General features: G+C 34.7%; 6 protein-coding genes and 1 long non-coding RNA gene across 8 annotated transcripts in view; 4 read left to right on the top strand and 3 right to left on the bottom strand.

The window, feature by feature from the left end:
* Positions 1–35,775: 35,775 nt before the first annotated feature.
* LOC115959952 lies at positions 35,776–37,260 on the top strand. The gene is made up of 2 exons (XM_031078635.1): positions 35,776–36,330; positions 36,430–37,260. Exons 1-2 carry the CDS (start codon positions 35,776–35,778, stop codon positions 37,258–37,260), a joined length of 1,386 nt encoding a protein of 461 aa, XP_030934495.1.
* Positions 37,261–37,272: 12 nt separating this feature from the next.
* On the top strand, positions 37,273–37,848 carry LOC115959951. The gene has a single exon (XM_031078634.1). It carries the CDS (start codon positions 37,273–37,275, stop codon positions 37,846–37,848), a length of 576 nt encoding a protein of 191 aa, XP_030934494.1.
* Positions 37,849–39,999: 2,151 nt separating this feature from the next.
* On the bottom strand, positions 40,000–41,123 carry LOC115959950 (sirohydrochlorin ferrochelatase, chloroplastic-like; the record flags this gene model as incomplete). Its single annotated transcript, XM_031078633.1, has 3 exons — positions 40,000–40,349; positions 40,812–40,904; positions 41,016–41,123. Coding segments are annotated over 3 exons (303 nt in total), but the record flags the coding sequence as incomplete, so codon positions are not given.
* Positions 41,124–41,157: 34 nt separating this feature from the next.
* On the bottom strand, positions 41,158–45,983 carry LOC115959729. The gene is made up of 7 exons (XR_004084976.1): positions 45,618–45,983; positions 45,388–45,477; positions 44,669–44,855; positions 43,818–44,000; positions 43,654–43,730; positions 42,505–42,922; positions 41,158–41,292 (listed from the first exon to the last, which is right to left on the bottom strand). It is a non-coding gene; the product is annotated as an uncharacterized LOC115959729 (long non-coding RNA).
* A 7,265-nt stretch (positions 45,984–53,248) lies between these two features.
* On the top strand, positions 53,249–78,448 carry LOC115959949 (TMV resistance protein N-like). The gene is made up of 7 exons (XM_031078631.1): positions 53,249–53,758; positions 58,878–59,976; positions 60,095–60,370; positions 60,456–61,541; positions 61,625–62,401; positions 62,546–62,632; positions 77,936–78,448. Exons 1-5 carry the CDS (start codon positions 53,280–53,282, stop codon positions 62,288–62,290), a joined length of 3,606 nt encoding a protein of 1,201 aa, XP_030934491.1. The 5' UTR covers positions 53,249–53,279; the 3' UTR covers positions 62,291–62,401; positions 62,546–62,632; positions 77,936–78,448.
* A 6,893-nt stretch (positions 78,449–85,341) lies between these two features.
* LOC115962053 lies at positions 85,342–87,764 on the bottom strand. Its single transcript, XM_031080921.1, has 3 exons — positions 87,469–87,764; positions 86,008–86,122; positions 85,342–85,441 (listed from the first exon to the last, which is right to left on the bottom strand). Coding segments are annotated over exons 1-3 (360 nt in total). The 5' UTR covers positions 87,712–87,764; the 3' UTR covers positions 85,342–85,439.
* Positions 87,765–127,754: 39,990 nt separating this feature from the next.
* Positions 127,755–129,389, top strand: part of LOC115960686 (TMV resistance protein N-like) — a 2,357-nt gene continuing 722 nt past the window's right edge. The window contains exon 1 of one of the 2 annotated variants that reach the window (XM_031079658.1): positions 127,755–128,589. In XM_031079658.1, coding sequence (XP_030935518.1) covers positions 128,069–128,589 — 521 coding nt within the window. In that variant the 5' untranslated portion in view covers positions 127,755–128,068. The remainder of the gene's footprint in view (positions 128,590–129,389) is intronic. The other variant, XM_031079659.1, reaches the window with a different exon arrangement.

Raw genomic sequence — 129,389 nt, 5'->3', positions numbered from 1 at the left:
AATTCAAGTTCTATTGATTGTTGCACTATCTTTTTCTCTTAAGTGTACATTTATGAATGGATTGCCCACCATATGTTTGATTAGAGTTGTCAACGAGACTCCTAGCAATTTGACTTGAAAGAACAAAGAGTGGCAAGGAAAAGCTTTTTGATTGTGATTGACAACAAAGTCTGTAAAGTTAATAATGTCACTAATAGAAATAAACAAATACTGTGAATAATAGATATTATTGAGTGTATTACTAAATGGCCTTAGCCATGTGCTGCCATTATTTTGCAATGTTAGGTTAACCTCTTACACCTCGTCATCCCATGTGATGCTGGTGTTGAGCCAGAGGTGAGACTGAACCTTAATAATATTTGAATATCATTTCAAAGTAACACATCTTTTTCCCCTGCAATTTGTTATTTAGAATATATATAACGTCAAGTTTGAATGGAAAGGTGCTACAGCCTATCACATGCATTGCCTCATTGATTTGTAATATTGACAGTCTAAAACTTATTTCTTACATACCATTCCTCTTTATGACAGAAGTTCTTACCATATGACTTTTGTGCTTTGGGCTCTGGATGTTCTTGGAATTTTCCAGACCCATTTCACATGTTCATCTTTACAATAATTGGACTTATGCAGGCAAACAACAGTGTAGAAAAGATTGAAGAATGGAGAAGGTAGTCTACTTAGATTTGTAAGCCCTGCCCTACTTGTTATGTTGTTTTAGTCCATTTTGTCTTTAATTTATGTTTTGTCACATTTTCCTTGTTATTTTGTCATTTTAGCCTAATATATTACATTTCATCGTGAATTGATAATACACCTTTATAAACATCCAAGTATGTACATAAGGTAGATTCTCTAAAGGCTGTGGCAAATTTGCTAATCAAAGATACTTAAAGGTGGAGTTCTGAATTGGTCACTCATGGTCAAAATGATGCTGAGAGAATTTTACAAATTCCTGATTGTGTTGCTGATAAGTTCATAAGACCTCATTCCAAATCTGAGGCTTATTTGGTTGAAATAGGATAATGGCTGTTGCGTACCAGGAATTATAGAAACAAAGCTGCCAGTTCTTTAGTGATCTTACTAGCACAACCTTAAGTGAAGACCCTGAGCATTGGAACCTGTTATGTAGGTTACAATTAACTTTTAAAATGATTGTCATTCATTGGAGGATTCTATTGGATTTTCTTCTTGTGATGGCAGTATTGTGAAGACATCTGAGGACTTATATCCTTTGTGTCAAAGAAACTAAAACCTTAGACCATATTTTTTTTTTCCTTGTCATCCAAAGATATCTAATTTGTTTTTATCTATCCGTTAGAACTGATTTCATTCAGTCTTACTTGATTCAGGCATGGATAAAGGGAATTAGGGTCAATTTAGAAAAGTTAAAAGTACTTCACGTTGTCTTTTGTCTCTATTTTATGGTCTATTTGGACTTATAGGAACAAGGAAACTTTGAAGAAAGAGCCTTTCTCTGCCACTAGTGTGGTCATGTATTGTAAAAGTTTGGTTTCAATGTGCAGGGTAACTAACAATTTAAAAAACAATGAAAAGCCTTGACAGCAGCAGGATAAGCAAATCCAAACCTTTAGAGAGTGTTCCAACTGGAAACCAATCCTGTTGTAGGAGAGTTGAAAGGGTAGGAAAAGGAAATAGAGGGGATCCAGTTTATTTTGTAAAAGTAGAGATGGTGCATTCCATGGCTGGTTGTTTCAGCTGGGCTGTTAAAGATTCTATGAGAGCAGCTATTTTTTGGCTTTCTGTGAAGGATTGTTGAAGCTTCAGGGTTTGTGAGTTCTCTCTGTTAGTATTCTTAGAAGTAACAAAGAGGTGGCAGAGTTAGCTAAAAGAGAGGCTGTGGTGAAGCCATGAAAGACATTCAGCAGTTTACAAATGTTTGGGTTTGACAAGTCAACAGATGTCCTGGCAGAGGCTTGATCTCTAGCAACCATTGCTTCTAAGTTCTTTATGAACATATTAGCTTGGATAACAGACAGTGAACTCCTAATCTTGTACTCTTTTCTTCTTGTGCAGTTTTGGTTCTTTTGTTCAATGTACCTAAAACGAATGGCAAGAAAAGCTTTTCGTTGGCGTTCTAAAAGCAGTAGAAATCATTTTCCAGAAAGAAAGTATACATCAAAATTGGAAAGCTTTTACTGCCAAAGGTATTAATTTATAGTTCTATCCATGTTTTTTTCTTCCATTCAAAATTATGCTTCTGGTTGTCCTCATTTGGAAGTCCATGACAGGTAGTTCAAAATGAATAAACTAGAGTTCTTATATTTTTCCTTCTTGTTGTTTCCATATAATTTGGTTTGCTCTAATTTGAAATATGCAAAGGGGTTTTATTTTTTGGAACTATTAATCTAGGAATCTGGTTTGGTTTGATCTATCCATTAGAACTGGTTTCATTCACTCTTACTCAATTCAGGCGTGAATCCTGAGCTGGCAGAAGGTTATCGGGGACAATTAGAGAACTTGCTGTTTAGTGATGTAGGACAAATGAGGGAATTTGACCACGTGTGTTTGTGGTGGATTTTGGGTTAGGAAAGAAGGAGAATTAGAGAGAAATTAGGACCATTCAGGGGTTGTATGAACAGTAACTTTAGAAAGAGAAGATGAAGAAAAGAAAGAGAAGAGAGGAGAAAGAACCAAAAAGGCCAATGTGCCTATTGCTCAAAACACTCAATTATATTAATCAACACTGCCTCCTTTGAATACATTGAGCACAATATATATATATATATATATATATATATTTGTTGACCTTATAATATGCTGACACATAAGCTTTGGAGGTCTCACATTTTTCTACATCAAGCCCTTTTTTTTTAAATGTCTTTGATTTTCTGTGGAAGTTATTCGTGAAAGTTTCTTCTCGCTGCCTCTCAAATTATTACTGCATCTTTTTTTATGACAACTCTTTGTAAATGCTTAAACCATTGCCATGCAGCATGTAATTAGATGTGTTGTTAAACCTGCTTGGGTTTGTTAAAGGTTTTAATTGGGCTTGCTTGTAGAGTGATGCTTATACCACCTTATCTATATAGCAAACATGCAATATTGTGTAACACTAGTAATAGCTGAAATCAAGACGTTGAGATCTGACTACAAGACAGAAAATGAACTCGTGATGAAAATTTATAGGTAGCCCCAATTGGAAAACAGATGAGATATTCTGCCAAATTCATCAAGGGAGCATATTGATAATTAGTAACTGCTTGGAGGCCTTTCTTGGTACTAATTGATTGTATGGTTTTTTCCCGTCGCTATTTAGTATTTACACATCATGGAAATTCATTTTGTACTGTAATTGCATATGCTGTATATTACTGTTATATATTAGTAGTATTTATCAAAAAAATTTCAGGTTTTACTCTGTTATTGATTGCATGGTTGTTTTACATTGCTATTTGCAAATCTATCTAGTACCGTAATTGCATATGCTGTATTTCATCAACAAAAGAAAAAGGTAATTGCATATGCTGTATCTTATTGTTATAATTAGTGATTATCACATTCTTTTTGGGTTTTGCCCATATGCTATTGGCTTATTAGAAAACTAAAATCATGATGCATTTTGCTACAGGATGAAAGAAAAGCGTGTTATAGGGGGTTTGGTTTTAAGACATTTGCTGATGAAATTTCAGCCATGTATGCCTCTCAGAAATTACATAGGATACTTAGGCAGAAGCTGTGTCAGTAGATGTTATCATGAAATGTAATTAAATCCTCTACTGCTAATACTTCTGGTAATTTCAGCAATGCCTATTGTTGGTAATGGCCATGTTCTTGGGCCCAATAGGCACTCAGTATCAAAAGAAATATCCTCATAAGTTCCTTATGCATGGTGGTTAGGGCTACTGTTTATCACATACAGTCTCAAAGAAACTCAAGAATCCATGGAGGAGAGATCAAAACAAGGCCAAGCATAGTGAAGAGTGTGAGAAAAGATGTCAAGAATAGGATAACATTTAAAAGGAAGTGGTTGCAACTCTATCCTAAACAGATTTCTCTGTTCTAACAGGGGTGTACCTCATTCCATCCTTCATGAATTCTGCTTAAATGTTTGCTAGTAGCTGGGTTTTTGATTGGTTTGTTGTAAGTTTGATTAGCAGTAATTTATTTGAAGACTCTGTCTCTGAGTTGAACCAGTTTGGGATAATGTTACACTTTTTTATCTTGAGTAGTGAGTTTATGTCAGGTCGGATGACCATTGAAGTCTCAGTGTTCAAGTTTTTCTGTTTGTATTGGTTTCATTCATCTCAATAAATAAAAAAATTCTGAGTTATCCAAAAATGATAAATGAACGCTCAATGGCATTTTTGTGTTGTATGTGTCAGTGTCATGGGGAAATGGCTGATCATCTTTTAATCCATTGTGACGTTGCTTTTGCTTTGTGGGGGTGATGTTTTTCAAATGTTTGGTATTCATTGGGTTTTGCTGGAGAATGTTGCTTCTTTTCTATTTAGCTAGAGAAATTGGTTTTGCATACATAGCTCTGAGATTTGGAACATGGTACGCACTTGCTTGATGTGGATTGTTTGGAAGGAGTGGAACAAGCGTACTTTTGAAGTTATGGAGAGTTCCTCTGATCAATTGAAAATTTTGTTTGCTTATGTTGTAACATTTTAATATTATTTAACTAGTCATTAATTTGTGCCATGCACGGAAAAGCTATTGTGTATAAAGATGTAAACTATTCTTTTTCCGTTTCTCTTTGATTGTATATTAGGATTCCAGTCTTATAATTTTCTATCCTTGATATGAAATATATGAAACATTAATTTACAAAATGAAAAAAATAGATCAATTTAGTTTAGATAGATATAAATAAATCTCTCTATTTAAATATAGATTTTGTTGGAGCATTTTAATATTAAATAATTAAAATGAATAAATGTTATAATATAAATGTAAAGATGTGGGAGTGAATATGGAAGATGAAGAGTTAATGAAAATGTTTAATGTAAAGATGTGGGAGTGAATATGGAAGATGAGGAGTTAGTGAAAATGTTTAATCCCACATTAAAAAGGAGAGACTATTTTATTCTTTTTAATTGTGGTGATTAATGGGCTAACATGAATTGTCTCAGATATTGAGATAGATACGTGCGCAAGGGGGAGGTGAAGGGTGGAGATATCAAAAATGAAATTGAATCAGCCTACATAGAGCCTACACAAGAGAAATCAAATAAGCCTGTTGGAGATCTCAACAAGCCCCTTTTCTCTTTAAGGGAGCCCACTTCAAGAGGTGGAAAGGAAAGGTCCTCTTCTACTTGAGTCTTCTCAAAGTCTCCTACATCCTCACTGACAAGAATCTATCAAAAGTTCCTACCGATGAGATGAGTGAGGAAGAATATAATCTCCATCAAGAAAAAATAGATAAGTTTTTCCATTATCAAATGGTGTATGGAAAATCAGTGGTGGATCAAGCACAAGACTTTCAAATGATCGTGGAAGAATTGAGATCCGAAGGCATAAAGATTGAAGATAATTTGGTGGTAGCTGGCATAATTGATAAACTATCACAATCTTGGAGAGAGTTCCAAAAGACTTTGCGGCACAAACAAAAGGAGACATCCTTGGAGACTTTGATCACACACATTCGTGTGGAGGAGGAGGCTAGAGGACAAAATGCACTCATGACACAAGAGAGCAATAGTAATTCCACCACAAAGGTAAACCTTATTTCAGCCAATAATAATATGCCCAAAAATCATTTTCCTAGAAATGGTCAATTGAAGCCTAAAAAGAAAGTCTTTAAAAATAATAATAGACCTCAAGGAAGGGGAAACTCGAATAAAAATAACAATAAGAACCAATGACCCCCTTCACAAGATCAATTTAATAGATCCTGTTTTGTCTGTGGCAAGAGTGGGCATATTGCTCGATTTTGCAAATTTTAGAAACATGAATTTGTCCCGCAGACTAACGTAACCAAAGAGCCGTTAGTGGCTATGATTACAAACATCAATATGGTGCAATATGTTGAAGGGTGGTGGGCAGATTCTGGTGCTAATAAGCACGTCTGCTATGACAAGAATTGATTCAAATTGTACACTCCTTTTGAAGAAGAAAAAACTGTTATGCTTGGTGACTCTAACAAAACAAAGGTTCTTAGGAGTGGTGAGGTTGAATTGGAATTCAGTTCTAGATGTGTGCTAACATTGAAAGATGTACTTTAAACTCCGTCCATGAGGAAGAATTTGATGTCAAGTTTTTTTCTTAACAAGACTGGCTTCAAGCAAACTTTGGAATCTGATAATTATGTAATCACTAAAAAGGGATTATTTGTGGGCAAGGGTTATGCTTGTAATGGAATGTTTAAATTGAATGTTGAGAATAATAAAGCATCTACCAGTTCAGTTTATATGCTTTCTTCTATTAATATTTGGCATGCTCGTTTGTGTCATATAAATAGTAGATATATAGGAATCATGAGTAGTTTAGGATTAATTCCAAGACTATCAAAAGATTTTTAAAAATGTGAAACTTGTAGTCAAGCTAAGATTACAAAAAAATCTCATAAAAGTGTTATAAGAAATACCGAATTGCTTCAGTTAATTCACTCTGATTTATGTGAATTTGAGGGAATTTTAACTCATGGAGGAAATAGAAATATTATCGCTTTTATTAATGATTTCTCAAAATATACAACTGTTTATTTGTTGAAAAATAAAAGTGATGCTTTTGAAAACTTTCAAGATTTTTTAAAAGAAGTTGAAAATCAATTTGGTAGAAAAATAAAAAGAATAAGAAGTGATAGAGGCCATGAGTATGAATCAAGTGCATTCAACTCATTTGTTCAATATTTGGGAATTATCCATGAAACTACTGCACCATATTCACCTGCTTCTAATGGTGTGGCTGAAAGAAAAAATAGAACTTTAATTGAATTAACAAATGCCATGTTAATTGAATCTGGTGCACCTTTACATTTTTGGGGTGAAGCTATTTTAACTGCATGTCATGTTTTGAATAGGGTGCCACATAAAAAGTCACACACTACACCTTTTGAGATGTGGAAAGGACATAAGCCAAATTTGGGATATTGGAGAGTATAGGGTTGTCTTGCTTATGTAAGGCTTACTGACCCTAAAATGCCTAAATTAGGTATAAGAGCTACTACATGTGCTTTTCTTGGCTATGCGATTAATAGTGCAGCCTATAGATTTTTTGATCTTGAAAATAAAATAATTTTTGAATCTGGTGATGCAATTTTTCATGAAGAAAAATTTCCTTTTAAATTGAAAAATAATGGGGGTGAAGAAAATACTTTGTCACAATTTAGTTCTTCTACTTCACATTTACAAAATCAAGAAAATGTTGAAATGGAACCTAGAAGGAGTAAAAGAGCTAGAGTTGAAAAGGATTTTGGTCCTGATTATTATGTTTTTAACATAGAGGAAAATCTCCAAAATTTAAAAGAGGCTTTAACATCACCTGATGCTATATTTTGAAAAGAGGCTGTAAATGATGAGATGGAATCTCTAATTTCTAATAGAACTTGGAAATTAGTAGATCTTCCACCGGGTTGTAAGACCATAGTTTGTAAATGGGTCCTTAGAAAAAAGTTGAAACCGGATGGATCAATAGATAAGTTTAAAGCTAGACTTGTTGCAAAAGGCTTTAAACAAAAAGCTGATCTTGATTTCTTTGATACATTTTCTCCGGTAACAAGAATTACATCTATTAGATTGTTAGTTGCTATTGCTGCAATTTTTGATTTGAAAATTCATCAAATGGATGTTAAAACTGCTTTTCTAAATGGGGACATAGAGGAAGAGATTTATATGGACCAACCTGAAGGCTTTGTAGAACCTGGACAAGAAAGCAAGGTATGTAAGCTAACTAAACCCCTATATGGCTTAAAACAAGCACCTAAGCAGTGGCATGAAAAGTTTGATTCCTGCATGATTGAGAATGGTTATAAATCAAATGAATGTGATAAATGTATTTATTCTAAATCATGGAATAATTTACATGTTATTATTAGCCTTTATGTGGATGATATGTTGATTTTTGGCTCAAATATGCATGTTATAAATGAGACAAAAAAATATGCTTAAAAGCCATTTTGATATGAAAGATCTTGGTGAGGCTAATTTTATTTTGGGCATGAAAATTACAAAAGCATGTGATGGAATATATCTTGATCAATCACATTATGTTGAGAAAATATAATCTTCATGATCACAAAAGTGTAGCTACTCTTTTTGATTCTAGTGTTCATTTATTTCCTATGAATAATGATGATGAGATTTTTAATCAAAAGGATTATACTAGTATCATTGGTAGTTTGTGTTATGCTACTGATTGTACTAGACCTAACATTGCATATGCAGTAGGAGTGCTTAGTAGATTTACTAGCAAGCCTAGTAAAGATCATTGGCTAGCTATTGAGCGAGTCATGAGATATTTAATTGGTACCAAAAACTATGACTTATTTTATAAAAAGTACCCTACTATGATTGAAGTTTTTAGTGATGTCAATTGGAATACTTTGTCAGGTGATTCTCTCTCTACCACTGGTTATATTTTTACCTTAGGTAGTTGTGCTATTTGTTGGAAATCTAAAAAGCAAACAATAATTGTTAATTCAACAATGGAAGCTAAATTAATAGCATTAGCTTCAGCTAGTGAAGAGGCAAATTGGCTTCGAGATTTGTTATATGAAATTCCACTTTGGGAAAAAGCCAATTCCACCTATATTAATTCATTATGATAGCATTACTGCAATTGGTAGAGTTAAAAACCATTACTACAACGGTAAATATCCAGACCTATAAGAAGAAAGCACAGTACCGTGCGATCTTATTTAAGTAGTGGCATCATAACTGTGGATTATATTAAATCTAATGATAATCTTGCAGATCCATTTACCAAGGCCTTGACAAAAGATAGAGTCTGGAATACATCGAGGGGGATGGGACTAAAGTCCATAGAATCAAGAGCCATGTATGAGGATACCTAACCCAAGGACCAAAGATCCTGAGAATTGGGTTCAATGGGAAAAACAAATCATACGATGGTCATAAGAAATGCACTATTTATTTTTTTAATTATTTATTTTGTAAATAATTTTTTAATTGTTCATCCCTATGATGTAAGTACATTTATCCTGTAATGTGGAGAGGTTGAGTAAAAAACTCTTAATGAAATTTGTAGCTCGTATGAGTGGGGTGTTAGAATTACAGGAGTACCCTTGACAAAATTCCACCTATGTGAGTGTGGGGGTGGGGCTGCTTCCTATGAGATTTGGACTTAATCTCAAATACACTCATGAAACCGGGATCAACATACAGCCGTAAAGTGCTAGCTATAAAAGCTCATGTCAACACTTGGGTTGTAATGTGTAAGCAGTGACACTTAATTTCCCTAAAGCAATCCTAGTTCAAGTCGGAGACCACTACGACTCTGAAGTTGAGATCGTTGTTTTACTAAGTGAAGGTTTATTGCAGAGCACACCTTCATGATGCATAGTGACCCATCTTTGCTTGGTAATCTCTCTTTAAAATTTAATATTAAAATGAGTGGGGGATTGTTGGAGCATTTTAATATTAAATAATTAAAATGAATAAATGTTATAACATAAATGTAAAGATGTGGAAGTGAATATGGAAGATAAGGAGTTAATGAAAATATTTAATCCCACATTGAAAAGGAGAGAGACTATTTCATTCTTTTTAATTGCGGTGATTAATAAGCTAACATGAATTGTCTCAGATATTGGGCTAGATACGTGCGCAAGGGGGATGGGAAGGGTAGAGGTATCAAAAATGGAATTGACTCAGCCTCTTGGATCCTCCTACTTGACAGCCCATTCAGAGTAATTACCATATTCGTTGGTGAGTAAATGGCCCAAATTAATACTCCATTTTTATTATAGACCATTAATCCAAGCTACTGCAATATACAAACACACACAAAAAATAGAGAGGTTATTGGCAAGGAAGGGTATTCTTTCTGGTGGAGCTTTGGGCTTGAACGCTTTGTGCGGAGGTTGTTCTAGCCATATGACATTTGTTGGACTGTTGTATCCTGGGGAGACAAGTTAAAGAAGGTCTACACCGATTACAAAGTTTAGCCAACCAAGGGCTTGAATCTCCTTAAAGAGAGCGAGTGCTGCATCTCAGTCCAAATAGTGTTGTGTAATTTCCTTCTTTACGTTAATAATATTAAGAAGTATTATTCAACTTCTCATTGTGTTATTTCCATTATTATTGTATAGAGAGGTTATTGGCAAGGAAGGGTATTCTTTCTGGTGGAGCTTTGGGCTTGAACGCTTTGTGCGGAGGTTGTTCTAGCCATATGACACTTGTTGGGCTATTGTATCCTGGGGAGACAAGTTAAAGAAGGTCTACACCGATTACAAAGTTTAGCCAACCAAGGGCTTGAATCTCCTTAAAGAGAGCAAGTGCTGCATCTCAGTCCAAATAGTGTTGTGTAATTTCCTTCTTTACGTTAATAATATTAAGAAGTATTATTCAACTTCTCATTGTGTTATTTCCATTATTATTGTATTTGCACCAACAGATTTGCAACACATCCAATAACTCTAAAATTGAAACCTAATTATTCAATTTGAAATTCAAATTCATCATGAACTATAAAATTCGTATCTTGAATATTTGATCATCTATGAACATGACTTTTAATGCATCTACAATTTGAAAGAAGAATCACTTTGTCTTACTGACGAAGATGATTCACTCCTCTAAGTCTTGCTTTATCAACCGGCCTGAACTAAAATAAAATAAAAATTATATATATATATAAATAAGACCATCAAAAAAAATTACATACTTACAGCTCTACACATAGCCACCTTGAAGATACAAGACAAAGTGACATTAACAAAACCTTACCAGTTGGAGCAAATGCTTCAAATCCTAAAAAGAATATTACTCTTGGTTCTTGAGATATATATGTATTAACCATCAATGTTTTAATTATATTTTCAATAAGATATATATATATATATATATATGTTAAGTTGTTAACCATCAAAATAACCAAATTTTTTTTACCAAATATCAGAGAAGCCATAATCTAGGTATCATCATTAAAAGTGTATTAGCGTAGACAGTAAAGCTTTCCTTTTTCAATAAAAAAGAGTGTAAACTCTAAACCCAAATTCAACTGACTATTTTGATAGAATCATAGAACACACTAATCAATTTATACTGACTTAGGTTAAAAGAGTCCTATCATAATACTACTACTTTTTTTTTTTTTTTAATTCGAGTCTATCAGGATTTAGGAATTCGAGTCCTATATTGACTTAGTCTTAGAATTTTTTTTATTTAAATAATAATGCTGATGTGTAAAAATACAGGAGCTCTAAAAAAAGTCAAAAGCTTCGGTTTTATATATATATATATATATATATAGAGAGAGAGAGAGAGAGAGAGAGAGAGAGAGAGAGAGAGAGAGAGAGAGTTAATATGAGAGTTAATATGAGAGTTAATATGGAGATAAGGAATTTGCAAAATATTTAATCCCACATTAAAAAGGAGAGAGACTCTTATATTCTTTTTAAGTGTGGTGATTAATGGGCTAATATGTATTAAAGCATATATTGAGTTAGATACATTCAAAATAAATAGTCTATCCATTGGTGAGTAAATGACCTTTTTATTATGGAAAATGATTAGTCAACCAAGGGCTTGAATCTCCTTAAAAGAGTGAGTCTCGCACCTTAATCCAAATAGTGTATTTTTTTTTTTATCTCAAAGAAATAATATTCAATTTCTCCATAAGATATTTCATTATTATTGGGTTTGCACCAACGGCTTGTACTTTGTTCAATTGGTCTCGGGTTTGTGGTTTTACATATTGTTCTTCTATTTTAGAGTTTCAAGTTTCTCTTAGTTTTTACCTTTTGAGATTTTTGTTATTTTTTGACACTTTGTGTTCATAAATCATAATCATGAACATAAGTTTTTTTTATTAATAATAAAATTACATTACTTATTAAAAAATGCTCAATGCCATTTTTTTTTTTGGGAGGATGGAAAAAAATGAGAGAAAATGAGAAAAGAAAACTTTTTGAAGGATGTTTGGTTGGGAGGGGGAGGGAAAATGTGTGTAGGGCCCAAGTGTTTTCTCCCTGAGCCTACCGAGGAGAAAACTTGGGGGGGGGGGGGGGAGAGGAAGAAAAAATTGTGCACAGGCTGACCAAAATGCCCATATGCAGTGCACACAAGGATGGACCCAAGTGGGGGCCCAAGGGGGCCCGGGCCCCCCCTGGGTCCAATTTATATATATATATATATAGTTATAATATATTTCATTTATGTAATTGGGCTTCCTTCCAAAACCTTAGGCGCTCTTTCTACTCAATAAGCCTAATTAGCCTCACCTAATTAGCAACTATTCAACCCAAAAACTTAACAAAAATAATAAAAACATTCACAATAGTGATTGTATTTTAGCAAAAAAAAAAACTATTTTACTACCAAATAACCAAAAAACTAGGTGTTATTGGAGAAGATAAAGCTAAATTTTTTGCAACTAAAGTAAACTAGTATAAATGCCAATTAACTATAACAAGTTGTTAAAAATAAAATAAAATATTTTATTAGGATTATATCTCTTCCTTCAATTAAAAAAATCAAATTCTCTTGCTTCCTTTATTATTTTAATGAGTTATTTATATTATTTTAAATGAATTGATAAAAAAAAAAATAGAACATTTGATATTAGGTGTATTGTAAAGTGATGTGATAAAAGCTAAAATTTTTAGTATCACCACTGTGAATACTCTAATTTTTTTATTTAAAAAAAAAATCCTAGACAGCCTAGTATAAAAAAAAAAAAAAAAACATTTTTTTTTGTTTTTGTTTTTGTCTTTGTTGGTAAATGATTGCATCTTAATGTATTTAGAAACAACGATTTTGAGTATTTATAATTTTTTAATACTACATGGATGCCTATTTGAAGTTTTTTTTTTCTTTATACTTCGGCCTCCACTAGATTAAAATCCTGGGTCCGTCCCTAGGTGCACATGGGCATTGTTTTGGCCCTTTTTTTTGTCCACTTGCACATACACAATTATTTTTCTAAAAAAATGTATTAATTTTTTGTTTGCACATACATAATTTTTTTGCTAAAAAAATGTGTTGCTTTTTTGTTTTATTTAATGGGGATATAATTGTAAATTTATACCAACTTCACTTTTCCATTCTTTCATTTTTCTTTTCAACCAAATAAATAAGTTTTTCATCTTTCCACTTTTCCATCCTCCCAACCAGACACAAATATGAGAAAACAAATCTCTTCTATCCTCCCACTTTTCTATCATCTCCTCATTTACTATTTTCCCACTTTTCTACTCCTCCAACCAAACGGACCCTTAAGGAGTAAGGAGAAGCACCCATAATAGATACTTCAACATTAAATAATTTTCCTATAAAAAAAAAATTAACATATTTCATGTGTTTGATGGTTGCATTTGTCATCTTATCTTAGCACCTTAGTATTTCATCCCAAAAATATATATATATATATATATATATATATAGTATCTCATCCCAATGTTTTATTGATAGTCGAGCTTCCTTTTCTTTTGTTTTGAGGGTGTGGAGTTGGTCAGCAATTTTTCTAAAGACACACTCATTGACATTGCATATTTGTCAATGTATAATTGGATTACATTACTTACACACAATCCACCACTGGATTGGTAAAAAGTAATCCAATTACTGTTCGACATGTGGTTAAGTTATGTCCAAGTGTGTGATTTTAAACTTTTTGGATAGTAGTAGATGTCAAATAAAGGCAGGTGTTTTGAATTGACTGATAAGGAATTCTAAAGTAATGACATAATGGGAAAGGTGAAAAGCAGCTTTATCTAACCTATAGAAATTTCCAAGCAATGACAAAATCACCATTCAAACAAAAACGAATGCCATAAACCATTATCTTCTAAGCAATTGCTCAATTGGACTACAAATATATCTTCTAGCATGCCACATCAAACCTTGTTCACATGAAAGTCACTATTAAAACGAGGCCATGAGCACTATATGAGAGCATATATGCGAGTTAAAGTTTTCAAGGAATTTTCTTAAACCACAATGAACATAGTTGCATCCTATAAGAGAAAGATTAACTACTCATAAGCCTATTGTATATGCGAGTGTGGATTAATGTTGCGTCTTGAGTCCCTCAATGAATAAAGAAATATCATTTGCCTCATCTTTTTCTAGTTACCTAGGAAATTCCTAAGTTCGGTCGTTGAATAAATTTCATATATACATTCTCTAGTGATTTTGCATTTCACATTCTCCGATATGTTTAATGGGTGCATTTGGTATTGTGTTTCCACTTGCATTTATGCACTTCGCATCTAAATTTGTATGGTGGGGGTTGTGATTTTGGGTTTGCAATTTGGTTGTTGCAATTTGGGGAATTTTTTTTCTAAATAACAACAAATATTAAAAAATTTAGTTAATTGTCAAGTTTCAAAACAATCTTGAAAACTAACATCTCGAGTGTCTAAAACTCGAGTTCCAAGATAAGACTCGAGTTTTTAAGTCTCGATTTGTAAGCGGCTTACTCTAAAGTGGGAAAAAATCAAGCTGAAAATCGAGTTTTAAAGACTTGATTTCCACAAATTGAATAAAAACGCCGCTATAGGTCTATAAAACGTCACTATAGGGCTTAAAAACGCCACTATAGGACTCCTTAAACCTGTACTTATAAAAAAATTTTGCTGGAAAACGCCACTATAGGGCCTTAAAACGTCACTGTAAGACTTAAAAACGCCACTATAGGTGAAATTTTTTTTGATGAAATTCAAGTTTTAAAGACTCGAGATCTATGTGGCATTTTCACAATTGCAAAGCGAGTCTTTTGAACTCGAGTTCTAATAGGATCTCGAGTTTCTAAAACTCGAGATGCTATTTCCCTTTATTGTTTCAAACGTTGTCTAACTAACTATATACAATCCTTTTGCACTGCTATTTTGCACATTACCTCCAATTTGGGTTCACGATTGGGTTCTCTATTTGTGGGGGTTGTGGCTTGTGGGTGGCAGTGGTCGTGGTTTTTGGTGGTGATTTGGTTCTGAGTGTGGTGGATTGCGATTTGTAGATGTTGTGGTAGTTGGGAGTTGTAGTTGTGAGTGGTGGCATGGCTATTGGTGCAGCTGATTGTGGCGTTGGTGATGTGACTAGATTTTATTGAGATGTTTAGCACTATTTTAACTAGCATGTAACTCCATGCAAATGCATGGATACCTTTAAAATTAAACAAAATTTTTATTATAAAAATATAAATAATTAGTCAAATTATTATTAAAAAAAAAAACATGTAACACATGCATTCATGCATACGTATGGATACATTTAAAATTAAACACAATTTTTATCATAAAATATAGATAATTAGTAAAATTATTTTTTTAAAGTAAATATAATTAGTCACATATTAAAATTCTTACCTAAATTTAATACTACTGATGATCATTTTTTCTTCTAATTTTTAATAAGATAGAACATGTGGTGTTTTTTATTTTATTTATTTTTTAAGAAACATGTGGTGATTTTATTGAGTATATGTAATTTTTTTATAAAATTTTATAGTTCATTAATATTAGATTCTTTGTATTTTGCACTCATTAACTCACTTGATACAAAGATTAAAAAACTTAAGCAGACACGTCACATGCTTGAGTGAATAATTATGGTGTAGTCCCCACATAAATTTAGACACATGCAAAATTGGATTATAATTTCAAATTCTAATTCAACTTTCTCTAAGTTTTATCTATTAATATATATATATATATGACTTATAAATTTGAATTTTTTTTAGTTATATGATTATGTTTTTTATGGTTTATTATATTGGACTCCTTGTTTTCTACACTAAATTAACTAATTTGGCACAAAAATTTAAAATTTTAGATCAGATGAAACACATGGCGCAAAATTAAACTCTAATTGAAATTCAATTTTTACACTAAATTAACTCACTTGGCACAAAATTCTAAATTTAGATTAGATGAGACACGTGGCACAAAATTAGACTCTAATTGAATTTTAATTTGAAAATTAATTGGATTTTCTCTCTACTTTACCTATTATATATATATATATATATATATATAGATATGTTGTAGGCTAAAATAGAAGATAAGATGTAAAAATAGATAAAATAGTTTTTTGAGATGCCGGTGTAGGAGGAGAAAAATTAATTAAGCCAATTACAATATGTCACCCCAAAAATTATTTATGTTTCTTTAAATTAATTAAATCAAAAAATGTCATGTGTCATTTAAATTGAAATCACATTGGTGAATTAAAATTTGCCCCATATCATATGGGCCTACAAGATAAAGAATATTTGTTGTTTACATTAATGGATAATTACCTTTATTAAAAATTTAAAATAAATTAAAAAATAGAGATAATCATCTACAAGCAACTAGTCTTAGCAGGACTCTTTGACTTTGGGCAAATCAAAATCCACTACTTATCCTTAAGAAAATCAATTCAAAGTGGGACTCATCCTCTTAAACGACTATAAATAGAGAGCACCCCTTTTATTGTCCACAAGTTTTTCTAGACATCAAGAACATAAATCAAGCTTCTAAAGCCCCGAAGAACTTCCATCCAAAAGGAACTTCCATCCAAAAGCCTTCATATTCAAAGAATCCTCAAAAGTTTTCACATTCAAAGAACTCGAAAAACATTCAAGAAGAATCCTCAAAGTCTTCACATTCAAAGAATCTTCAAAAAACTCGAAAAACATTCAAGGAACTCGAAAATCAACAAATCTCTAACAAGCTCAAAAGTGAAGACCATCCAATCCGTCATCCAAACAAAGTAGAGAAGATTTCGTATTCGAGTCAAGACTACGAAAAAATAGAATTAGAGGATTATTCTTCTGTAAAAGAATCAAAACAGATAATTGCACTCACTCATTCTATAAATACAAAATTTTAATTTTTAAAACACCTTCAATTTTTTGATTTTCAAACTTGAGAATTTTGTGTTTACAGCCAGATGCGAATGCTCTGAGATTAAAATTGATAGCTTTATACTCTTAAAAAAAAAAATTCAAAAATGATCACTTTAAGTGTTTCAAGGATTAAAATAGAACAAGAGTTATTCTTTAATGTGTTTTGGTCTCAAATTTAATAAAAATTATCTTATAATAAAATATAAGTTTTTTATAAATAAAAAATTAAGCGCTATAACTCCAACAACCTGACGATTCTTAAAATAAATTAAAAAAACACTCGAACATATTTGTTTTCCTTGTCAAGGGTCTTGTAGCTATATTTGGAGGTCTAGAAGAAAAAATGTTCAAACTACGAAGTTATGAGCCAGCACATTGTAACTATCTAAAATGATCTCACCCTAAAATCTAACCATATATCTATATCTATTCCTCCGACAAATTTACAAGCTTATCATCATCATCTTAGTTGCTTTTCGTATAACGTAATTGAATAATTTTCGTATCATCACTATCTTAGTTGCTTTTGCCTTTTCGTATAACGTAATTGAATAAATTTTTTTTTTGGCCGCTATTTTCTCACTTTCACACCTACTTTGTAAAAAATTAACAATGAGTTGTTCACCTCACTGCAAACCGAGGATGTGTATTCTTGCACGTGACGATCTGTCTCTTTGATTCCGATAACCAATGTCCAATCTTAAATTTAACAAGCAAATACATAATATACGCCGAATCTGGCTCTAAGATGAATGAACAATTTGGAAACACCGAAACAATGGTTGGTTTCGGCAAAAATGACCAAAACAGAGGGTGTGAATGGCTTTTCCTTTATATAATAGGAACCGAATCTGGTTTGTTAAGAGGTCCTTGAGCTTAGTTGACTAGTCTGCAAAAGGAAACGTGAATAAGGTGGGTGGAAAAAATAAAACTCACTAGGATACTTTTTAGAAGTAGTGATAGACATACTTCTCTCTATCTCCTTTTTATTTTTATTTTTCCTTTCTACAAAAGAAAGGACTTTCAAGGTTTAATTTTGTAAAAAGATTCATTTAAAAATATTGTAAAAAGATTATCTTACTTTGTTGAAGGATAGAATCGAAAAACTGGTCACACCTCACACGCTTAGAGGCTGTTGTGGACTATTTTTTCATGCCATATGATATGACATTATTTCATTGGCAACTCAAGCCACATTAACATAATCATGAATTTTGGGTAAATCTCCTTAAAAGCCAAATAGAACCCATATTTCATTCAAGGTGTAAATGCACTTTTAGTCCTTATATTTTGATTTTTTTCCATTTTGGTCCCTACATTTTAATTTTACCACTTTTAGTCCCTAAACCAATTAACGCATGTTATTTTCGTCCTTTCCGTCGGTCAACCGACGAAAGTATCTGAGGTGGCTACCGGAGGAATTAAAATATTATAAAAAATGCCACATCAACATCTAATTTTTTAAAAAAAAAAATTTGTCAATTTTAACTAAATAAAAAAAGAAAAAGCAGAATTAAAAACAATAAAATACTTAAATTTAGATCTACTCATTTTGAACAAGAACACAACAAGGATCACAAATTTTCTCTTTTTCCTATTTCTCTTTACCGCTTCAATCTTCTCCCTTTCATTTTTCTTTCTTTCTTCCTTCTTTCTCTTAACATCATTGACTTTATTGACAACAATAACAACGACAATGAAGATGGTGGCGGCGAAATCGAAGTTTAATCAGAAGAGTGGTTGGTTGTCGAAGATTTTGAATTTTTGTTCAGAGGATGCAAAGGTTGTGTTCACTGCTATGATCTTGAGCATATTGTTCAAGTCATTTTGGGCAAATCCGAGGTCAATTCCTTCGTCTTCAATGGCCCCTACTCTTGATGTTGGTGGTGGGTCGAGTTTGGTGGCTGTGAATCATGGGTTAAGGACATGCAGCGACGGTGGGCTATCGTGGGCTTGGTGGGTCAGGCTGTGGGCTACTGTGAATCTGGTTTTGGCTGGATTTGTGACTTTTGGCTGATTTGGGTTTCTGGATTATGATGTGGTGGTGGTCGGCGGTGGTGTGGTTGGTGGGTTTATGGTGGTGGTTTTCTGGGTAGATCTAGGTTTTCTGGGTTTGGATCGGCTAGGTCCATTGATGTGAAACCCATAGACCAAGCCCAAAAATGACTCACTGCCGTTCGTGGCTGTCGTGGTCAACAACAAAGGATTGAAGCTTGAGAAGCTTTGACCTAGGTTCCTTGCAATGAAACAGAAGTAGAGATCAAAGGTGGTGGATCTGATGGGTTTGGAGGTTTCAAATCAGTGGTTTGAGTTGAGTTTCAGATTGTTGGGTTTCAAATCGGTGGGTCATTGATCGTTGGGTTTCAAATCATTGAGTTTTGTGTTGGTTTAAGTTGATTTTGTGTTGGTTTATCAGAAAGATAAGAGAATCACACTCTTTCTTTTCTTCTATTTTCTTTGGTGCTCGAAATTTTAGGTTTAGAGTTTAGTGTTTTTGTGTTTGGGGGCCAGAAATTCTGGGTTTGAGTTTTGTGTTTGATGCTTTGGTGGTGTGGGGATTTGATTTTTCAGATTTGTTCATGTTTAATTTTGTGTTGATGTGGATCTAATGCTAATTTTTTGGGTTTTAAATTTTATGGGTTTGTCTTCTTGTTTAGATGTTTAATGTGTTCATGTTTAATACGATGTGGATTTGATTTTTCTGTGTTTGATTTCTAGGTTTGTATGATTTTTTTGGGTTTGTACTCTTGTGTGTTGTTGATGGGGGTTTGTATGATTTTCTGGGTTTGTGCTCTTGTGTGTTCTTATTTAAAATGAGTAGATCTAAATTTATATATTTTATTGTTTTTAATTCTATTTTTTCTTTTTTTATTTACTTAAAATTGACAATTTTTTTTTTTAATTAGATGCTAATGTGGCATTTTTTATAATATTTTAATTCCTCCGGCAGCCACCTCAGATATTTCCGTCAGTTGACTGACGGAAAGGACGAAAATAATGCGTGTTAATTGGTTTAGGGACTAAAAGTGGTAAAATTAAAATGTAGGGATCAAAATGGAAAAAAGCCAAAATGTAAGGACTAAAAGTGCATTTACGCCTTCATTCAAATACATGGATTGGGCTTACAGCCCACAAGATCATCACTTCTTGAGGTGGACTCATAGTCTACATTTCCTCTCATAATGGGTTTATGGCTTGGATTTGCTACTTCATTAATTGGGCTCATGTCCCAGGAAATCATCAATATCAACATATCAACATATGGATTGCACTTAAGCAATGATTCAAGGCTCACGGCTCATATTATCTCACTCATACTCATTGAAAGCAGCTTCTCCAATAAATGCCCATATTTACACAAAACAACATCAAAATCCATGGTTCAAAGCCCATGACAATTTATCTCATCAAAGTCCAAGAAAATTATCTCTTTTTCAACTCATGATCCAAGCTTATGAATCTCATTGGAGAAACTTTGGCACTCATGATTTGGAGGGCCAAGAAGTATGTTCAATATAGCCATAGTTTCAAATTGATTAAAGAAACATGTTATTTGGCATGTCTTCTCCAATTTCTTGAACTTTGACAAGTTAATGTGTAATAGGTAACATCTGGTAAGCATCTCATATTACATAATATTTAAAATGATAAAACTCGTTGTTGTTATTTGCCTAAAACTTAGTCATATAACAAATGCTCAAAAGGTCTAGCCATTTAAATACTAACCAAGTAACTATTCATACATATTCCAGTCGTTCTTATATGAATTTGGAAATCTAATTTTATTATTTCACATAAGCTATATTACTATTTTCATCTAAATCCAGCTCCAAACATGACTAAATCTTATTGGCTATCTCTAATTTCCAAATATAAGAAATACATTTAATATCTCACAAGCTGCTTTAATCCAGCATTAAATGCAATGTCAACCCAAATATGCCTTCCAGCAGCTTGATTTCAGTGTTAAATGTTCATCTTGCTCTCCAATGTTTGGTCACAATATAAAGAGACCATAATTAGACCTCTAAAACTTCATTAAATATCAACCAATTAGATTATTACTTACTAAAATTGTATTGTGATATAACCATGGATTAAACATATAAATTCCTAAAGAGGAAACTTAGCCAGTAAAACACTAGTAGTGGATTCAACATGTGACACTTGTCCTAAGGTGACATCACCAACCCTTTAATGCTCAATCCTAGCAACTAGTTGCCATACCCAAAGAAGCAAAGAACCCATAAATGGATATCTTGAGCCTCTAGCTGCCATACCAGAAATAATAAAATCTCATAAAAGAGATCTTACCATTTTAAGCCAAATTCATGAAAGATATGTTAAATATTCTTCCTAGCTGTCTCCAGCAACCTGACATCAGCCAGCTAACCTCATCTACTTCAGTTCCAAGCAACAACTATCTTAGGACAGATATCTCAAGACAACTATGACAAAACAACTGTTTCAAAAACCTTAAAATTTCATTTTTGCTAAAAACCAAAACCCACTATAGAAATTACCCTTTCGTTACTAAAAATATTTCTTTATTTATTAGTCTTTCCTCTAGCTGATCCCATTTTAGTTTCATACTTGGCTTTATATAAAAAGGACCAAGCTACACACAATTTTCTCTACACTACACACTACAACTCTTCAAAACACCAATCTCTCATCTTCTATCTTCAAAAATTCTACTATTTTGCTGCCCATAAACACATTTCCATACTCCACTTCTCTTGCAAAATGTCTCTTATCATAATAAGCAAACACGACACATACACACATAAGAACCCCTCTAAACATAACTCTTTCACTCTCCCTATTCAGAAATTCTACTATCTTACTGCCCATATCTCCAAACATCTAAGCACTTCTCCTTCTACAAAATCTCTTCTCTTAGAATGCAACATACAACCCATTACCATAACACCATATCTCATATCACCACTATAATCTGTCCAGCAGCTGTAATCTCATATATTTACTATCTTTAGTCTCCATATCTCTCATACTTCTTATACAGCTTATAACTTACATCTCTCACAAAGTATTTATACATACTTATCATATATCTTACAAGCTTGTTTCTCACAAAGTATCCATACATATTTCTCATACATATTACAAGCGTCATATCCTACAAGGTATCTATGTACACTTCCTTACATCCTACAAGATCCCTATCCCACAAATTATTTATATATAATTCCTTACATCTTACAAATTACATATCTCTCAAAGTACCTATACATATTTATCATATATCTTACAAACCCATTTCCCACAAAGTATCAATACATATTTTCTCTACATATTACAAACTCTATATTTCTCACCATCTCCATATATCACACATCCTCTGTTAGGAGTGTTGAGTATGTTACTTAGCTAGGAGCTGAGGTGTGCGTGTGGTGCTGATTAGCTGTGCGTGTGGTGCTGCATATGGGGTGTTGGTGAGGTGCATGTATGAGTTGCTAATGAAGTGTGTGCTAGTTGCTAATAAGGCATGCAGGTGTAGCTGATGAGGTGTGCATCCATTAGTGCTGCCAGAGTGTACAGTGCTATTGAACTATAGGTGATAAGTATAATTGATTAGTTGGTATTATATACTTGTACCCACACTAGTAGTGAATAAAATGAGAGTTAGTTAATATGGTTAGTTAGTTAGAATATTAACAGCTGGCTTAGTAGTTAGGCAGTTAGAGAGTGAGGCATTGAGAGGTATTAGAGGAGTGTGGGAAGGATGAGCATGTATCAGATGAACATTTTCTTAATTCCAATTCTCTCAATTCTTTCTCCATTTCCTCTCTATCTCTCTGTTCATTCCTTTTCCTTAGTTTTGGAGGTCTAGTTGTCCTCGAATTCAACTACTAAACACCCATGTTCCTAACATTTGGTATCAGAGCAAGGTCTTCCTTGGCCATGGTGGAAACACGATTAACTACTACTGTGACTCAGGAGGCTCTTGCTTCTCTGAGGACTGCGAGTGATCATCATGGTAAAGAAATTCAAGAAATGTGTACTATCCAAGAAGTGCATACACGCACTTTGAATGAGATGAATCAGCAATTAGCAATTCTGGTGCAGAGGTGTAATGGTGCTGATCAAGGTGGATTGCCTCAATCTCCAACAAATGGTGAATCCAGATATGTTAATTCATCAACAATGGCTCTGTCTCAGCCTGTGAGGTTGGAATTTCCAAGGTTGTCTGGAGAAGACCCTGCAAGTTGGGTTTACAAGGCCAACCAATACTTCAAGTATTACAATACACCAGTTGTAGAGAAATTGGTGCTAGCTTCATTCCATATGGAAGGTGAGGCTTTAATTTGGTTTCAAGATAGTGAAGAGGTAGGTCTTTTTGTTGATTGGGAGTCGTTGATTCAAGCATTGCACATCAGATTTGGTGTCACGACTTATGATGATCCTATGGAAATGCTTACTAGGCTAAGACAGACTGCTTCAATATCCTTGTATAAGGCCCAATTAGAGGTGTTATCCAATTGGATTAAGGGTTTATCTACTGCTCACAAGTTAAGCTATTTCTTAAGTGGATTAAGAGATGAGATAAGGCTGCCAATGAGAATGCTTAATCCTAAGTCCTTGAATGAGGCTTTTGGTTTGGCAAAGATTCAGGAAAAGTATAATTGGAGTTGCAGGAAGTTTTCCAAGACTCAAGGGGATCAAGGGAAGCCTTCCATTTTGGGAGTCCCTCCAAAAACTCTTTCTCTGTTGGAGTCTAAACCAAGGCTGCCCATTAAGAGAATTTCTCCTGCTCAAATGGAGGAGAGAAAAAAAAAAGGGTTGTGTTACAATTGTGATGAAAAGTGGGCTCCTGGCCACAAGTGCAAGAATGCTATGTTATTTTTGTTGGATTATGTGGAGTTGGCTCAGGAAAATACCTCTGGGGTTTGCATCACTGAATTAGAGGAAAATGGATATGTAGATCAGATTGGACAGGTTGGACAAGATCAAGAAGATGCTGAGATTACTCTCTATGCCTTGAGTGGCACTTCTATTTTAGGAACTATGAGAGTCATGGGAAGGATTAACCAAAGGTCCTTTGTGATTCTTATTGATTCAGGAAGCACCCACAATTTTATTGATGCTGCTTTAGTCTCACAGTTGCATATTCACGTGGATACTTCTCAAATTTTGGAAGTGAAGGTTGTTAATGGTGATGTGATCAAGACTCAGGGTGTTTGTAAGGGAGTGCCAATCTTGATGCAAGGAAATGAATTCTTGGTACACTTACATGTGTTACCAATAGGGGGTTGTGACTTAGTTTTTAGAACCCAGTGGTTGGGAACTTTAGGAGTGATCCAGTGGGATTTTAAATTGCTCACAATGAGTTTTTCTTATGGTCACAAGCAAGTTCTGTTGCTGTGAGAGACCGCGCCCCCGGCCCGTTTTTATGATGTGTTGGGCCAAACCCACGTGAATGGGTGGAGTCGTGTTATTGCCTCTCAAAATGGAGATTCGACTAGTTATATTTTCCCTTTAGATTAAGGGTTTTACAATGGAGTCACCACTTATTTAATTATTGGAAAAATAAGAAAACCATGAATGAAAAATTCTTCATTTTATTAATTTGAAATTGAATTTACATTGATCATAGGAAAATTACATGGCTTTGGTCCTAGATACAATCTAAGATAAAGTACATGGCTTTGTTTCCTAGTTACAATCTAAAAATCAAAAATTACATGGATAAGTATTTGATCTACTAACCCTTGATCTAAGCTCGGAGGCTATGTTACAAGGTGGGAAGGTGTTAGGCACCCATCTTGTCCGGTGAAACCGGTCTTCTAGACTATGGTGGCCAACATTCATATCATATCATCCAATATGTCAATCAATTTACATGTTGAATTTAAAGTGTGTGCATGTGATAGACCCTAATTCAATTTATTAAGCATGACATTTGGATTGAAAAATAAACTCTAGTGAATGTGTGTGGATAGTGATAACCTAGATTCAAGGATTTGAAAGAATTACTAAACAAACATGTTTTTCATATTTTTGATGTGGATTTAAGATTAAATCTAGTGATATGCATGAACATGTGATGAACAACTAAGAACATGTGAAGAACACATAAGAACATTCAAACATATTCAAGGGAATTATCATGCTTTAATCTTAAATTCTCATCATGGCAATATAAACAAACAGTTAGGGAATGAGATTATACCTTCATGCAAGATCCATATAATGGAAGAGGGGATTCTTGATGGAGGTCCTAAGGGTGGAGGAAAAGAAGAGCTAGGAGAGGGAGAATGAGTCTCACTCAATACCTTGAGTCTTAGGAAGACCAAGATATGACAAGACTACTCAACTTCACTAGAACTCAAGAGAAGAGAAGAGAGGGGGATTTTTTGTGTGCCTTGGAATGAAGGAGATGGGGGTTTATATAGTAGTGGCAGAAGAAATGTGAATGGAATGCCATTTAATGAGGGTTGACAAAGAATCATGAACCTAGACCTCATTTTAGCCTTTGGGAAAATCTGGTGCATTAAATGGAAAGATTGGTGGGAGTGAGGAGCAAGCCAAAATTTGGTTTTCCCGTAACTGCTGTCACAGCCTATAGAGCCAACTTTGAAAAATCATATCTGCCTCAATTATGATCGGAATTGTCTCATTCTTATGCTCAAATTGAAGCCCCGGATGTCTAGTTTCTGGGAAAAATAACCTCATTCATAAATTCAAAATATTCTGAGAGATATCAATGAAATGGTAAGCAGAGGTCATTTGTTAGAAAATGGTTTCAGCACAATTAACATTAATAGGTTTCCAAATTAGCTCCCAATTAACATTAAATGGCTCCAATCACTCCCATTTCAGACTTAATTGGCTCTAAATTTACTCTAATTAAAAGATAATTGCACAAATTATTCATTAAATAATTAATGTTTAAATATCTAGTTAATTAGGTGTATGCAACTCTACCATAAAATGTAGTCCTAACCAATCAAATTATGACACATCATCGATCTCAAATTGATTATATTTATAACCAATTGAAATCAATTGTTAATAATCACATATAGTCAGACTCAATTTGTAATAGTGCATCTCAGCCATTAAAACTTGATTTGATGATAACTTTCAATCTAATGGTCCGATTAGGGCTCATGACCAGTCGATTTAATCGTTACAACATCAAGATCATTTTGGTGAAATGAGATTAAGAATCTAATGACCAGAATCAAGATGCATATTTCCAATGTGAAATTACCCTTTTACCCTCCATGTGAGGTTAAATACGGGTTGCAAAACAGGGTGTCAACAGTTGCAAGGGTTGAAGAGTGCTAATTCTCAATTGCAGGATGGAGACACCTTCTTGAAGCAATCAATGAAGAAGGGGCTAATTCTCCAGATTTTAGTCTAGTTGCAACCTCAGTTACTGTCTGCAGAAGGACAAGTTCAAATTCCTGAAGCCATTGCTGCCTTGTTACTGGATTACAGGTCTGTTTTTGCCACTCCTAAAGGGCTGCCTCCCTTAAGAGATTATGAACACCGTATCAACTTGAAGAATGGAGCTCAAGTTGTATCTTAGAGACCTTACAGGTACCCTTACTATCAAAAAAATGAAATTGAGAAAATTGTTAAAGAGTTGCTATCTGCTAGGTTTATTAGAAATAGTAGCAGTCCATTTGCTTCACCTGTTCTTCTAGTTAGGAAGGCTGATGGTTCTTGGAGGATGTGTATTGATTACAGGGCTTTGAATCAAGAGACCATTAAGGATAAGTATCCCATAGCTGTTATTGATGAATTGTTAGATGAATTGTTTGGTGCTATTATTTTCTCTAAGTTGGATTTAAGATCCAGGTATCACCAGATTAGAATGAAGGAGGAAGACATCCCAAGGATTGCCTTTAGGACTCATGAGGGTCATTATGAGTTCTTGGTAATGCCATTTGGTTTAACCAATGCACCTTCAACTTTTCAGTCACTCATGAATTCAATTTTTAAATCTTACTTAAGAAATTTTGTCTTGGTGTTCTTTGATGACATTCTTGTGTATAGCAAGAATTTGGCTGAACATGTTGGTCATCTTAAATTGGTGTTAGAAACATTGGTTACTCATCACTTGTATGCCAAACAATCAAAGTGTGTGTTTGCTTGTAAGGAAGTGGAGTATTTAGGACATCTAATTTCTGGTGAAGGGGTGAAAACAGATCCAAGGAAGACTGCTGCTATGCAGCAATGGCCTATTCCTAATGATGTGAAAGCTTTAAGGGGGTTTTTGGGCTTAACTGGCTACTACAGGAAGTTTGTTAAGGGATATGACTTGATTGCAGCTCCTTTAACTACCTTGTTAAGGAAAGACTCCTTTATTTGGACCTCTAAAGCTTCACATGCTTTCAAATTACTCAAGGATGCTATGTCAAATCCCTCTATGCTAGCCCTGCCTGATTTTACCAAGCCATTTGTTGTGGAGTGTGATGCCTCTGGGTTAGGTATTGGAGCTGTTTTAATGCGAAACCAAAGGCCAATTGCCTTCCATAGCCAAGCTTTGAAGGGAAAAGCACTTGCCCTTTCCACCTATGAAAAGGAATTGTTAGCCTTAGTGGTGGCAGTGAAGAAGTGGAGACCTTATCTTCTTGGCAGACCCTTTGTAATCAAAACAAACCATCAAAGTCTGAAATATTTGCTGGAATAGAAGATTGGTACTCCTACTCAGCAAAAGTTGATCACTAAGTTACTTGGATATGTTTTTATAGTTGAGTATAAGCATGGTAAGGAAAATTTGGTTGCTGATGCACTTTCAAGAAGGGAAGCTACTGGAGATGTTGATGTTGACTGTGGCAAAGTGGGTACCCTATGCTTTATCTCCTTCCCTACCCCAATTTGGCTTGATGATCTCAAAGCAAGCTATATCACTAATCCTGCCATTCAACAAAGAATCCAGGCAATTAAGTCAGGACAGAATGTTCCAGCTGGGTTTACAATTTGCAATGACTTGTTGTTCCATAAAGGCAAACTATTTTTGGGAAGTTCACCTCAGACTTTAAAAACTCTTGTCTTGCAGCAGGTACATGATAACCCTTTAGGGGGTCATTCTGGATATTTAAAGTCTTTCCATAGACTCAAGAAGGACTTTTATTGGACTGGTATGGGGAACGACTTGAAGCAATTTGTCAAGGAATGTGATGTATGTCAAAGATTGAAAAGTGAGACTTGCTTCCCTACTGGCTTGTTACAGCCATTGGTTATTCCAAATAGGCCTTGACTTGACATTAGCATGGATTTTGTGGAAGGGTTCCCTAAGTCTCAGCAGAAGTTAGTTGTGTTTGTCATGGTGGACAAATTCACCAAATATGTTCACTTCATTCCATTGGCTCATCCTTACACAGCTACTAAGGTTGCTCAATTGTTCATGCAGTTTGTTTTTAAGCTACATGGACTGCCTTCCACCATTGTGAGTGACAGGGATCTAGCGTTCACCTCCAATTCTGATCTGAATTTATAAAGCTGCAAGGAATTAGTTTAGCTATGTCATCTTCTTACCATCCTCAAACTGAAGTAGTGAACAAGAGTTTGGAACATTATTTGAGGGCCTTTGCTGCTAACAAACCTCAATCTTAGGTGGACTGGCTTCCTTTGGCTGAGTTCTGGTTCAACACTAACTTCCATACTTCTCTTAAGCTTACTCCATTTGAAGCTCTTTATGGCTATTCTCCTCCTAAGGTTCTGGACTATTTCCAGGCATTACAAGAGTAGCAGCAGTTGATTCAATTCTGCAGGATAGGTAACAGCTTTTTTCATTGCTCAAGCACAACTTGACTGCTGCACAAGAGAGAATGAAGTGGTTTGCTGATAAGAAACGAGTGGACCGGTCTTTTGCTGTGGGGGATTGGGTGTATCTTAGACTACAACCTTACAAGCAGTCCTCAATTCAATCCAAAAAGTTTGGCAAGCTAGCTCCGTGTTTCTATGGACCTTACCAGGCTGTACAGAAGGTGGGAGAGGTTTCTTATAAGCTTGATTTACCTGCAGGTTCCCAAATCCACCTTGTGTTTCATGTATCCAATCTCAAAGCTAAATTGGGTGCTCAGGTGGTTCCTAGGCTTGCTTTGCCTATTGTAACTATGGATCAGATTCTTAACCCTGAACCAGTGGCTATTTTAGCTACCAGGTCTCATCAGTTGAGAAGCAGGCTTATCACTCAGGTGCTAGTGCAGTGGCAAGATGAGAGCACGGATGATGCTACCTGGGAGAGTCTATTTGTTTTACAACAGAAGTTTCCCCACCTTGTGGGCAAGGTGCTTTGAAGGGGAGGGAATTGTTAGGAGTGTTGAGTATGTTACTTAGCTAGGTGCTAAGGTGTGCATGTGGTGCTGATTAGCTGTACGTGTGGTGCTGCATGTGGGGTGCTGGTGAGGTGCGTGTATGAGTTGCTAATGAAGGGTGTGCTAGTTACTGATAAGGCGTGCAGGTGTAGCTAATGAGGTGTGCATCCATTAGTGCTGCCAGAGTGTATAGTGCTATTAAACTATAGGTGATAAGTGTAATTAATTAGTTGGCATTATATACTTGTACCCACACTAGTAGTGAATAAAATGAGAGTTAGTTAATATGGTTAGTTAGTTAGTTAGAATATTGACAGCTGGCTTGGTAGTTAGGCAGTTAGAGAGTGAGGCATTGAGAGGTATTAGAGGAGTGTGGGAAGGATGAGCATGTATCAGATGAACATTTTCTTAATTCCAATTCTCTTAATTCTTTCTCCATTTCCTTTCTATCTCTCTGTTCATTCCTTTTCCTTAGTTCTAGAGGTCTAGTTGTCCTCGAATTCAACTACTAAACACTCCTGTTCCTAACATCCTCTATACTTCTTAAGAGATATCAAACATCACTAGAAAAATCCTTCTCCTAGAAGACACAAACTTATCTTACAAAAGCCCTTCTCATGTAAGGCAATATCACTCATATTTCACTAAGAACTAAAAGAGCATTATCATGAGAAAAGTCATTTAAGTATGTAATAAGCGAATAAGCTAAACCTGCATTTGCACACGACTAGGCATACTTTCTCTTCCTCTAGTTGCACCAATTTTTCCCTTTCAATCTAAAGTCATCATGGAAGGACTCATCACAGCATACTGTCTATCCACCGTTGGATTTATGTTATCATGTTGCTAGATTGCTATCAGTTCACTAATACTATACGACTAGAGTCCTAAACATACCAAATAAGTCAATATTACTCCATCTCTTAAATTACATTATTGAGTAGATGTTAACTCATTGTTGAGTATATGTTATCTCATTATTTAATAAACGTGATTTCACTAATATTTTACTAATGAACATATATATTAATAAAGTGATTTGTCACTGTTGGACATTTCTTATTATGCTCAACATGAACTATAACACAACTGGACATGGACTATTTTAGACTGTTCCATTGCTAGACACATAATAATTCAATTCATTATTTTCTAATATTGGATATCATTCAATATACATCATTATGATCTTTAACTCATTATTCAATCATAGCTAGTACGCAAAATACATATTATTTATCTATTTCAACCATTATCTTGATTCTTAGATTTTTGGTTTTATCTATTTTGTAGGCCTAAAAATGCACCGAAAGCCATTGGTATTTTTGGTCTGTTGTTGAGTTTCAGACTCAACTCCCCAAAACAAACCCTAGTCTAGCAAACTCATCCCTCCAGAGGATGACATGTGGCACTGTGCACAAAAACGGCCCCTAACAAAGGCTATTTGGTTTAAGCAAAAAAAGGATGTATTTTGTTTTTATTTTTAGTTTTTAAAAAGTTGGTTTGGCTTTGTATTTTATACTCAATTTTCATTTTCAAATCCAAAAAAGTGAGTTTAAATATAGAAGTTGAAAGCAATTTTTGGTTGTTTTCATTTTCAGTAAAAATGAATGCAATAGACATTTTTATAAAATACCCGAAATTTGTGGGCCAACACTTAGCTTTACCCATGGTTTTAAAAACCGGTACGGTGAAAGAACCGGAAAATGAGCTAATTACCGGTTTTATGGTCGGACGATGGTCGAATTGGTGATGTCATAAATAATTTAATTATTATTTATTTAAATTATATAAATAATTAATAATTTTTTAATATACTAAAACTAACAAACCAATAATAATAAATATGTTTCCTTTAAAAAAACACAAGTATATAAGTATATAATATCTTTTTAAAGAATTTAACATAATAATATTACAAAAAAATCATCCTTAACATAATAAACTTTCAACAATTTCACTCAACAATTTCAGATTGGCCAGGGATTGAACCCCAAATCTCTTACTCAATCATCAGAGATTTTACCAGTTGAGCTAACTGAAACTCACAAAATCTTTATTTCTTAGTTCATTTAAATAATTATTTTTCTCCCTTGTCTCTCCTCTCAACATACACAGCCACCACCGCAACATAGCCAGCCACCACCCACCACCCACCACGGCTGCTAGAGACCACCACCACCATTTACAACCCAAATTTAAATAAATTAATAATTATGTATATTACACTTTAAATATATTCAAAATACAAATAAATTGAGAGAATAAATTATAATAATAAGAAGGTGCTAGGCGCCAAGTGGAGAAATGTGAGCTATAAATCAGATAAATGCCTCCAGCTCCATCATCCAAGTTCCAACACCTTCATTTACTTTCTCTTCAATTTTTTACCTCCACATCCTTATCTTTACTTTTTGACTTCTCCACTTCTCTTTTTTCCTATATTTCTTTTCATCTTTTCGTTTCCCCCCCTCTTTCTGCTTCAGTGCTTTGTCTTCCTCATGAAAAATAAGGAAGTTTTTGCCTGAAACTTCAGCATTTTCTAAGTAATATTAATGAGTTTTTTTTTTTTTCTCTTGGACAATTTTTGGCCTCCATTCACTTGGTTTTTTAGGTGTACAACGTACCTGTACAGGTTTGTGCATGCGTTTCCTTTATATTAGTAGTATTTTAAGTGAACTTGTACTGGTTTTTCTTTGAGAGAGTGAGAAACACATTCCGGCTGAATTTTGATTTTGTCTAGTATTGACCAAAACTGTAACGTGAGAGCGAGAGGACAGACCACCACAGCAAAATCGGTTCGACCACATCGATTTCCAGTTCTCAGGTTGAACTGTCCGGTTTGCACTATTTACCTCTTTTTAAGCTATTTTCGGTTTTTTGCCATAACTAAACCAGATTGAAGGCCGGTTCTTGGTTGAACCGATTGGACCGGCTGGTCCAATCCGTTTTTAAAACCATGGCTTTACCTTCACTCCTCAATGGCTCCCTCTCCACATCCAACATAATAGAGCTCTCTCTCTCTCTTCACACTCTTTTCACTCTCCCTCCCCATTGATTTGTCTCTTTCCTAGATAAGATCATTCATTATCTCTCTCTTTCTCTCTCTTGATTGAGTTTAACAGTGGGTTTTTTTTTTTCGCACTAAGCTGATTAGGTTTGGTGGTGGTGAATCTAGATTATGGTGGGTTTGGTGGTAGGTGTAGGTGTGGTGATGGTAGTGTGGGTTTTGAACCCATTTGTATATGACGGTGGTGGTGGTAGCGGTTGTGGATTCGGTTGTGTTTGGGTGTACCAATAGGGGATATGGTGGTGAGTGTGTCTATGGGAGTCTCTCTCTCTCTCTCTCTCTCTCTCTCTCTCTCTCTCTCTCTCTCTCTCTCTCTCTCTCTCTGTGGGTGGCTATGGGTTTGAATTTGGCGGTGATGAAGGTGAGTTATGATTAGATGTGGTGAGGGATTGTGGTGGTAATGGAGGTGGATGTCGATGGATTTGGTTTTGGTTTTACTATTGGTGTGGGTGTTGTGAATTTTAAATTGAAAGATATAAGATGAAAACAAATAAAACTTAGACCAAAAAGTTTGTGTTAAACATAAAATGAGTTAGAAAGAGAAAATGAATACAAGATTTGAGAGAAAATGAATTTAGAAAATGAATACAAACCGAGCACGAACCAAATAAAATTATTTGAATAAAATTATTTTAAAATCACATTCAATAATTTTAAAATAAAATCTTCAAAATAAAATTTTGACTTATACACTGTGGTGGATAAAGTTTAGTTCATAAGCTGAGTTTAAATATAGTTTTTTTTTTTTTTTTTTTTTTTTTAAGAATCAACGAAGTGCCTTTTATTCAAAGAAAAAACATAAAATTCTGCTAGAAATAAAAGAAAGGAACTGTGGGGGAGCAACCTCCATCCATGTCCTATAATCTAAAACAATTAAAACAAAAAGAGCTAAAACAAAAGCAACCATATTACCCTCTCTCTTAATATGAGAGTAATGTAATTTACTTAAACATCTTGCCAAAACCACACCGAACCCTAGTTTTTACTCCCAACTGAATGGTGCATCCTCAAGATTGACCTTAACCATGTCCAAGATAGGAGCTCTCCAATGAACTCGGATCGGGGTGGACTGTGGTTGGGGAGGTTGTTGCATTGCCTGGAATTTTGGTAGGATTTCATTGGACACATTGATGAGCTGCTTTGGAATGCAACAAGGTTGGTTAGTTTTGAAGTTGAAAGCAATTTTTAGTTCTGAGTTTAAATATAGAAGTTGAAAGCAATTTTTGGTTGTTTTCATTTTCAGTATAAATGAATGCAATAGACATTTTTATAAAATACCTGAAATTTGTGGACCAACACTTAGCTTTACCTTCACTCCTCAATAGCTCCCTCTCCACACCCAACATAATAGAGCTCTCTCTCTCTCTCTCCACACTTTTTTCACTCTCCCTCCCCATTGATTTGTCTCTCTCCTCGATAAGATCATTCATTATCTCTCTCTTTCTCTCTCTTGATTAAGTTTAATAGTGGGTTTTTTTTTTTTTTTCACTAAGCTAATTGGGTTTGGTGGTGGTGAATCCAAATTATGGTGGGTTTGGTGGTAGGTGTAGATGTGGTCATGGTAGTGTGGGTTTTGAACCCATTTGTATATGATGGTGGTGGTGGTGGAGGCTGTGGATTCGATTGTGTTTGGGTGTACCAATAGGGGATATGGTGGTGAGTGTGTCTATGGGAGTCTCTCTCTTTCTCTCTCTGGGTGGCTATGGGTTTGAATTTGGCGATGATGAAGGTGAGTTATGATTAGATGTGGTGAGGGATTGTGGTGATAATGGAGGTGGATGTCAATGGATTTGGGTTTCGTTTTACTGTTAGTGTAGGTGTTGTGAATTTTAAATTGAAAGATATAAGATGAAAACAAGGCCAAAATGGCCAACTGGCCCTAAAATCGTAACTATCTAGTTAGTAGGCTCTGTTTAGAAACATATTTTGTTTATAGCATCTCGAGCCTTTAAGCCTCGGTTTTCTATTGTGATTTGGCCGAAACAAGGTGGAATGTCCAGCTGGAAATCGAGTCTTAAAGACTCGATTTCCACATGCAAATCAAGTTTCTAAGACTCGATTTCCACGAGGATCTCGAGTCTTAGAGACTCGATTTCCAGCTGGAAAACGAGTCTCAAAAACTCGATTTTTGAGTACAGTTACTCTTTGTTTTGATCGTGTCTGGTCATGTCTGGTCATGTTTTGGTCCCACAGTTCAGCTGGTTTTGTCTGGTCTGGGGTTTCTCAGGAGTCAGCCTTTGCAGTTTGCACATGCTCTCACTCATTGTAGGTGTAACATTCAGTTGTCTAGCTGTCTCATTGTAGGTACACACATGCTAGCACCCACATCCTTCCTCTCACTCATTTTCATTTCAGCATAAAATTCATCTGGCTGTGCTCTTTTACTCTCATACAAAACTCACCCCATTACAAACTTCAAATCAAACTCACCCCACATCCTCATGTCAGGTAAGGTTTCTCAATCTCTCTAGTTGTTAGTTACATATATAATATATATATATTTATATATGTATTGTTAGGCTTTTATCATGACTATTTTTGCAAGTTAGTGTATATAATTTGCTAGGATTTTATACAAAGTAAAAAATATTGTAGATATATATTTGTATTGTTAGGCTTTTATCATGACTATTTTTGCAAGTTAATGTATATATTTGCTAGGATTTTATAACAAGTAAAAAATATTGTAGATATATATTTGTATTGCTAGGCTTTTATCATGGCTATTTTTCTTGTTGTTTGGTTTGATATTTTTATTTATATTAGTTAGAGCTAAGTTGAAATTTTGTAATGAGGGTGAGTTTTGTTTTTAGTTTTTTTATTTGTTTGAGTACAAAATGAAAATGATTGAGTGTGTTTGTATGTGATGTGGGGTTGAAAATAATGGACGAATTAAATTTGAACTCTGCTTGGTATGACATCAAGATTATTTATTGTTACCCACAAGAAGTCCTACATGAACGGATAAATTACGGGTATATGGCGATTAAAGAAGACAAACATGTGAAGATGATGTTTAATAGGATCCAGAAAATGTCCCAAGTAAATGCTGCTAAGTTGTACATAAGTTCAGAGCCGCTTGCGGAAGTTGATACTAAGATGGTGCAACAAACAACTACGTCTTTACAATTTACAGCCCTTGATGATGGATGCACTGCAATGGGAGGGTATACAATGGGAGGTTATATGCTCCCATCTCAAGATCATGTTGTAAATACTGGTGAAACCCTCCATTGTCAAGAGACACATTTAGAGGAGGATGACAAAGATGAAGACTATGTTGAAGATGAAGACGAAGACGAAGATCATGCTACGAATGATGGTGAAAGTATTGATGGTGTGGATGAGTATGAAGAGAGGATTGAATGAGGTGACCTTGAGAATGATGTGGATGACCATGAAGTCGTTCCCCATTTTGAAGAGGAAAATATGGAGTTCCATGATGAAGGTGATGCAGATGATGATATTGGCATCCAGCGTGATACAAATACGACCACTGGCTACAGACCTCCTGCCGACTCATTCTACGCAAATACTTGGGAAAATATGTTTGATCCTTCACATCTATTAGAACCATTTGTTTGTACTTGGCAAGATTGGATGCATTTTTGTAAAGGGTTGACTTTTGCAAATAAATCGGCGGTGAAACGTGCATTGACAATATACGCAGCAAATGATAATAGAAATTTTATAACCCGGAGGTCGAGCACCACAAAATTGTGCGTCACATGCGTTGATGACAACTGCAAGTGGTACGTTGGGGCATTCATGAAGGCTAAACTTAATGGTCTGTGGGTGGTCACGTCTTACGTGGGTCCACACACTTGTATACCCTCTGGCCTACAAAGAGACGGTAGAATGATGGATTCTAATTTTGTTGCATCAGAAATTGTGGAAAAATTGCGACAAAATCATACTGCTTGTATTGATGAGCTCTGGGAGATCATACGTACTAAGTATAATCATGAGCTTTCTTACTATAAAGTACGGGACGCAAAACAAAAGGCAATTGCTAAGATATTTGGGGATTGGGAGGAGTCTTACCAAAGGTTGCGAAAATTGTTGTTGGCATACTTGGATCAGGACTCAGATACCAAGTATAGCTATCACACCATACCTAGGCCATACGAAGGTATTGCGGTACTGCGCTATGTATATTGGGCATTCGCTCCATGCATTGCTGCATTCAAATATTGCAGGCCAGTGATCAGTATTGATGGGACTCATTTGTATGGTAAATACAAAGGGGTGTTAATGATTGCAATGGCAACTGATGCTAACCAAAAGGTTTTGCCTCTCGCCTTTGCTGTTGTAGACAGGGAGTCAGGGCCTAGTTGGGGTTGGTTTTTAGAGTGTCTCAGGACTTCCATAGAGCATGTCATACCTAAGGATGGCATTTGCATTATTTTTGACCGACATAAAGGTATCAGATGCGCCATTCGAGAGTGGCCTAGAGGTGAGGACGGAAGAGAACAGGTATATCATCGATATTGCCTTCGACATGTTGCTAGCAACTTCAACACAAAATTTAAGGACCCGACTCTAAAGGCATTGGCCTTGAAAGCTGGATATGTGACTTATGAAGCAAAATTCATGTCCATAATGCAAACCATTAAGGAGGCCGAGATTAATTTACTGAAGGGTGTAGACCCTACTGATCGCCACATCCTACGCTATATGCCATACACATATCTAATGAGTGAGGATGTTGACAAATGGACCCAGTCACAGGATGGTGGAAGACGTTATGGGGCAATGACAACCAATATCTCTGAGTGTTTTAATGGGGTACTTAAAGGTGCCCGCGGTTTGCCTATTGCTGCAATGGTTGAGTTCACATGGTCCAAACTTGTTGCATATTTCTACGATCGACATGAAAAAATTCTTTCTAATCTCTCTCAAGGTAAGGTGTAGAGTGATTATGCAATGGAGATCTATAACAAAAATGAGCAGAAAACTGCAGGACACACTCTGAGGAATTTTAATCATGAAATTGGTGTATATCAAGTGGTTACCTCGTATAACGACCATAGAGGTGGAGGGGGAAACCACAGTCATGAAGTGCACGTAATTGAGCAAACATGTGGTTGTGGAAAGTGGCAAAACTTGAAGATCCCTTGTTTACATGCAATTAAAGTTCTTAAAGGTCTGCACCTCGATGCGACCAGCTATATTGACCCATGTTACAGTTTGAACAACGCCATTCAGACATATTCACATCATTTTGTGGTGCCAAAATCAGAGTCATTGTGGAGGGATGTTCGCGGACCACGATGGGTGCCTGACCCACAGCTGTTGCGGGGCAAAGGTCGTCCTGTGAAGTCAAGATTAAGGAATGAAATGGATGGGATACGACGAGAACGGGGAAGCCGGAGGGAAGATCTGGACTTGAGGGAGATTCAACCAAGGCAACAATGTGGAGTGTGTCATCAAGAGGGGCATAACCGCAGATGCTGTCCCAATTCCCATGGGGCTTCGACAAGTGGTAGTGCTGCAAACTAGGCAAGTGTTGTCACTGTTTTTATATAATATGCTCAGAATGTCATTTGGTTGTTGTTCTTCACATTTGGAAACTAACAACTGTACCTTCGTGGTTGTCAGGCGAGCGGAGACTGGATTTTTGAATGGCATTGTACGTGGGACTTGTGGTTATGTTCGGTATGGACAAGTGCAAAAAATTCTATGTAGACTATGTTGTATCAGTATGGACAAGTTATAGGTGACTATGTAGAGTATATTGTATCAGTATGGACAAGTGTTAGACGACTATGTAGACTATGTTGTATTGACTTAGTTTTTATTTTGTTCATTGCTAAATATTGTTCTAATTGAACATTTGCTATCCATTGTACTCCTTACATTAATTGCGTTGTGCAGCTTTTGCCTGTAATGCAATGATATGGCATTGGCAATGTAGCTACTACTTTGGCAACTTCAACCACAGCGGCCTTGTTTGAACCGATGATAATGTATTGACTGTTTTTGTGTGCTAAGGGCAACTAAAATGCCCATGAATAGTAACTGTTTGAATCCGATTGTTTGCATCTGATGTACTCTCTCCTTGACTGGTGATTATGCTTGTATCTACTTCTTTACCGCTGACCATGTGATGTGTTCTAGATCTCTTTTACTATTGTAGGGGAAGGGAAAAAAGTAATTCTGGTTTACACTTGCAGGACTGCAAAACAAACGAAAAAAAAAAAAATACTTCCCAGTGGAAATCGAGTTTCTAAAACTCAATTTCCATTTGGGTGGCATTATCGCAAATAAATTACAACACCAATTTACAAAAATGCCACTTAAATGGAAATCGAGTTTTAGAAACTCGATTTCCACTGGGAAATTTTGCTCTCACACTTCCCCCTAAATAGTCTTGAACTCTCGAGTTGGTAGGGGAAAAAATTCCCCAGTAGAAATCGAGTTTCTAAAACTCGATTTCCATTCAACACCAATTTACAAGAATGCCTCTTCACTGGAAATCGAGTTTTAGAAACTCGATTTACACTGAGACATTTTTCCCCTAAACACTCTTGAACTCTCGGGTTGGCAGGGGAAAAAAATTCACCAGTGGAAATCGAGTTTCTAAAACTCGATTTCCATTCAACACCAATTTACAAGAATGCCACTTGACTGGAAATCGAGTTTCTAAAACTCGATTTCCATTCAAGTGGCATTTTCGTAATTTGCCCATTGGAAATCAGGTTTTAGAGACTCGATTTCCACTGGGAAATTTTCCCCCTCACCAATCTTGAACTCTCGGATTGGCAGGAGGAAAAAATTACCCACTGGTCCGTACTCCACACTAAACAGTTAAACATTCAAGGGTTGTATTCGGTAATCACCTATCTAGACTAGTTCTATGAGCATCCAATTTCAAAGGCACGTGAATGTAGTACATTAAAAACAAAATGTATTGCATTTTTAAATTATTAATATAACATTATTATAAAATACACCAAGAGCATTACTGTCCAACTTTGTAAATGCAAATCCTGCAATCTCATAATATAAATCTTGTAATACAAATTTCTACAGAGCAAACCTTTCCAGTAATACAAATCTCATAATATAAACCTTGTAATACAATCTCGCTCCTTGCCAGTAAATTTCCTTACAATTGGAATAATTACCCTATCATACATGGGGACCCAAAAAATAAAACTGATGACATCAAAGGATGAGAGAGAGGCTGCGGGAATGGTGAAAGAACCAATGTTTGTGTCCATCATCATTCCTTGCTCCATAAACATTGTAAACATCTAGGCATAAATAGCAGAAAAGACAATTCCAGTGGCCCAGATTGGAAACATGCGGATCAAAATCTTCAATTCTTCCACCTGTGTTACAGTGCAAAGCCTCCATGGATTGGAGAATTCCTCACTTTTGCTCTCAGCATCTGACACTACAGCAGCTTTATCAAGGCACCTGTGCAGCAAAAATAAATTAACAGTGAATTTTTTTCCTGGGGCAGAATTTGTTATGCAGTTGACAAAGTTGGGAAAAATGTCAAACTTTCATGCAGGTACATACAGTGAAATGATCTCATGTCATCAGTACAATTCTACATTAATTTGTGACATTAATTATAAAGAACAAGTTCTTTATAGTGAACAAAGCATGAATATTTTTAGATCTATCATTATAGTGACATTAATTTTGAGGAACTGCAGATTGGAAAAACTGGATGCAACATGTCTTTGGTCTTCCTTTGACAGCAGGCAACATCCATGTATATAAGGCTTGATAAAGGCTTCCATTTACCTTATTGTGTATCCTTTAGATTCATCGCCACAACACAATTGCATAACCCATATATATTCAATTGCAAGATGCTTCCATCAAATTTCACAGTGAAATAGCCTCTTAGAGTAAGACATTTTCATAATATGTAAATTTCTAAATTAATAAAGCCTGCACTTGCTTGTACTAGCACAAGCTGCACACTCGTCAGCATCTCCTGCTACATGGTTTAAACAGTGTTTGATCCTATCATTAACAACATCCTGCAATATTTGACCATCAGATTTAAGAAGGATACATATGCCTCTCCATCTAAATATTAGTAAAATCTTAAAGCAGGGGTTACTCGGTTACTCCAGATTGGCCCCAAATGGGTTCTAGTTTTAATTTAATAAATCAAGAGTATTATATAACAGTACCACTTGTGAAGAAAGGGAAAAGCACGTTACGGCTGGAGTGGCCAAGAGACTTGTAGTTCAATGGCATTTCCCAGATCTCTCCATGGAGAGAACTTGAGTTCAAATCACCCCACCCCCACAAAGAGCATTAATGAGGAACATTTTGCAAAATATAAATGGTGTGAAGATTAAAAAACTAGCAAGCACTATAAAATTAGAGCACATAGCCCAATCAGAAAGTTAAGCATAATTTAAACTTTTGGCAAAGCTTTAGAGACATTCATTCGGATGTTGGCCCAATAGAAGGAAAAGGATAAAATTTTATACCACAAGTAGATCATGCAGACCAAGAGGTGCAGTAACGATATATGACACATCAGGGTGTTCTTTTGCAGCTTCAGCAGCTAACGAAGGAATATCCTGTAAAGTGACACAAAGCATTTTTATTAAAAAAAAAAAAAATCAATCTAGTCACCAATTCTGTACAGTATATCTATAATCAAGGCAACAGAGGAAAGTAAACCGAGCTACCTGATGCCAATGTCGTCCAGGGAAGAGAAAAAATGGGCTTACAATCACACGATCTGCACCTTGTTGAATGCAAGAAACAAATGCATCTCTTATTGATGGTTCTGCTAGCTCCTACCCATATCAAAGATATTTCAATAAATGAGAAGCTGTTTGCGCAGAAATAAAACCATGACAAAAGCAACATAGTATGATGTCCACCCAAAAAGGCAAGAAAACCAAGCAGCAGCGCTACATGCACTAAAAACTAACCTAAATCATCAAGGCAGTACTGATCAACCTGCTCTATGATGATAAGAGTTATTATATAAACAAAAGAGAAATAAAAAGGTTCACTTAGAATCCATTTAAATCAGACTGCATCTATATCTAGCTAACAAAGAGCAAATTGGCAATCAAATGAGAAATGAGCTTATGACAGTGAAATTGTTGGCGAACCCAATGTCTACTTACAACAACAACAAATTCTTAGTCCAAAGTTTTTGGGGGTCAACTGTGGATCCTCAATAGATTAATCATGAGAAGCCTCTGTTTACTTATGACAAACCTAAATTATAGAAGGAATCAATGAATGCGTAAAACATAGTGTCCCAACACCCATATTCTACAGATAGAGATATGCAATCAATTGCTTTGAAATAAATAAAACTAATGAAAGAGAAAGAGGAAACAAAACAAACCAAGAGCAACGCAAATAGAGAGATATGCAATCAAACAACCATTTGAAATAAAAACAAAAATACTTATTCAAATGGGTTTCTCTGAAGAAAAAGAAAAAAAAAAAAAAAAAAAACAAACGTGGGTGAAATTTATGGTTTTGTTTTGATCCTAACCTTCACTGGAGAGTAAACTCAACTGATGGACAAGGAGCAAGCAAGAGAGAAGAAGCAGCAGCAATTTCCTCAGAAAGAGCGCAAGTCACACACCTGAGAATGCGAGAGAAAAGATGAATTTTTTTTTTTTTTTTTGGGTTGAGAAGACGTCCCTAAGATGTTTATCATTCCTACATCATGTTCTTACCAAGAACTTCTTTTATTCAATCAGTCCTTCCTGCAAAACGAGACAAAGATTGTGATCACTTCAGTGTATATATTTCCACCTATGGGATTTAAAATGACATAAAGTAACAAAACCAAAGCTAGCTTTCAACTGAAGTTGCAAATCTGAAGAGGCTGCTTCTAAAAGCATTAACAACTAGATAGTTCTTTATTGACTAATATCTAAATTTTTCAACACAATCATAATATTCCATTGTATTTTGCAATGCATCTAAATAAGCTTTCAATTTTTCATAACTAACTTCTGTGTTTAAATGGAAATAGCTCTGTCGATGACAAAAGAAAACCAACAATGGCTAGGAATACATGTTGCAGAACTGAAAACTACTTATGTCAGGACAATGTGAAAAATAAAACCAGTTGGAAATTTATTCCTTCTTTACCCTTTCCTTAGGATCAATATCATCAAACTGATCTGCACCGAATGATGAAACACAAGGTTTGATCCCACCAGTCCCCAAAGCAACCAGATAGAGCCCGAAGAAGAAGACCATGTACTGAGCTGGAGTAGCTGACGAGCATACAGTCCCCATTTGGTCCACTTATCGATTGAATACACCTACCCAACTTCATATGATACACCTCCATTTTCGTGGACCTCAGAGGTAGGGTCCAAGGAAACTGATGAAAAGGCTGATGAGGTTCTAAAGTTGGATATCTTGGACTGTTGGACTCCAGAAAATCATTACCAATGGTCTAAATCTAGAAATGTTTAACACTTAGATTCAATCCATCCGTAGTGATTTTCTGGCGTCCAACAATCCAAAATATCCTACTTTAGAACCTCATCAGCCTTTTCATAAGTTTCCTTGGACCCTACGTACAGAGCAAAGTTCAAAAATAGATACGGTCCTGATAAACAACATAATCATATAATACATTTTCAAACTCCCCAACTTCATGAGGCTTAGCCCCTCTAAATGTTGTTAAGAAGCAATATGTTTATAAAATAAGTGTAATTGAAATGAGAATGTTAAGATGAATAATGAAAAAAATAAGATAGAATATGAAATGAGGAAATTCGCTTAAAAATTGGATGGCCTTTATTAATAAAAAGATAGGAGGGAGTCATGTGAAATGGTTTGGTCATATGCAAAGTAGAGCAATTAATGCACCAATAAAAAAGAGAGTTTGATTCTAGTCAATGGAACGAAAAAGGTAGAGGAAGTCCTAAAATAATACTAATAAAATTAGCAAAAGAGCACTTGTCAATTAAAGATATAACAAAAACTATGATTTCAAATATAATAGAATGAAAGAATACGTTTTGAACTTGATTAATATGTCGAGTTTCCATAACCAACCCCAAATATTTGGAGCTAAGTGTTGGTTCTTATTGCTGTCATCTAAAAATAATATTTGAATAACCCGCATGTGCACTAGCCAGAAAACATAGCATGCAAGACTATCACACTCTTATCAGTAAATCCCACTGCCACTATCTCAGTATGAGAAAAGTCCTAAACTTTTTTGAGAAAGAAACAATAATTGAATTAATTTGCATTTTACTGTATTTCAATACAACAATCAGGGCATTAAATAACAGGCCTGTTAGAATATCTCAATGATCTTAGGTCAAGCACCTGAGTGGTGAAAATCTTAACAGCATGTGCACTGAAGCAGGCTCGTATGCATCTACTCATAGCTGATTCAGTCATCACTGGTTCACAAAAGAGAATTAGTCTGTAAGGGGCTTTGTAACATGCACTAGCATATGCAAAGCACATAATTCCACATATTCATATACCTATTTTACAAAACCAAACTGATGTTTACTTCGAGATCTACTAACAGGAAGGTACACCAAAGGGCCTTCAAATCGAACGACAGTTCCATTTGCTAAAAGATTAAGACAGTGCTATCACTGCCTACCAAACCTTCATACTTTGATTTCATGAATTTTCCAATTAGAGCCCACAAGCCAGAAAGCCTAAAAAGCCAAAATTCTGTTCAGTAACTAGGGCGAAACAAGTCTTGATATAAATATTCAATCATACTCCATGTACTGAAGTATTTACTAAACTGATACACTGTGAAGATTTTAAGGTCCACACATGGGCTTAGTTGATTGCTATGTACTTCATATCTGAATTTTTTTTAGCACCCTCAAATAAAGATGATAGATGTGAAATATTTGTTCTCTTTCTTTTTTTCTTTTTCTTTTATAAATAGAGTATTATTTCAAAAGTTTGAGCACACATTTAAACAAAAAATCAAATTTGAACTCAAAATCTAGGATTTGTCCAAATTTCATGCTCTGATTAAATGCTTATATTAAACTAAATTGTTTACTGCACATTAAAATTTTAACAGCATAGACAAAGGGAGCTGAAGACATACTAGAGACTGAAATGGTACAAGGCCTAAAGATCATTGAAGTGATAGTGGAATTCCAAAGTAAGCATAAAACTTTATATTCTCAGCTAAAGTAATCACTTAATACAGTACTAAAGAAGAAAATAAAAACTCAGCTAACAACCCATCTACCATCAACACAATGAGGCATGAAATAACAATCAATAACAGTGCATACAAGATTATCAATAATGAAAAGTAATGGTTGTTTATCATCTTCTAAGAACTGTAACTACACGGTACCTTTTACTGCCATTGTGTTGGATGCTTGTATCCTGTCTAGGGTATTGCTAAGGCACTCAATCATAATCGTAGCCCGACTTTAAATAATTATTGAAAATCTTAGATCAAAAGAAGAAATATCATCCCAATGACAATGGATACAAGCATCCAAAAGAAGATAACCAATAGTTGACTTCCACAATAAACCCTGCAAAGTTGTAAACAAATAACAAACCCATATTAGAATTAGAAAACTTGAACAGAGCAGCATCATTATGAGATTAAAGTGAATAAACTAAAATGAAGAACTACCAGTTGTATTTTAAGAACATGTGGAACTGTAAACTCCAATAAACAAGGATAAGAACTTACAACATTCTAGGTACATGGTATAGAATAAAAATCAGGTCTCACTCTTAGCGTTCCACTTTATGCTCCACCAACTGCAACATGTCATGTGTCTAATTTTTTTTCATTTTAAACTTTAGTTAATTTATAAGAGGGACATGTGGCAGACTATGATTGGTGGAGCATAAAATAGAACACCTACGGTGGGACAAATGACTTTTATTCCATAGTATTCATCCCACCAAAAAAAAAAAAAGGTATTTTGGGTACATGTTTAAGAACTTGCAAAGCAAAAATTCAAAAGCAATGTGAATAAATGCAACAGAGTAATTAAGCAAGTCACACTTATAATAGCATGGAAAAGGTAAAGTGAGTTTAGAGAGTAGATGTACCTCAAAATGTGGAGCTCCTTGTTTAAGAACGTTAAAGAGTAAATGTCTATATGCTTTGGGCTTGTGCAGAATCAAATCAATTAGAAGAATCTACAACCCAAAAAAAAAAAAACACCCAATAAACTTAACTGTCATAAATGATATATGTATGTACTATAAAACACCCAATATGGAAAAAATTAGAGATAATTATTAGCTTTCCCATTAAAAAGAAGAGAGAGGAGAAATACCAAGAAATTACATTCAATGTACTCATCAGCAACTGCTTTGCAATTCTCCTATCAAAGCCAGCAAATCAGAAAATTAATTGTACCGTGTAAATGAAATTTAAGGAAGACAAAAAAGAGAAAGAAAGGAAGAAAGGAAAGAAAACAAATGGGTCTGTATGCATTTCATGAGTCGGATGTTTCCAGGTGAGTACTGCACGGACAGTGTTTTGATCCGAAACCCACATTCCACACATCTGTACATATCCATCTCCATCTCTCTAAGCTCTTTCTTCTCAAATCTACACTCACATATTGAGAAGGGGTGGCACTGGGTATGGAAGGCCTAGACACAGAGTCTTCAGTTTAGAGACACAGAGACGTGTTGACCCATTTTATATAAAGTAGTAGACCCAAAATCATCTTTGCCCCAGTTACTTGAATACTTCAACCAAATTATTTGGCCAAAATGGCCAACTGGCCCTAAAATCGTAACTATCTAGTTAGTAGGCTCTATAGAGAAAGATAATTGGCCGCAGTTAAATACATCACAAATTAATAAGTTAGAATCATTACCAGCCACTTCAAAATCAACCTAAAAGCTGCCTCCTCCAAGCTTATTGGCATTAGAAAAGTTATTTGTTGCTACTTTTATTGTGTTGAACTTGAATTTTAGTGCTTCCAGCCTTTTCATAGCATCATCATCTTCATGAAAATAATTAATGAACAAACCATAATGATTAAGTAATTATTATATGACAAATAATGCTTTTTAGCTGCTTATATATTGTAAAATAAACTTTGAAAATGTATCATTTCAGTTACCTTTTTTAGACCTTATGCCGTCTCGTATAATAAGGAGGAGGTCTTGCATGTCCTTCGTCAGATGGCTCGGGCCCAGCGTTGTGTCCATGTTTGTGCCCCCCGTCCCACAAGGAGGTGCCTTTGATATGCGTTTCGGCCGACCTTCTTGTTGAACAGGTAACCCACCAGCTTCCTCAACATGAACATGGGGTGGGTTGATGGCTGATGAAGGGCCAATAGACATACTGTCGAAGGGTGGCTCCTGCTGTATGTCAGGTGGGGTTAGATGAATACCCAAGTCAAAGGATGGAATGGGTGACATCTCGGGAAATAACCGTGGGGTGGGTGGACGAATGTCAGGCCCAACACAAGGATGTGGAATCAATGGGGGGATGGTGGGACTACGGGATGGATGTAGGGTGGGTGAAGGGATTGTGGGGCTAAGGGATGGATGTGGGGTGGGTGGAGGGGGATCAGAGATAGGGACAACTCGAGGGGTACGAACATGCAGATGTCTATTAGGAGCTGTGCTCGTGCTTGGGCTCTCAGTAATGCTTGGCCTCTGAGTAGCTGCTGCCGCAGGAGTAGCTGCCTCCTCATTTGGGACCTCAGGGTCCCGAGGTCGTACACGGCCAATCGCCTGCACTGCAGTCAGCACATCAATAATGTCCTGGTGGTCCTCCGTGCCCACCGGGTAACGGCTCAACAAACGGAGGTATCCTTCAATCTGCACATGGAAAACCCAAGTATATTAGTAATGCAATACAGTTTATGTATGTACGAATGAACAATCAATGTTTTATGGGCCCTCTGCTTGTAGGGCAATTCAAGTTATTCCATAAAAAATTGGGAAGAAAAATGTATACCATAACTCTAAAGGCTGAAATAAGAAATATGACCTTCGATTTTGAAATCAACAAAGTTCTCTATAAGGTAAACGAACAAAGTTCTCTATGTGGAATCTTAAGTAGAAAACAACTTTAACCTACTTCTTTGATGCTAAGCATACATTGGACCACATATATCATGTTTTATAAATAGTGATTTCGTGCTAAGAAGTACGGTAATATGTACAAGATGTGGAGAAGTTACCAGTATAGTCAATGTAGCACCAGGAACATCAATGAACCTCCGAGTCACCCTTTTGAACCAGTCGAAGTACTCATGCTGTGGAGGCATATCACCAAGCACTGCTTGACAACACCGTTGAAGGCGGTTACCCCAATTTATGATATGCAAAGCATGTTTCCGCATCCAATTAACGCCCACCTTCCCCCTCAAATCAATGGCATGAAGCACGGTGTCAGTGTTAACATCGGCGGGAATTTCTTGGATCATCCTAAATTGACGAACGATACGATCCGATGTATGTATCTCTACTAGGTGGAAACATACAAGCGGCACCGTTGCTGTCCACACAGCCCTCCCTGCAACACACCATGGCGGAAGGTCCTCAAAATCGGCTTCATACGGCTGCCACACCACCTACAGTAGCCCAAAAACAAGTACGCAACACATTAGAAAACTATGTTTATATTTCAAAATTCACCAAACATATATCTTGCTCCTAAACATGTTAACATGTTAAACAAGGCATTTTCATACCTGGCTTGGCAACATTGAAGCTATTTGCTGGCGATACCTGTCCTTGAAGATGTGGGCAGGCCTGTTTTTCTTGTTTGGGACCCACGCCCACCTACAAGTGTTGTCAAGAGCAAAAGATCAATATTTATAACTTTCCTACTAAGATAATGTCATGACTAAAACTATAATGTTATCACATATAACTACTAAGATAATGTTATAGATATTTACTCAATTAATAATATCACTATAATAAGAAATAATCCTTATAAGGTAGAGACTTACTTCAGGTACAGAGGACCACGTGCTAGAGGACCATAAGCGCTCATTGGTGGGCCACGCTCAATTACTGGGCACAAATAGGGGAACCTGGCCCATACCTAATACTGCACCAACAGTAAGCATCCACCGATTTGACTGGTTTCCTTATGGCTTGCCCTGCATAGCTCTCGGTACAACCATGCAAGGCAAGCACTTCCCTAACTGTACCTTCGTGGGTTGCGAAGGTCTTCCAACTGCTGCACCCACATTAGATGCACCCTATCGCCAGATTTGTCTATGAATATTGTGTCCCCCAGTAGCGCTAGGATATAGCATCGTGCGTACTCATGCAGCTCATCCTCTTCGGCATTAGGCGGCAATGGATTAGCAACTTGCTCCAAAAGCCGTTTGATGAGAATCCTTTGGCCATGAAATTCCTTATGCTGGTCTTGAGTTATAGGTCGAAAGCCAAGGAACTCCTCGCACACAGTCGTCCAAGTTTTTTGTGTGCTCACTGTTACAATGTCACCATCGACAGGAAGCCCGAGAATCACCTCCACATCCTGCAATGTGATGGTCATCTCAGCATGTGGCATGTGGAAGGTGTGAGTCTCGGGCCACCATCGCTCCACTAAGGCTATAATTAGGCCGTGGTCAAGCTCTCTACTCAGCTGCCTCAGCAGTCCCTCCAAGCCCAATGCCTTAATGATGTCAACGACTCGATCGTCTACCATTGGCTCTCGGTTGGAGAACTCTTTAGTACGGCCACGGCAAGTAAAGGCCCCTGGATCCTACACAAAACGGATCCTTGGATTAACATATGACAAACGTCTGCATGTACATTGTATGAATTAAATGCGTGCATATTTTACATAAATATTTACTGCTGTATTGTACCTGCCTATTCCAAATAGCTTCTGACCGATGGGTGGGCTGCAACTTTAACACCGAATCGTCAATAGGGCCAGGTTGTGTATGGTCAATCCGTCCAGCATTTGCAGCATCCATATTGCACAAGAATGATAAGCAATTAGCACGTAATATTGACATTGCAAGCAAACATAGATATGATGGTGCAAAAGTTATTTCTGAGCTAAATAAAACAAAATTATGATAATTTAATATTTTACTAGCTATATAAACTTGCTGATTAGAGTGTCAATGAGATCACTTAGGTCTAACTAGAATTACTATACTCCAATGAGAACACTTAGGTGTTCATAACCTTCCCATTTTTTTCCCTATATTGAATAATGGTCCAAAGCCACACGTAAGTGGATTGGATCCATATGATATTGCAGCAGATTGAACTAATCCTTTTACAAGTACACTACAATTATGTGACCTTAAATGTTTAAAAGTTCTATTAGTCGTGATTTATGAGGATCATTGTATAATCTCTACTTATTTGTGTTTTTCTTTAGTAAATTCTCTTGGTGAACGATTAAAAGTTATTTTTATACAGTGAAATTTTTTTTGAATAGCCATTGTTGGGGACATTACACCTTCAAATGGGATTTCAAAGGAAGAGAAGAGTCGACAAGAACAAGAAGCATTAGACCACATGTGCAAATTACTTGGTGGAGGGTCAAGAGGTACTTTATTCACTAACTCTATGTGTGCACACGTGTTGTTGTCAATGTTAGGAAAATGAATTTGTTATTCCTCTACCTAAAAGTGATTAGTTGTTTGACAATTTTTGACTTTCTATTTATAAATTGCAGCCCAGGAAATAGGTGAGTTGTGGTTGGAATATGAGGAGAATTCTTCACCAGAGGCTAAAATTGTTAAGGACCTTGACAAGGTATATTGCGTCTGTAGTAATGCATTTTATTTAATAATAATTTAACTTTGATTCACTACTTTTGCCAAGAAGCCTTGTAGCTCAATGGCATTACTTGGTGTTTCCAACAGAGACATCTAGGATTTAAATCTCCACTTCCAACTTAAAATGTATCAAAAAAACATTGACACAGTACCTTTGTAGCAACTTTTAGTTTGAAGTTCAATTATTCATTTTTTAAAGATCTTATGGTTTCAGTAACTGATGTTCTTTATTTAACTGCTTGTCTGAGAGGGAGCCAACCTGGCAGTTACCATCAAATAGAAAACCAATTTCTCAGACAAGCAGTTATTATCTGCTCAACAAAGACTAGTTGCTTTCTTGATACAGCATTATGGCATAATAAATTGCCCACTGTTCTTTGTACTTTTTCTTAAAATCTGTTGGAAACCCATCAATTGGGTTATTTTTAATGATAATTTAAGTTTTAATAGTGGTAAAGCAGTAAGACATAATCTTAAATGGAGGATATTTTGACTTTTCTCTATTTTATTTTATTTTATCCCTTGGGAATGAGAAATCTTATGCAAAAGTTTGGTAAAAGAGGAATGCCGATGTAGACAAATTGTAAAGTAGCTAATGACTGATCAAAAACAAAAAAAAAATAATAAGAAGGGGAGAAAAAAATATAAAAAGAAACAAAAAAGAAGTGGCTAATAAGCCAGATTCTAATGACAAGTTGACAACGCTAGTAAAGATAGCATTTAAAGTGGTGTTGATACAACTTTGGTGATAATTGACAAATCATGCTTATACTTGAAAAATAATATGATGTGACACATTATTTGTGTTTTATACTAATATTAATGACTAAGAAAAAAATTTGTTGACTTTTCCATAGCCAACTTAGAACCCAGTTCTAAATCAGACTAAATTGGATGAGATATGCTTGTTTGAACATCTAAACTTTCTAGAGATATTGTTGTCTAATTCTGCTTTAGAATTAGTTTAAATGGGCAAAGAATCTTGTAATTTAGTGACATTTCCTGATCTCTTTTATAAGGAAAACCAGCGTTTAAATCCCCTTCCTCAATAATTGAATAGGGTTTAGGTTTTGTTTTCAAAGAGGCATTTGGTTCCTAGAGTTCAAAAGCACCCGTAGCTTAAAGTCGTAAGTTCTATGTGCTTTGTTCATCGAATCAAAGCAACCCAAATATGCAAAATCGATTCTAGATACCTAAAACCAATTTATGCCAAGCCAGCTAACCTAAACAAAACTTCTAACCAAAATCCCTTAATCAAAACTAAATCTAATCCATCTATGATCTATTTAAACTAATTAAACAAAACCATTCCTAACCAAAAAACCTAAATCATAACCAATCAACCAAAATACATAACTGAAAAAAGACTATGTAATTTGTTTATTCAATAGCAAACTACTAAGTGCTTTTTTATATGCATATAATTTAGTAATTTGTAAAGGTACTATAACATTTAAATATATGAGATAACTATTTCATATAAACTTGTAAGTCCTAAGCTCCTAATAGACAAGCAAATGGGCCTAATGAGATATACAATTCTCTCCTAAAAGCTATAATCCTAATCAGCAATAACAATTTAACCTGAAGCCAGAAATTTGGAAAGTCTTAAGGATGGCAGCAACAATATGCACTATCCAAGCAAGTTTGACTTCAGCCAAAGAGAGTTGAATGTCATTTGCACTCACCAAATCCAAACCCAAATTTCATAAAAATCATAAAATAAAAATTAAATAAAGTATCTACCACAAAATCCAAACCCAAATTTCACAAAAATCAAAACTGAAAATTAAATAAATAACCTAGATGTTAAGTATCCAAATCCAAACCCAAAATTTCACAATAATCAAAACAAAAAATCATAGAAATAACTTACCAACCAAAATCGGAATGGGTATGGGTATGGTGAGGAAAAATGAATGGGTATGGGTATGGTGAGGAAAAATGAATGGGTATGGGGGTGGTAATGAGAGAGAGGGAGAAAAGGAAAAAGGATCTCCTAGTGAAGGAGAGAGAGATCGAGGAGGAGAGGAGCTGATCGTTGGGCTCAGCCTCGTCGGCGTCGTCGCTGGGCTGGGCTGGGCTCTGCTCGTCGACGCCGGCGGGGTTCTGTGTGTGTGTGAGCGTGTGTGAATGTGAGAGGCCGTGTGAGAGATAGAGAGAAAATGAGAGAGTTTTTTGAGTGTGGGAAATGAAAATGTAAGAGTGAGGGTGAGAGAGTAAGAGTGCTCTGGTTTGTGTGAGAGTGAGAGGGTGTGAGTGTGAGTGTGAGTGAGAGGGAGAGAATAGAGACGAAGACGTTAATTTTGAAAAACCCCAATTGGAAACCGAGTCTCTAAGACTCGATTTCCAGGGGCTTCCACGTCGCTCAGCCAGGTTGGCACTCACATGGAAATCGAGTCTAAGAGAGACTCGATTTCCATGTCAATGCCAGATGGCAACTCTGCCACATCAGACGTGGTCGAAGCGTACAAACTGAGCCTTAAAGACTCGATTTTGAAGCCCAAAATCGAGTCTTTAAGACTCGAGATGCTAGTAACATATAATGTTTCTAAACAGAGCCTACTAACTAGATAGTTACGATTTTAAGGCCAGTTGGCCATTTTGGCCTGAAAGCAAATAAAACTTAGACCAAAAAGTTTGTGTCAAACATAAAATGAGTTAGAAAGAGAAAATGAATACAAGATTTGCGAGAAAATGAATACAAACCGTGCACGAACCAAATAAAATTATTTGAATAAAATTATTTTACAATCACATACAATAATATTAAAATAAAATCTTCAAAATAAAATTTTGACTTATACATTATGGTGGATAAAGTTTAGTTCACGAGCCACCCTAATTTTGAGGTTTTTTATTTTTATTTTTTATTTTATTTTTGTAAAGTATGTGGTCAAACTAAAGCTATGGCCCAACTCCGACAATCTGCCCTCACTGTTGTTTCCTTTTTCCTTCCCTCTCCCGCAATCTTACCCTAGATCTATTCCTCCCTTTCTTTGCAACGCTAGCCGAAATCCTATTTCTCCCTTCCGAGATTGGCTGGTCAACAGCGCTTCACCTTACGCACTGAACTGAAATCTATTTCTTGTTTCTTTTTTTTTTTTTTTTTTTTTTTTTTTCTTTTTTTCTGGTTATCTTAATTTGGTGATTTCTCTTTTCTCTTTTGGAAACTCTTGGTCATTGATCCATTTGCTTACAATTCCTCTTATGGCCACTCAAACCGCCTCCTCCTCTTCTCCGAAATACGATGTCTTCCTTAGTTTTTGTGGTGTTGACACCCGCAAGAATTTTACCGACCATCTCTATTTTGCTTTGAAACAAAAACACATTATTACCTTCAGGGATGATGAGAAACTTGAGAGGGGAAAGTATATTTCTCCGGAACTCTTGAAAGCAATAGAAGAGTCCAAGTATGCAATCGTCGTCCTCTCAAGAAACTATGCTTTTTCAAGGTGGTGCTTGATTGAACTAGCAAGGATCGTTGAATGCATTAAAGAGACCGAGTTGACAGTTTTGCCCGTCTTTTACCATGTGGATCCCTCTCATGTGCGGAACCAGACGGGTGCTCTTGCTAAGGCCTTCGATAAACATGAGAAAGATCCTAGGGTTAGCGCAGAGGAAGTGCAAGCGTGGAAAGCTGCTTTGAAAGCAGTGGGCAATATCTCTGGATGGCATGTAAATGATAGGTATCATTTGTCTTCTGCAGAGTACTTTTGTTCACATTATTTTCAATATTGTCATTTTTTACAATAGAACTCTGCCTTAACATGACAAATTTTCTTTCACTTTTTTTCTAATCAAATCCAACTAGAGAAAATTTCAGTTTGTCCATAGTATGTATATTAGGAACTTAGGAAATTATAATTGTGGTTTGGTTTTCTTTTTTGCTTTTTCGTTGTTTCCTCCTTGTATTTTCTGGGTTTGCTCTATGTTTTTTATGCATAGAGTAGCCTTTCGTATATATAACATTCTTACTTATCAAAAAAAAAAAAAAAGGAACTTAGGAAATTATAAGCTCAAGTTGGACTTTGGTTGAAGAATCTTTGCATACTCTGAGGCATGGACAAATAAAGACACAGACTTGGCAATTAATCCACATTCAATAAGTGATTTGTCTAGTTAACAAAGCCTTGCTATTTATAGTTGACCCCTAATGCTTCAATTTAAATGATTGCCTTTTAATTGTCCAAAGAAAAGAAATACTTGACTTTTATCAGTACGGAATGTCTAATACTTCATTAACTTAAAGCTTAACAATACTCAGAACAGTCCATGATCATGACAACTGTGTTTGGACATCTACTTAACTAATAGTAATTTCCAAAGTTTATAATATGCAGGGTCTAATTCCATATATACGTTTTTTCTTAGATTTCTCATACGGTCATACCCATATTCTTTTTACCAAGTGACCTTATTAACAAAAATTAGGTGTCAAGAAGCAATATATTGCCAGAAGCGAAACTTTGGCAACACCTCTCTATGAAGAAACTTCCAATCATTATGCCTCAAGAGTGATCATCTACGTATATTAATAATTATAATAATATATACATCTTTCTTTCCATTTGGGTCTATCTCGATTATAAATCAATTACTGGAATTATCATCACAAATAATTTGATTTTGTAGAAAAGAATTGCCTCTTAACATGAAGACCTCAAGTGTTCAAATAAAATATGAGTTAGATCAAGGGTAAAGATAAAAATAACATATACTAAGGTAATGTCAAAATGGAGAACTAATATGTAATTATAACAAATCAAGGAACTTGTTAAGTTTGAGCTGTTGTCCAATTACATTTTGGAATAAACAAATGGGAAGCATTTTGAAAGATGTAAATTTTGAATTTAAATGGCTATTGGTATGATTTGCAACCATCCATGGCCATCGTTATAACAATTATCACAATAACTAATGGTGGCTAAGCTTTTTAGCCTCAATTCTGGTCTCATTAATTTACATTTCATGCATAATTGCTTTGATGAACACTTAAAAAATTTATCTTCAAACTTGTTTGGAGCTATCTTCCTCCATAGAAGAGACCATTAATGTGTAGTTTTAGTCATGACTTTTTTTAATGAGTCATGTGACTTATTTAGATAATACACGTGGATAGCCTCATAAATCGCCATATAGTGGATTGAAGGAGATTCCTCTAAGCTAGTTTGGTGAAATTACAATAAAAATAATAATTTAGTTACAATAAAACTTGGATATTTTAGTCTAACAATGTCTAACCAAGGCATTGAAATCTAGCTATCTTTAAGGAGGTTCGAGCCCTCTACGATTTGCTAATGCCAAAACTGGCAAAGCAGACATTCTCTTTCGACTTGTCTCCTCTAGGATAAAAATGCTTGAGCCCAAAGTTCCACCAAAAGAACACCTTTCTTTGGCCTGAAATCTCTCAAGTATTTAAAAAATATTGGTTAACTCACACACTACCCACAAATGGAAAAGAAAAAAGAGAGAGATCTTTTCCTTTACTATCTCTATTCTTCAATCTTGGTATTCAAATGGCTGTATGCATGGCTTTATATAGCCTTCAAGCATTTTTTGAATTACTTATCATATATATGTAGCCTTCAAGCACATCTCCTGATCAACATAAAATTTATTACTTTAGATAGGTTCACTAGACTTTAATAATTTAACTTACATGAAAGTTACTTCAATAACTGTTTCTTTTACCACCGCTCACCTTTGGAGTGATGATCACTCCACAAGTATAAGTGCTTGTGGGGTGGGGTAGGGTGGGGGTCCCTTCCTCCAATTGTAAAATTATCAACAAAAAAAAACTAGGCACACTCTCAACCCATTAAATTGTGATAATCACAAGGAAACACATGATTCTCACTTAGACTATATGTTGCACTAAACTTTTTTTTTTGGTTTCCTTTCTGAGTCCTCATGATGGGCCAAAAAAATCAAGCCTTAGAGTTATAGTGCTATGTTATAAGCTTAAGCTTTTCAAATTTCCCTTTTGCTATTGAATGAAGCTAATATTGTATTTTGAATGTTTTGTGTCCTGTATTTATACTATATAAGCTTATAACTCAGGCATATGCACATTTGTAATTAAGAACAACCACAACAAAGAAGCAGAGAAAATAGAAAATTTGATACTTGAGGGTCCGTTTGGGAATAGCTTATTTAACTGAAACTGAAAACGTTTTGTTGAAAGTATTGTAGATAAAAGTAAAATAAAGGTAAAAGCTAGTTGAAATAGTACAGTGGGACTTATGAGTAGTACTAAAAAGTGTAGTAGGACCCATGAATAATAGTAAAAATAAGCTAAATGGTAAAATAAGTTGACTTTAAATTCTAATCTGAAACCCAACCTGAATCTCACTTGTGTTACACAGATTTTTTTTTTTTTTTTTTTATAAGGTTTTGAACGAATGGTAACTACCATGTGTGTGTTATGGGTGACAAGTCAAGTGAGAAATGAGGATGAGAAAGTGACGAGAAGTGGGAGATGCACGGTTAGGAGTAGTGTTAAGTTATATAATTACTCATTTGACCCATTAATTCAAGTTGCTTAACATTTTAAAAGTTTATTGTAAGGGTAGCTTTTAAATTAGTAGAATTTCTAAGTAGGGATATTTTGAAAACCAAGTTCAACCTAAGGCCCATTTGCAGCTCTCTATCAGTGTCTTTTCCTGTACCTTAACCGTTGGAACCATTACATCTCTGAGAGTTTGTTTTCAATAGTCAGAATGTACACACTGAGAACTTTTTGGCTTCTGTTATCAGATTCCAAGTTAGAACATAGATACCTGCAAACTTCTGCATTGTCCGTTTCCTATTTTTAATACCATTTTTATTTTGGTAAGTATTCTTAATACCACTGATTCTTCTTGTCTTTTGTTTTCTTTATATGTACAACTTTGGGAACAAAGATGTAACATATGTTAATGTATATAAGGATTAAAATATAATCTTGGGTCTTATGAAAAAGTTCCAAAATTCTTTGATATGTCGGGTTTGACATTGTTGTCGGTTGGATGAAAGAAAATGGTTTTATATGATGCTATGAACATGTATATATGGGGTATGTATTTGTGATGCATGTGTGTGTATGGACCCCATGATTTGATTCATAATTATATATTTTTAATCAAGATTACATTGATGGCACAAATGTCCTTTTTTTCTTTATTTGGTCAGTTTTATGATGGTAGATAGTGGAATGGTTTATGATTGTAGCAACCCCGAACTATAATAAATCAAAATTATCAACCTTTACCCAAAAAAAAAAAGCCAGATTTGGGTGATGAGATCTATGTGTTTGTGGGTGAAATAATTTTTTTTGTATAAATCTCATCACACCTCTAGGTATATTTGTACGTGAAAATGTAACAACTCCGAATTGTAATGAATGGAGCCTCTAAGCACATGCGTGCTTAGAGGCTAGTGTGTGTATATATATACCTGAACATCAAATTCAATGAAATTGATAGGGATTTTAAAGGCTGCATTGAAAGAAAGGATCAAATTCTCTTGCAAGGTTTTCGTTCTTGGGTCGGAGGGTTGCAGCATGTTCATACTGCTACCTCGTCACTATCATCATTAAAGCCTATAGTAAAACAATGAAACCAAAACACAATAAGACCCAAAAATTTACAAATAGACAAACCAGAGAACCTCAACTCTGTGTTTTTTTTTTTTTTTTTTGAGAAACAAAGTAGAGAAAAAAAAAAAAAAAACCGATACTTGAATCTCACTTGTGTTACACAGATTTTTTTTTTTAAAAGAAGAAGTTTTTGAACGAATTGTAAATACCATGTGCGTGTTATGGGTGAGAAGTCGAGAGAAATGAGGATGTGAAAGTGATGGGAAGTGGGAGATGCATGGTTATGAGTAGTGTTAAGTTATACAATTACTCATTTGACCCATTAATTCAAGTTGCTTAACATTTTAAAAGTTTAGGGTAATGGTAGCTTTTAAATTAGTAGAATTTCTAAGTAAGGATATTTTGAAAACCATGGGAGAGTTATCCAATTGGAGTTTTTGTGTGTGTGCATGTGTGTGTTGGATGGAATCATGGAAGATGGGTGGGAGTTATTCTATCCAATTTTTTTTTTAAATAAACCTGTTAATTTTTTTATAGGTAAACTTATCTAATAGTTGAGATAATTGTATAAGTTTTCTGCCCAAAAAAAAAAAGAAAAAAGATAATTGTATAAGTTTATCAGTTAAAAAAAGTTTAAAATTGTTGACAGAATACATTTGAAGTTGTGTTTGAAAACCAATGGAAAATGGTCCTACTTTGTAATTTTGTAGGCAATATTGTACATGGGAGTTATAATTTATAGATGTGTTTTTACCGGGTTATCTTTTAATTTTGTCTCTAATTAAATCTAGGAGTGTAGAGGTATTTTTGAACCAATGAAATTTCTATCCCAAATAGGAGAAACCCCTTAAATAGTAGTATAGATACTAGCTTATAACCCATGCATATCTAGGGACGTATCTATCTAATAAGTAATAGACTATACACATTCATAATATTTCATTGAAGCATAATTATTTGAAGTAAGTCTTTTTTATTTTCTAAATTTAGATATATGAATTTTCGTGTAAATATAGTTGACAAACAATTAGTGTATAATTGGAAGGACATTTGGCATGCAACTAGTGTGCATTCTAAAGACACTTGACATCAAATGATAGGGCAATCAAAAGGAAACTTGGCACAAAATTAGAGTGTAATTAGAATCTAATTCAGATTCTTGATTGAGCTTCCACTTTGTTGTATTATATACAATCATCAAAATTATTGTTTTGCTATTTTCTTTGTAGGCATGAAGCGGTAGTTATCCAAGAAATCCTTAAAGGGATATTTAGCAAAGTGAATCTTATATCCCAAAGTACTATTTCCACGAACCTTGTTGGAATGGAATCTCGTGTGAAAGAACTATTGGATTTGTATTTAAAAGAAGGGTCAGGCAGTGTTCGCTTTGTAGGGATTTGCGGGATGGGTGGAATGGGTAAAACAACTCTTGCACAAGAAATTTGTAACAGAATATATTGTAATTTTGAAGCCACCAGATTTATTGCTAATGTTAGAGAAACTAAGAAGCAAGATCTAGTTTCTTTACAGAAACAACTTCTTTCTATGGTTCTCATGGAAAGCGAAATAAATATATGGAATGTAATTGAGGGAATCAATGTTATAGGGAATAGACTACGCAATACAAAGGTTCTTATTGTTCTTGATGATGTGGATGACATAGAACAACTAGAAGCATTAGCAGGGAAACATGAGTGGTTTGGTCTTGGGAGTAGAATTATTATAACAAGTAGAGATAACCATTTGTTAGGAAGTCATAGAGTGGATTGTGTATATACAACTAAGAGGTTGAGTGATGATGAAGCTTTGGAGCTTTTTAGTTGGAAAGCTTTCAAGGAACCACATCCTGACGAAAATTATATGGATTTGTCTATGGATTTTGTGAATTATGCCCAAGGACTTCCTTTGGCTCTTAAAGTTTTAGGTTCTTCATTATTTGGTAAAAGATTTGAGGTATGGAGAAGCGCTCGAGATAACCTAAAACAAAGACCTAATAGAAACATTTTGAGTATACTTAAAATAAGTTATGATGGGCTTATGGATATAGAGAGAGAGTTGTTTTTAGATATTGCATGTTTCTTCAAAGGAGAAAAGATAGATTGCATAAGAGATATACTAGAAAGTTTTGGTTACTCTACAGACTACAATATTGATGTCCTTGTCGACAAATCTCTCATAACCATTGATGAAGAAGGAATCTTGTGCATGCATGGCTTGCTACAAAAAATGGGCCAAGAAATTGTTTGTAGTCAATCCTCTAAAGAGCCCGGTGGACGTAGTAGATTGTGGATGTATGAGGATGTCCTTCATGTATTGAAGAAAAGTACTGTAAGTTGACAAATCTAACCCTAAAGTGTGTGTGTGTATGTGTACATACATACATATATATATATATATATAACAAATTCTTACTAATTATTCTAATTGAATTGTTCTTTATTATTAGGGAACAGAGAGAGTTGAAGTCATAATGCTAAATACGTATAATCAAAGAGAGGAATGCTTGGATGCTGATGTCTTCTCAAAGATGAAAAAAATGAGGTTGCTTAAAATTTGTAATGTGCAACTTCCACAAGGTCTTAATTACCTTTCTGATGAGTTACGTGTTATAGAATGGCATGGATATCCTTTAAAATCCATGCCAACATGTTTTCAACCAAACAAACTTGTTGAATTGAGAATGCATTGCAGCGGTATAGAACAACTTTGGAAAGAAATTATTGTAAGATTTTCACTTATGCAATTGTGTACTTTCTTCCCTTTCATTTAGGCTTGAATTTATCTAACAATTTATTGGTTTATAACAGATTTTAAAGATGTTAAAACTCATTGACTTGAGTGACTCTCAAAACTTGATTGAGATCCCAAACCTCATTGGAGCAACAAATCTTAAGCAATTGATTCTTCAAGGTTGTATGAGATTGCCAAAGATTCATGAATCTCTTGGAAATCTTAAACAACTTATTCGATTAGATCTAAATGGTTGCAAGAGCCTTGAAAGCCTTCCACACACGATCAACTTGGAATCTCTTGAAGTTTTCATTCTTTCTGGTTGTTCAAGTCTGAAGAAGTTTCCAGAGGTTGTGGGAAATATGTCATGTTTGTTGGAACTTTATTTGAATGGGACTGCTATAAATGATCTTCCTTCATCAATGGAGCATTTAACTGGCTTGATTAAATTGGACCTAAGAGACTGCAAAAGCCTTTCAAGTCTTCCAAATGCATGTTGTAGTTTGATGTCTCTAAAAGTTCTCACTTTATCTGGCTGTTCAAAACTTGATGAACTGCCAGAGAATTTGGGGAATCTCAAAGGATTGGAAGAGCTAGATGTAAGTGGAACTGCTATAAAAGGGCTACCTAAATCCATCAATCTCTTAAAAAATCTCAGAATAATGTCTTTTCATGGATGTGAAGGGCCATCACCTAAATCTTCAAATAAACTCCTTGGTTTTCCTTTAATGTCAAGAAGAAGTGCAGATCCCATGGGCATGCTAGTGCATAATTTATCAGGCTTATGCTCCTTGATTGAACTGGATCTAAGTTATTGCAATCTTCAGACAATTCCCGATGTTATTGGCTGTTTGTCGTCTTTATTAAAATTAGATCTAAAGGGAAATAATTTTGTTTACCTTCCTAAAAGTATGGTTCGACTATCTAATTTGAAAGTTCTTTGTTTGGTTTGTTGCATGAGTCTTCGATCATTGCCAAAACTTCCATTAAATATTAAGCATATTCATGCAAGAGGGTGTACCTCATTGGAAACATTATCAGTAGGATTAGATGATGATTTTTGGCCAACACTCTATCTTCTCAATTGCATCAAATTAATGGAGAGTCAAGGCTACAATGACTTGTTGTCGACAATGCTAAGACGTTATATCCTTAATAACCAGGTCTCTCTCTCTCTCTCTCTCTCTCTGTTTGTGTGTGTGTGTGTGTGTGTGAAGTTCTAAGCATCATGATTTGTATATTTCAGAGATACTTTGACCAAGATCGTTTATCCTATGGTTTCGAGATTCCTGGAAGTGAAATTCCCAAATGGTTTCGTCACCAAAATGTGGAGGCTTCAGTGAATCTGCATGTGCCTTCGCATTTATGTAACAAATTTATGGGAATTGCTGTGTGCGTTGTTTTTGAATTCTGCCAGCTATATCCACTTGACCAACTTTGTAGTATTGATGATTATGGATATTATAGAGCTACACAAAGGCTTTGGTGTTCCGTTAAAGCCAATGGATTTGCACCTAATGGGCTGTACCTTCCTTTATCAGAAGAATTTGGTAATATCAAATCATATCAGCTTTGGTTGGAATATTATCCCTCTACATCCCTTGGAGATGAGTGGAGAAAAGAATTGAATCGAGTTGATGCTAATGGATTCAGCCAGATTGAGGTTACATTTGAAACCGAAGGTCCAGGATTGAGGGTTACGAAATGTGGGGCCCATTTGGTATTCGAGCAAGACGTTGAAGATCTCAAACAAACTATGGCTGGCAGCTGCAGCATCACTTCTTATGAGGATGATTTAGATGATTTAGGAGAAGGTACCTCTAATGAAATAGACATACCACAGCCAAGGAGGAAAGGACTCCCTAATCTAATTCAAAGATTCATTCCGCATTTTGGATGGTTTGGGAATTGAAGCACACAAGGACAAGGTATCTTTGATTGCTAGGAAGAGGAATGCCAATGAAGTGGTAGCTTTGGTGAATCTGCAAGGCTGATAAACTTTTTCTTTTCCCCTGATTTTTGTGTAAGTCACCATTTCTCTCTCTTATGGAACTTGTTTGTAGCTGTACATTTTTATTTTTATGTTCATTGGCATATGGTTGCATTTTCTTTAATCTGTGACACGGCCCATATTAGTTGAGTAATTTGTGATTCTTATTTCTTCTAGTTGTCCCATACTGGATACGATGAAGTTGGAGTTTGCTGACTTGGAGAAATTGTCACATTGCTAGCAGTGAAGAAGATATATATATGGGTAATTGATTGTGTGCTCATCATTTTTCTTCAATTATGTTGGAGGATAAAATTGGCACTTTTGTTGCTCTTTTTATCGTATTTACTGCATTTTTCCATAGGAGAATAAAATAGATGCATGCCAGTGTTTTATAATCATATGGAAATTTGGGCCCTTCTTTCCCTAGAGGCCACCTTCTCTTAGGGCCTTTTTTTTATTTATTTTTATTTATTTTTATTTATTTATTTATTTTTTTTATAAAGAAGCCATTTGATTTTTTTTTTTTTTTTTTCAACTACATCAATCCTTTCAAAATCTGGAAATTGAGTCAATGATATTTTCAATTGTATTTTTGACTATCTCTGAGGCTATGAATTTGTTGATTTTGTTCTGTTTGGTTGATTAGAAAGCTGTGGAAATTTTTCTTTTTGGTTTTTGGATTGTGCTGAGTTTTCCCTGGAATTGGGCCTGTAATAGTTGAATTAGGCTCCTTTTGGTGGAGGGCCTTTTGTTTTTCTAAATCCTAATATAAGAAACATAAAATCATTATTTTTTGTTTTCATTCAGAGTTTGATTTTAGAATTGAAATCTTGTCTAGAATTCCTAATGTGAGTGTGTGGCATGTGAGCTCTCTTTGAGTAGTATTGATTTCTTTCCTTAAAATATTTGTAGTTGATGGATTATCTTCTATCAATTGTATATCTTTATTTGTGTTATTGCTGATCAGAATCATCTTTATTACTTATCAATAAAATTTTTGTACTTAGCATAAACTTTTATTTTTTATATATATAGTTTTAATTATTATCTATGCAGTTCTTTTTTTGTCTATGAGAATCTAGATGCCACTCTTGACAATTTGGAATTAGAAGTTACTCATGATCTTATTTGTCATTCAGAAACCAATATCAGATAAAGAGGCCATTTTTTAACATTTATTTTTGTGTGTGTGACTATTTCTATGTTTAGCTCCTGGGAAAGTTGAGGAAAATTAATGTAAGAAAGGGTACAAAGCTTTTGAATTCTATCTCATTTTGATGTTTAAGTTCCAGGAATTGTAATGCCAGCTGGACTAATATGGGCTGAAATAGTGGTGCCAGGCTTAGTTCATGAGTTCTCAACTTTCTGGGTTCCTTTTGAAACATATAGATTTTGTTTTCTTATCCTATATTTTTCATAGAAACTGGACAAGTGACAAAATGCTAGGGTTTATGCTTTCTTATGGTTTTATTTTCAGAATACATAAGCGCAGCTCATGCAAACCAGATTTGTTTGGCTTTGCTAGAAATTTCTTTCCTTTACATAAAATGCATTTTCCCCCCAAGAAAACAGGAGAAGCTTATTGTGGGTTTTGCTGTTTTGTATATATGTTTTCTTGACTTGGGCCCATACTAGGGGCGGTGAGATCAAAATCTTAGCTTTGTGGATATAATGTCTAGAATATGGACTCTTCCCTCGCCATTTCCAATCCCATACCCTACACTCATTGCACATCAGTTGCTTGCTTCACCAAATGTATTCCCTTCTATGTTGACACATGGATCTACACTACCATTACACGTGGTTTGCAAAAGCTCGATCTAACCATTACTAAACCTTTGGTGAAGTTTCTTTGCTGCCTCTTCTCTATTACAACATTAGTGTCTCTGAGTTTGATAGGTGACATTTTTCTCAATCCTCTTGCTTCTAGGTTCCCAAATCTAAGGATTCTAGTACTTAGATCTGCTGAGTATGCAAACTCTAAATCTCTCTTCACTCTCTTCACTGCCTGCCCTGTCCTCATTTTAGAAGTCCACAAGTCCAAGCTCATTTTGTTTGCATGACAAGTTGTTTAAAATGAATAAAGTAGTATTCGATGAGTTTATGATGAACAAAGGAAAGACAACAAAAGAGGAACTCAATAATAGAAGAACAATCTGAGAAACCCTAACATCAAGACCAATCAAAGAGAGTTTGGTGGCAAAATCTATCAACTGAGCCAACAATTTCTCAATATCCTCGAAGCAGTGATGATTCCATTTTGTCCAAATAATTCACATCAAACAACTTGGAACTAAAGTTCATTTGTCCCAAGCCAGTGTTGCCAACAAAATAATAAACTTGCAATAGAACCTGGCATGACCCATTGAATCCCAAAAACTTGAAGCATATGCACCCACAAAGAATGAGCTATAGGACAAAAAAGGAGGAGATGGAGGTGGTTCACAAATTCCTTATTACAACAACACATACAACACCGATTTGCCAAAGGGCAACCTCGAAGCATAAGATTATCTAAAGTAAGAATTTGGCTATGAGTTGTTGTCCACATTAAAAAAGCCCCTCTTTTAGGAATATTTACTTTTCCAATGTCCTTCCAAGGGAAGATAGAAGTAGGAACATCCCGAATTTCATGGTAAAATGACCGAGTATCAATAGAGAGGCTTCGGTGTACGGGATTGCTTCTAATAGAGAGGCTTCGGTGGCCTCGTCTCTTGAACGTTTGGGGACCGAGGCTCGGAGAAGTTGGAAGGTTCTTTTACTTAGAAATCCAAATGATTGGGAGACGGGTGTGGTGGATGATTTCCTTCAAACCATGGGTTCTAACTTACCTCAATCTGAGCAAGGAGACCGCATGGTTTGGAAATTGTCGAAGAAAGGGGTTTTTGACATCCGCTCTTTCTACAATAAGCTCCGAAGCTCCCTGCCTATTACCTTTCCTTGGAAAGGTATTTGGAAGGCTAAGGCTCCTACTCACGTTTCCTTCTTTGTTTGGACTGCGGCTTGGGAGAAGATTCTTACAGGGGATATTTTGCGGTATAGAGGATTCGATTTTGTTGATTGGTGCATTTTGTGCCGTTGTAACGGGGAGTCGGTGAATCATTTGCTTCTCCATTGTGACAAAGCTTATCTGTTGTGGAGCATGGTTTTTAGATCCTTTGGGATTTCTTGGGTTTTGCCAAGATCGGTTGCAGATATGCTTTTCGGTTGGTGGAATTGGTTTGGAAAGCACTCTTCTGGCGTTTGGAATCTAGCTCCGTTGTGCCTAATGTGGTGTATTTGGAGAGAGCGGAATTGGCGTACTTTCGAGGATAGGGACAAGTCTGATGACCAGTTGCTCGCTTACTTTAGTGGCTCTCTTTTTGATTGGTCTAGGGCTTGGGGACTCACCTCTAGTGATTCTATCCCTATGTTCCTTAGTTCTCTTCTCTGTAATTAATTTGCTATTTGTTCCTTAGGTCTAGGGCTCTCTTTTTGTTTGTTTCCTTCTCTGTTTTCTCTGTTCTGCCTTGTGTTTTCATGAGGCAGCTTTTAATATATATCTTTCTTACTTATCAAAAAAAAAAAAAAAAATATATATATATATATATATATATAGTCAGGGTTTTTGGTAATTTTTCTCTAACCGGGTAGGGTCCAGGTTCGGGTTGGGGCGGGTATCACTAAAACCCGTACCTGACCTGAATCCGCTTTGGGTTTTATTTTAAAAACTCAAACCCAACCCTACTGTTTCACAGGTCGGGTAAAACCCACCCCATTAGGGTCAGGTCAAGCCAGGTACCCATGGGTCAGGTACATTCTGCTATCCCTATTTACAAGATTATTTCCAAGGTGTTAGCTAATAGGCTTTGTAGGGTGGCTCATGGGCTTATTTTAGATTCACAGAATGCCTTTGTGAAAGGTAGACAAATTTTGGTATTCATTCTAATAGCCTCTGAATGTATTGATAGTAGATTAAAGTCAGGAATTCTAGGTGTGTTGTGTAAGTTGGATGTGGAAAAGGCGTATGATCATGTGAGTTGGGATTTTCTAATGTATATGCTTCAGCGCTGTGGGCTTTTAGAGAAATGGAGAAAATGGCTAATGTACTGCATTTCAACTGTAAAATTTTCCATTTTGCTCAATGATAGCCCATTTGATTTCTTAGGAATTTCTAGGGAGATTCGGCAAGGGGATCCTTTATCTCTGTTGCTTTTTGATATTGTTATGGAGGTATTGAGCCGTATGTTGGATGTGGTTGCTTTCACTAGGCAGTTCTCCATCTTTTCTGTAGGTAGTACGGCTGGTACATCGTTGAGGGTGTCTCATCTTTTATTTGCGAATGACTCTTATCTTTTGTGATGCTGATCCTACTTAGATTGCTAATTTGAGGGCGATTCTTGCTAGATTTGAGGAGGCATCACGGTTAAGTATTAATTTGGCAAAATCTGAGTTGGTAGCTGTTGGTGTGGTGCACAATATGGAGGCTTTGGTGGGGCTGTTGGGGTGTAGGTAGTCTTCTCTTCCCTTGAAATATTTGGGCCTTCCATTAGGTACTAAATTTAAGGATTTATCTATTTGGAATCCTATCTTAGAAAAGATGGAGCAGAGATTAGTAGGTTGGAAGAGACTACTATTTATCTAAGGGAGGTAAGGTAACTCTTATTAAGAGCACGCTTTCATCTTTACCTACATACTTTCTTTCCCCTCTGCCTTTACTTGGAAAGGTAAAAAAGCATATGGAGAAATTACAGAGAGATTTTCTGTGGAGTGGTATTAGTGGTGAATCTAAAATACATCTAGTTAAATGGGCCAAGGTTTGTAAGCCTTTGCAGGTTGGGGGCCTAGGTATAAGACAATTGGGGAGCTTTAATTCTACCTTGCTAGGAAAATGGTTGTGGAGATATGGCATGAAGACAGATGCTTTATGGAGGAGGGTTATAGAGGCAAAATATGAGAATACTTGGGGTGGTTGGTGTATGAAAAAGGTGACAAGTCCTTATGGGGTCAGCCTGTGGAGATTCATTCGAAGTGGCTGGTTGAATTTTTCTAAACTCCTTGTGTATGATGTGGGGGATAGTACTAGAGTGAAGTTTTGGAAGCATATGGTGTGGGGACTACTTTCCAAGAGGCTTTTCCAGAGCTTTATTGTCTTAGTAGGTCAAAGGATTTTTCGGTGGCTGAAGTTATGGGTTGGTCTGCTAGGAGGATTCATTAGAATGTGCAATTTCGTCGTCCACCACAAGATAGGGAACAAGAATGTTTTGATTGGTTTATGGGTTTGGTCTATTCTTCGACGGTGAGGGGGTTTGGTCCTGATAAGGCTTGTTGGAAGCTAGCAAGAAGCAGAGGTTTTGAGGTTATAGGATTGTATTGTTCCTTCTACCCTCTTACCTCTTTATCCTTCCCTTGGAGAATGATATGACAATCAAAAGTTCCTCCAAGGGTAGCTTTCTTTTCATGGTCTGCTTCTTTAGGTAAGATCTTAACAAGAGACAACTTTCGTAAAAGACGTGTGCTTGTACTTGATTGGTGTTATATGTGTAAGAGATGTGGGGATTCAGTGGATCACCTTCTACTTCATTGCCCCATAGCTTGGGAGTTGTGGCTACTGGTTTGCTGCTTGTTTGGTATTCATTGGGTTATGCCTCATACAGTTATTGAGTTGTCTGAGTCTTGGCAAGGAAAGTTTGGGCAATGTCATAACATAGATGTGTGGAGATTAGTGCCTCATTGTTTGATATAGTGCATTTGGCATGAAAGGAATGCTAGAAGCTTTGAGGGTTGTGAACGTTCTTTACTAGAAATTAAGTCTTTTTTCTTGCACTCTCTTTGAGTGGAGTGTGGTCTTTCCTCATTTTTCTTGTACTTCTCTTCTTGTTTTTCTTAATCGTTGTAATTTTGGTTCCTGATTTGTGCCCCCATAGTACATCCCCAATGTACTCGGTTTGGCACTTTTATTAATAATATTTTTACGTTATCTAAAAAAAAAAAAAAAAAACCAAATTAAAAACTGTTTTAACCCTAAAGACTCATACTTATACCAATAAAAGGGCATGACTTTCACTTCAATTGGACTTCACATGAGGATCCAATAAAATAATTATTGAATCGGCGAATTTGCAAAGTAATAGCATATTAATCTTCCATGACTCCATCATACTGCTCCAATTAGAAGAAACTTGACCTCAAGTTTAAAGTATAAGTATAAGAACCTTCAAACCTAAAACTTGCACCAACTCTTCAATCACCTTTGGAAGCACCAACAAAAAAGAATCTTTCTTTCGCATCGTATCATTAAATTCATTTGGAATGATGAAATTAATAACCAAAGGAATATCCAACTTGAAACCTTTCTCGAATTGATCTATGGTAGTAACATCAACGTCTTCCTTCATCTTGATTTTTCCATGATCAATTTTATGCTTGCCTTGCTCCTTTGTGATCTCCATTGCAAGAACACCAATATCTTCCTTGGTATCAACTTTCCCATGATCAAATTTATTCTCATCTTGCTCTAGCTCTCCAACTCCCTTTTGTGGCCCTATAGCTCTTTGTTTTGGAGTTTCAGCAGCATCCTTAGGCTTGACCTTTTGTTTTTGCCTTAGCTATTCTAGTTGTTCTACACTCATAGACTTTAACACAATTTGTGCATTATTGAACATAAATTTATATGTATTGTCCTCTTCAATATGATACATATCTCGGTCATAAAGCCAAGGGCAACCTAATAAAATATGAGTCACAGTCATAGGAATAACATCACACCATATAGAATGATTATATTGCCCACGAGAAATAGAAACCAAGCATCGTTACGTTACTGGAATAAAGGTGCTATTTATCCACTCTACCATGTATGGTTTCGGATGTGGTTCTATTGGTAGCTTCAACCTCTCAATAGTTGCTTCAGAATCAACATTCATCTCGCTACCGCCATCAATAATAAGCATTCGAATTTCAGTTTCACAACGCACTATGGTCCTAAATATTGAACTACGCTTCCAATCCTCGTCTTGCTTGGGTATGGCTTGAATACACCTAACAATTGAAAGAAGAGATGCATCTTTGCACATCAACACGATCCTAAATGATAAATATTGTCAAGCGGCTGAAGAAGATTTTGGCAAGGACTTGTGATTGGATTTTGGCTCTGATACCAATTTGATGTAGGACAAATTAGGGATTTGTTTAATGTTTAGTTGTGGTGGATTTAGGGTTAGTAAAGAAGAAGAATTAGAGAGAAGTTAGGGCTATTTAGGGGCTGTGAGAACAGTACCCGTGAATAGTAACCCTAGAAAGAAAGAAGAGAAAATAAAGAAAAAAAGAAAGAAGGAGAAAGAAACAACAAAGGCCAACGTAAGAAAGAAGGAGAAAGAAACAACAAAGGCCAACGTGCCTTTTGCTCAAAGCACTCTATTTTATTAATCAACTCATTCTATTTTCTTTGAATACATTGAGCACAATATATAAAGACTCTTACTTGTACTAGTAGTAATAAAATTCCTACTAGTATTAGGACTATTATTAAAACCTAATAAATACTAACTTGGACCCAAAGTAAATAACCTAAGATACTTAGAATACCTTAGAAGATTCGAGACTCAACTAAATTACCAAAATACCCTTGATTCCAGGAATTGCAGAAATTACAGATTTGCCCCTCAATATAAAACTGACCATAACTAATAAAATAAAAACCCAAATTAAATACTGTTTTAACCCTAAAGACTCATACCAATAGAAGGGCATGACTTTCATTTCAATTGGACTTCATACAAGGACCCAATAAAATAATTCTTGAATTGGTGAATTTGCAAAGTAATAGCATATTAATCTTCCATTACTTCATCAGCACCAACATAGATTGTTGCTTCCAACACCCCTAGGAATCCAAGATTGAATGAATTCAAGAAAAGAAAAAACTATCTCTAACTCCCAATCATGGAAATCATTGTAAAATCCCAAGTTCAACACTCTTGTCACTTCCACCTACTGAAAGACATAAAACATCAGAAATACAAGCTTCCCTGTTGTTTGAACAATCATATAACTCAGGGCAAAGGATTTTAAGAGGATTATCCCCAACCCACACATTATACCAAAAGAAAATACGAGTACCATCACCTACCACAAAAGTCTAATGTTTAGAAAAACTCTCCCACCCTTCATTAATACTTTGCCATAAACCGCACTCATGAGCCCTCCTACATACTTTAGTACTCCACCCCCTTTTACCCTTTCCATATTTAGTGGCGATAACCCTCCGCCAAAGATGGGTAACTTCATTGCCATACTTCCATAACCATTTCCCTAATAAAGATTGATTAAAAGACACCAACTTCCTAATCCCCAACCTGCCCAACTCAAGAGGTAAGCAGACCTAATCCCAAGCCACCACAGGGTATTTGAAACCTTTGAAGCCTCTACTTATAATTGGACCTCTTAAGAATGCATAACAGTCTCATCCTCATAAAGAGCACCATTCACCTCAATACTTCTAATATGATTAGTTCTTTTGTGAGAGTTCGCTAATTGATGAAAGCAATATGTATTATTATCCCCCTCCTTCACAAATAAAACACTAAACTTTTGTCTCCGGAAGATCTCCTCCAAAGTAGCTAAATGTGAAATATCGCCTTTAATCTATGTTTGAGAAGTTTGTTCCTCATGCGAGAGACCCAGAAAATCTTATCTAGCGTCCAAACCCATTAGTTCAGATAACACGCTCTTCTTCCTAAATGCCAAATCCCCAAATTCCTCCTTATTCCACTTCTTTAGATTATCTTCAAGAGCTTTTAATTTTCGAGCTAAAATAAAACTTGGAGAGCCCGAAAAACAGTACCCATTCCACTATTGCTGAACTCTCTCACCCTTGTCTTTCAACCACATATTTTCAAATTTGAAAGAACAACAACCCTTACGGACACCACCAACTTCCACCAAAAGCGGACAATGATCAGAAACTACATGAAGAAGCATCCTTTGAGACACATTCCCAAAATGATCTACCCAATCCATTGATACCAATGTCTTGTCAATTCTTGACATAAATGCTGTCTTAGAGTCTCTAAACCAAGTGAAAGAAGCCCTTTCTAGTGGTAAATCGACAAGTTAGTTGGCCTCAATGAAATCCGAGAATGTATGGGCTAAAAGACTCAACCAAATATCTCACTCGGATATCCAATAATATTGAATACATCCAATAATATTGAAATCACCTATCAAGCACCATGCCATGTTCCACCTAGCACGCACCCTTGCAAGCTCCTCCCACAGAGCACCCTATTGGCTATTGTCATTAGGACCATATACTCCTATACAAGCCCATACAAAACCATCCACAACCCCCTTCAATAAAGCATTAACAAAAAACTGACCTACAAAAATGTCAATTTTTTCAAAAACACTATTATGCCAGAGACCAGCAAGACCCCCTTGCAGTGTGAACTGAATCTAAAACAGCTCAGTCAAAGAAAGGACTACTACGACGACTCTGAACAATAGAAGAATTTAAAAAAATAGTTTAATTTCTTGGAAGCATACAATATAGACTTTCACTTCTTAAGAAGATTCTTACATACTTCTCGCTTTTGAGGATTGTTTAATCCCCTAACATTCTAAGATAAAAGTCTTAAACTCATTTATAACTACTAATCACCCCCAAACCATTTGAAGAACCTCTGTTCCTACCTCTAGAAGATAACCCATCATAGTTAACTATAGAAACTAGCCTTCTAAGTTCCCGGAGCCCTTTCAGCCTTGAGTTTACTGGTCCCTTAGAAGGCCCATCGATTACAACATCGAGACAAATCTTGTTCCAGTAGACAAAACAAAGCCATACATTGGCTTCATGTTTTACAATAGAAAAACCCACAAGTTTACAAAAAATTTTCATCATACTTGACACCCATTTTGAACTTTCCACCTCTGCCGCCATAATTTCACCCTCTTTCACTTCCTAAGCCAACACCCCCTCCCTCGATTTATTGGGATCCCACCAAGATAAAGGTGTACGCTCTAGAAAACAACTATCTTTCTCCTTGCAGAAAAAACCACTAGTATCAACTCCACCATGTTCCCAGGGTAGAAGAAAAGGCTCAAAAACACCCTTTTGCAGCCCATCACATATTAACAGCAATGTAAGAAAGAATCCATTACATGCCTTTACGCCCAACCCAAATTGAACTCTTGACATTCCAGTGACTCTCATGAATAGCATATGAATTAGACAGCCCATCATCAAAAGAGAGAGAATTTTTGCATCAATATGAAAAGATCCCTTACTGCCCCATGACCAGAAGACAAAGATGTAGGTGGGATATTGTGTGAGGATGGTTTGGTGGAAATATTTAGTGGGGATTGTGGGGCAACAGATAAAAGTGAAGGTTTAGACACTAAAGGAGGGATAGGCAGTGAAGGTGATTGTGAAGGAAATTTAGGCAGAGAAGTGTTAGACAACTGAGGTGGTGGGGGTGGGATAGGTGATATTGAAGTAGGGGAATAAAAATGGGGGTATGGGAGAAAACCAAAGGTGGTGGAAACTGTGGTGGGAACAAGAAAGGAAAGGGAGAGGGTGAAGGAATATTGAGGTGGTAGGAAGGGAAAGAGATGGAGGTGGTGTCCGCTGGGGGTGGGGTAGAGGAGGCAGCGCAGAAGTCATCTAGGCATCTGAATCTAAATACAAATCAATACAAAATCACACATAATGGACAACATAATACATTTCAATAATCAGCCACCGCCACCACCTTTACAACCAAAGGTGGAAGTTTTTAACATATGATCTATTGTTCTTTGGGCTCTTGATATTTTTGAAATTTTCTAGTTCCATTTTGAATCATGACAAAGGCAAACCACCCATGCCCATTTCATATTTTCATATTTATAACAATTAGATTCAAGTAGGCAAACAACTGTGTAGACAAGGTTGAAAATTGGAGGAGGTAGTCTGCTTAAATTTGTAAGCCTGGCTCTACTTATTATCATCATTTTGATTCATTACGTCTAGAATGTAAGTCTTGTCACATTTTCCTTGTTTTGTCATTTTAGCCTGATTTATTACATTTCATAGTAAATTAGTAATTTACCTTTATAGACATCCAAGCATATACATATGGTTCCAATTTTATTGCATGTCCCCAAAGGGATGATCTATGAACTACTTAGGTTCTCTAAATGTTGTGGCCAATGTGCTAGTCAAAGATACTTTCGGGTGGAATTCTGAATTAGTTTAAAAACTCTATAACCAAAATGATTCTGAGAGAATTGTACAAATTCCTTTTTGTGTTGCTGAAAAGCTCATAGGGCCTCATTCTAATTATGGGGCTTATTTAGTTGAAAATGATAATGGCTGTTGCATAATAGAAATTTTAGAATCCATGCTGGAAGGTCCTTTTTTATATTACTGGCATAACCATAAGTGAAGACCTTGAGCATTGGAACCAATTTGTAGGTTACAAATACCTTCTAAAATGATTGTTGTTCTTTGAAGGATTTTATTGAATTTTCTTCTTGTGAGGGCAGAATTGAGAAGACTTCTGACTTATGTTCTTTTTGTCAAAGATACTAAAACCTTAGACCTTTTTTTTTTTCCCTTGTCATCTAGAGAAATCTTGTTTAGTTTCTCTCCATTAGAATTAATTTCATTCAGCCATTCAGAAATGGATGAAGAGCTGGATGAAGGAAATCAGGGCAATTTGGAGAACTTGAAGTACTTCTCATTGTCTTTTTTCTCAATCTTATGGTCTATTTGGACTTATAGGAACAAGGCAACCATGAAGAAAGAGCCTTTCTCTGCCACTAATGTGGTCATGTATTTTAAAAAGTTTGATTTCAAAGTGCAGGGTAACTAACAATTCAAAAAACAAAGAAAAGTATTGACAGCAGCAGGATAAGCAAGTCCAGACTTTTAGAGTGTTCCAACTGGCAACCAATCCTGTTGGATTAGAGCTGCAAGGGTAGGAGAAGGAAATAGTGGGATCCAGTTTCTTTTGTAAAAATAGAGAATGTGCATGTCCATGGCTGGTTGTGAGGAGTCAAGTGAGTGATTAGTGACCTGAAATTTTTCATTGGAAGGAATTTGTGAAAGTGGCCTGGAAGGTCAATCAACGTTTTTGTCTTGATTACCTTTAAGTCACTATCTTTCTTTATAAATAGTAAGCTATCCGTGCGATGCACGGATAATATTGTAATGTTTTATTTAAGATGGTTTTTGAGAATGTTGGATATGTATTATAGCATAATTATCATAGAACTTTATTAGTAATGAATTCATCATAAAAGGCAATAATTATAAATTGCATACATAACTATTAGTAATGTGTCTTTCTCTTTCTCCTTTTTTTTTTTTGAGAGAGTTTCAACTTATGGCGTTCGCTCTTGATGATAGTTCCTTATTATTAGACCAAGACACCAATCAGTTTTTGGTGTAGGCGGGGATTGAACTCCAGATCTCTTATAGAACCTCAGATCTCTTTCTCTTTCTCCTTAATTCTAAAACAAAATACACATCCCAAACACCCACATCATTTACGAAACCCACAAATCCACAACATCTAACTGTAACATTAAAATCGTAATTGTCGTTGTCTCTCAATATAAAATGCAAGCCTCCCTTTCTTGGCTGTAGCCAACTCATACAAGTTAGGATTGGATGAAACAACAATGTTAGAGCTAGGTAGGTATCGTTGAAAGATTGAAGGTAAATAATATTGTTTTTTGGTTTGTGTGTATTTGACATGGGATGACATGAAGAGCTATTGGTATATATATATAAAGGGGTAGAAGTCCAAGAGATGAAAATGGTAAATTAAAATGCAATGAGTTTTGTGTGTATGTATGTGAGATGAAAAGTCTTGAAACATTGAACCAAAGAATACAAAAGATATTTATTTTTAATTAAAAACGTCTTGAAATATTGAACCAAATGAAACAAAAAATCAATATTTAATTTGTTTTTATCTTTGATGTGACACTTGAGAATATTTCAATTCTCTTTGCATAGAAAGTGTCACTTGGCAAAAATTCATGTTTTTTCACATGAGATCTCTGCTTTTATATATATATTGATTTGAGTTTGGTTGATCAATGCATCTTCGCTTTTCCTTTGCTTTGGCATATACTTGTACTTTTTTGGGTTAATTTTAACTTCAAAATAGTTTCTTGCTAGCTCTACCTTAGTTAATTATTGGCACTTATTCAAACTCTCATCTGGTTTGTTTCCTTAATCAAAAAATACATAGCAATACTCCTAGCTAATTTAATTTTCATATTATTGAATCATGAGGATTGGTTCAATTGGTAAAAGAATCATCCCTGTTCTTGAAGCTACTCATTTAATTGAAAAACAAATAAAAAACGTAGTCTTATGAAATAAACAATGATTAGTGTCATCTTGGTTTAGTGATTGTGTTACTTGTTTGTGTTGGTTGCCCCCTTAATGTGGGATTATTAGACTTTTTCATGAGGAGAAACTGTCACATGACCAAGTGACAAGAAGAAAAGTACATTCCATTTTATGGTTTTGATTCTCTCACTCTACAGAGAAGGGTCTACATCAACATCAGTGATATTCTTGGTACACTGCTAAAACTATCAGCAGTCGGAACCTAGGCTTGTACCTATATGCTAACAGATGTGGGATCACCAAGTAAGAAGCTCTCGTACAGCTAATCTAAAAAGCAAAAATCATATCAGTCAAAAAAAAAAAAAAATGTTGTGAATGGCAACATATTATTTGATTGTTAGACTTTTCTTGTCAGATGAGAGAAGTATCTTTTTGCAAACAATAATATATCATATTGAATGGTAAGTATTACTAAATAGCCTTGGCCATGTGCTGCCTTTGTTTTTCAAAGTTGGTAAATCATCATAAACCTCATTCTCCCATGTGATGCTTGTGCAGAAGCATTGGTGAGTCCTCAATAATATTTTATTCTTATTTAGTATAGATATATCTTTTTTCTCTGCCCTTTCATAGTTAGATTCTTCTTTCTTTCTTTTTTTTTTTTTTTTTTTTTTTTTTTTTTTTTTTTTTTTTTTTTTTTTTTTTTTTTTTTGCTTTTTTTTTGTTGTTGTTGTTTTTGTTTTTTGTTTTTTTTTTGTCTTACATGTGGCAGCACCCATTTTCATAGGAGTTTAATAGGTTGCGTCTGATGTCACGTTTTGATGGAAATGGGTGCTGCCACATATAACTGTCCCGTTTAATTTGTAATATAAATAGTTAAAAACTCTTTTTATGCAGCATTGCTCTCTTTAATTACACAGGTTTATACCATATGACTTTTGAGCTATGGCCTCTTGATTGTTCTTGACTTTTGGCCAAGTGTGTGTGATGCAGGAGTCAATGGGAAGACAGATTTATTTACTATATTTTATTTGATTTTATGTATCAAGGGCAATTTTGTAATTTCATAATATTCTGGAATGGGTTGTGCTAACAGTCAATTAGATCTTTTGGGTTTTATTTTAAGTTTGGTTATTTAGTTGGGCTTAGTAGTTAATCCTAAGGAGTCCAAGTCCTAGACTTATTAGGGTTTTAAGAAATCCTAGTTCAATTAGAATTAGGTATTAGACTTCTATTTAAAGAGTTGTAATGATTTCTATTAAGATGATGAATGTTTTCAAAATTTAAGAGCTATGAAGCTTTCTTTATGGTTTATGTGATGCAACCTTCCCCGAAGTGTGATACCAAAGAACCCTAGATGTGATGCTAAGGAAGTTTAGGTGTGATGCCTAGAATTTATTTATTTATTTTTAATTTTATTATTCACGGTTTATTCACATCTCTGTTCACAGCAACCCAAATCTTGATTTTCACATTTGTTTTCATTCTAAAACCCTATTAAACCTTGTACCCCCTTGTCCTACATCAGTGTGTGTGTATGTATGTTTTTGTTTCAATATTTTCCAATAAAACAAAAGATGTATTCTAAGAATCCCTTTGGCTTCACTTGGCTGGAGAGAGATGGAGAAATGGGAGGATATAAAATGGGAGGGGATGGAAAAGTAGGGAGATAGAAATGATTTTAATTTCTCATGTATATTTGGTTGGGAGGATGGAAAAACGGAAGGATGGAAAACTCATTTATTTGGTTGAGGAGAAAAGTGAGAAGATAGAAAATATGGTTTGTATAAATTTACTCTTATACCCTTATAGATAATTTTTCACAAAAGGCTAGAATTAATTATTCTTTTATCATCAAGGGGTCATAGCTCTTAGATGGAGAAATTTGTGGAGCTTGAAGCTATGTTTTTTTTATTTTTTTTTTGGGTTGTGGAAGTTTTGACAAGAGGACTTGGCCGTTAAAACAGTTTAGTGGAAACGAACATAGTGGGTTATACTAACTGTTTTACGCAATGAGGAAGAAGAAAACTTCGGTCAGATTTGACCCTTAGAACTGAGTTCATTTGTCCTTCCTCTTTGAAGCAATGGTTGGCTCAATAGATGGAGGGATCCAAATTTTCATAAACAATAATATTCCCTAGATTGTTTTTCATAATCACACTGCCATATAGTGAAGTTTACAAGTGCAAAACAGTCTGCTTATGAAGTGCTAATGCTCTAAATCTTTTGTTTTGCAGGTATGCACAAGCCTATGATATACAAGTGGTGGATCAAAGAAACTGCAGGAGTACCAGCGTCACTGTATCTAGTTGTGGAGGGATAGCAGGTGTTACTGATAGTTGATGGGCACTGGCATGGAGATTTCAAATGGATTGGTTTTGTGCCCATGCAGAAAAATCATGTTTCGGCAGGAATAATTTTTGCAGTTTGTTGTAGTTCTACCATTTGCAACTGAATAGAAGCTCAATCCCTGACCATTCAAAATGCCTTAACTAAGGCTGATTGAAGACCACATGTACATGCTGTGCTTAGGGGAGTCACTACAAAGGTTATGGCCCTGACTATTGCTTCAAAGTATTTTGAACATCTTTTGGGGCTAGTAACTTTACTACCAGCCAGCTCTTATTTCATTTTTGTATCAAAAACCCAAAGAAGAGAGAGAGAGAGAGAGAGAAGCTGTCTTTACGCCTTTTTTGAACTAATTTATGCCTTTGGCATATGTCTACATGCAATTTATTAACATTTTAAGATAGGAGTTAAAATTTATTTTCCTTGTTAAAAGCTTTGGTATACTTTGATTGTTGTTTTTATTTTCTCCCACAATGCAAAATTTTTTTTTCTTGACAGTAGTAGTATCTTATGAGTCGCATCAAAGAAATTTCCAATAGAAAAACTTAGCTAAGAAATTTCCAATAGAAAAACTTGGCTCAAATTGGTTAAAGGGTTGCTGATAAGAAGAGAATGAAGTTTAGAATACCTTCTCTTGTTTGGTAATGGAAGGAAGAAAATTGCATAATGAATTCAAATTTAAAAGGATCTAGTCTTTTTGAGCATATAATAATGAATTTCTACTCTACAACATTGTTTCAGCCAAGGCTAAGTACAACATATACTTTGGTAGAAAATTCAGTCAATCAATCAAGCATGAAAGGACAGTTCATTAGTGAGTTTGGTGGGGAAACTCATTAGTGAACTTTAGTGATGGTGAAACTCTGCAGTGGCAAATTGATTTCCAAAATCATATTTTGATGATGGGATTTCCAGGGAATTTTGAAGGTTACATTTTCAATCTTCAGATATTATAAACCATGCAAAACAGTTAAATTTAAAATCACCAGTAATATCTTCAACTGCCTTTCTAAATCCAACCCCCCCCCCCCCCCCCTTTCTCTCTCTCTCTCTCTCTCTCTCTTCCCCCCTTTTTTTCTTTTCTCTCTCTTTTAGCGAACACAACGAGCTTTCTCTTCCTGTCCCATCCCAAGTGATTTCAGGGCATTTGCAATACCTTCTGGATCTAAGATGCAACAAATCACATAAACGAAATTATAAATTCAATAATAGCTACCATGTTACAATCATCAATATATTAATGGAAGGAAAAATGTCAAGGTCTGATCACATGACCTAATCCTCAAAGAACTTGGATTCAATCATCAGTCCAAGATTAACTATCAATTGAGAGGTTCAGGTGCAATGTCAGCCAATTCTGAGCTTAAAAGTTTTATGAGGTAAAATACTTGATTAGACATTGAGAATCTCTTTTTGATAAGTAATATAGCTTCATTGAATAAAGAAAACAATACATGAAACCAAAGCACACAGGCAGCGTACTAAGGAATCAGGAAAAAAAAAAAAAAGAAGCAAAAACTATAAACACATTATATTTCAATATCTATTTAATAATTTGTTGGTCATATATTTATTTGAGATACAGACGGACACATAACTATCTCCCTGAATTTATATTTGTCCAAAAAGATGTAGGAATCAAGCCCATTAAAATTGTTACTTCCAGTGAAATCATAGACTTGATACCCCCAAATGCGTAGAAAAAGGTTCAGAAGCTTCACAAGCATACTCATTATGATGCAAATATACCACAACTTTTTTTTTTTTGGATAAGTTTTATTGATATAAAAAATGGACACCTACACAAGGAGTGTACAGGAGTCAACAATCAAGTACAAAAATTACAAGAATCAAGAAAATCAAGGAAAGAGGAGAATGATTGGTTTCGCAAAGCAACCAACCAATCTAATAAAGTTCTAAAGAAAAATAATTTAGGTCTGGTATGAATATCTCATTATCTTCAAATCACCCACTATTTCTTTCCCTCCAAAGACACCACATTAAACAATGGGAGACAATTAACCATATATGACCATTTTGATGACGACCAAGCCTGCCTTGCTAGCAAGCTAGGAGCCCCACAACAGACTGCAGCATAACCCAACTTACTCCAAATAAACCCAAAACCATAGACCACAAATCCATAGCAACTGGACAATGAAGAAAGAGATGATCAACCGATTCACCATTACACTTGCACATATAACACCAATCCAATATCCAGACCTTCCATTTTTGTTTTCTATCTTTTTTACCTTTTACTCTGAATGAAATTATTGACTGAAATTTGTACTTACTCATATCAGATCATGACCAGGGAAAAACTGTTCATGCTTATTTCACAGGATAAAATAAACCAGAAGACTATCTCCACAGGTAACTTAGCTTGGCTACCCTATCAAAGTGACTCAACTAGAATTAGAATCAAAGGATAACAGAAGTTAAACCTGAGCGTACAACAAACTTAACCATAAATTACTAACCTAATTCTCTGGTGCACATTCAATCAGGCAAGCAACTGTGCAGAAAAGGTTGAAAAATAGAGAAGGTATCCTGCTTTGATTGATAAGCCCTGCTCTAATTGTTATCGTTGTTTTGATGTGTTGCATCCAGAATATAAGTTTTCATACTTTTCTGCTTGGTTGTCTTTTTAGCTTGATGTATTGTATTTTGTAGTAGAAAGATCTTACAGTTTTATTTTGATGTGTTTTGTCCAGAATTTAAGTTTAGTCACGATGTGTATGTCAATCTTTTTCAATAATACAAAAAATATTATTTTGCTAGGTTATAAAACCCATACTTTAGTAATCCCTCAATAAGTCAAAATAAGCTACTACTATTAATAGGTATTTAAACTTATCTTTACACTTTGGCTTGAACACAGGACCTGATTAGAGAGCTGTACTCTCCAGAAGTGGTTGCTCAAATTTTAGCTATCCCTATCTCAAGCTGTTGAGTTACTGAAAAACTGCTATGGCCTCGTACAACACAACATATTGAGTGAAACCAAATGTCTTATGCAATGAGGAAGAGAACTTGGATCATTTATTCCTGAAGCACAGTCTTGCTTGGGCTGTATAACCTCGACACAATGATGTTTGAGGGTGCAAAACAGTGTACTTATGATGTGCTAAAGCTCAGTAAAGTTTTGTTTTGTAGGTATGCACAAGCCTATAATTCGCAACATGTTGATTAGAGTAACTACTAGAGTGTACTGGGGTGAGTGTGTCCAGTCGTGGAAGGATGGCAAGTGTTGCTGACAGTTAAGGGGCACTAGCAGAGCAGGTGCAAATGGGTTTGTTTTGCCTATGTAGCTAAATCATGTGTTGGCAGATAATTTTTTGGCTGTACCAGTAATGCCATATGCAACAAGTGGAAGCTTACTGTTTGAGAAGCATTTTTTCCAGGCTTGTTTTGGTTAGTGGAAAATTGGAGGGTGTTTGGAAAAGAAGAAGGTTCCTTGCCAACTTGTTGCGCTGATTGAAGAACAAGAGTGCAAGGGAGTTGGAGAACGCCAGTGGTGTACATTGGCTATGCATGGGAGTCACTAATGAGGCTGGAGCCCTGGTTACTCTTGCTTCTAACTCTTTCATGAACATTTTTTGGGCTTGTAACTCTATTACTAGAGAGTTAACTTTAGCATTCTGGACAATATTAGCCAATTTGTTTCAATAGTGGGACTTTAGAGTTACTTTCAGCAAAAACTGTTCATGTTTAGTTGATATTCTCCACATGTTAATAGATAGTCAAAATTGCCAATGAGCTGGGTAGCTCAAATGGTATCTTCTACACCACTCCCCCCGCCCCGCCCCCTTCCCAAAAAAAAAAAAAAAAATTTATACCAACAAGTAATCACAATGCTCATGATCCTGAGAGTTGGCTTGGAACGTCAATAAACAAGGCTAGCCAAATTTGGATAACATTGGTAAATTATCGCTTTTCCCAAAAGTTTAAATTGTTAGGAAATTATGAATCTAATCATAAATTTAACACTTCCTCTCACATGTGGGCCTAAACCTTTTCCTAAAAAGTAGGGCCCAACTTGTGGGGTTTTAACATTTTAAATTAAAGATAAAGTGGAGACATGATTGAATTAAGGATCTTGTGCTCTTATAGCATGGTAAATTACATAATATACACCCAAAAACATAATAATTACTTAATTAGTAATTTATCAAACATTTACAGGAGAAAAATGTTCGTATAGTTGCAAGTTGCAACTCAAGAGATATCTATAGCAAAGTAGAAACTTACTAGATTATAAACGAATGTAGCTAAGGAAGAAGCATTGCCTTGCAGGCTTGCATTTAAAGCAAAAAAAAAAAAAAAGTTCACAGTTTCTCTCAGCATCTTCGTCATACTTTTTGTCATAGTGAAAGGTCTGCAATTTGTACAAAAGGGCAAAGATTAATGGCAACATCACTCAAAATGATCAAAAATTGACAAACAATGCAACTATGTATAATCCTATCTGGTGACATTTTTACTTTTTACCTCATTTAAATGTAAAAGTTTTGCTCTAAAATATGAAAAATCAACAAACTATTCAATGAAAAGAAATGGAATCAATGAAGTCACATCATGAGAAGCCATGAAATAGATTAAGTTACTATTACTAGATTTATTGGACACCCTTTTATTATTTGGCATGTTCAGTTTTTTAAAGAACAATGACATTATTTGTAGAGTGATCCCATTATTCATTTTAAAGAGGCATAGCCGTTTGTTTCAAAGAGTAAAGATTCTTTAGTTGATGTCAAAGCAGCTCTAATATCAATGATTTTGAAGTCAATTACAAACTTTGCTTGCTCCTAGCTTGTACTTTTTTTTTCCCCAAATTATTTTTTACTATCCTTATTTTCAGTTTTTAATTGTCTTAAGTCACCCTATCAGTTTTGAATGAATGATAAAAGAAAACTAAAGTAGTATGACCTGCTTTAACACTTTCTTCAGCTACTTTACATTGCTGATACTAAATTAATTAGTGGATGTATTAGTCATAAAGTTTCCAGATTCCACTAAAGCATTTATGCAAGATACATCATAATGGAACCTTAATTGTGAATAGATAGAAAGAAAGCCATACGAATAAAAATAAGTTTATAGTTTTTTTTTTAAAAATGGGTCATCCCATCACCAGCAGAAGATTTTGATTCATTAGAATCTACTCATGCATGTGTCTCACTCTCTCACATGTTTGAAAATAGTTTTGCCCCATTAGAATCTACTCAACACAAAAATTTACACTTTGACTTAGAACACAGGACCTGGTTAGGGAGCTATACTCTCCTGAAGTAGTGAAGTGACTGCTCAAATTTTAGCCACCCCTATCTCAAGGCGAGGAGCTACTAATAAACAAATATCACCTCAATGTAACACGTGGTGATATCAAAATCAAGCTACTGTTGAAAGTAGGGGAAATTCAGGTAATGGATTTTCATTGGACGGTCATAGCTCTTAGATGGAGACATCTGTGGGAATTGAAACTTCCTTTGAAGTTAATAATTGTTATGTGGAAATTTGGCATGAGGACAACTGATTAAAATAGAATAGTGAAATGAAACATAGTGTGTGATAGTAATTGTGTGAGGAAGAGGAAAACTTGGTTCATTTATTCTTGAAATGCAATCTTGCTTGGGCTGTGTTGTTTAAATAGATTTGAGCCTTAGAACTGAGTTCATTCCTTCTTGCTCCTTGATGCGGTGGTTGGCTCAGTGGATGGAGGATCCAAATTTTCAAAAACAGGAATATATTAAGTTTTCTAGATTGATGTTTGAGGGTGCAAAGTGCTAATGCTTTGTTTTGCAGGTCTGCAAAAGTCTCTAATGCACAACAAGCAGATCTAAATAATTGCAGGAAAGTACCAAGGCAGGTGTGTCAAGTTGTGGAGGGTTGTAGGTGTTGCTGACAATTTAGGGACACTTGCAGAGATAGTGTGAACGGGGTGGTTTTGGCTTTGTAGCCAAATCAAGTGCTAGCAGGCTGTTGCAGTTCTTCCATATGCAACCAAATGGCACACAGCTAGATGCCCCTCTGTTTGGAAAGCATTAACTAAGGTTACACGGCTTGGTTTTTGTAGACTTGTTTCCATAATTTCTAAGAGTGGAGGAACTCCTTTTGAGAAGGTTTCCTTGGCAACTTGCTGTGCTGATTGAAGACCACAAGTGCATGGAAGTTGGAGAACACTGGTGGTTGTATATTTTGTGCATAAGAGAGCTGCTATAGATGTTGGGGCCTCGCTGTTGCTTCAAAGTCTTTTGAACATTTTTAAACACTACTACCAGCCAACGCTTCAGACATTATTGTATTAATAAACCATAACCAAAATGAAAAAAGAAGACCAAAAGAAAGAAGTTAAATTAACACCTTTTCTGGACTAATTTAAGCTATGGCATGCAACTACATGCAATCATTAACATTGTAAGACATCATATAAGAGAGTCATGTCCTTGCGTGAAAATCATATTCAACTCTCCTTTTAGATTCAAATAAGAGCAATTGAATTAACCATCTAATGGCTTTGACCGATTAACATGCTTTTTTTTTTCTTTTTTTGTGCCCTTCAAATGGATTCTTCTGTTAAACTTCTATCAAATACAAAAATTGAAATTTCTCTTCCCTATGTAAAGGTTGTTATATACTTTGATTGTTTTTATATTCCCCGCGACAATCCAAAATATTTCATCTGTGTCTTTGGGGTCACATTAAGTAACTTTTTAACAGAAAATTTTGGCTCCATCCAAAGTCACATAAATAATTTTTAATATAAAGACTTGGCTCAAATTGGCTAAGGGGTAATGATAAGAAGATAAATGAAATTTAGAATAGCATACTTTTTGTTTGTTAATGGAAGGTTGAAATTTGCTTAATTGATTTCCAATTTAAAAGGATCTATAGAGCAAAATCATCTAGTCTTTTCAAGCAAAAAAAAAAAAAAAAAAGAGTTATTTCTGCTATGCTGCAAAACTTGCGCATTTGATTTCATCCAAGGTTAGGCAAAACATATTAAGAAATGATAAATCTCATTAGTACTTGTTTTTCTGTTCAATAAATATCATCATTGAAACTCTCATATAGCTCATGATGCAAGTCCATTTGCAAAGTCAAAATTTTTTATGAAAGGGTTCCCACTGAATTTTTAGATTACATGTTCAATCTTCAGATATTATAGATTCCCCAAAAAAGAAATCTTTAGATATTAAAAATAATTTTAAAAAGTTACATCTAAAATCAGCAATAAGTCTTCAACTGCCTTCTAAATCCAACCACCCCCGCCCTCTCCCCCAACCCCCCTTCATTTTCCTTTTTTCTCTCTCCTTTTCAATGAATACGACGAGCCTTCTCCTCCTGTCCTATCCCTAAAGATTTTTGGGCATTTGCTATACCTTCTGGTTCTGCAATACAACAAATCACATAAATACATCGAAAATCAGCTATTTTGTAACAATCGTCAATGCATTAATGGAAGGAAAACATGTCAAAGGTTTGATCACATGACACAATTTTTTTTTTTTTGACTTTCAAAGAACTTGGGTGCAATCGTGAGACCAAGATTAGCTTCTCCTTCTTCTTCTTTTTTTATTTTTATTTTTATTTTTTTAATTTTTATAATAAGCATGAGACCAGGTTAGCTATTGTTTGAAAAGATCAAACCAAAATATAGAATCAAGTGAAATGTCTACCAATTCTAAATTTAAAAATTTTGCGATGTAAAATACTTGATTGGACATTGAAAATCTCTCTAAACCTAGTTGTATTCCCTGAATTTATATTTCTTAGTCCTTCTAAAAGATGTAGGAGTCAAGCCCATTGTAACTTCTAGTGAAGTTATAAAAGGAAGACTAGGAAGAAGAACCCTCAAAAGTAATTAAGAGTGACATCATTATCTTGTTCTATAGGATTTGTAATATATCCCATCTTCTCTGCTAACCATAAATGGCACAAAGAAATCAAAACTCACAAAAGAATTGTGTGGAAATGCGCGTGAAGAAGTTCAAGTTGCGGGAAACATTGTAGGCCATGGCAGGCGGAAGAGGTTTCACAATGGTGTCAATGCTGAATACTCGTTGAAGAAACTGCATACACAAAACTCAAAAGAAGTATCATATCACAAACTCAATTATGAATGGATTTAGATGCAAAATTATACAAAGTAAGCAAATGAAAGAAGAAAAGAGGAGTAAAAATATTATTGAGAGCCAAACAAACATAGACGTAAACTGTATAATTCCAAGCAGTGAGTGATGGATAGGCTATAAAAGTGTCCATCAACAGAAAAACAGAACATGACAATAAAGACCATATCAATTAATTGATATACATCCTACAGACATGCCTTTGCCCATAATAACAATGTGGATATTGATGGCATTCACACACACACCAAAAAACCCTCAATCAATTTCAGTGATCTACATCATAGAAGGCACAAATATGTAACCTCACTTCATAAAACTGAGGCTTCAACCATATTAAGAATCAACTATATGAAGCCTCAATAACAAGAGGCTTCAACCTCATGTTAGTTGCCTTACCACTTATAACAAAAGCTTAAACTATTAAGAAATAGTAGATTTAATCATTTAACTATTATTATAACACTTTCTTTCGCTTGTGGGTCTATACTCCCCTTTAATAAGTAAAGCCCAAAAGATTTGATTTTTAACTTTCTTTCTTTTTTTTTTTAATTTTTAAATGAGAGGGTAGAGCAAAGATTGAGTTCAAACTCAAGACCACCTACTTTGATACTAAACTATCAGATGTCCCAAAAGCTTAAACTGTTAGAAAATAGTGAGCTTAATCATTTATCCATTATTCTAACCGTTTGAAACTAAATGACCTGCCATGGTCTATCAACTTGAAACTCTATATTGGATAAAAGTTCTCATCCACGACAAGAATAAAATTTCTTCTTTTCTTCCTTCTGCTTTCAGTTTTCTCTGCTGAGTAGAAGTTGTCAACCACAACTACAATGGGTTATCCCCAGTTGTATTTCTAATTTGGTTAATTATAGTAATACTGAGGTTTTGAGTAGTTTAACCCAGAGATATCATAGAGTTGCAATACATTGGCCAACTGGTAGGAGCTCACATTCCCAATTTATTCTTAAACAAATTAACAATCTCTCATTGAACACATAACTCAAATCTATTAAAACACAATTGAGAACAACCAGGAATCCCCAACACTGCAAAAGGGTACACTACTAATGACAAAGACATGAACTTTAAACAACCAATAGCTAGTAATCAAGAAACTAAGAATTGGGTAACCAAAGAAATACAATTTAAAGCAAGAACTCAATAAACTAAGAATTGGGTAACCAAAGAAACAAAATTTAAAGCAAGAAATCAAGAATTCTCTCAACTGGGTAAGCAAAACAAAACCAAGAAACAAAAATGAAAATCAAGAAAATAGAGACCTGGTAGTTACGTTGAAAGCTGTAGCGAAGCTGGGGGTCAATCTCGACGAGGGAATCATCATCGTAATTGTCATGGTCGTGGCATTTGGACTTGTCTTTCTTCTTGCGAGGCACGTGCATCACTGACTCAGCTCCAGGCTGCTGCTTTGTGACCTTGAGCTTTGCGTCTTGGGACTCCTCGGTGGCTTCCTCTTCGTCCCTCCATGGTGCCGATGACATCAAGCTCTTCTTCCCGATTGCCATTTTTATTCAATCCAAGTTTACACACAGAGAGATAGATAGAGAGAGAGAGAGAGAGAGAGAGATGTAGTGTTGTTTTGTTTGTATAGGTGATAAGTTTGGTGTTTGGCTATGTGGGTTATTATTACTTGCATTCTATGTTAGGTTAGGTTAATTCCAACAGCTGCATCATTGAAGATTGTTGAACTTGTTTTCTTTTTTCTTAATTAACTTTTTTTCCCTTGATTTTTTGTAAGTCACTGTTTTTCCTTCATAATTAAAGTTTTATTGGTAGCTGCATTATTATTATTATTATTTTTTTCTTTGCCTTTGGACACATTAATGGTCTGTTTGGATCGTTTATTACTAAAAACTGAAAACTGAAAACCGAAAATACTGTAGTAAAATAATTTTTAAATGTGTGAATAGTATCATGAGACTCAATTTTAAAGTTATATTTGTTGAATTCCGTACTTGCAGGTCCAGTAAACAATACACAAGACCCACAGAAAAAAAATGCAAACACGTAAAGAAATGCAAACACGTTGCTATCCAAACCCAGCCTAATTTTAACTTCAAAATATAATTTTGCTAGTTGTGCTTTAGCTTCATTATTGGCACTTATTCCAACTCTCATCTATTCTATTTCATTGATCAAATAACATTGCAGTACCTCTAGCTAATTTAATATGCATGGTATTAAATGTTATGGATCGGTACAATTGGTAAAAGAATCACCCCCATTCTTAAAGCAACTCATGTAATCCAAAAACCTTTTTTTTTTTTTGTTGAAAAAAACATATTTTTATAAAATAAGAAATGATTAGGGTAGTTTTGGATCAATGAGTTGTGTTGGCTGCCCCCTTGATGTAGCATTGTTGGACTTGTTCATGAGGAGAAACTGTCACATGGCCCAGAGACAAGAAGACAAGTGTAGTCCATTGTATGCTTTTGATTTTCGCTCTAGCTAATAGATTGCAAGGTAAAATCTGCACTCTTGTTGCATTTTAGTGCATCATTTTAAACTTTTTTGTTAAAATTACAAAAGCAATATATGCATGGCACTGCAAACATTATTATTGCACTTAATTAAATTTTTCGTTACATATTATATATAAGAACTCATGTATAGATCGCAACCAGAATGATTAGTCTAGCTAGACATGGCATCTAACTTCCTTGTTGAAGGTTTTCTACGGTTGTGTGCTAACATTCAACCAAAGAAAATGCTCTTTTTTTCTTTTTATAAAGAGACCGGCTGATTTTTCTATTCTTTTTTTTTTTTTTCTCTCTAAATTTTTATTTTTTATTTTTTTTTTGAAAGAGTTTCAATATATAGCATCCGCTCTTAAGGGTAACTCTTTATTATCAGGCCAAAATATCAATCGGTTTTTGGCATAGGCGAAGATTGAAATTTTTATTCTAATGTAAGATAACAATCATAGAAGTTACTAAAATGATTTGTCTTAGCTGTTTGAGGACATTGTTACTGTAATTCTCATAATGCAACAAACTCTACAATCAAGTTGCAGTGGTGAATGTTCAAAATTTCAAACATTAGGAGTTTGATTATAACTTACTTTTTTATGAGAAATTAATGTGGATATGCAAAATTTCCCCATTAACCAAATCATTCAACCGAGTTCTTGACATATCCAAATAACGTCAACGTTGTTCATAATTGATTGATCCACGGGTCAACTAAAAATGGATCTGCATCAGCGTAAGTTATGTTTTTGGTATTTTGCTTAATCTATCGTCATTAGAAACCTAAGCTTGTACCTTCATGGAAATAGATGTGTGATAACCAACTAAATAAAAGTTCTCACAGGAGACAACCTTCAAAGCTAAAAGCATTTAGTTTCAATTTATCTTCACCAAAACAGTGTTATGAATGACTATATATTGCTTGATTGTTAGACATGCCGTGATGGGTCAGAGATTTACAATAATTGAATATTGAATAGTAAGTAGTAATAAATGACCTTAGCTATGTGCTGCTTTATTCTGCAATGTAAAGGAAATTATCATTCATGTCACCGTCCTATGTAATGCTTGTGTAGAAGTATCTTATTTCAATCCCACTTAAGAGTAGGATCCTTTTCTCTACCTTTTGTTACTGGGTTATATATATAAGATTAATGATTTAATACTCTTTTAATATGAAGCGGCTGTTTAACTATATAAGTTTATACCATAAGACTTTTGTGCTTTTGCCCCTTGATGTACTAGAAAGTTTTTCCACCTTTTAAAACTTTCACGAATCAAATTATTGACTGAAAGTTGTCCATACCCATTTCAGATTGTGACCAGGCAAAAGCTGAAATGAACCAAATGACCTATCTCTAACTTAATTGGGTAAGACCTTGTTAAAGAGACTCAACATGAATTAGAATTGAAGGACAGCAGTAGACATTAGAGAAACCTGACCATACAACAAACTTGATTATGTATTACCAACCATAACATCTGAGGGAAATTTGTCTTAACAGTACTCAGACTTGAGAAGGCAAGCAACAATGTAGACAAGGTTGAAAAATGTAGAAGGTAGCCTGCATAGGTAAGCCCTCCTATTGTACTTGCTATCATTGTTGTATTATATCTATAAATTAAGTTTTCTCACATTCTCGAATGTATTAAATTTATGCTACACTTTGATAATCATTGTCATTCATTTTTGAAAATTTTAAAATTTTTATATAATATTTGGGGTTTCCCTTAGATAAGTCAAAAGAATCTGCATCTTTTAATAGGTATTTAAAGATATCTTTACACTGTGTCTTTGGAAACAGGACTTGGTTAGGGAGCGATACTCTCTTGAAGTTGCTGCTCAATTTTTAGCCACCCCTATCTCAAGGTGAGAAGCTACTGATAAGCTGATATGGCCTCAATGTAACACATGGTTTATATAAGGTCATAATTAAGCTATTATTGAAAGTAGGGGGAATTTAGGAAATAAAGTCTCAAGGGAAGGTCATAGCTCTTAGATGGAGACATCTGTGGGGATTGAAGCTTCCTTTGAAGTTAATAATTTTTGTGCGGAAGTTTTGGCATGAAGACTCATTATCACATAATAGTGAAATGAAACATAGTGAGTGATAGTGTGTGTTATGCAATAAAAAAGAGGAAAACTAGGATAATTTATTCCTGAAGTGCACTCTTGCTTGGGTTGTATTGTTTGGATTAGATTTGAGCGTTAGAACTAAACTCATTTCTCCTTGCTCTTTGAAGCAGTGGTTGGCTCAATGGACAGAGGATCCAAAATTTTAAAAACAGGAATATTTAGTGTTCTCCAGATTGATGTTTAAGGGTGCAAAAAAATCTGCTTAAAAAGTTCTAATGCTTTGCTTTGCAGGTATGCACAAGTCTTTAATGCGCAATCGCAAGATTAGAGTAACTGCAGGAAAGTAACAAGGCAAAAGTGTCCAGGTGTAGCTAACTATTGTGGGACACTAGCAGAGATGGAGGGTGGTTTTGGTTATGTAACCAAATCCAGCGCTGGCAGTCTGTTGTTGTTCTTCCATATGCAACCAAATGGCATGCGGCTAGATCAGATGCCCGGCTATACAGCTTGGTTTTTGCAGACTTGTTTCGATAATTTGAGAAAGAAGGTTCCTTGGCGACTTGCTATGCTGATTGAAGACCTCAATTGCATAAAATTTGGAGAACGCCAGTGGTTATATATGTTGTGCATAAGAGAGTCACTGTAGATGTTGGGTCCCTCGCGACTCTTGCTTCAAATATAAACATTTTTGGACTCTACTACTAGCCAACTCTTCTGACATTATTGTATCAGAAAACCAAACCCAAAAAGAAGAAGAGGAAGTTATCTTTACACCATTTTATGGACTAATTTATGCCTTTGGCACACGTCTGCATGCAATCATTAGAAGCAACAAATCCTTTTCCTTTGCAATTTATTAGTAAGATTTTTCTTTTCTTTCTTTTTTTCCTCCTGTCATCTTCTTTTCAGACATTTAGGAGTCTAGTAGAATATATATAATGTTAAGTTTGAATGGAAATGGGTGCTATACTTGATTTTCTCATCAGCCTGTAACATTAATAACATTGCTCTTTAATTATGCATGTTTTTACAATATGACTTTTGTGCTTTTGACAAGGCCTCTTTCTAACACTGATTTATTTTGTTTAAAAAGTATACAGGCTATTGCATGCTAGGAATTGTAGAAACCAAGCAGGCAGGTCTGTTGTTGATCTTATTGACACAAGTTTAAGTGAGGACATTGAGTTTTGGAACCAGTTATGTAGGTTATAATTACCTTCTAAACTACTAAACTAATCAAACTTCATTAGCAGTACAAACTAATCAGACATTGCTACTAAACTACCAAACTACTAAACTTGGCTTTAACTACCTTCCAGCTTTACTTAACAATCAAATACACGGTCAAGACTCCAATTTGATCAAATTTGTCTTTCTAACTTGCTATGCATGAAAGGAAAATGTTTGAAACAGCAGGACCAGCCATCGTCTATCACTTGAAACTCTAGCGGTTGTACTTAGAAAAAAAATGACTTTAAAAAGTAGCGCATGAGCAAATATGCTAAAAAGATGAAAGCTAAAAGCAGATCCAACACGCACTCAGCCAGTCAGCCATTGTATTATAGACTATAGTTCTCATTAACTAGTAGAATAGATTCGTTCTTTCTTTTCTGTTTATCAATTTTCTCTGATGGGAAGAAGTTCTCATCCTCTACTAGTAATTTGGTTCGTTGTGGTAATACTAAGGTTTTAAGTTCCTTAATTCAGAGTCATATATCACAGAGTTACAACACATTGCCAACTGGTAAGAGCTCACATTCCCAAATGATCCTTAAACAAAAACATTAACAACCTCTCATATAACACAACTCAAATCTATAAAAACACAATTAAGAACCACCAGGAATCCCCCAACACTTCAAAAGGGTATACTACTAATGACAAAGACACAGACTTTATACAACCAATAGCAAGTAATCAAGAAACTAATAAATGGGTAACCAAAGAAACACAATTTTAAGCAAGTAATCAAGAATTCTCTCATCAGCCAAAAAAAAAAAAAAACCACAAAATAGAGACCTAGTAGTTACCTCGACAAGGGAATCATCAATTGTTATCGTCTTGGAACTCTTCTGTGGCTTCCTCTTTGCCCCTCCATGGCACCGATGACATCAACTTCTTCGTTGTTGTCATTTTCATTCAATTGCTGTTACAAAGAGAGAGGTAGTGTTGTCAAAAACTCAGAATACGTTATAGAAAGAGTTATTACCGTGAGAATTGTTTGGTAAACCTATTGTTAACGCTTCTATCACACAAGCTTTATGAAAACCAAAAAGGACATAATGGACTGAAGTGGACCGAATAGGATCAAAGTAGACAGAATAGACCGAACAATACCAAATAGAACCGAAGTGGACTATTCTCACTTCCAAGTTCCAACAAAAAAAGTCAAGCCTATTTGAAATTTGAAGCATTGGTTTGTATTCCGCATTTGGTTTCATTTTTCAAAAAGCAAATGATGAAAGCCCAACCTTTTTGAAATTTGAAGCACTGACTTTGACCGAAAAGAAAACAAAGCTTGCAAAGAAACAATTTTAGTGTTCTGTGAATAAGTGTGGGTGAAAAAGTATGTGGATATACGTGTAATATTGTTTAAACACTGAAAATTGTTGTTCTAGTTACATTGCCAAACAATCCCAAATTTTTACAATTTGAAACTCAAGTTCCGTGTGGGTTTTTTTTTTTTTTTTTTTAAATTTTTTTATTATAAATTCCACGTCAGACCTATACTAGTTGGAGCTTGAGTTTGTTAAACTCGGTTTTGAGTTGGAACTCGAGTTTGCTAAACTCAAGTTTCAAAAATAATCTACATAACTAAATAACTTCAAACACATGTTATTCATCTAAAATTATCCTAAAAAGTTACTATTCAGCAACATTTCCTCAGAATTGTTTGGCAAACCTATACTTAACGCTTCTATCACACAAGCTTTATGAAAACCAAAAAGGACAGAATGGACTAAAGTGGACCAAATAGGACCAAAGGGGTTAGAATAGAGTGAACGGTACTGAACAGAACCGAAGTGGACCGATGAGGACAAAATAGACCAAATAAGACCAATATGGACCGAATAAAATGGAATGGACCCAAGTAGACCCAATAGGACTGAATAATTCAGAAGTGAGTTTTTTTTTTAATACAAATTCAGAAGTGAGTTTAATTGTTCAATAGTTTGATTTGTTCAAACGTAGGCTTAATAAGTCTCTATATAATTTAAAAGGCATGATATTTGAAATATCCTATATTTGCATGAGCAAATATTTTGTTTTTGATTTTAGGGTTAAATACATAGTTGGTCTTTAAACTTTATAGCCAATAAAAAAAATTTAGTCTATAAAATATAAAATGATTGCTTTTAGTAAAATGATATGACCAAACTAAAAACAAAGCGTATACATGATTGGCTTAGGTTTGATAAACCTTTTATTCTATATTGACCTCATCAAGTACATAAATTTCTCACCCAAGCTAACATAACCCAAAATAGCTCTAAAAATCAACTCAACCCAACCTGTAAGGGTCAGATTGGAGCCATTTGGTAAGGTCTAATAAAAAAAATATCATTAAATAATTTAAATTCATTATTGAAAAAATTTACAATTTAGCCTAATATTTGAATTATTTTTAAAAATATCAAAATATTAAAATAAATAAAACCATCAAATTCTCTAAATCTAAAATGAATCAAGTTAACAAATTTAAAATACATAAAATTTTTAAAATTATTATAAAGGAATTGTGTTATTTGAAAAAGATAAATAATCAACCAGACCCAAAGGCCAAAGTCATAATTTTGATATATAATTTTACGAGTGGTGTCAGTAGAAAGAAATTATTTAAGCAAAGCTGAACATGACAATTATCCAACAAGTGGACTAGGTGAAAAAATGTGGGTTGCGAAGGACATTGAAGATCTTAACCGAACTATATGTCTGAGAGAAGCAGCGGAAGGTTACGAAGCCAAGAGAACCCGTGAAGACTATGATGGGGCCGGAAGCTCTAATGACAAACCTCACCCAAAAAGGATCGCAAGACTGTAGTGAAGAAATTATGGCCCACGGTAACTCTGACTGTGAGGAGTCAAGTTGAGTACAAAGACTGTAGTGAAGACTGAAGAGCTAAGTGAAAGTGACCTTGAAGGTTAATCAACCTTTTTCCCTGTAACTCACTGTCTTTCTTCTTAATTCAAGCTCTGTTCGTTGCTACAATGTCTTTTTCTTGTGGCAAAATATTCATGGATTGCCCACCATATGTTTGATTAGAGTTTTTAATGAGACTCCTAGAAATTTGACTAGGACGAACAAAAGATTGCAACAAAAAGTTTCTTGTTGTTGTTTATAAAGCAGAAGAAATAATCTGCTTGAAAGCAAGTATACATCAAAACTGGAAAGCTTTTGCTGTCAAACGTACTGGTTTATTGTTGTTTCTTTCCATTTAAAGTTATACTTCACTCCCTCAAATTTTCATTAAGCATAGAAACTCTCCACAAAGTGCAACACACACACACACACTGAATCGGAAGCAAAATGAGTGCAGAGGAGAGAGAATTAGAGAGAGGGAGAGCAAGGTCTTGCAGAGTTCCCTCTCCTTTGCTTGACAAAATGCCCTCAGTAACAGTAACACTGCCACATCCTCTCGTTTTTACCAACCCAAGGTGCTATCTCCACAAGTGTTCTGTCAAGCGAGTGGAGGCATCTCTGAACTCTTGTCCCTATTCCTGATTTAGGCCCATACTTTGGGTGGCAGAATCAAAATCTTAGCTTTGTGGATATAATGTCCATAATTTAGACTCTTCGCCTTGCCATTTTCAATCCCATACCCCTACGCACATTGCGCAGCTGTTGCTTGACCAAATGTCTTTCCTCCTACATTGACACATGGTCTGCACCACCATTCCACATGTTATGGAAAAGCCTGATCTAACCATTACTAATCCTTTGATGGGGCTGCTTTTCTGTCTTTTCTTTTCTACAATGTTAGTGTCTCTGAGTTTGATACGTAATATTTTTCTCAATCCTCCTTCTGCTTCTAGTTTCCCAAATCTAAGGATTCTAGTACTTAGATCTGCAGAGTATGCAAACTCTTAATCTCTCCCCACCCTCCTCACTGCCCTCCTTGTCCTCATTTAAAAGTGACATGTATTTTTGTAAATTAGATTTTTCATTCCTTTCTTTATTTTGTTTCCCCCTGGTATATTTTTTTCAGACATTCAGGAGTTTAATAAAATATTTGTAATGTCAATTTTGAATGGAAAGGCTGGTATCAGCCTATCACTTGCATTGCCCCATTGATTTGTAATATTAAAAGTTTAAACTCATTTTATACATAACATTGTTCGTTAATTATGGAAATTATTACCAAATGACTTTTGTGCTTTGGGCCTTGATATTCTTGAAATTTTCCAGACTTATTTCAAATCATAACCAAGGAAAACCATCCATGTTCATTTCATTTGTCTTTTTACTAATTAGACTCATGCAGGCAAACAAATGCGTAGACAAGGTTGAAAATTGGAGAAGTATCTTTTTGCAAACATTAATATATCATATTGAATGGTAAGTATTACTAAATGGCCTTGGCCATGTCCTGCTTTTATTTTTAAAGTTAGGAATCACCATAAACGTCATTCTTCCATGTGATGCTTGTGCAGAAGCATTGGTGAGTCCTCAATAATATTTGAATCTTATTTAGAACAGACATATCTTTTTCCTCTGCTTTTTCATAGTTATATCATTCTTTCTTTCTTTCTTTTATTTTGTTTTTTTCCCCAGACATTTAGGAGTTTAATAGATTACATCGTATATGTGTGTCCAATGTCAAGTTTTGAAGGAAATGGGTGCTGCCACATGTAAGTGCCCCGTTAATTTGTAATATAGATGGCTAAAAACTCCTTTTATGCAGGATTGTTCAGTTTAATTATATCAGTTTACTGATAAGCTGATATGGCCTCATACAACTCCCAAACATGGTGAGTGAAACTATATCTTATGCTATGAGGAAGAGGAAAACTTGGATCATTTATTCCTGAAGTGTAGTCTTTCTTGGGCTGTATGATTTTGGTCAGATTAGACCCTTAGAACTCTGTGCATTTATCCTTGCTCTTTGAAGCAGGTGTTGACTTAGTGAATGGAGGATCTACATTTTCAGTAGCAGGAATATGTGATGTTCTCTAGATTGTCAAATCATAAATCTGTTGGCCTTGTGGTACAACCTCAACAAAGTGATGTTTGAGGGTGCAAAACAGGCTGGCTTATGAATTTTTAATGCTCAGTAAAGCTTTGTTTTCCAGGTATGCACAAGCCTATCATGCACATTTGGATCAGAGTAACTGTAGGAAAGTACCGAGGCAAGTGTGTCCAGTTGTGGAGGGATAGCTGGTCTTGCTGACAGTTAAGCGACACTGGCAAAAACGGTGCAGATGGAGTGGTTTTGCCTAAATCATGTGCTGGCAGGAAAATTTTGAAGGTGTTGCAGTTCTGCCATATGCAGCTGAGTAGCTGCTAGAAGCCTAGCTGTTTTGCTCTGCATCATTCATCTCTTATAACATTAAAGAAATTTCCAGTAGAACTTGGCTTGTATAGGGTGATGATTGTTGATCACAAAGTGTTACTATTCAAAAGAATCTAGAAAGGATATTTTCTGCATCATTCATCTCTTCTGCAAGCATATTTTCTTGTTAACCACAGAAAGGTGTATCCCCTATTGAATTTCTAATTTGCTATGCATGAAAGAAGTGTATGAAACAGCATGACATTTCTTTTTTTGTTTCCTTATTTAAAAAAAAAAAAAAAAAAATCCTTGTAGTTTATAATAAGTGTACTAATATTAAGGTTTTAAGTTCCCTAACCCAAAGTAATATTAAAGAGTTGCAACTCATCAGCCATTGGTAGAATATAGGACTTCTTAAACTTAGAAATCTGTACAGAGCTCACATTATTCCCAAATCATCATTTAACATTTACAATCTATGATGTAACGCATAATTCAAAATTATTTGTAACAATCAAGAACAACCATTTATTTACCCAACTACCAATGCTACTGAAAGGGTTCACCACTAATGACAAAGACCTGAACTTCAGACAACCAACAAGTAAGCAAGTAAGCAAGAATTCTCTCTCTCTCTCTCTCTCTCTCTCTCTCTCTCTCTCTCTCTCTTTTGGTGAATAAAAAAAATTGTAATCCAAAAATTAATTAAACGCCCACAAAATAGAAAATAGAGGCCTGGTAGTTACAGTGAAAGCTGTAGCCGAGCTGAGGGTCAATCTCAGCTAGAGACTGCTTTGTGACTTCGAGCTTTGCTTGAGATTTTTCATCTTTACATCAAACTCATGGCCTGAGTAAACTTTTTGCAAAACATTCTATCACATTATACTAACTCAACCAGGAATAAGCTTTCTAAAAAGAGTTTGGTTGGTTAACAGTTTGATTTGATAATACTTCTCACTATTATTTTATGGGTCTTGTTAAGTTAAAATTTTATTACACAATCAAGTCTCTCTTTTTTTTAGGAGTCAAGTCACTCTTTAACTAAAAGTTCTTACTTTTATGAATTTTTACTATTTCTCGAAGTAGGTAACTAGAGCCCGTTTGAACTTTGAAGCCTCTTTAATAATTGTCTAAGACATCTGTGAACAAAAGCCTAATTTTAAAAATCATGCTATTGAATCAAATTTTCACTTGATTGTCCCTTTGCAACGTCTATGATGTGATCCATTTCACAGTTGATTTCAATGCTTAATTGTTGATAACGTGGCAACTTCTTTCATAATGGGAAATACTGTTTGGGATGTTAGGTTACTAAAATAATAGTTGTTCATGTGCGTTGGGTATTCTTTGTGATTATGAAAGCTCAAGGCAATAACAATTCTGATTTATCTTATTGAAAAATCCAACCGTTTAAGTTGCGAAGATGTAAATTTGAGATATTTAGATTTTAGTTGGTTTATACTTTAAAGTGTCTGCCTTAAGAACTAGTGCACAATCCTCATAAACTATCGTCTTCAATTATAAATTCAACAGATACATATACATATGAAGATTAAAAAAAATACATATTTAATTTTGACATATTATTGATATTCAGCTAATCATTTTGTAAATGGATTTTGGTGAGGACTCAAATATAATCTTAATTCATTGCTGAGCCTCAGTTCTCTCTAGCTCTTGAGAAGCTTCCTTGGGTCCATGGTTATGAGAAAAGAGTGAGGCCTTTGGGGTCTTTGAGTTGAAGTGAGCTTGGGTTTTCAGTAATATTTGATTTTGGTGCTGAGCAAGATTAAGAGAGCCTTGCCCATTTTTGCTCTTTCAATGAAACACAGAGAGCTTTCCCTTTAGCTTCCTAAAATTTCCCCTTCTCTTTAATTGGTTATTGCTTCTTTGAATTACCCAGAGAACCCATGCCTTATGCTTCATTGAAACACCCATATTATTAGGCCAATCATATTTCAAGCCCAAAGTAAGTGTTGTGAGACTGAAATCACAGAGCCATTTATCCAGTGATGTTCACTACAGTCAAAACTTCCGGGAGTGTCATTAGAGTGCCAGGGGTTCTGGTCTTTTGCAAGCAAGGAGTATTAGGGGAAATCACTATTGAAGGATTCCAAAGATTCTAGGACAATTACGGTAGGAAGGCAAGTGGCGCCCTTGTAGAGGTTATATAGAGTTTGTACCTCAATGGTGTCCCCTTAGTGGAACCAATGAAGTCACTTCAGGAGAACGCATGTAACAGATTAAGTTGCTATTACCAACCTTAATTTTTTGGACACCCTTTCATTAATTGGCATGTTCATTTTTTTAAAGAACAATCGCGTTATTTGCAAAGTGATCTCATTATTCATTTTAAAAAAGTATAGTCATTAGTTTGAAAGGGTAAAGATTCTACGGTTGATGTCAAAGCAGCTCTAATATAAATAATCTTGATGTCAATTACGAACTTTTGCTTGCTCCTAGCCTTCACTTTTTTACTTCCCTACATTATTTTTTACTCTCTTCATTTTCAGTTTCTAAATGTCTAAGTCACCCTATCTGTGTACTTCCATAGTTTATTTGCACCCTTTTCCTTTTGTCATAAAATTATTCCTACTTATCATAGAGAGACCAAAAAATAAAAATCAGCCTTACTATGAAACCCCAAAAGAAATTACTCTAAATAAGAAAGAAAAAAAAGAGTAAAACAGAAACCAAGTGCAAACACAGTTACACATCCTTATCATTGTTACCAATGACCTGAAGTGCATAATTATTTTGCACTCTGCTTATATTAAACTAGTTAGTGGATGTATTAGTCATAAAGTTTCTAGATTCCACTAAGCATTTAAATAAATATAACTTTATAGTTTTTCAAAAAGAAATTAGAGCAGGACTTCTAAGAAATTACACAGAATGTGTAGGAGTAATTGTCATCAAATTTCCACTACAGTGCTAATCCAAAAATAATAAAAATATCATAAAAGCAAGATAAAGCGTAAACAAGACTTTACTAGTTACCTGAAACTTAATCTTTCTTCTCTTTTTTTTTTCTTTGAGAGAGTTCCAAAATCTCTTATTCAACCATTAAAAACTTTACCAGTTGAGTTAACTAGAACCTACTTTCTTCTCTTTTTCTTAATGGGAGAGTAAAAACTTACACTTCTCTAATTTATCTTCCTTCAACCTTTTTTTTTATTCAGTTTTAAATTTTATTTGACTGTACTTATTGTATAGATAGTGGTTCTAAGATTTATTTGGATATATTATTATGTATTCCTTTGAAACTGTGGGTTGGGTCTAGTGGGTCAGTAGATTTTGTGATTTGGACTTGATGGGGGTTTGAGGATTGGTATGTGTTAGGAATCAAAATCTTGTGTTTATTTCCCTTACCTAATCTTGTGTCTCATCTCTCACAAGTTTGAAAATAGTTTTGTCCCATTAGATAATCTTACCGAAAAATGGGTCAATGCAAGGTCAACACAAAAATCCAAAAGAGCACCGAAAGCCCATACAATTTACCTCGCTCCATGAGATTATTTTCCACTAAGCCCACCGAGTGCAAAAACAGTACTACTTGTTGTTTATCATTCATAATATCCAATCTTGTTGCCTATTGTTTGTTGTTCAAAAACTTTCAAATGCAAAAACAGTATGTGCATGCCACTGCAAACATTATAATTTCTATTAATTAATTATTAGTTAATGCAGTGCCCACCTTATGTTTGATTAGAATTGCCGAAGAGAATACAAAGTACAAACAATTTGACTTGAAAGAACACAGAATGACAAGAAAATGCTTTTCGAGATGGACACTTGCACACCTACTTTATTTAAAAATGATGTGGTGTGTTTATAGAGGATGTGAATTCTTGAACGTATTATTTTCTCCTTCATCCCAATCCATTTTCTTTTAACACACAATTACATAAGATAAGCTAATTAAATCCAGCTTTGTTTTTTTTTTTTTTCCTTTTGTTTTGTTTTTTACTTATGTATTTGAGGACTTCGAGTCTGCCTTTTGATTGGAAGATGCCTAGAATGAGAGGATGTAAAAGCTCAACCCTTTAAACAACCAAGCAACACATGGCGAAGGGTTTATCATTAGAGCTACATTACAGTTAAAAAATAATTTTCGGTCGCTTATCTTGCCAGGACAGTTCCTGGAAGGAAAGGGCCATTTAACAAAACAAGTGTTGTTGACTGAAAACAAAGGATTTTTACGAGATAAATCAAACTATTTGTTGATACCCATTTTGAAGAGACATTCTCTACAAGCTCGATTTGGCCGAATCCGACTTCCTTATGTGACCAATTCATGTATTATAATTTAATTTATTCTTTTAAGCATGACCCAAACCCATGTAATATAAACACAATTTGAGGGAGTGTGGTTTGGAGGGTATGAGTTGACTCCTTCTGAACATTTTGCATGAGCTTGAGCCATGCGTGTTGCAAAGTGAGTTGGGATACTTGTAGCACCTAAAACTCATGGAAAGAGTTTGATACCCAAAAATTTCACTCAAATAGTGGTTTCTAGCTCTTGCTATGTGGCTGAAACCTTCAGCGAACCTTTTTTAGCCCCTAAGAGCAAGTTGTCTTCTTAGGCTAACTTTGGTTGCATATATGGGGCAGCTTACCAGAAGGTTGAATTGGTTGGGGAAGAGCATCGAATATCATTTAGTCAAGCCTTTCCTCTTTTGATGTAAAAAGCAAGCCAACCCTTTGCCTAAACAAAAACAAACTGAACAGAAACATCAAATTAGCACCAAAGAGGTCCACATCCTCATCCATTATCCATACACTAGTCCTTAAGGACATCCAAAGCTTGCTATAAGGCCTCACAATCAAATCTAAACCAACTAATTCATGTTTTACTTTAAAGCTGAAATTTCAAAACAAAATCCCATACAACCATCAAGGAGTTAACACGATTTTGATACCCAGGCATGAAAATGGTGGTACCAAGAACTCTTCTCACTCTCCCTCACCACCTCCCTCAAATTCTACTTCCTGCTCTGTGAAAAACAGTTTCAAACCTAGTGTCTTATACATATTTTCTATCACTTTATTGTTTTGCACTTTGATTTTATTATTGTGGTGCACCACTAGCCTCTATTCACTAGTAACTGGAATTTTGAGCTTGAATATCTCCATTTAAATGAACTTTGAAGATGGAATTTTGGGCTTGGATATCTCCATTTAATTGCACTTTAAAGAATCCAAGGGGAGTTTTAGGCTTGTTCTAGCATTTTGGCCCTGATCGAAAAAATGCCCCCAACACTATCAAATTCATACCCAGCCTCTAAATCTAATATATGTCAAGTTAACAAATTTAAAATACGTATCTTTTTCAAAATTATAAAAAAGGAGAAGTGTTATTTGAGTTGAAATGCTAATCCGAACTAGATCCAATCCAAGCTTGGGGGGAAAATTAATTTATAAAAAAATATTATTCAATCAGACCCAAAGGCAGAAAGTGATTATTTTGATATAATTTTACTACTGGAGCAGGTAGAAATAAATTATTTACGCAAAGTTGAGCATGAAAATTACCCAACAAGTGGACTAGGAGGTCCAATTAGGAAACTTCTTCTTACAACTTTATTACACAGAAATTTAGTTGGCATGCACATACGAACATGCACACAACCGTACACAGTTCATGAGGAGGCGAAATTTCAGTTCTAATTTTAAAATAATGAAATGGTGTCTTGACTGAAATTGTGTTTTGTACACGATTTCACACTGGTGTATAATTAACAGCGCCCATCCCAGCTTCTTCCTTAGATTATCTTCCTTTGGCTTTCACATTGTTAAATAATTTTCTGCATTGTTATCCCACTTGCACCCCTACTTTGTTTAAACAATAATTTGTTGACCACACTGCAAACGAGACTGTCTGGATGTGCATGCTTGCATGTGACTCTGCCTCTTTGATTCCATTGCCAAGCAATTACATAATATAAGCTGATTCTGGCTTTGAAATGAATAAACAAATTGGAAACAGAAGATGGGTTTAGCTAAAAAGGCCAAAACATGGGTGTGAATGACCATTCCATTTCCATTGTATAATAGGAACAGAAACTGGTACCTTTTCAAGTGGTCCTCGAGCTCTACAGTCCGCTGCTGCAATAAATAATAGACCTGTGGCACAACAGCGTTTTGTTTTCAGTTACTGCTATTATTTTACAAAGCGACGGACGTTTTGTTATTTGTAAAATATATTACACCCAAAAATTAAAATAAAATAAAATAATTGGCATGTTTAACGTTTTAGTTATTTGAGAATCATCTCTCTTCCTTATGCTACTCATTTAATCCAAAAAAAATTAAAAAAATTAAAAATTAAAAACTTGTGATTTGTATAAACTAAACAGTGACTAGGGGTCATTTTGGTTCAGTGATTTGTGTTTACTTATTTGTGCTAAGAAACTGGCACATGGCTAGGAGACAAGAAGGCAAGTGCAATTGAAGGGTAAAATATGCAATCTTGTTGCCTGTTGTTTGTTGTTCAAAAATTTTCAAGGTGCAAAAACAGTATATGCATGCCACTGCAAACATTATAATTTCTATTAATTAATTATTAGTTAATGGATTGCCCACCATATGTTTGATTAGAATTGCCAAAGAGACTGCAATGTACAAACAATTTGATTTGAAAGAACAAAGAATGGCAAGAAAATGCTTTTTGCTGGTGTTTTAGAAAGCAGAAGAAATCATGTGTTGGACAATACGTAACCAACCATCAAAGATGTAATTGCTTTAGAAAGCAGACATACCACAAAGGATGGAAGATTATTGGACTGCAATGTACAAACAATTTGTTTTAGAAAGCAGAAGGAATCATGGATCTGCAATGCTACACATCACATAAACTATATTATAAATCCAATATCAGCTAGCCTGTTACAGTCATCAATACATTAATGGAAGGAAAAATGTCAAAGGTTTGATCACATGACCTAATCCTCAATGAACTTGGATGCAATCATATGTCCAAGATTAATTATTGATTGAGAGGTTCAGGTGCAATGTCAGCTAATTCTGAGCTTAAAAGTTTTAGAAGGTAAAATACTTGATTGGACATTGAGAATCTCTATAAACCAATTATATTTTAATATCTATTTAGTAATTTGCTGGTCATATATTTATTTGAGATATAGACAGACAAATAACTCTTCCTGAATTTATATATCTGTCCAAAAGGATGTAGGAATCAAACCCATTAAAACTGTTATTTCCAATGAAATTATAGACTTGAAAAGCCCAAATGCATTAAAAATGGTTCAGAAGTTTCACAAGCATACTCATTATGATGCAGATATACCACAACTCTAGGCTCAGTGAAAAGGGGAGGGGGCGGGGACTTAAAAGGAATCCTCAAAACTAGTTAAGAGTGAGGATGTCGTCTTGTTATATAGAAATTGCGCTATTTCCATCTTCTCTGCTACCCATAAAATGCACAAAGAAATCAAAACTTAATAAAGAACTGAGTGAAAATGCGTGTGAAGAAGTTCAAGTTACGGGAAACATTGTAGGCCAGGGCAGGAGGAAGAGGTTTCACGATGGTGTCAATACCGAATACTCGTTGAAGAAACTGCATATACAAAAGATGTATTATATCTCAAACTCAATTATGAATGGATTTAGATGGCCCGCCCCCAAGGGGGAGGGACCTTAAGAAAATAGAGGAGTAAAGATATTATTGATAACCAAATAAACAAAGACGTAAACTAGTAAACTGTAACTTCAAGCGGTGAATGACGCATAAGCTATAAAAAATGTCAATTGACAGGAAAACAGAACATGCTATAATTTCAGTAGTCTACAGTCATGGAAGATTCAAATATATAACCACACTTCATGAAGCTGACGCTTCAATCATATTAACAGCCAACCAATACTGTCAATAAAAAATACTGTCAATAAAAAATAAATAAAAAGGAATTTTGCCCGAAGAAAACAAAATAGCATAATTTCCAAATCAAATTGAATACATAAAAGACAAAGCATCTTACGACTTCAAGAACATGATAACGACTGACAGTCTCATCAGTAAACCTGGTCTCACTCTTTGCTATAATGGTCTTCTAACACTATAATGGTCTCTCCCTCATTTATGCTAGTGAGTTAGAAGCCGAAACTCTTTAAGTGGTCTCTCTATTGTGGACAGAAAAAAGTGCTGTCTTTTGCAGAAGACAAAGGGTATTGGATACAGCAAGTCCTGAAATTTTAGATACGGGAACACAAATCTTCTGTGGCTTCCTCTTCGCCACTCCATGCCGCCGATGACATCAACTTCTTCTTCTTCTTCGCTGTTGTCATTGTCATTCAATTGCGTTTACAGAGAGGGGGTAGTGTTGACTCGGAATACATTATAGAAAGAGTTATTACGGCGAGATTTGTTTGGTCGTTACAGCTCCATCAGTGGCCTTTTAGTAAACCTGTTGTAACGCATTCTATCACATAAGCTTATATGAAAACCAAAGTGGACAGAATAGACCCAATAGGACCAAAGAGGATAGAAAGGACCGAATAGGATTGAAGTGGACCAAAGTGGACTGATTAGGACCGAATAGACCAGAGTAGACCGAATATAGAGCAAAGTGGACTAAATAAGACCAAACGAACAGAAATAGATTGGATAGGACCGAATAAGACTGAAGTGAGTTCAATTGGTCAATAGTTTGATCCATTAAAATATATGCTTAATAAGTCTCTATATAATTTAAAATTCATGATATTTGAAATATCCTAAAATTGCACAAACAAATATTTTGTTTTTGGTTTTAGGGTCAAATACAGTTGGTCTAAACTTTATACCCTATAAACAATTTTAGTCTATAAAATTTAAAATGATTGCTTTTAGTAAAATGACATGACCAAACTAAAAACAAAGTGTGTACATGATTGTCTTAGGTTTGAGAAACTTTTTATTCTATATTGACCTCATCAAGTTGAGAAATTTCTCACCCAAGCAAACATAATCCAAAATAGCTTTAAAATTTAACTCAACCCAACCTGTAAGGGTCAGATTGGAGCCATTTGGTTTGGTAAGGTCTAATAATAAAAAAAATCATTAAATCATTTAAATTCATTATTGAAAAAAATATTACAATATAGCCTAATATTTGAATTATATTAAAAATATATCAAAATATTAAAATAAATCAAACTATCAAAATTATACCAAGTCTCTAAATATAAAATGAACCAAGTTAACAATTTTAAAATACATAATTTTTTTTAAATTATTAAAAAGGAGTTGTGTTATTTGAGTTGATATGCTAATCCGAACCAGACCCAAGCCATTGTAATCAACCAGACGCAAAGGCCAAAGTCATAATTAGGAAACTTCCTATGTCTTTATTACACAGAAAATTAGTTGGCATGCCGCATGTTCAATCTTCTAAAGAACAATCCAAAACCCAATGCCCATTCTTAAATTTAACAAGAAATTTAGTAGAGTAGTACTAGTAATTGTTTTTTATTCTTCTTCTTTAAAACATGAAAAGCCCACCACGGAAGTTCCTTTTTTGAATTTAACGGCTCTTTGAGTTAAATGGCACCGCTTTTCTTATTTATTGCCACGACGACGTTTTGTCTTCAGTTACTACTTTTATTTTACGAAGCAACATTGTTTTGTCATTGTTGGTCCTTGCCAGATGTCAATGCCTCATTGGCTCCACGTTATTTGTAAATTTTGTTAGTTCTGTTAGAGTTACAACGGCTAGTTTGTTAGTTATATAAATAGATCTCTGGTTGCAATTGTCATCGAGTGATTTTTTTCCTCAAATCAAATTTCTGTTGTTTTCTCTCTCTATTTTGCACGCTTTTTTCATTTTACTTTGTTTACGGTGACATTCAATAAGTGAGAACACTGACAAGGAGAAGAAAATTGCAGGTGAGTTTCAATTCAAGGTTCAGAAACTGTAAAAACTAGAGAATCTAAATAGAATTGAGAGTTTTCATTGATGGAGAAGAGAATTACAAGAAATGGAATGAATGAATAAAATACATCACGATACTCTGTTTATATACACAGTAAACATAACCACCCTACACTTGGCGCCAAAATCTGTTACTTGAAATCTTCTAGAATCTGTACACGTGTCAACCCTGGATCAAAGGACTCCTGGATTTGCGGAACTAACTTTCTGTTAGATGAAGAAATCGTGATCTGGCATAGCTTCCAGCATTTCCAATACTTCTGTTCTTATCAAGCCAATTGATGCAATGCTTGTACTCTGAGAGGTGTACTCCTTATCAGCAACATTTGTCTTCGTGGCTTGGACAATACACTTGTCATTAGCCACTCCTGCATTGCCTTTGCCTGCTGCTACCCTTGTAGCTTGACTGATGCATCTCTCATCAGTAGCTGCTGCATGCTGTGGTACCATACCAGTGTCTGCTACATGCTGAGATATTGTACTTGGACTCTTAATACTCCCCCTCAAGAGCACAGCTCTTGCCCCTTTCTCATCCAAACCTGTATGAGGATAAGTCACTGTAGAAGCAAAAATATTGATCACACCTAGCCTTCTGATCAGTTTAGAAAAACTTTCCACTCCTAATGCTTTGGTTTATACATCTGCCAACTGATCCTTGGTGGAGACATAGAAGGTTTTAATTGCACCTTCAAGAATCTTGTTCCTCACAACATGACAATCCGCCTCTATATGCTTGGACCTCTCATGGAATACAGGATTTGCAGCTATATGAAGTGCTGCCTGGTTATCACAGTACATTAATGCAGGCTGATCATGATGGACATGTAAATCCTGTAATAAATGTAAAATCCAGGTTAATTCACAGGTAGTAGTGGCCATAGACCTGTACTCTGCCTCTGCACTGGACCTAGACACAATGCTTTGCTTCTTAGACCTCCAAGAGACTAGTGCATCACCAAGAAACACACAATACCCTGTTAAAGACTTCCTTGTATCAGGGCAGCCAGCCCAATCTGCATCACAATAAGCTTTTAGGTGCAGATCAGATTTAGTTGGGAAGAAAACACCTTGACCCGGTGTTCCCTTAATGTATTGAAGAATCCTAGTGGCTGCCTTCATATGTGGTGCTCTAGGTTGAGCCAAGAATTGGCTAAGTCTATGCACTGCATATGTGATGTCTGGCCTACTTAGAGTCAAGTACATAAGTTTTCCAATGAGTCTTCTGTACTGTCTTGAGTTGCTAAGTAAATCTCCACTGTCTTTAGACAACTTGAGTTGTTGTTCCATTGGAGTTTGGACTGGTTTACATCCTGTCATACCAGTTTCCTCAAGAACTTCCAAAGCATATTTCCTTTGAGATAAGCTGATTCCACTCTTGTTTCTTGCAATCTCTAAACCCAAGAAGTACTTGAGTGATCCCAAGTCCTTAATACCAAACTTCTGATCAAGAACAGACTTGAGAGAAGCAACACAAGCATGATCATTGCCTGTGATCACCATATCATCAACATAAACAAGTAGAGCAGTGAACAAAGACCCTTTGCTGTGCACAAATAAGGAGTGATCAGCCTGAGATTGAGTAAAACCAAGCTCCTTTATAGTTGCTGACAGCTTTGTGTACCACTGCCTTGAGGCTTGTCTTAAACCATAAATGGACTTAACCAATTTACACACCCTAGGAGTAGTGGAAGAGGCTGAATCACACTCCCCCTTACTGTGAAAACCAGGGGGCAGTGACATATAGACCTCCTCATCTAAATCTCCATGCAAAAAGGCATTGTTGATGTCCAATTGGTGCAAAGGCCACTGCCTGACAGCAGCAAGAGCAAGCAAGACCCTCACTGATACAGTCTTAGCAACAGGAGAGAAGGTTTCAAGGAAATCAAGACCTTCCCTTTGGGTATAACCCTTGGCAACCAGTCTGGCTTTAAGCCTTTCAACACTACCATCAGGATTTAACTTCACTTTGTAGACCCATTTGCAGCCAATGGGAGACTTACCAGGAGGTAAATGAGTCATATCCCATGTATGATTCAACTCAAGGGCTTGGATTTCTTTGTCCATGGCAGCCCTCCAAAGTGGGTCCTGAACTGCTTGGGAAAAGCTGTGAGGTTCTTTGGGGCTAGAACTGACTGCCAACAAGTAAGAGTGATAACAAGGTTCCAAATGGGAATAAGTGAGACACTGAGCAAGATCATAAGGAGCACCAGCTGCTACAGCAGCACAAGCATAGTCCTGCAGGTAGGCAGGAGGTCTGATGTCTCTAGATGACTTCCTAAGAGGAACTGGAGGAACCAAAGCAACTGGTGTAGAAGAATGTTGCACCTGAGCAGGATTAGGCAGCTGAATAGGACTAAGAGAAGTAGTATTAGAAGGTAAAGCACTAGAGGGAGATTGAACAAAAGTAGAAGGAGGTGGGATAACATCAAAATCTAAGGAAACAGGATCAGGGATGCTAATGGGAGTAACAAAACCATCAACATCAGCAGGACAGGAACCTTCAACAGGAGCAGGAACAAAAGGATCTGCAATGTTAGTTGAAGTAGAGGCAAAAGGAAAAGAATGTTCATGAAAAACCACATCTCTAGAGAGAAACACCCGATTAGTGGCTAAATCAAGGACTTTATAACCTTTAACCCCAAAAGGATATCCCAAGAAAACACATCTAACAGCCCTAGGAGCAAACTTGGATCTGTGAGAAGAAAGGGTAGAGGCAAAGCATAAACAACCAAACACCTTTAAATGTGCATAACTAGGTGGAAGGCCAAATAACACTTCAAAAGGAATTTTATTTGATAAAGCAGATGAGGGGATTCTATTGATCAAATAAACAGCAGCAAGAATAGCATGTCCCCACAAATGCAAAGGTAAATGAGATTGAAACATGAGAGCTCTTGCCACATTCAAGATGTGTTGATGTTTCCTCTCAACAATGGCATTTTGTTGTGGGGTTTCAACACAGCTCAATTGATGCAAAATACCCTTCTTGGCAAAGAAATCTTTCATGAAAAACTCAGTACCATTATCAGATCTCAAGGTTTTAACTTTCTTAGAGAATTGAGTTTCCACCATTATGCAAAACTGTTCCAAAACAGATTGTGTTTGAGATTTATGCTTTAACAAATACACCCAAGTGCACCTAGAGTAATCATCAACAATGGTTAAAAAATACTTGCAATGATCAACAGTAGGAATGGAGAAAGGTCCCCACAAGTCACAATGGATCAATTCAAAGCAAGAATTAGAAAAATGAGAACTTTTATTGAAAGGTAAACGTTTTTGTTTAGCAAGGGGACAAATGTCACAATTGAAGTGCTCAATAGAAGTGAAACAAGGTACATCATTTGGTTTAATTGATGCTAATTTGTTATTGGACAAATGACCCAATCTGGAGTGCCAGATATGAAGCTGTGAACTAGGTACAGAAGCTGAAATAGAAGCTGCAATGGAAGATGTAGAAGGTGTGGAGATGCTGCCTTTGTCCAACAAGTAAAGTCCATTGCATTCTCTACCCAGACCAAGTGTGCTCCAATGAGCAAGGTCCTGGATAAAGCATAGGTTTCCAAAAAAAATAAGACAACAGACAGTGGACTTGGCTAGCTGACTGACAGAAATAAGATTGAAGCTAAAGGATGGAACACATAGAACATTATGAAGGGTAAGATGTTCTGAGATTTTTACAATGCCAATATGAGTGACTGAAGCTACTTCTCCATTGGGCAGATTAACAAAAGTGTTTAAAGTAGCAGTGATAGTAGTGAAACATGCAATGGAATGCACCATGTGATCAGTAGCCCCTGTGTCTATGACCCAATCAGTGGCATGAAAGGTCTCTCTATCAACTATTTTGGCAGAAAAAATGGAATGTTTAAGAGAAGGGGTGAAAGGGAACAAAGAATTTGTACCTGACATGGTGTCAACAAATGAGTTATGTGCACTGCCTGAAGGTGAAATGGATGAAGGATGTACACCAGTTGCAGCAGGTACACCAGAAGCTCTAGGAATCATGTTAGAGACAGCAGCACTTGTACTCACAGTTGCAACATGGTGATTAGTACCTTGATCAGTACCCGTATTGAAAAAGGCAAGCAATTGCTCACATTGTGCCTTAGAAATAGGACATTGAGCAGATGCATTGGAAGAAACTTCAACACCTTGGCCTTGAGGATATGAAACTTGATTAGCATTGGAATTTAGCTTGCCTTTGTGTTTGTAACCTGGTGGGTACCCATGCAGCTTGTAACACTTGTCCACAGTGTGTCCAAGCATGTTGCAATGGGTGCACAAAGGCCTCTCCTTCTTAGGACCAGCTTTACCTCCATAATTCCCTCTGGTGTTGGCATACATTGCCACTGAATCAGGCTTAGGTGTGAAGGCAGAACCATGACCAATGCCTTTGTGAGACTCTTCTTGAAGAACCAAGGCATACACCTTGCTCATTGATGGAAATGGCTCAAGCATGAGAATGTGACTCCTGACAGTCTCAAAGTTCTCATTGAGCCCCATTAAAAACCTCATTACATAGGATTTCTCATGAGTAATGCTCAGAATCTTCATTGCACCACAAGTACAAGCTGGTAATGGCTCATAATGAATCAGTTGATCCCACAGCTTCTTGAATTTAGAATAATACTCAGTCACTGATAATTGATTCTGAGTTATCTGTGAGATTTCCTGTTGAAGATTATAAATCTTTGGTCCATTTCCCTGTGAAAACACACGTTGCAGCTCAAGCCACATCTCCCTTGCAGTCTCACAATACATGATACCACTTGACACATCAACATGCATAGAGTTGATCAACCAAGAAAGCACCATTGTATTACAGCTTTCCCAATCTTCGTACAGAGGAGAATCTTCTTCAGGTTTTGCAATTTTGCCATTCACGAATCCTATCTTTTTCTTGGCGGTTAATGCTAGAACCATAGCCCTAGACCAAGATTGATAGTTCCTCATTCCCAAAAGTGGTTGAGTGACTAAGATATTCCCTGGATTCTCACTAGCACTAAGGAAAAATTGATTGGGAGAATTGGTCTCTGTGTTGGACTGAGGGATTTGTTGCGTGGATTGATTGTGTGCAGGAACAGAGTCACTTCCTTCTCCAGAAGCCATCGATGCTATTCTCGAGCTTGAATGAATTTTGAAAGGAAAACAAAAGATTCTTCAAGATACAGTACCAACACAGATTAATCGAGTCTCTATGAATCAAAATTCAAAGACTATCTCGAAGAGATTTCTGTTTGGTAAACAAGAATCTTCTGTAATCAAAGAATCAAGACTAGGAAATCAGTATTAACTGTGCTAGTCGCTCTGATACCATGTAAAAACTAGAGAATCTAAATAGAATTGAGAGTTTTCATTGATGGAGAAGAGAATTACAAGAAATGGAATGAATGAATAAAATACATCACGATACTCTGTTTATATACACAGTAAACATAACCACCCTACACTTGGCGCCAAAATCTGTTACTTGAAATCTTCTAGAATCTGTACACGTGTCAACCCTGGATCAAAGGACTCCTGGATTTGCGGAACTAACTTTCTGTTAGATGAAGAAATCGTGATCTGGCATAGCTTCCAGCATTTCCAATACTTCTGTTCTTATCAAGCCAATTGATGCAATGCTTGTACTCTGAGAGGTGTACTCCTTATCAGCAACATTTGTCTTCGTGGCTTGGACAATACACTTGTCATTAGCCACTCCTGCATTGCCTTTGCCTGCTGCTACCCTTGTAGCTTGACTGATGCATCTCTCATCAGTAGCTGCTGCATGCTGTGGTACCATACCAGTGTCTGCTACATGCTGAGATATTGTACTTGGACTCTTAATAGAAACATACATAGTGGTAGAGTATCATAATTTATTAAGATAGTAGTTGTATATGTGCAGTTATTCTTTGTGATTAGGAAACCTCAATGTGAAATCAATTTCGAGTTATCTTATTGAGATGCAACAGTTTAAGTTTTAATGATGTAACTTTGAGATGCTATCTGTCTTTTATTGTTAACTTGAAAGATATTTATACATATGAAGATGAAAAATACATATAACATGAAAATTTTAACTCTAAAGAAATTGAGTTGTAAGACAATTTTCCTTACCAAGTCATAGTCATGCCCTAAGTCATGTTGTTTTAACAAGTTGATGAATATTAGTCACCATTAGGTTAATCTATGTCAGTGTGTCCTATTTTCCTCTTTCCAGAAGCATGGAAACTAGGGAATGGTTAAACACTAAAATCAAAAACAAAATAGAAAGTAAATCATAGCTAAACACTATAAGGTAAAAAATGAATATAGAAAGCAGATAGAATTTTCAGCGAAAGTTACTGCATGCATTATTTATCATATTTTTTCTCAAAAAATAATCATGTATTCCACACTATAATTTGAAGTAGGGGTGTAATCGTTGCAATTCAGTCGGTTTGAAGTGCGATTTTTCCACTGAACCAAAATTTTCGATTTGACCAAATTTGGCACCGACACCTAACTAACTGGATTTCAATCGATTCAGTTCGGCCGACTTTTGATTTCTTCCAATTTCTTAGAAACCAAATAGATCAAAGGGGGGAAAAAAAAGCCTATTTCCCTTTGCTTCTCCACATTTTCTCAGCAACCAAACACCAAGCACAAAAAAAAAAAACTCAAAATCATGTATATATTCAGAGATCATACCAAAATAAGAAAATATATATTTCCCTTTGCTTTCCCACGTTTTCTCACCACCCAAACACCAAGCACCAAGCAAAGTAGCAAACACACACCCAAAAAAAAGAGAACAGCAAAGAAACGTATCGGCGAAGAGGTGTACTGAAGCAGCTCGATAGAGAGAGAGAGAGAGATGGGAGGAAGAGAATGACTAGAGAGGGAAAGGGGAGAATAGCTGCTGTTGAAGTGAGAGACAAATGTTGAAAAATAGGATTAATAAGGTTATAAAGCAAACCCAAAACGAAGTAGTTTTGGTAATAAGGAGAGAATAAATAAAAAAACTCTTATTATGGGTCAGACCTGGCTAACTGGTGGGAATGTGTGTATCCTTGCCACTAGGATATCAGGAACTTTCTTGATATAATTTGTACAAATTAATATTTAATATATTTCGGTTCGGTTTCAATTGGGTTGGTATATTTGGGTGGGACATCGAAACTGAAACCAAACCGCACCGAAACCAAAATAAAATTTTGGCAACGGTTTGATCGGTTTCAGTCGGTTTTTTTGGTTTCTCGGTTTTGTGCACACCCCTAATTTGAAGAAAGCAATATCAAACGAAACTTCAAGGCAGGACTTAATGTCCTACTATACTCCTTCCAAGATCATGGAAAGTAGGCTATGCCTTAATATGTTTTTCTTGTTTTCTTAATTATTACTTTAGATTTTGGGTTTTAAAATAGGAAAATTGACATTATTTTCTTCAGATTCATTTCCAATTTTATGGTTTTGGAAGAATCGCAATATGGGATATCACGCAAACATTGATTTTTAATCTGTTGGGTGACTTTTGTCAAAACTACTGGGAAAAAAAAAATTAAAGTAAAATAAAATATGCGATAGCCGTACTCTTTCTTCGGCCATTGTATTGGGCCTATTGGACGTGGTAAACCAATTATGGGCCTGTGGGGCTCCAAGGGAGTCTAGGGGGTTTCCTATTGTATCAAATCAAAATTTGAGATTGAAAAGGTTTTTTTATTTTTAAAGGGGTAAATAAATAAATATATAAGAGAAAAGTATAATTCAAGAGAAAAAAGAAAAAAGAAAAAAAAAAGATACAAAACCTATTGTTTACCTTTCAAAAGTGTTACGAGTTTAACTTTAAATTATTCTATAATTAAGTGACCAGCCTCTATCCTGTGAACATAGACAAAAGCATTGTGTTTTTTACAAGAGTATTGGACACAACATCCTATTGTCTTCTTTTCACGAACACGGAAAGTGGGTCATGCTGCTCCTAAGCCTTCCTTGATGACTGAGTTAATTTTTTGATTTATTGATTTTGAAACAACTGAGTTAAGTTTGACAAAAAAAAAAAAATGATAAATTACACAAATTTCCCTTGAACTTCTTCAGCATGTATTTTCACCGAAATCCTCTCATACTACTAATAATAATAATAATAATAATACAGTTTTTTTTTTATATATAAGAATAATAATACAGTTTTAAGCAATTTTTGCAGCCCATTCCCTTTCCATAAAAGAATTGAAACTATACTATATAGCTGGCCACCACCATTAAGTTAATCTGTGTTGGTAACTAAGGCGTGTCATATTTCTTTTTCCAATTTTTATCGAACATATGATTAATGGAAAGAGAGGACACTTCTTATAACTTTCCAAAATTCTCTAACATACATACCCCACCCCCCATCTGAATAATGGAAAGAGAAAGATATAAAGTCACCACGAAATTGCTCGCTACCCTCGTCTTCTTGTTCTTGGTAGGTGGGAAAAAGAGAAAAGGGGGAAGATGCATGCACTGAAGAAATTGGGGAATCAATGACTTGCTGCAAGTCTTGCATATAACGTTAAAGATTGTAAAGGCACTGAAATAAAGTCTGTAAAAGAAAAAAGAGATAGGAATTGGGAAGCCTTTTTGTTTTAACAGAAGAAAACTTCAAATCTTGAGGGACGAAGAATTGCCTATCTGAAAAACCCGCATAAATTATGTTCATAATAAATATATTTAAGCAAATTGGAAAACTTGGTACACAATTGGGTGATTAAAAAAAGCTAATTAAATTTCTGCTACCTGTACAGATTGTACTCCTTTGGTTAACTGTAATTATGTGACTGGCTATACTAGTTATCAAGTCTACATTTATGTCTTGGGTTACGTTAGATCAATTGGTAATTCTTTTGCGATTAAATAAAAATTTAGATTTAAATTTTATCTACACTAAAAATAAAAATCAATTTTTATATATGTCTGGTGATAAAAAAAAAAAAAAAATATATATATATATATATATTATTGTAAAACTGATAGTTTGATACTATAAACTTAACTCTTATCATATAAAAAAGGGAAAAAAAAATTGTAGTTACCAGAAACACTAAAGCAATTTATGTAGCACATTCCAATCTTATCAAACTATCTGTAATTATTAGTATGGCACTGCCATCCTAATAAATTACCCTGTAAAAAATTTTATGCTTGAGATTGAAGGCTGAAGCTTCACTTCCTGGGAAAACTATCAAATGCATGGAGCTGAATAAACTTTTATCATCACCCCTATTGAATTAAGCCATCGACTATGTTTTAATTTGATATTTAGGATTCTTCTGATATTTACTAGATGAATAAGCCAACAGGGATCAAAAAGCTTAAGTGTCACCTTATAATATGCTTAAGTGTCACCTATGATTAGTGCACATAATTTTTTATTTTTACTAATAGTACCTATGGTGGTTCAGTGTAAGTGTTGAAATCTAATCATAAATTGACAAAAAATGTGAAATTGAATTTAAACTTGGGTGTACTATTACCACTAAAGCAACGTTTATACAGACCATTCTATCTCCATATATATGAATTGAACTTTATGCTTTATGCTTTATAGTTGGTCACCATTTAGGCCAATCTGTGTCCTATTTCCTCTGTTCGAAAGAGTGAAAAATGATTCATGGTTAAACACTAAAATAAAAAAGTAAAATAACGCAGGGCCATGGTTAAAGGAACAAATTAAGAAAGGCGCAGAAAGTGGATAGAATTTTCTCAAGTCTGGCCCAATTCACACTCTTATCAACCAAACTTTAAAGGCATGTGACCATGAAGTTAAGCTATGTCCTACTGTCCTCTTTTCAGGAACGTGGAAAGTGGGCTAGCTTGACTACGGAATTATCATCAAAGGTATTGAGAAAAAAAAAAAATCATATTTTTAGAAAACTTTAAATGATTCATTAACAAATATCCTAAAGGCATTTCTTAATCGAACACACGCATATATATTGTTAAAGTTAACATAATTGTCTTTTAAATCAATTTGAAGGAAAAATTTTAAAATCACTGAATGTCAATTTAAATAACTATTTATTTGTGTGTTTAACTCCATGACCAGTGACAGACCTACAGTAGGGCGTTGCCCCGCCACCCCCCAAATTAAAAAAAAAAAAAAAAAAAAAAAAAAAAAAACTTGTTTACATATGTAATCTAGAAAATTAAGATTTCCCTTAAATATATATATTTTTGGATTTCGTCTGAAATGTTGAGATATTGACCCACAACAAAAAATATATATATGGATTGAAAGTATAACATCAATAACCAATAAACTCTCATCCAAAAAAAAAAAAAAAGGACAAATGTGTTGAAATGTTTAAGAAACACTTATTTTATATGTTATACTTTGTCGAAATGTTTATAATATCAAATGTTTAAAAAACACTTATTTTATATGTAGTATTTTGTTAAATATGAAATAGATGTTAGTTTTTATTTTCATTAAAAAAAAAATTTGTTTTAAGCTTTGGCCCCCTCAGGTTCGAATCCCAGTTCCGTCCCTGTCCATGACTTATAAAAATCATATTAACTTATTCACGAATCGTTATGCCTTTGTCCAACATGTAACATTGTAACCATTGACATAAGAAAATTGGTTAACTCATTCACGAATATCCAAAAGCCATGATTATTTGACAAATTTTTAATAATAAATATTAATTATTATCCTATTAATATTTAAAAATGATTGTTATCAACAGTTTAAGAACATAAATTAATTCAAAAATCAATACATATTTTCTTGGGTCGGTCCATTTTTTTCTTTTTAGCGAATTCAAGTCCGTCTAAATTAATTATAGAATTCATCATTATCACGACGCGTCATTTTTTTTATTTATTTAATCATCACAACGTCACATAATTGCTTCGAATAATAGTCAATGACTTATTTCTAAATTTTTTTTTTTTTGATAGGATCCAAAAGATAAGTTGCTATGACTAGACTTATTTACCTTATGAACATCATAAAAAGTGTAAATAAAGTTATAATTTTGATATTTTTAAGAGTGGACTAAGAGTCAATTCGGAAACTTTGGAGGAACTTTCCTAAACTCTCTAACATGAACAAAAATCAACAATTTATTAAAGTAGTAACCATTACTATCCCAAGTTCTCAATGACATACGCTTTGTCTCTATTATTTTCTCCTCTCAAACTCAGCACACACGCACAAAGAAAGCAATTATGTGGCATCTAGTTTTTGAATAGATATCTAAATTCTAAAGAGATAGAAAAAGAAAGCAATATGAATAGAACTTTATAATTTGTCAAAAAGTAATATGAAAAGAACTTTATAGTTAGTCACCAAGAAGTTAATTCCAATCAGGAAACTTCCTACAACTTTCCTCAACTCTTCAACTTAATACCAATATTTTTCCTCTTCAATTATTGTGTCTCTGTTGTTTTTTCTTCTCAAACTGTGCACAAGGAAAGTTTTGTACCACCAATTGTTCAAGCTTATTCGTTTCCTGTTATATCAAATTAAATATAGAAGAAAAAAGTATAATTCAAGAGGAAAAAGATACAAAACCGATTGTCTACCTTATGAGTTTAACTTTAAATTATTTATGTTTTGATTTTTTTTTTCATAAAAATGTATAACTAACAAAATTTGGAAATAATTATATAAACTTAAAAAAAAATTATATTCTTTTCCTTAAAAGTTTAGACGCACAAATGGTTACTATATGGTTTAAAATTGTAATAATTTAATCATTTTATGAGTCTAACAAAAACTGATATAAACTGACTGATGATTATGAAATTATTAAAAATCATTATTGAGATTTATAAGTGGAATTTTGACTAAGAAAATACAATACAACTTACTCATCAGATATAAATAGTTAGATATATATATATATATATATAAAGCAAATAAATACAAGGGGAAATTACATTTTACCAACTTGTGGTTTGCCCGAAAAACACTTTGCCTACCCGTGGTTTAAAAATTGGCACTTTACCCACCTGAGGTTAGCTCTGTTTGTCTTTCATTATCCACCTCTATTAAAAACAAGGGAAAATTTGTATTTTTGTTACTTTTTATGTCTCTCTCCTCTCAAAATGAAAAAAAACTAAAAAATCAAAGGAAAAGAAAATCTAAGAGCTAGGTTTTGTAAAAATTATTATTATAAAATTGATAGTTTGATACTATAAACTTAACTCTTATCATATAAAAAAAGGAAAAAAATTTGTATTTACCATTAACACAAGCAATTTATGCAGCTCATTCCATTTCCATAGATATATTGTAGTTTATGCTTTATAGCTAAGCTCCATATAATGAGAACTTCATGAATTTCCCCATCAGATTCTATCAGAATGTCTTTGTCATATATTCCCTAAGTTTATGCAAAGTATAACTTTTTTCCATTAGAAATATTCTCATAGTCAAATTAATAATCTATATCAAGTAATCAATTAATCAAGAAATCTTCTCTATAAAAATAAAGATTAAAAGTTATCATTCTTTTATAAGACCTATTAAAACCTCGCTTACTAGGAGGTTGCCCATGAGTTACGTTTCCACAACATTTATCCTTATTGTTTCTACATTCCAACGGTTCTATTTTGATAAAGATATTTGCAAGTGTTGGTTCTACGTCATATAATACTTGCTAAGTGTCATGTTGATATTAAATAATTTCTATCATCAGAATTGCTACTGTCTCACATCTTAGCCACCAAACCAAGATAAGTTAAGGTTTTGATACTAATTGATGTTGTGAGTGTGGAAGTTATAAGAAAATAATATCCAATTCACCATAAAATAATGGAGAAAAACTCTAATTTTTATTAAACTAAATTTGAATTGTTAAAAAAAAAAGTTTAAAAACATTTACAAAACATACATGAAGACCTATTTAAAAGCTTAGTAAAACTTAATAAATAAGAAAATATATTTTAAAATAAGTTTAAATTAATATTTAACCATGATAGAAATAGACCTAAAAAACTTTAATAGCTTTTAAAAATTAGAAAATATTAACTCTAAACTAAAAATAACAAAAATTATATAAAAAATACTAAAATTAATAAATTATATAAATTAAAATTTAAACCGTAAATTTTGTGATATAATTATTCCAAGATCACGTGTATTTTGTTTTCTTTTAAAAAAGACAGTGGACGTGGCCTTCAAGAAAGAAAAAGACTCGTCTTTTTATTGTTCTACTTTGTCAGTAAGTTCACTTCTTTCACAAGGAAAAACAATAAATAAAAACTTGGTACTTTCTTGTTTTTCATGTGTTGACAAATTGACTTGGACTTGTACGTACGGTAGTAACCCATCTTTTTCAGCCACACATTACACATTGAAAAATACAACAACCTAAAAAAAAATGGAAAAGAGAAGGTGTGTACTGAATAAAGCTGGTTCACAATTCACACTTCGTTTGACACGGATAAAGCAATCAATCAATGACAATTGAGTAAACACTGATCTGAAGTTAAAGCTATGTCCTACTCAGGAACTTGCATGGAAATTAAGTTTGCTAGGTTCATTGCGAAATTGAGTGCTCGTGTGTTTAATTAATAATTTTTAATCTTTTTAAATATATGTGTAGATAAAAAAATATTTAAAAATTAAAAATAGGTGTTTGAACTTGCATCTCAATCAGCTCTGAATGGTTGTTAAAGGTATTGAGTTTTTCTAAGAGAAAATATCTAAGGCCTTTTCAGGAAAGTGCAAGGAATGGGATTAACTTATTCACCAATATCCGAAAGCCATGATTATTTGACTAATTTTTAATAATAAATATTAATTATTATCCTATTCATATTTAAAAATGATTGTTATCAACAATTTAAGAACATTAAATTAATTCAAAAATCAAAGCATACTTTACATAATTCTAGTGCGCGCTTATAAGTTATAGTTTCACAAGGCATGCATAGTGAAAAATTATTAACGAAAAAAACACTATTTTAGACCCCAATTACCACTAACAAGTAACTACCAACATATATATATATATATATATATATATATCTTCTAGATCTTAGTATCAAACTGATAAATTACCTTGTAAAAGATTTCATAATTAAATTTCGGCTACCTGTACAGATTGTACTCCTTTGGTTGACTGTAATTATGTGACTGACTGTACTAGTCATCAAGTCTACAGTTTATGTCTTTGGTTACGTTAGATCAATTGGTAATTCTTTTGTGATTAAATAAAAAAAAAAAATTAGATTTAAGTTTTATTTACACTAAAAATAAAAATCAATTTTTATATATGTTTGGTGATAAAAAAAAATTATTAAAGTAAAATTGATAGTTTGATAATATAAACTTAACTCTTATCATATAAAAAAAGGAAAAAAATAATTGTAGTTACCAGTAACACTAAAGCAATTTATGCAGCACATTCTAATCTTATCAAACTATCTGTAATTATTAGTATGGCACTGCCATCCTAATAAATTACCTTGTAAAAAATTTTATACTTGAGATTGAAGGCTGAAGCTTCACTTCCTAGGAAAACTATCGAATGCATGGAGCTGAATAAACTTTTATCATCACCACTATCGAATTAAGCCATCAATTATGTTTTAATTTGATATTTAGGATTCTTCTAATTTTTACTTGATTAATAAGCCAACAGGGATCAAAAAGCTTGTGAGCATTTTGTTGATTATATTATATGCTTGTTTGGGTCTTTAAGGTTTTGGCCCCACAAAGATTCACTTTTTTGTCAAATCTATTGAATATAGATTTTGTTTTTCATTCTTCTATTGTTTTTTTCCCGGCCCATTTCACATCTATAATCAAAAGTTTGGTTGATATACAAATTTGAGTGTGAAGCATTTGTGGCCAGTTTTGGTCTAGAGTAGATGGAAGATAAGGAGGGGAAAATTAAGAATCTTGCAAGAGCTTCATTTTTAGTTTTTGTGACATGGAGAATTATCATTTCTTTAACCCCATTTTATATATTAGTTGATGGTGTTTATCAAATCATATAGCTCAACTGAGTCTCTCATGTTAAAGCACTAATTTTTGCATTACTAAACAAAAATCATTTTAGTTGTTATGCTAAAAAAGATTAGTATTCTAAAAACTTGAATGTGAAAGGAACATATTAAATAACACAATTACAGATCTGATGTGTTCCGAGAAATGATTGTATGCAACCATTGCACCAGATATTTTCTTCTCCTTTTTCAATCTAATTAATTTTGATCCAAAAAATAGTGGGTACCTAAATTGGGTGGAGAAGAAAACAAAGACTCCACCCTGCTAAAGAAAAGTGTAGACTGGATAAAACTAATTCACAATTCACACTTCATTTGACACGGATAAAGCAATCAGTCAATGACAATTGACTAAACACTGGTTTGAAGTTAAAGCTATGCTCTTCTCTGGAACTTGCATGGAAAGTTGGCTAGGCTTGACTACGACATTGAATTGTCGTTAAAGGGGGTCTGGTTAATGTGTGCCCTAAGTGCACACATTAAGCTTTCTATTTTTGAAAACATTTTTTCGGAAATTGAAAAAGTTGTCATTACTTTTTCAATTCTTGAGAAATTTTTTTCCAAAAAAAAAAATTAATGTGTGCCCTTAGGGCACACATTAGTAAAATCCATTCAAGAATACCCAAAAGTCATGATTATTTGACTAATTTTTAGTAATAAATATTAATTATTATCCTATTCATATTTAAAAATGATTGTTATCAACGGTTTAAGAATATTAAGGTTGCGTTTGGCATTCAGTTTTTTTTTTTATTTAACTTATTTTTATTATTATTTAATTTATTTTTTACTATTATTCATTGGTCTTATTGTACTTTTTGGTACTATTTATGGGTCACACTATATTATCTTAGCTAGGTTTTAACTTTATTTACAGTACTTTTAACAAAAAAAAAATTTTAGTTCTAGCTAAATAAGTTGTTCCCAAATAGATGCTAAATTAATTGAAAAATCAAAGCATATTTTACATGATTCTAGTGTGCGCTTATAAGCTATAATTTTACAAGGCATGCATAGTGAAAAATTATTACGAAAAAACACTAGTTTAGACCCCAATTACTTCTAATTACCAATTACCTCCCAAAGGAAAAAAGAAAGGTTGTAAAGGACAGAAGGAATTGGGAAGAAGGGACTCAATATCATATCGATGTCATTTTAGTTTGATAAAAAAGCGACATATTTCGGTACTAATTAATACTGGTGTATCATTTCAGAATTATCACTAATTTTATATAACAAAGGAGAGCACGCATTATGCTACTGAATTATAAAGTTCTTGACTTTTACATGGAGACATTTTTTTTTTTTACATGGCTAATTATCATGATTGCTTACCGTAACTTAACCAAAATCGCTGAATTCCACTCACAATTTTTACTGAGACAAAAATATCCCTCTCTTTCATATTGTATCTCCCACCAATTTCTCACTTTTTCAATATTTTTCATTTCACTTTGCATCACTACTTTACCAACATAAAAATTAAAAAATAAAGGGAAACGGTAATAGAATCTCTAAGGGTATTGGTTAGTGAATCATTTTAGGAAAGTTCTTATAAGAAAAGAAAAAAAATAATTAATATTTTGACAGTTTTTTCTATTTTTTCTAAAAGTGTCAAACATTTCCTAAAATAGTTTGTTAACAATTACCCTAAGGATATCACTTAAATGACCTAAAAATAAAAAATAAAACAATAGAAATACTTGCGAAGGATTTAGGAAAGACTAATCATTATAGTTACTAAAATATTCTAAATTATTCAGCAACACATACAATATACGAGAAATATAACACAATATATATAAGGTTATGCTAACAAGTGCCCTTAGGACACTAGTTAAGAATTCAGTTAAAGAAAATTTTGACATTATTTTTATGGGAAATGAAAAAAACTGTCATAACATTAATTGCTTTTTTTTCTTTTCCCATAAAAAATTTTTTTAACTGGATTCTTAACTAGTACCCTAAGGGCACTCGTTAGCATTTCTCATATATATAATTTAAAATTTGATAATTATGGTAGTTATTAATAGACATTTATTATATTATGTTTGTAATTGCAGGGAACTTTATATTCTAGCATGAGGCATTCATTATAATTGTGTTTGCGTAAAGAATTTATATTCTACTATCTAAAGAAAGCATGAAGTACCAAGATTATAATGGAATATTTAAATAAAGAATAGAATTTAAATTCAATTAAAAATATATATAATAATAATGACTTGTAAATTATGAGGTCTTACAAGTTTATGTGGCATAATAATATTATAAAATTAATCAAAAGTCAAACAACTTCCATTTATATATTTTGTAGATAGATTATAGACAGGGGTGGACCCAGAATTTTAAACTAGTGGAGGCTGGAGTATAAAGAGAAAAAAAACTATAAATAGACATCCATATAGTATTAAAAAATTATAAATACTCAAAATTGTTGTCTCTAAGTATATAAAGATGCAATCATTTATTAACAAAGACAAAAAAACAAAAATCAAAATAATGTTTATTTTTTAATACTAGGTTGGCTAAGATTTTTTTTTTTTTTTTTTGGTTATTGAAGTTAGAGCATTCATTGTGGTGGTATTAAACATTTTAGCTATTAGCACTTTAAAAAGTTATTTTATCTATTTTACCACCTCACTTTTCAATATATTTAATATCAAATGTTCTATTTTTTATCACTTTATCTAAAAAATATAAATAACTCATTAAAAAAAAATTTAAGTTTTTTGATTGAAATAGACTGATATAATCAACTAGAGTGAAGAGAATTACTCTGTTCTGTGAAAAGTTCAAGAAAACAATGTATTGTTTTGGGTTTTCATTTTTAATCTTTATTTTTTCTTCCTCGTTTGCTGTCACGGTTAATGCTCTGGATGTATGACTCTACTTCACGCGGTTTCAAAACTCAGGTTCAGATGGTCCAGAAAGAGCCGTTGGTGCCATTTAAACTTTTCATTAAATACAGTAAATGCAACGCGCAAACATTAATTGCTTATTGGTTGCTTTATTCATTGAAGTCCTTTGTACCGGAAATAGCCGTTGGCGCCATTAAACTTTTCATTAAATGAGGAGACGTGACAATTGGTAAGGCTCAAACTTTACGAGAATGCCACACTACTTGATTTTAGCTGAAAATGTATATATATTTTTTATTGTATATATTGTTAAAATTAAATATTTTATTTTATTCTAAACAACTTGCTATAGTCTATTGATATTTATACTAGTTTACTGTAACTGTAAAAAATTTAGTTTTAACCTCTCTAATAACTTATGATTTTTTGGTTCTTTGGTGGTAAAATAGTTTTTTTTTTTTTTTTGCTAAAATACTTGTGAATGTTTTTATTATTTTTTTAAGTTTTTAAGTTGGAAAGTTGTTATTTGGATGAGACTAACTAGACTTATCAAAGAAAAGAAAACCCTAAGATTTTAGAAGGACATCCAACTACAAAAATTAAACATATAATAACTTAAAAAAAAAAAAAAAAATTGTTTTGGACCCGGGGGCCCGAGCCCCTTTGGGCCCCACTTAGGTCTTTCTTGATTAAAGATAATGTACAATGATTATAAAATTATAGTTTTTTTTAATATCCAAATTTTATTATATAATATATACTTTTAGTTATTTTTTAGTTATTTTTTTAATTTTAATTTTTTATAAATTTAGTTCAGTTCTCACAGATCCTTATACAAGATTATACAAGACTCTATTTTTTTTCCCTAGACCCATTTAAATATTTCTTTTTATCAATTTTCTCTTTCTAGTTTTTTTTTTTTTTGAATAATATTTAAATATTTCTTTCTAGTTTTTTTTTTTTGGCATACATATTTCTTTCTAGTTTATTTATTCTTTAATGAGTAGGATAATTAATTTCATTCTAAGATTAAGAAAAAGTTGGTACCACCACCCGTTCATCACAATTAGAAAGAACAGTACATCACTCTCAAACATTTTTTTTCCCTTTATAGCATTGATGGGAACTTTTTTTTTTTTTAACGTAAACGGTAGAAGGAGTTTACAAGCGGTATGAAAATGTACATAATATATTAATTAGGTGAAAATACCATTTTAGCCACTAAAGTTTGGGGTTGTTGTCATTTTTTTTCGTTGAGGGTTAATTATTGTCAATTTGATTCCCTACATTTTGTTATTATCAATTTGGTTGTTGTTATTTTCAATTTTAAATCAGTTTTTCTTAATGAGTTGATGGTAAAGATTAAATTGTTGCAAATTGAAGATAATATAAATCAAATTGACAATAAGAGCACCCACAGTAGATGTGGGATATGTGCCAAATGCTAAATATTTGGCACATATCCCACACCAAACCCATTTTAAGCCCAATTATCAGACGTGGGATATGTTATATTTTTTGCAACATTGAACAGTACCGTGACAAATTTGCCACGGTACGGAACAAATGTGGTATAATATTTATTGATTGTTTATTTATTCTCTCTCTCTCATCTCTCTGTCGGTCTCAGCTCTCTCAAACCCAATCCTCTCCTCTCTCTCTCACCCCAATCCTCACTGCTCTTTCACACCCACGCCGATGCCGACGCCGACGATCACTTCCACGCCGACGCCGATCTCTCTCTAACAATGGTTTTTCTGTTTTTTTTTTTGTTTTTTTTTTGGCTGTGGTTTGATGGGTTCGGTTCCGATGGAGATGGGTGGGTTCGGATGGGCTAGGCTATGGGTCGGCGATGACGGTGACGACGATGAAGATAGTGGGTTTGGAGTCTGGGTGATGAAGGTTTTGGGTTTAGAAGTGGGTGTGGGTGAGGGTGTGGAGGCGGTGGGTTTGTTGGGGTTTATGTTTGAGGTGGTGGTGGTGGTGGTGGTGGGGCTTGCGATTTGGTGTTGGTGGGCTATGGGTTGTGGGTCAAGGTTTTGGGTCGGCGGCATTGTGGGTCGAGGTTGGTTGCGGCAGCGCTGTGGTTTTGGTCTGGTGGTTACTTGAATTGTTTGTTAATGGGTTGGTTGGGGTCTGATGGGTTGGGTGGTTACTTGAGTCTGTTTGTTTGATGGGTTTGGGTTTAGAAGTGGTTATGGGTGAGGGTGTGGAGGCGGTGGGTTTGTCGGGGTTTGTTTGTTGCGGCAGCGCTGGATTTGTTTGGGTTGGGTTTTGGCTGGAATTTGTTTGGGTTGGGATTTGGCTGGGGTTTGCTTTGAGTTGTGTTTTTGGTTGCGGAGGATGTGGGGGTTGTGTGGTGGTGGCTGTTGGTTGTTGGCAGAGAGCTATTGGTTATGTTGATCGGTAGTAAATATTATTTTAATAGGTAGTAAATATTATTTTAATGTATAAAATTGAATTATAGAACATCTGATAAACGGGATATTGTAAAATAATGTGGTAAAATAATAAAGTAAGCATTTGATGTGGTAAAATGACATAATATTTAGAACATCTGCTACGGATGCATATAGGTAGAGAGAGAGAGAGAGAGAGAGAGAGAGAGAGAGTAAATGTACAGGAAACTGCTTGGAAGGACTCCCACAATCCAAATGTTCCCTACCGACCAATCAAAGAGTAATTTTCCAATAACTCTTCTTTTTATAACCCGGTCATCATTCTCGCTGGCCCGCTTCCACGAAAGTCCCTAATTCTAAGCCAAGTTCACACTGCAGTCTGCAGGTTGCTGTACTGCGTTCTAAGCCAAGTGCAAGCCTTTGATATCTATCTATATAAACTTGTTCCTATCAGTCCATATTTCCCATACCAGCGTTGCCTACACCACTATCTATTCATCTTACTAGAGCTAGCTTTACGTTCCTTGCCATAGAGCATTCTTCTTACAGAAAGTAAGATCTCATAAAGCTCTGATAACTCTCTTTCCAGGTTTCCATTTTCCTTGTACTGTAACTTCCTTTGTAGCTTTTCCACAAAAAAGCTTGTTACTAAGTTTCCAATGGCTTCCACTTGCTCCGAAACACCTTCTTTATCATTGTCATCATCTTCTTCTTCAATTCCTGGTTCAAACTACGATGTTTTTCTCAGTTTTCGGGGTGAGGACACCCGCCATAGCTTTACAGACCATTTGTACGAGGCATTTAGATTGAGAGGCATTGAAGCCTTTAGAGACAGCGAAAAACTCCAACTAGGACAAGAGATTGCTTCTGAGCTCATACAAGCAATAGAAAACTCCTACTATGCAATCGTTGTTTTCTCAGAAAAATATGCCGATTCCAAGTGGTGCCTGGATGAACTTGCTAAAATTGTTGAATGCAAAAAAAATAAGAGACTTGAAGTGGTGCCCGTCTTTTACCACGTAGATCCCTCCGACGTGCGGAAGCAGACTGGGCCATTTGAAAAAGCCTTTGACGAACATCAGAAGAATGACAAAATCGACAGAGAGAAGATCCAGAAATGGAAGGATGCTATGAGAGAAGTGGGGAATTTATCCGGCGAGCATTTACTGCCACATCAAAGGTAAGATCGTGGTTTTTTCTTACTAGCATTTTTTACACTTACACACACGTTTAAAGCATGTGCAACTTGTATAAAAAGTTATTTGTATTTTAGATAAGGATCTACTTTTTCTATCTTACTTATTTCCATTTTAAAATATCTTACATCAAATTATTTATTTCACAATACATTTCATATTAAATTTTTTTGATTTTTAAAATTTTTTTTCTCTTTCTTTTAAATACAAAAACTAACATTTCCTCTCTTCTTTTATTTTTGATATATGGAAAGAAAAAATAAAAAACTAAATACAAAATAAATAATGTTAATATAAATTAACATGTTAACTATAATGACTATATATTTTTACACGTTTTGATAATGATAATTTATAAAGAATGAGTCATTTTTTAAAAAGTATTTTTTATAATATTATCTTATTTTTCTATATTTGGTAACAACTAAAAAAAATTTCTTAACTTTCTTTATTTTGTTTGCTTGAGATATAGTTATTTTTCAAAAAAATTTAGTAAAAAATAATTTCTAAAAATAAGTCATAATTTTTCAGTGTAGATTTTCATTAACTTATTTTTTCTAATACTACAAAATATTGAAAAACACAAAAAAAAAAAAAAAAAAAACTATATTTGCACAAGTCATTTCAACCAAACAAAGCGGTAGACGAATTTTGGACTTGATTAATTAAAATGTAGTATTTTTTTTTATTATACAAGCAGCTATAACTGTGACCCTAAGTCATTTCAACCAAAATCGTACTCTTTCTTTTTTTTTTTTTGGTTGAAAGGAAACTTCATTAAAGA

The sequence above is a fragment of the Quercus lobata genome, chromosome 9 (genome assembly GCF_001633185.2).
Source record: "Quercus lobata isolate SW786 chromosome 9, ValleyOak3.0 Primary Assembly, whole genome shotgun sequence".
Taxonomy (NCBI): domain Eukaryota; kingdom Viridiplantae; phylum Streptophyta; class Magnoliopsida; order Fagales; family Fagaceae; genus Quercus; species Quercus lobata.
This window is presented reverse-complemented; position numbering and strand designations above follow the sequence as displayed.

What these genes read in the sequence shown, in the direction of transcription:
- LOC115959952 (XM_031078635.1), top strand. Translation starts at nt 35,776, where the DNA reads ATGGAGTTCCATGATGAAGGTGATGCAGATGATGATATTGGCATCCAG. An exon ending in ATGAGCTTTCTTACTATAAA is followed by an intron (nt 36,331 to 36,429) that starts GTACGGGACGCA and finishes TACTTGGATCAG; the next exon opens with GACTCAGATACCAAGTATAG.
- LOC115962053 (XM_031080921.1), bottom strand. Translation starts at nt 87,711, where the DNA reads ATGGCAATCGGGAAGAAGAGCTTGATGTCATCGGCACCATGGAGGGAC. An exon ending in GCTTTCAACGTAACTACCAG is followed by an intron (nt 86,123 to 87,468) that starts GTCTCTATTTTC and finishes TTGTGTATGCAG; the next exon opens with TTTCTTCAACGAGTATTCAG.
- LOC115959949 (XM_031078631.1), top strand. Translation starts at nt 53,280, where the DNA reads ATGGCCACTCAAACCGCCTCCTCCTCTTCTCCGAAATACGATGTCTTC. An exon ending in ATGTATTGAAGAAAAGTACT is followed by an intron (nt 59,977 to 60,094) that starts GTAAGTTGACAA and finishes CTTTATTATTAG; the next exon opens with GGAACAGAGAGAGTTGAAGT. An exon ending in AACTTTGGAAAGAAATTATT is followed by an intron (nt 60,371 to 60,455) that starts GTAAGATTTTCA and finishes GGTTTATAACAG; the next exon opens with ATTTTAAAGATGTTAAAACT.
- LOC115959951 (XM_031078634.1), top strand. Translation starts at nt 37,273, where the DNA reads ATGGAGATCTATAACAAAAATGAGCAGAAAACTGCAGGACACACTCTG.